The 107,280-nt window shown below is 33.4% G+C and overlaps 4 protein-coding genes across 7 annotated transcripts; 1 reads left to right on the top strand and 3 right to left on the bottom strand.

Annotated features, from left to right (window-relative positions):
* Nucleotides 1-47,710: 47,710 nt before the first annotated feature.
* On the bottom strand, nt 47,711-50,271 carry LOC138325080 (uncharacterized). The gene is made up of 3 exons (XM_069270464.1): nt 50,064-50,271; nt 48,830-49,029; nt 47,711-48,425 (listed from the first exon to the last, which is right to left on the bottom strand). The coding sequence occupies exons 2-3, from the start codon at nt 49,006-49,008 to the stop codon at nt 48,227-48,229; spliced, it is 378 nt and encodes a 125-aa protein (XP_069126565.1). The 5' UTR covers nt 49,009-49,029; nt 50,064-50,271; the 3' UTR covers nt 47,711-48,226.
* Nucleotides 50,272-54,925: 4,654 nt separating this feature from the next.
* On the bottom strand, nt 54,926-57,949 carry LOC138325079 (uncharacterized). 2 transcript variants are annotated; one of them, XM_069270462.1, is made up of 3 exons: nt 57,648-57,949; nt 56,403-56,598; nt 54,926-55,146 (listed from the first exon to the last, which is right to left on the bottom strand). In XM_069270462.1, exons 2-3 carry the CDS (start codon nt 56,582-56,584, stop codon nt 54,951-54,953), a joined length of 378 nt encoding a protein of 125 aa, XP_069126563.1. In that variant the 5' UTR covers nt 56,585-56,598; nt 57,648-57,949; the 3' UTR covers nt 54,926-54,950. The 2 variants fall into 2 exon arrangements, with proteins under 2 accessions (XP_069126563.1, XP_069126564.1); XM_069270463.1 differs by lacking the exon at nt 57,648-57,949 and adding an exon at nt 56,872-57,161.
* Nucleotides 57,950-62,384: 4,435 nt separating this feature from the next.
* LOC138325078 (voltage-gated purine nucleotide uniporter SLC17A9-like) lies at nt 62,385-82,407 on the bottom strand. 2 transcript variants are annotated; one of them, XM_069270461.1, is made up of 12 exons: nt 82,050-82,407; nt 79,773-79,899; nt 79,279-79,498; nt 76,863-76,962; nt 75,994-76,067; nt 75,178-75,346; nt 72,249-72,345; nt 69,235-69,322; nt 68,874-68,908; nt 68,581-68,752; nt 67,774-67,803; nt 62,385-67,068 (listed from the first exon to the last, which is right to left on the bottom strand). In XM_069270461.1, the coding sequence occupies exons 1-12, from the start codon at nt 82,142-82,144 to the stop codon at nt 66,929-66,931; spliced, it is 1,347 nt and encodes a 448-aa protein (XP_069126562.1). In that variant the 5' UTR covers nt 82,145-82,407; the 3' UTR covers nt 62,385-66,928. The 2 variants fall into 2 exon arrangements, with proteins under 2 accessions (XP_069126562.1, XP_069126561.1); XM_069270460.1 differs by lacking the exon at nt 72,249-72,345 and adding an exon at nt 72,101-72,197 and having other exon boundaries at nt 82,050-82,401.
* Nucleotides 82,408-92,409: 10,002 nt separating this feature from the next.
* On the top strand, nt 92,410-102,529 carry LOC138325077 (uncharacterized). 2 transcript variants are annotated; one of them, XM_069270457.1, is made up of 2 exons: nt 92,410-92,564; nt 101,327-102,529. In XM_069270457.1, the coding sequence occupies exon 2, from the start codon at nt 101,336-101,338 to the stop codon at nt 102,218-102,220; it is 885 nt and encodes a 294-aa protein (XP_069126558.1). In that variant the 5' UTR covers nt 92,410-92,564; nt 101,327-101,335; the 3' UTR covers nt 102,221-102,529. The 2 variants fall into 2 exon arrangements, with proteins under 2 accessions (XP_069126558.1, XP_069126559.1); XM_069270458.1 differs by lacking the exon at nt 92,410-92,564 and adding an exon at nt 98,051-98,073.
* The last annotated feature ends 4,751 nt before the right edge of the window (nt 102,530-107,280 follow it).

Raw genomic sequence — 107,280 nt, 5'->3', positions numbered from 1 at the left:
TCCAATATGGCGTCTCGTCTCTGAGAACATCATCATGAAAAACGAACCACCGACGATGGTCTTCTGTAAAGCAAGGAGTTATAGAAAGACAGCACAATCAGAATTCGATGCCAAGCAGGTGTCAAGCAAAGCGGACATTGACTTCCTGTCGACAATCCTCCCCATCTCTATTGGAGCTGAAGTCAAAAAATCTGCCCAAACAGGGATACATTTTATGTATTTCAGGCACAAATAATATATAAAAAAACGGGGTCTATCTAGGTGAAGTTGATACAATAATAAATGGCATGACACATCGACACAATAATCAATTAAAAAAAAAGTTAAAAAGATATTCCTCAAATTGGTGACCTTATTCAGCTGATATTGTTTGGTTTTTTTGATAATATGTTCCCAACTGATATACAATGTTATAAGACTCTTTCATATGTGGATATGAAGGATAGGGATATTCTACCCGAGGGTCACAAAATGTAGTAAAACCCGAGGCTTGCCGAGGGTTTTGCAACATTTTGTGATCCCGAGGGTAGAATATGCCTATCCTTCATATCCACTTATGAAAGAGTATTTTTCTTTCATACCTCGACGTTTTATTGCAATTTTACAACTATAATATCCCGCCATTTTGAAATTAATTCGAAGAAATCCACGACTGAAAGTCAATTTCCTATACATGAAAAATTACGTGATATTTTCAACACAAATTCCGTTGTTTGCATCTTTTATAGTAAAACCAGGCAAGTTTGTGAAAAAAATGTGAACATTTTACTGAGGAAATAGAAATTTTGTTGACGCTGTGACGTCACGAAGCTTTATTGCATGGGTAGTCATGCAATACAGCCTCAGGCGGCATGAGTGTATTGCCCTGGACCAGCCAGTATTACACCTGTAGGTATGAAAGAAATATCATATAACATGACTCTGTCCAATGTTATAATGCCAGATTGTCCAGTATAATAGTGTTCATGTATAATCATTGAACACGAAGATTACCTTTTTGTTTTGTAAACTTTGTTTTGTCTTGTTAAATAATAGACTGAATTGATTTAATGGAATTACTTAATATCTAATTAGAATATCTGTTATATCGTCATGCGCTTAATGTTCCAGTTTTGAAAATAATATTCTGTAGATTGTCATTTCAATAAAGAAAAATGTTGGAGTCTTTGTACTTTTCATATTGATATGGTTAAAATGTATTTTTATACCACGGAATTTGTGTTTGTACTATTCACTGTATTTTACTATCATAATACGCGTAAAACTATTTCTGTACTAACCTTACGAGATATTATTGACGGTTTGTATTTCCAGTCATTCTTGAAAGGACGAATAGATATCAATGAAGAATTACTTCCAATTTGCTCATATATGTATTGTTGTCGTGTCACTCAAATGCAAACAGATAAAAAATGATGTAATAATTATGACAGATACCAATTCCAAAGAAATTATCTGCGTTTGCAAAATGCCTTTAGTAACACAGAAATGTTCCGCAATACCGAGCGTTTTTTATTTTGTTTTAAAACGACTGACATTATACTCGAGTTAAAACGATGCCAACGCCAATCCGTATAAGAGCCAAGCCATGGACGACAGAGTCGTAAGATAGGGAAGATAATGAAAAACGTCGAATTTATCACTAGACATGCCAGCGGCGAGTGCATCCGAGACAATATTTTTGCTTATTAAAAACGGCAAATATATCAAACTTCTCTGAAGAAATCCCAAGCGGCTAGCCGCACCGACCCTAGTCTTTATATGGTGTAAAACAAGCGGACTGGAACAGCTCTATGTAGGGACGAGTTCTCAGAGGTCAGCCATATTGTCTAGGTTAACCTATCAGGATACATTGTACCTTGCTATGTATAACTGTAACTATATATAATATTGTCAAAACAATTCAAAATGGACCATATTTCATTAAAAACGATATGATCATTTTCCTCCCCCCATTTTGTAAGGTGACTTTTTGATGAAATTTACAAATCTGACGAAATCCTTTATAAGTTTGTATTTCAGTTAAAAGTTAATACATTATCTTTGACATCTTTGACCTCACAAACAAATCAACATTTTTGTATGATTGTATTTAGTTTTGTCGTTTTAGACATTGTACAAGTATTGCATATATATGTTAATATGCTGTGGAGTTTAACAATTAATAAAGTGCAAGATAGAGATTGTTATTTTTTAATTAATGTTCGTATATTATTACTTAGTACATATTTACCTCACCGCTGCTGGTTAGCCGGAATGGGAAGTTCCTTCACTGATAATTAATATAACATTATATCTCGTTAATTAGAATTGATAATCCCACACATTCACACTTGTTAAACTCGAACTGTTTCTTAACGTTTTTGCAAATAAATGTGATAAAACAGAGAAAAAATCAAGATGCCGTTTTCTGTTACCAGGCTCTGCTTTGCCTCTTAATAAAAATCCGAATCGGTATTCCTACGTGACTAGAAGTTAACCACTATGTTTGTTTTAATCAACTCAGTCCTGGGGCGAGAAACAAAAGTGAATTGGAAAAACAACCATTAGATACGTTAAAACCGTACTTAAACACGAATGTCATTTTTTGGTTTTCAATTTAGCAATAAAATCTTAGTTATATTTCAAATTAGATGAAAATTATGTAATTTCTAAAGCGAAAGAAAATACTAAAGTTACAAAACGAGACTTAATGCGTGGATACAATCGGAACCTGACGTATATCTTCAGGCAAACCGAAATTGCAGGTCAATTGTCGTTCCATATTTGCTCTATTGGTTTTTTTTATCATTGTCCGTTATCAAATTGTTTTCAGCCATAATCATGCAATCAAATGAATTGCTTAAATCAGATTGTAAAATTAGAAAGTAATTCGATAAAAATATTTCTCTTGAAAATTTTAACGTGTGATTATTGAATTAATTCAATGTAGATGTTGTTCCTCAAACTACATCCTGTCACAGCTACACAAACGTGAGCATGGTCTTCTATCAATGTGTTACCTGGTTTCTCCTCAAATAAAATTTGGACTGATGTTTTGAAAGATAATTAAAAACATATCAATACATGGGAGTTTCAAAATACCAAAACGACGTGGGTAAAGTACGATGTACCGTCGATTAGTAACACCTTCCGGTAATTGGGACGTCACAAAAATTACGTCAAAATATGACGTCACAATTACCGGAAGGTAAGAATTATCAACGGTAAATTGTAGGCCTACTTTCCCGACGTCGTTTTGCCGTTTTGGTCATCTCGAAACCGGTGTATTAATTAAGCGCTTTGTTTATTAATATTTCATCAGGTTGAATTACATATGAAAAATAAAAAAAATTATATATATCTGTAATATATTTCATAAAACGTCAATAGATACCAAAGTGATGTTTCTCCACCTTCGGCCTTGGTTTATTGGTATCGATATCCCGCTAAGGTTGATCGACAGACACGTGTGATAAGCTTACCTCAGCTAAATGAGATTAACACCGTGTACACAAACGTTACAGGACTCCCCTTACACCCTTAGTGTCAGAATATTGAAAAAATAAACGTAATATATATCCTTGTCAGTATTGGGGTAAGTCGATACCTTCAGATCTGTTGATATCTGTGACAGGCGCAAAACGGATAAATTAAAGACTATTTAAATTATGTGAGTGATGACTGGGATACGTAAGATTGGAACACCCAAACATTGCTAGATGATTTATTATCGGTATGAAGACATTGAAACACAACCCCATCAGCAAACAAACCTCGGAATGCATACTGGCCAGTGTGTGTCAAACGCTCGAGAGACCCCCTGTTGTAACATTGTCAAACGTCTCGAAGGTCCCGATCACTGGTTTTATGGACAGTAGAAAAAGTTCGTCATTCTTCTGTCAGATGTAAATACATTGCTACTGTATCTTACGGAGTTATCCCTTTTTTGAAAATTAATACCGAATTGGCTTTATTATCACAGGTATGTTGAAGAAGTTCTATGAGTCACTGTGGCTTTATTCACAGTTCCATGGTCTGAATGATTGGTCGGTGACACAGACAAATATTCAAACCCCATGTGTATAGTGGATTGTCGATCAGAGACTATATCATGATATATGAAAATGTTTCTCGAACGGCAGCTTGGTAGATAGATTCGAAAGATTTCATTCCCCTTTTATCTCAGACAATATTGTATATCGATATCCTTGGTAGCCACGTATATCATTAATTCAGACTTTATGCTCACTTGAAATACTGTAAACGTTAATGTTTTAGCATATTTGAGTGATTTTCACATTTTGCTCTAAAAATTATTGCACTCAGTGCGTTTTCTTACAACATCAGTTTATCAATAACTATTAATTTACTTATTTCAGTGGTAGTTTTACATTAGCACTGTCTTTTTATCGCTAATTCATGATTTTTATAAAAACAAATCTAAAAAGTTTTGCAAATACAAGTTTAAAGTTTTGTATTGATCCATCGAATAACGTTAATGATTAGCCACGATAAAGAATAATAACATATAGTTTTTCGCATTTGGAATAACATTTGACTGCGCTAAAATACGTACGTTTACAGTACATGTAGAACGAATGCACGAATTCATAAACACTGCGCTTTCATGTTCAAAATTATCTTTGTGCTTAATTTTTATTTCACCAAAATAAGAACACTTCCAATAACTTTTATTCAACAAGACAAAAGTTCGCTTATGCTGAGTTTGATAGACCCCAGGATTCCCACTTCTTACCACCAAACACCATTGCATTGCAACATAAAACATACAGGGCACTGGGAACAGTTTCCCGGGACAAAAATTCCAACAATGCAATGTAAACTGATTTTCAACTGCATTACAACATTGGTTTGGAATTTCTCATTTGTATTTTAAAACGCACAATTGTTTATTTTAAACCTGTTCAAGACGCTTTGATCGACTTGTTGTCAATCCGTCCAGTGATCTTATATATTGGTGTATGGGTAAAGGGGAATAGAGTTTCCAATTTAAATAATACTTTAGAATGCTTTTATTTGTTACTTTCATGCGATGTAATTGGAACTGTTAAACGAAAAGAAAGTGGAATTGTGTGACCAGGCACCTCTAAAACTGTTTAGGGTAAGTGGGGTAGATATACCAGAAAAACCGAAAGCTTCCCATCTCATTTCATTTCAGTAACCCTTGATGGAGGGAGCGGTAAATACATCATTTGACAGTGCAAAAATTGATCTTAATGAACAAGAGTTTCTAAAATAAAGAAAATAACTTGTTTGTGAGACATCAGGAGGACCTGTGTACAACAGCAGTAGGAAAACAATGTTTCTTTATCTAAATTGGTTATTTTGAGGCAGAATAGCAATAAAATGTAAAAAAAAAAGGAGAATTTCTCGGCATTTTTGAAAAATGATTTTAGACTATATGAAGCAGTTGCAAGCAATATCATAATGACAAGAATTTACAAGGTGTACTCTTGCTTTGGACTATGGTTGTTATCCATAAATCTTGATTTAAATGCAATATTTATATATATATATATACCGAGGTAAAATATTTTCTAGAAAGGAAATATATGGCAATCCAAAAGTATACGACAGGGCATTAAGACACGTGACGGAATTCCACAACATTTGCAGCTCTGAACTGACCACATTTAAGGCAAAAATAATGCAACTATCTGATTGTCGAAAGCTGTGTAGGAGTTGGTATTTCTTAGACAATATCTTAATTTCAGTTATAAGTCAAAGTTTGAGGACATTTACCACCTACCCGGATAGGATGTATTAAAGATGTACCGGTATAGCCTCTCTGTAAGAGGTTAATCACATTCATAGTCATGGGAATACTTCCATTCATCAGCAGGCTGCCATCCAGCCCTCAAAATTACACAGTATTAGATGGAGCATGGGAGCTCATGTATAGAGCAGCTTATACAAGAGGACTCGAACGGGGTGTATCGGCCATGATTGGGCTACGTCCGTCATTAGACGGAAGGGACAGTATTGTGATATCAGACACCACATCCTGGCGAGAATTCAGCCTGGGGCCAAGGATTTCTACAACGGGGTAGTTATGGGCATGGGTAGTCAAAATCTGTGGTGTATCCTCCCTTCACTTTGATCAGGCGGGGATTATTTTCTCTAAAAGTCTCCTTCTGTTTAGCCGGAGTCTGACGGTATCGGGTGTACAGTCTTTCGATTTCCCGCTGTCATCAAAGCAATTAGGTTTCCACAGGAGATCTCTATTAATTTTTTACAGAAAAAAACTCAACCTGTTATTTTATACCTGGGTAGTTGTCGGAAGGCGACGACGTGTAATGAGAGATTTATATGGCTACTAAGAGGTAAAGGCCTCAGCACGAGTTAAAACGATAAATCACTTTCCGTACCGCCAACTAAGCGAGGACCTAAACCACACAGACTGCAATAATACTAATGAAGGATACTACCAATAACTGTCAGAGAATGGTTGTAATCACTAATGTAACACTAAATACTAATACTCTCAATATTGTAAGAAATGAAATTTATCGTTTAGGAAATGAATCTTATTTTTCAAAAATCTTTTCCTCGAGTCTTGGATAATTTAATGTGAAGACATCTAGAAATGAAAAAAATCTAGGCACTTTTTATGTTGATGTGGTATTGATGATATGCTCTATCACGTTAAAGGCTATTGTTAAATAATTCTGTAAGCTAGATCCAGTAGGCAATACAGTCATGAAAATAATTCTATATAAATGTTTAAATTTAAATTTCTGAACATGACTGGTAATGATTTAACTATATTTGTCAATAATTTACTGGTTTCCAATTCTTAAACAAATATCTTAAAAAAACTATGATAGGCGTTCAATGGCGCAAAATACAAATAAAAATTTTCGCATGTTCTCATCAAACAATATATAATTTTCCACAGCTTATACTATGTTTTTATCTTTGCGATTGTTAAATTTTGTCATATTTGTCTAGAAGATTATTTTTGGACACTGGACATTGATGAAATGAATAAAGGTGAGTGTGTAAAAAGATTTCGACCTTGGGTTGATGTAAAAAGAATGCTAAATTAATTAATCCGGTTGTCGGGGAAGTACCTGGAATAAGCAAACACCAAATTATTCAAATTAAAATATATATTTTTTTAATATTAGAATATCAAATATGCAACCTGCATCAACCCTAGACTTGCCAAATTAACAAATTAGGTCGTCAGAAAAAAATAATAAAATTTGCCAACACCAGCAAATCCTATTTTACAGTTTGGCTATAAACCTGCAATATGCAACTTCTTTACAGAAATCATTAGTTGTACCGAAATCTATTTCGTATTTATCTATGATAAACTATAAAACAAGGGTTTCCAATTGGTATACCAATATGTAATTTATTTATTGCATGACTTCAATAAATGTTCCACTAAGTAACAATAATAACTATTTAGGAAGAAAACACGGGTAGCACGGATTACATTTGTTATCAATACTGGCTGTCATCCTTTTTATGACTGCTATTGGTAGCGATGTCAGCGATTCGATAGAGCTGCTTAGTGTAAACAGATCTACTGTTACCTGTGGTTAATTAACGCTGTCCAGAGGCCAGGTATAAATCGATACTTTGACCACAATCATGTTTAAATTGGAACAATAAAGAGGAGACTACAATGTGAAATATTTGATAAACATGTGCTTAATTAACACAACGTAATACATAACATTGTCAAACTGTTTAATTAAGTATCTATTAACATTCATCACCGATCCTAAACCAAATGTTTCATGGCAATTCCGACCCTTTCAACTTCAGGTTTTACACGTAATTCATAGGGTTAACTCTTATTGTAAATACATTACAGCTAACTTGATGTATTAACAAAACATCCATTGGAAACTCATCTGCATTTTCCTAGAGGCACTTGTTCTGCTTTATGTGTTACTATAACACGGCTTCTATTTGTGTTTTGTTCTTTTGTTGTGTGTTTGTCCTCAGAATCATGCTAATATAATCATTGAGGATTGATTACAGTACCGTAATTACAAAGATAATAATATCAGTGTGCTCGGAGGTAGGTATTCTTCTGACGCTGTAAAATGTTTAAAGAACGTATCGAATAATGTCTCTGACATCTTGTGTCCTTACGCCGCTTCCGGCTAAGTAGCTGGCGTAGTAACACAACAAAGATAAATAGTGCCTTGTTCCAAATGTTTACGATAAACAAACAATTATGTTTTGAACACGAACAATGACTACACAATGATCGAGACAGCCTTACGTTTTCCAAACACCTGAAGGCGAGAAGAGTAGAAATTGAGCCTGTCATACAGAATGCACTTATCTGGACATTTCTGGAACATAGCATCCACTTTGAGTATGGAGTAGGGTCTAAATATATCTTAATATGTATACCTTTAATATTTATAGTTATTATGTTCTTAACAAAACTAGAATAATGAGAATTTTCAAACACCTAACATCAAGAAATCCAGTGTTATAAAGTATTAAAAAATATCTAAAATTAAACTATTTAGATTGAAAAGTGATTCTGCCGTATTCAGACATTTAGGAAACTAACAAGAACATATTGTACTCAGATGATCAATTTATCAATAAAAGGTTAGCTAGACTGCAAGATACCTATTGTTTTTTTGCTTATATTTGAACTGAGTACATATATTTGCCTTGCAAAATATAAAGTTTGAGTTGAAAATATAAGTAATATTTTCATCCAAAAGAAAAACAAATATTTTCGTGAACACACATGATATTTTGTGAAAATTCCGTGATTTCTCAAGTCAAATTTTATCTATGAATATTTCATAAATCAATTTGGATGAGGAACAGTACAGTATAATCGTGTCTGCAGTCAAACTGTTGAGTAGATAATAGAAAGCAAATATCTCGGTGAAATGTAATGATTTAGGTCCTTTAAGTAACAGTTTTCTTTTCATATATAAGGTACAGACTTTGAAAGTGTTCATACTCCTCAGTTAAAGATATAGTCTGTCATCAGTATATTAAAATATCCATTGCAAATTTACATGCACGTAAAATATTTTAGTGTATGGAATTTTTTATTGTATTGAGATAAATGGTTAATTTACAGTTATATTCGGACGGTTTCACGTTTATTGACACTGGTAATGCAATCGTTTATCATATATGCAATTAAAACTGAATTATGTATCAAAACACATTTCCTGTGTAAAAGAAACGAAAATCAAAGTATAAAAATCATAAACAAAAAAATATGAGTATGACATAGAAAAGCCGATGTAGATGACAGCATTCGTAAGCATCGTTTGTAAAATTGGATAGATTTGAGTAGGTAATAGGAAAGGAAACAAGACCCATGTTATAGCATTAGATTTGTTGATTTCACAGCGGGGTGACACTCGACTAGACCTGCCAAATTATGAGCACTTTAGGCTATTAGCGGTCTCCTGATAATATCAATGACGGATAAAAATGTCCGTTATCGTCTTCGCATATTATAGCGCTCATAAATGGTAGATTTTGACGGCATAACTGCCATGGCGAGTTCTGTGGAGAAAAACAAACAAACAATTTACTGGAAATACATAGAAAATCTGTTAAAGGCTAAGTACATCTAACGTAACAATAACTTATTTCAAAAGTAAAAAATCGCAATATCTATGTATGTACATTCTACTAAAGCATGTTTTCAGTATCCAAATAATCTATCAGATATTATTACATATGCAATTTTCTATACAAAATAAGGACAAACCTAAAACACGATAAGAAATGTTACTCTGATACCTGTCAAATTGGAGCACACCAGAATATGAATTAATTTATTGGGACAAAAGAGAGCATTGCATTTCAGCAATATACAATAATATCTTGCCTGTCATTATTCTAAAAAGATCATTAAATGGTGCTTATGTAAACAAATGGTCTTATTTCACAATTTAACAATCTCTGATAGTTTACAGGCTATAAAAAGAGAAAACCAAAACGACATCTCCTCCCTGATGTATGGAGCTAAACCTCTGCCGATAAGATATTAATACAATTGATCTCTAAACGATTTCATTATCCGCCGGTCGCCAGGTCATTGTCAGCTTGTGTAATGATGCTGCGTGATTATTTATTCATTAAAAGACACATAACGCAAAGAGGAACATCTAGATTGGATGTGAGGCCAGGATGACTGATGTCTATCTTAACAAGACATGGTCCCAACTACACGTTCGTCTGCGCGTGTGGCGTGGTAATTAGGTGCAATCATCACTTTTGAATTGTTTCGTTAAATATAACAACATAAACAAACGAAATTGACATAAGATTTGATTTTACGCATAATTTTCTTTAATATCATGTAAAAACTATGAAACTGTTGTCAAATCTGGATAGCAAAGGGAGATTACCTGTTTAGCATGACGCCCTTGACATAATTGAGACCGAAAGTAATCATACAACGTATGCATTATTGTATTAAAAACAATTACTCTCGCGGAATTATTTTTACCTGACATGGCGGTGCCTTTGATGTCTGTCTGAGACAATTACAGGTATGATGAGATCCAACCATCACTGTCAGCGAGATGCTGATAACACCATAAACGCCATTTTCATTTGCTGTCATTTACCAGCTATCCTGTGACCATTCTCCCGAGAATATGGCATTTATATTCCTTCATTTGAATGTTTCACTTTGAAATGTAATGAAAGTACTTTCAAAAAGCCTCAGCTCCGCTGGTTAAAGTGACTAGATACCCTCCAAAGTTAGGCTAACCTTGGCGATACGATGCCATCTTTAAACCTTAATCGTTTTGTGTTTTGTAATTAAACCTGTATCGATGGAAAATGATTCATACATTTCCGTAACCTGAATGTATCGACATTATCCATCATGATATGCTAAAAAGATAAGGGGCGATAAATCCACATTTATATTTGTGAAGGTAACCAGGCTATGCGCTAGGTTTCTGTGGCTGGATGTCGTGCTGTAGATATTATCTACCTAGCGTCGTGAGTAACTTTCTACTATGCGCCAAAATGGTCGTTCAGGACTAGCCTCAGGACCCTTTGTCTTATCAAACCCGTCGTCTTGTGACCAGCTTTTCCAGATTAATTTTTCAAATTACCTCCGATTTTGGCGTCAATCAAAAGAGCAAACGTCGGTAATGGTACTGTAGTGGCTGGTTTGGTGTCGGTAGTCTTCACTGCTGGCGACTCACGCGTTTATTCCCCGGGTAGATATCACGAGTACATGGCAGGTAATAACGGTACAGATGAATTGGTTTTTAATCTTTGTTCGATTGTGAAATGGGTAGCTAATGGGTAACCTTCGTGTATATAGATGAATTAATGAATACATGAATGTAATAAAACTATATGTTCAATATCAGAAATGAAATTCACATTACAGACTTCGATTTTATGATGAGTCGCCGGTCAGTGAACTCAATGTGAATACAAAGTGTATTTCTTAGACTTGATAGTTATGATAAGTCTAGAAGCACCGAACTCGATAATACTAGTATATAATTCAGTCGTATTTGTAAGGAGCATTTTTATTTGCTTACATTATGCTCTCATATAACATTCAAAATGGCGTCGCCGTTTGTAATGTCGTTTCTAATTGACTGAAACGGCGGCGTAATGGCGTCATAAACAACAAAGTCCATCGAGAAATATGGAAATCCCTGCGATTATATTATAAGAATTGAATGCATTTTGTTATGTTATGGTGCCATAACACAAACAAAGTACTCCCATCACAAATACCCTGAGCTCCATAACATAAATATCTGAGTACCGAACTTGATATTATCACAGTTTTCGTAATCTTTATGATATTGTCGACATATACTCTTCAGCATTATACTTCATAACAATAATAGTTAAACACCAGCATTCTAATATAGATCTAGTCCTTGGTAGTTGACGGCTATACATATTCCATTGCTATATGTCTATTGTATTCTGGATCATGTCCTAACGCAGACAATTATTTTCAGAGTCTCCATACAAATTTTTAATTTGCTGATTTGCTATCTTGTTTAATCGCCATTCATGTTTTTGTTTGGTTTTTTTTCAATAAAGCATAACATATAAAGATAAAAATCATTTCGAAGAAAAAATGAAATGTTAAACTTAAAAAGGATCGAAAATTTTAAGAAAATCCAATTTAGCTATATCAAGTTGGAAGTTATCTAAAAATGAGATTTTTTTCTGTGAAAAACAAAAAACTGTGGAAAAGCGACGTTATAATGACGTACCACTAGGGAGAGTTTAAAAAAATCCTAAAGGAGTTTTGTATTTTTAAGTAGTCTAAAAATTTAAGCATGAATTGTTTTTAAAAATTCATCGGGATATGAAAAACGATGTTTACTTACTTTTATAAGAATCGTTGATATAAACAGTTGCAAACATTATTTATTTTTAAGTGACATTAATTTTTCAAAAACTTCTTTTTCATATTTTTTTTTTGTTATCATTTTTAATCGGTTACATATATAAGATTGAAAGCTTTATTATTGAATTAATTAAAACCTGTTTTTCACTTTTAAATAAATAGGGGCATTGATTATGTATCTGATGCAAAAACTAACAACGACATTAAATTGAAAAAAAAATCATATATGTTGTAGGGAACGAGGAAATGATCAAACATATTTACGATCATTTCGTAATTTTCAACAAAACACTGACAATTTGGAGATAATGTTGGATTGTTTTATCCGGATTCCTGTACACGACCGGTAATTAGTGGTGTCTTTCCTGTCACCTACATCGTCGCGTGCAGCTGCTCAGTCATAACAAGATGTCGTCGCTCCCACCGAGCTGATGGTTTAGAGTGATTGATCAGATGTAATATTAGGCTCCATGTCATCGTTCTAATACATTGCTATCCTGATCGGTGGTGTATAGACACACAAAAATACCGACATTACATTAATTTTTCATAGTTTGTTGAAATTATTTCCGATAATTACTCATCAAATCATCTAAAACATCACTGCTGCCATCCTCCATCAAAACAGTGCCCTTTCATATCAACTGTCGTGGAGAACGTCTCAGAGTCTTCTGAACATACCAGCAAGTTTCTTTTCAAATATTTCACAAGGTTGTATTATTTCTTATAATCAATTTTGTAAAGTTCAGTATGTCAAAACATTATGTAATTAAATCAATTCCCAATCGTCAACACAATAAGAAAATTTTAAAACAAACATTGCCCTATCATTTGAAATACAAATCGCATATGTTTATTAACATACATTGTATTTGTAACATGCACGAAATGGTGTTTCTGATAAAGGCGCAAACTCGCTATGAAAAAGCAAACAAAGAAAAAAAACTAGTTTTGTACAAAGATTCCACTTAACATTCTGAAAGTCATCCTTGATATTCCAGTGGTTGCTATCACTGCCATTATATGTCGTGGACATGACGACATTGATATTAACTCCTCGAACAACGAAGATGACTTTCAGTCGAACCAGGTGTTTCTTAATGGAAAGGATTCTCTTCTATTTCAATTATATTCACTGTAATAAAGAGGAATGTATTGGCTGACTGCAATATTACAAAAAAGGCCATAGAAGTTTTTAGTTTTTAGAACAAAAGCCTGCTTATACATGTAATAATAAAACTCGAATGAAAATAACACAATTAGTAAACATATTGTGAAAATTAAAATAGACGAGGTGAAATCAAGTTATTATTTAAACGATTGTGTTATTTTGGATTTCTGCTCTGAACAATCAATGAACTACTCTACTAATAAACTTGTAACGAATTTAAAAAATAAAATAACAGGAAAAAGGATGTCATCAAAGTTTTTTATTATTATTATTTTGAATGAAATAAAGTTGTATAAAGCACATTTTGTGATGTTTTCCATTTGAATTTTAATGAGTAAGAGCAGAATGTAACGACTACAAAATTTACTGAAATGGCTCTGACGTCATGGCTGACAGTGATCACGTCCAATTTTACCGATTGGTTTTAATGCACATAAATATATATACATATACTTTTTAGCACATCTAAATCCAGTCCTTTCATATTACCAATTTTACCTAAACTGGGACAAAAGCCAACGCTCAGTACAACCTTTTAACAGATCACATTCTAGTTTTTTCAACACGCCATTGTTTCTGATGTGAGATTATCTGTTTGTAGAGTTTCTTTAATTACATGTCAGTACCATGGTATGGAGAAGATCCAGGGCGAGCTGCAGTCGTGTCTACCAACGTGATCCTCGTTGAACTGCCTGTCACCAACAGGACTATTTTAACCGACATCACTATATGGTATATAGATCTAGGAACACCATCCTAACCCCCGGGGGCTAGATACCATGGCGATATGCCAGTAAACCTAAACATGGCGAGGGAACACAGCATTACAAAACAGACGCCTTAGCGTCGTAATTCTTTCCAATTTATATAATTATACATTTATCTTTAACAGTCCTATTCTTAGTGTACATTGATACAAATAAGACCTAACATCACGTTATGACAACAAGATCGAAATCGATATGACGAAGCAGAGTTTATTCTACACAGAAAATCACTTTATTTACTAAACTTAAACGATATAATTCTTTGTCCTGTTGCAATTTCATAGATAGGTTAAACAAAGCTTTATAAAATGTAAAGTTCCAAGAAAATTTACAAAAATAATACCACTTCTAACATTTTTTATCATATAATCCACCTGGTATCCAGTAATTTCGTCGGTTATTATTTTCGCATAAGTACTATTGTAATATGACCTCGCCAAAGCTCGCAAACAATAAAATAAAATAAAACCCTTTTTAGACTCATTTTATAAATCAAAGATGAAATAATCTCATCAAAGTTCCCTATAATCTAATAAATATCGAGTTATTTGGGACAATATGGTGGAGCATGTCTATAGTATACCAAAACTGATCCAAAAGGGAACATATCTTAATCACTATAAACTAAACATTTTTGGGTTACACGTTTTAAATGAAGATTACTTAGTATAAAATGATATCAAGTTGACATATATAACATAATTCTTAACTCCTAGATCCAGACATTCTCTTAGATAAAAGCTTGTTATGTATATGCCCGAATATGTCTTCTTTTAGTATATTTATCTGTCAACTTTCTAATGCATGACTTCATTCTCTGTTATTTCGTCTTATAAAAGGAGACAACATAGCGTTTACAGATGATAATATTTCGTTTATTGATCAAAGCGTTTGATAATAACTTTTTTAGAATATGAATTCACGCGTGATACCGATAAATAAACTGTTAGAAAAAAAACATTCATCGTCATCTTTAAAATATTTCTCTTATCTTACAGCATCTGATCTATTTTTGATATTTTAGAAATTCAATATCAGAAAGCATATCGCCTGGAAGGTTTTTGCGCCAGAAATTATAGGAATATTCCCAGTATATAGGTCTAACATTGCCTGGAAGGTTTTCCACCAGAAATTACAACAACATCCCAGTAAAAAGATTTCACATCACAGCACATGTAACCACACTGGTAAACCGTATCACACATTAATTAAACACACGGTTTAGTTTTCAAAGAAAGATTGTGATAATATCGCCATCATTAGCGGCGTGCACCAGCCCCATATTACCAAGACTTCGTCCAATAATCCTACTTTGATGGCAGTGGTGTGAGTTGTTTTGTGTCTATTGGATCCATCGGTCTGTATAATAATGAAAATACTCGTAGTGAATCAATGATGGTGCTGTGGTATATTATCTAATGTCTGACATTCCTCATCGTGTAAATGTCAAAAAGGATTTTAGAACTGTATTTTCACGTCACTGTCATTGGGATTAAGTCTAGCTATAAAACAGTTTAAAGATTCCATTGTCATATCTTTATTAAGAGAATTGAGTTATTACAGTTGCAATTATAAAATGTTAGAAATGTATATGATCAGTAACAAAATGACATTAAATGTAAATTATCTATGATAAAATTATCGTAATACACGTATATTGAAAACCAATTATTAGGCCTACATGTAAACTATGAAAACAAACCTTAAAGAATAATGATTACTATATTAATACAAATAAGAAATAATAGCACATGGCACGCATCAAATTTGAACACGCACATAATTTATAATATTACATTTTAGAACAAATTTATAAACTGATATTGACTTATTCACTTTTCAAGCAAACAACGCTGAAAATTTATAAAACGCTTACGCTTGAGCGTAAAGTATGTATACAACCAACTATCTATAGAAACTCCAAGAAAATTTATTGTGACGCGCCATTTAAGAAGTGTGTATATCGATTTGGGATATGGTATTGGGAGCAGGTTGTGCTATTTGTGCAATACTATATTCATATAATATGTTTACTTTGGTGAAACATTTTTAAAACATTCTTTCAACCAGCTTTTGTTTCAGTCTGGACAATTATTTATTCCATTTTGTCTGTTTAAATGATATGATTGTAGCCCTAGAGGAACCATGAAACACATTACAAAAACTTGTAATCATACAGTAAAGAAAAAAAATATTTAAAAAAACTCATTTTAACTAAAATTACGCTTCTGGCATAGTCAGATATACACCTGGATAACAAACTCAATTTAAAATGTCAAAATGTAAAAAAAAAATCAACGGACTAAGAATTTTTACATTGTTTTAAACAAATTTTGTAGACTAGAAAAGTAGAGACTTTTTACCATAAGAAATTATCTTTATACATGTATGTGTTTTAGCAATAACGGTAATGTAACAAGAATGAATCGGACTCAGATCTAAAAATATATTTCTTTATGACGGTATAACCTAATTAAGATATGAAAAAAGAACCAAAAAATAAATAAAACATCACTACATATATTCAATGTATCAGCTACCTTGCCGTCAATTACCGACAAATCCGTTCCGATAAGTACCATAGACAATGTCATATAAGGAAGCTCAATGAAATTCATTTCATGATTAATTCATGTTCAGTGTCACTTTAAGTTCTACACATTGGTAGCGATATAATATAATAAAATGCTTATATTATATTATATTATATTCAGAATTTCTTCTTAGTTTGGTGTGTAGGTAAGGTTTGACCCACAAACCATATTTGGTCCATCCATCACAACTGGAACTTCTTATTACAGATACTTCTTCTATGAGGTCTCCGGGAGTAATGACTGGTGGTGATCGCAGTGAAGGAAACACTTGTCATATACTCTCCACCTGATATATATATCTACATACCCCACAAACGTTTCAGAGAGGTAAATCGATATTGATATTTATTATGTGTTTTTTTCCCGTTTCTAATTGAAACGAACCTTTTCGAGCTTTACATCATCAACACGTACTAAATGCATGGTAATATAAGGGTATCATTATTGCTGGAAGTACGTGCGCTCAGTAAGATCTGCCGCATGTTGTACGATAGACAACTTAAGTATTTTAGAGTATATAATATCAAAGACAAATTTGAATGCTCTGGTTTATTTTTTAAAAACGATATATTATTTCTTAACATATCCTTTCGAAAATTTAATGAGAACTCCTTCGTTAAAATCTGAACTTAGTAAAGAACACGGGACATCCACAGCCATCTGTGCACCACATTCATTGGCGTACTTGTGTATGTATACGCTTACATGATATATACTTGAAATTACACCTATGCAAACATGCTCATCAATGGCTTTAAAGAGCTGTATGAAAAGTAACTACGATTCGTTAACATTCAATGACAGTTTTATGATTTTTTTTAATCCCGTGCAACGCATTCTTAAAATGACTTATTAATTATCATTAATTATTTTGTTTAATATCAAAATTAACGAAGATGGCCAAATTATTATTAGAAACCTTAAAGTGCAAAACCCAATATTAGAAAACATATTAATTGTGAACGGATTTCGAGCCAAGTCGATTTGGTAAATTTCCATTTCCTTTGTAAATTTATCATAACAAACACGTGACGAAATTGGAAACAGATTCACTTCTGTCATAATCTATTTCAATACAAATGGCTGTCAAATTTCACTAATCAATTTAACAGCTGACTTTTGATCTCAAACTACCCTATCACGCCCTGTCGTTGCTCTCGTTTGTAATTTCGCCGTTTCACACAGTTCAATTTGAATTGTGTTTATTATATCAATTTGATTTTCTTGCTCTTGGGTGTACTACGCTCGACAGACGAGCACTGGGTACCTTGTAATAATCACGGTGAAAGAGATATTTCGTTTTCACCCCTGGGGCCGCGGACTCTGGTCGAGCGGTGGTGAAGTCCACGCGCCAACTCTCCTTGCGCGACGCTGGGAAACTTCAGACACAAATAGGTCCATCACCCCCTTATTACACCCCAATTACAACACATGTAATTTACGTGGATGCTCCTTTCTGAGTTTATAAGCTCCGGGCGGACTAACGATAGCGTCCTGATAGTTGAAATCTTGGCCACGGAGCTCAATGTCCAGTACCATACAACTATATTCTGTATTCATGTCTGTTATACATGCCGTGTTTTCCTTTTTAAAACCAGTATCAAAGTAAAAGATAAAAAAGTAAATATGGAATATGCCATCGTATTTGTACAAATTTAGATTAAGACAATCAACACAGCAAAAACTCCAAAAACATCGACATCAGTCAATAGCTCTAAAAAACAAAAGAACAGAACAGTTGATGTGGCAGACGCTAACGAAAGGCAGAAATGTAACTAAGTGTAAACAAGTGATCATAAGCAAAACATAACCATACTTCCAAACCATCCAAAATATCCAATCTCAATATTCATTTACGTCCTTTTATATTCTCATAAGTATAAAAAGGTCTAATATTACAGAGAAGTCAGCGCCATAAGCAACCTCACTGTCATACACCATTCAAATCATATCCAAGGCACAACTTTACTGGTTGGATGTCAGCAGGAATACACATTGTATGTTAATGTTGTTTCTTTGTAAATTGGATAGTAGTTGAAACTCGTAAGAATTCAAACCCACGGTATGCCGAAAGTTGGTATTAATTCGATGATATTGATGACAATTACAATGGATGAAAAAGATTAGAATAAAAATTGTTCATTAGTAAGAATAGTTAAAGTTTAAATTTGTAGCGATTGCTTTTTCCCTTTTTTTCTTATTCACAATAATCATAGAAGTACAGCGACAAATCACTGTCAAAATAGAGGTTCCCCAACAAATCATTGCTGTCTTTCATGTTTATCAAACTCGAGATAGTTTATATTGATAGATATGAGTTTCACAGTATTGTCAAACTCTGATGAGGAAAAAGCAGGTGATCACCCTTGAACACACATATAAAATGTCAAAACAAGGTTCATATATAAAACAACAAATTAGAGTCATTTTAACACTATTTTAAAGCATAAAAACCAAAAATACATTCATTTACGTTTTTTCTTGTTATTATTTAAAAAAATAATGTTTTTGCAATATTCTTAATAATTTTTTTATAATTTAAAAATTATTCACAATTTGAGAATTAACTTACGAGAGATATATGATAAACATTAACTCTTTCTTCATAACTGTTTCCCGTCCAATTCAGTACAGTAAGCTACCATATATATGTATATGTCTGCGGCTTAGATAGAGAGCCGATATTCTATTGTTTATGCTTTGAACCAACATCTACTCGTTATAACTGTAATTTGAAAAAGTGTGCTATAAAAAGAAGTCCATATTCAACCAATCGGAATCCCAAGAGGTTGAGGATGACCAATGAAAGACGCGGTAGGTGTTTACACATCGGGGTAAGTTAATATAAACGATACTCAAATGCTTTGGAGTTTATCATATCATTTGTGCCACAGTGAAACATACATAGTAATGGGATGAATGTACAGCAGATACCAATTGTCAAAACAAATATGAACAGTATCAAAGGAAAAGAAAAATTACTATGATCGATATACTCCATATCATAAAACTTCAGCAGCAAGCATTTTCTTTGTCATGCTTCTTTTTATAATTTCACAATAAATATAATGATAAACGGACAGCTGGGAACATTTTCGATAAATTGTAATAATCACATTATCAACTTTCTTAATTTTCCTGAAGAAGCATTCAACATTTCATACATAACCTTTAAGTATATGATACATCTGCTCATGTAATCAAACTATGATGGACAAGTCCGTATCTACGAGAAGACTAGTATGAATACATCCAACGAGGTGACGTTAACTTGTGGGTTTAGGTTTTTTTTTAATTTACAGATGCTCCAAAGTCTTTACCATTCTACTTATGTACACTCACTGTTTATACACACAGTTGATACTAACACTAACTGCTTAGCTTGTATTTTGTTTGTAGGTCAAATCGCACTGTGCTTAAGCCGCTGTGAAAATGTCTCGGGAGAATGATCAAAGATTTGTACTTCAAAACTAGTATTGAAAGTCTGATATGAAGACTTTAATTCCAAATGGCGTGAAAAGTTATAGGTAAGTTTTAATGAGCATAAACCCAGACGTTTGGCCTGCTATAATGACTTATGTGGGTCTTGCCTTATTCACACGATCCGCCAAACAATCCTGATTATACCCAGAAAAGCCTAAATCCTGCTCAAGGCGGGATTAGTCTGTGGTCCTCAACTTTTTTGATCGTTAGGGACCAGGTTAATGATACCAAGGGATTTAACTTTAGAAAATCATTCAAGTTTCACTAATGTAGAGGTACTGGGTTAAGGTCTCCATGGGTACGGCCCCTCTGTCCCCAGGAGGACACCGGCTGGAACTTCTCTAAAGTCACGTTATCAAATATTACTCCACGTGCTTGCATTCTTATATAAACGTCGAGACGGTAGTCCATAACACCACTATCCAAAGGCATAGTGTGTATTACGTATTCAAAAGCTGTGTATTACGCAGCACAGACAGTAAGCCACAGACGGCCATATATGTCCCGAGGTGGAAAACAACTTAGAATGTCATTTCTTGACTTTTTAACATTTAAATACGATATAGAAGAAGCTAAATACTTGTACCACCGTGTCAAGAGCATTTAAGTATCATTCAGTCTATTAATTATTTGAATATCGCTCCTGGACGTTTGGGTCTATATGTACATTTACTTTGTCGAACCTGATTGAGGCCGTGTCCTGTGGTTTGTTTACCCGGTAGTGTAACGTGTACCGGCAGATCAAAATACTCAGATAGAGGTTTACAATTTACACACTTCCGCATTCGGTTTTTACTTCAGAATCATTTAAAATATTTTTATGACAAATTATTGTTTTACTGGGATATTTCATGAAAATTGCTTTTGCATAAATAACTGAAAAACTGTTTGTTGGCTAAGATTTAAAAATCACAATTAGGAGAGAATATATGAAATAAATAATTTTATACTTTTTGCTTTGGAAATATCCTAATATCTAATGTTATACAGTTTTCAAGTAGCGCATTTGGACACCTCTTTTATACTCTGTATTGATAATTAGTACCCTCATTTAATTGTTGTTGTTGTTTTTTAATTGAAATAAAAGATTTATTTTTGTGCTCGAATATATGCAGTTTTCCTTCATATAATCAATCTTAATATCACCAGTTTTTATAGTTCATTGTACCAATCACCACAGTTTTTGTCTGTGTGGTGCCTCTTAATTCCATTGAATCCACAGAATACCCAGAAACCATAAAAGTGGTTGAAAAAATGTCTCCCGCCAAAACAACAGCCTGTCAGCCTCCGAAACCATGAGGTCGTGTGCATCAGCGGTGTACTGTGGTGAACCCAGTCGTATCACTTTACAAGCCCCAGTTGGTAATTGGAGCCACTCTAGTTTACACCATTGCAATCTTTCCAGGTTCGTTTTTTAAGTATCTCTAAAGAAAGAATCGACAAAAAAGCTCCTCCTGTGTGGCTTTTGTTGTTTTCAAAAATGTTCATGCCTTTGAGGTATGTGATAATTATGAAGCTTCCATATCTTCTATAATTGTTCATATTTCGGAAGGACGATTCTCGCTTACTAATCCAACCATTAATTAAAGCTGCTAGAAAACCACTCTAATTGGACGGATTGGCCTTGTATAACGCGAAAGGTCATCCGTATCGTTCCTCGGAAGTTCCTCTGTCCAACCTATTCGGCTTCTGTAGGCCGGTTTGTCGACCACGGACCCTTGGGGGGAAAGACGGCGGTATGTACTCGTCTTAATTAATCCAAATCAGCACAACCCCTCCAAAAGAATATCTCACACACCGCGATATACGGTCTCTCCTAACTGTTGATGAGAGACGTGTAACCAATACCCGTAGGGTGGGTAGCAGCGTACGTTTGGAAACTAACAAACAACACAATCCCAGGAATCTAATATGGACAGCAGACCGTAGACAAAATAACACAGTTTTTTTCAACGATATTTACCTTTTTATTAATATTATCTATATATGTATTTCGTGAAGAAAACAAGGTTTAGAAAATTTCACATCAGGTTTCTGTGTAGTTATTTGGAAAAAACTAAGCGCTTATTTAGATTTTTAATAAATTTCTGCACATTCAAGCCTTTAAAAGTTCTTGTAAAGTTCAGTGACAATAAACATGAAATATTTCTTATGTTTTATACAAATACATGTATCATATTTGTATAAGTACAATACAAAATGTATATTATTTTGAATCTGTTTAATTTTCATATACCTCACTGAATAATTGCACTCATTCCTAAGAATATAACCTTTTTGAATTCTAGGAAAAACTTCAATCAATATTTCATTTAATATCAAACATTGATTTTTTTTTAATTTTTATTTTAATTTTTTTTTCCATTTATTTTGCTTCTTCAAGTCGATAAGCATCTTCCATCTACACTCGAGCATAAAATACTAGCCATGCGTCAGGTTCAAGAATTTTGTTGTTGATATCAAATGAAACACAAATCTACGTCAACAATAGATGTGTTGGCTGTTGTGACGAAAACAAAATATTTCCTAGTTCGACAAACACGTACAGTTTCCTTCTAATCCAGACTATGTTTCAACATACTAACCTAATAATAAATGCATTAAAGGGATGTGTCTTCTGAAGATATATTTGTGTCAGAGAGTGCTCCTAAAACATGCATAGTTCTTAGTATCCGTAAATACTTATCAGTTTCAAAAACTACTTTCTAGATATTACTCTGTCGTGAGCAAAAACATGTATTTTATGTTGTTCCGTTAGCTACGTAATCTCTTTCCATATAAAACCAAAAAATTGATTAAGTGCAAATTATTTTCTAATAGAAAGGGCATGTAAATTCCCTGAGCAGCCGTTTATTGAGAATTGGACTATTCTACGTCGCCCTACAGTTATATACACCGTGACATGGACCCAAAAATTTGTTTCGAAAGAGCTTCCAGAAGCTATTTATCTCTACTGGGACCACACATGTCCGTCTACACTTCATATTTGTTAGTAAAATTCAATAAAATGTTGCGGTATTGTACCACCCTTGAGGATAGATGAGGTTTCCGAGAGAGTCTAGAGGACGGCCGACGGGAAGATCCCAGTGGATAGGATGGATAAGAGACGAGGTGCCCGAAGGTATACCCTTGATTAAATTCGACCCCTGATGTAATAGGGCAGAAGCCAACAACACAATTGTACTATATATAACTGTATATTATGCTTCCTAATGTTATGAAACATTTTCATCTTATATACTGATGGCAATATCAAAGGAATACATGCGCATGTTTCGATACTGAATGCTCATTTTATAAGAATTTTATTTCACGTGACCTTATGAGGGTATCAATCATAAAAATAATATGTGATCAAAAATTAATTTACTATTTTGTTTTCGTATTTATTATTTGCTACGAAGACCCACTTCAGTTCAATGAATACGAGGTTTCTTTTTAAGGAGAGTGCTTATATAGGCATAGCCTGTTTCCAATCCCTATCTGATATGTAAATTAATAAAAATTATCAAAATGAAATGAATGTTTCATCTGCCAACATATTCTATTGTTCCGTCCTTCCAATCACTGTAACAAATGACAAAATAAGAACATAACTTTCATTCTTTTATGTATCATAAATTGAATATATCAAACCATTAAATTCATAACGATTCAGAACAGAATTGCACAGGTAAAATAATATGGTTATCAAAATCAATTGTATGGCATATAAATCAACATTAAACATAATAATTGTGTATGGAGTGTTGATTGGAGGCCATTATATCTATAATTATATTCACGCTTTATTTTTAACATATTTTTAAACTCTGAAGCAGTATTTGTTAGAGAAAAAGTACAATGCGTCTCTGTGGTATAATTATCCTACAAATTAACCCCTCCCAGCGACTAGATCCAATCTACTTGGAAACAAGGACTGGTCACATGCTCGGTCATTTTGATACGGAGCAGACGACAAGTCGGTACCATAATTGATCCGTACCGATTGGTCGGTACCCTATGTCACATTGGGAGTTCGCGGACGATAACAATGTCCTGTTTAATCACGACCGAAAATTAATGTACTTTTATATCTCAGATTTACTGTCCCAAGATAGTCACATTGTCGTCAGATACTCAAGAAACCTCCCGTAATTTTATGACGTATTTACATTTTTGATTTTGTTAGTTTGTTCTGATATTTTTTTTTAAATGTTCTTACACAATTGGAACATATTAAATATGGTTGGAAACATCGAGGTTCTGAAATGCGTGTTAAATTATATGATATCTCATGATACAAACTTTTTGTTTTCAATTTTGAATGTCTTAGCGAGCAAAAAATGATAACTTTGAGAAAAGATTAAATATGACTGGTATGAAATGATTTTAAGGTACATTTTTATTGCATAACAATAACTTATATTTTAAATAATTTGAAAACAAAACGTCGAAACATGTTCCAAAAATCCAGCAGTTTTTTCTAGGAAAATTTACAAACATTTTGAATCTGTAAATTACTGAATGCACTGATAGGGAACGCTGCGCTTACACAGAGGAAACTTTAATAACTTTAAAAGGGAAAACATAAAAGTAAAGTGCAATTAATCTTCTTTCAAAATATTATATGAAAAAGACCAGATATGATAATATTATTTAATAATTAATTTTATATAATTCATCCCGTATCTCAATAATAAAAAGTTTATGAACATTATTTTCCAAAAGCAGCTACTAAACCAGTATTCCATACAGAAAAGCAATGTCAGTTAGCATTGAATGCGACATTAACACAATTACTTTAACAGTCAAAGACGGGATATTTTGTCTTCCATACATATAAAATTAAAGTATGGATTACAATTAATATTTTCCTGTGCTAAAATCATATAGTTGACACCATTAAGGGTAAAGGACGACTAGTAAGGTGAGGTAGCATGTTTTATTCTCGACTTATTTTACCATCAACTGACCCCAATATCGTCTGGTGTGGTCTCGTTGTCATGACAAAAAGAGGCTTAGAAAACAGACACAAAATAGAAATGTTATATACCCATAACCACAACAATGAATTGTATGTTTATCAATACTCTTTTGTTAGATGTCAGTTTTCTTTTTTATTTTCATATTTTTTTTCAAAGTTTTCAAAATGCTATATATTTATTTTACATTATATTTTAATCAATGATAGTGTATCTCTATATTGTATAGCTAACAACAGGAGGGTATTTGACCTAACATGGACTATGCAGTGACTACGTTACCCTCAAAGGAATTCAAAGCGACACTCAGGGTTTAAAGCACTGTTATAAATAGGGCTTTTCGCTGTTGTCTTCCTCTCAAACACGTCAGTATGGAAAACGTCAAAACACCTAAGGTTATGATTATAATAATTCTGCAACTGAAACTTAAAAACAGACCCACAAAAATATTAAGTTTATAGATGAAAAGGTTCTTATGCAACGTGACATCGAACGAATCCGGATGCGCAAACGGAAACGAAAAACGATAAACAAAAGGAAACGCAAACGAAACTAAACGAAAGGAACGCAAACGTTTGAGGGAATGTTACACGCATTAAGTACTGTACATGCATCAAAATATTCAACTTTTGTAATATACGTGTTATATTAAAGCTCGTTAATTACAAATTGAATGTCAACATTTTATAAAATGATATTTTTCTGTTATTGTATCTATCATTATATTATGTCATCCCAAAACCTGGCGAATATTTCGAAATGATAAAAAGATATATTATTATCTCTAAGTAGGCCTTCTGTTTGTTGTATTATGAGGTATTTGTGTATAACAAGGGCTCGATGTACATTTCTGTATCGGAACCACCGTGATCAATAACCAATTGAACAAGGGAGAACTTAAAAGAACAGGGTATGTTATAAAGGAGAGGCAAGAACAAAAAAAATGTATGACAATACATAAACAATACTGACAGTTTTGTAAATAGACAATGTAATACGAATATAATGTCCTTTTTTTCAGTAAAACTTAAAGTAATATATAAAGATTTAAAACAAAATACAAATAAATTTGTTTCATATAAATCTCTGATTACTGAACTAAATGTATCTTAAAAATAATTATTTCCTTCAGTTAACATAATGATAAAACATTTTAAATATCAATTTAATGTGAAATTATTGAAGAAATATTGAGTACGCCCTAAATCATAGAATTATTTGAATGACAATATGCGGATATACCTATTGTTTGCCGTCTTCCAATATCATAGGTGATATAAACTCTTATAACTATAGTACCTATCTACCTACATCACACCATATATAATTACCCTATACCTACACCAGGAACCCACATCAAATCAACAATCGGTCGAATCCCGGATCAAACGGTACGGAACCTTTTTGAACATGCATACATTTCATATTTTATATACTATCCTGATAGAGGTAACGATTGTACCTGTTTGTGTGACAAAAGACAGCGATAAAACCCCTTCCGGCACCGACCGTACGATTAGATCTACACCAGTTATGTTTGGGGTTTTCATTGGTCAGATGTACGCCCGAAGGGCCAATGTTTATTATTGTTTTTAAAAATATTCAAGATAAGAAATTGCGTAAATGTTTTTTGTGAAAACAAAAAGGATACATTTCGTCCGTAAATGGTTTGAATGATTTACGACATAGCTATACTCTCATGGCCAATATAATCTGTTTTGTTCGCTAAGTGTTTGGGGTCGAACTTCAAAGAAAAATTAAATAGCTAATTGTGGAGAGACATAATGTATATTGTTCATGAAAAAAAGTTTAGCATTTCAAAGGAGAAGTAAATCAATAAACCGAATGATACGAAACGGTATGAATAGATTACGGTAAAGAGATATTGTCAGAACAACTTAAGAAATATCAACTTGATGTAGAAGGAATCTGGGCCTTTAAAACTTTTAAAACTATTCTTTTACGAGTATGTATACGAATAATGATTAGCGTGAATAACGGTTGCCTGTACAGATAAGTGTGATATACAATGTATATATTAATCTCTAATCGTCAAAATTAGGTAAACTGCATGATGAAAATATACGCAATATAGAAATCTATCAAAAAATGTATTTTGTGCACAAACAAATTACGTACCTTTACCTTCATCGACATTTGTGATATTTAAACTACAAAACCCACGTAGGGATTGAACCTTACCCAGACAGAAACTGACGCTTCATGACATTTCACACTAGTGTGAATATAATGTCAAAAATGGTTTTATTGTATATGACAGATACAAGCGTATAGCAATACCTTTAATATCTTTTTATCATATCAAATATTTTGTCGTGAGAATTTTTGTTTTCCTAAAGTTGCAGTTTAGTACGTATACTATGCTATAGGAATCCGTTCAAAAACAAAATTGTGGCAGTATATTGGATTGGCGGTGCAATCTGTACTACTGTATATAATTAATTACGAAATAGTTCAGGATAAAGACAATGATTATGGAACAAAAAGAAGATCATTCTTATCATGAAATGATGAAAATGGTTCCTATTGTGATGGGACATTTCCATGATAATATTATTTCATTACTATATCTGATGGTTACACTTAAAACAATTATTTATTATGACATCGGTTGTATCCAAATGATTTTTCGGTCGTGATGAAGCCTACCATGAAGTCTGCTGTAGTGCAATAATATCTATGTTTGATGTCAGATTTGAAATAGTACTTTTGTACAGGAGTTCAGTCTTTCCAGATTGTATTGAGAGGTAAGTTGCGTTCTGATAGTGAAAGCAATTGCATTACACTTTCTGTAGAAACCTGTTCAAAGCTCAAGTTAACATGTGGCTTCTCAGCATCAAATCTCACAATTTGAGAAACATCCGTTGCGAAAGGTTTATAGGCGAGCACAAGGTACATTCACTGGGTGAAATGAGACGTGAAAACTATGGCCGCCGGCAGCCTCGTTATGGCTGTGTACCAAGCAACACACCTCAGTAGCGCCCCCAGGCGGTGAAGAACTGACTTCTGAATTGCTAAAACAATGATTATCTGTAATGTTTAATCAACATACAGATAAGTCATGAGCATACTGGGCCTTGGGCGGGTGAGATAAGGTTTTAGTGGCAGACATTTGTATCGTCAGTCCCTGTCTTATCAGACTGTAACTCGCCCAGGTATACGTACACAACATGGCTCAGTGGCGACATGTGGAAAGTTTGTCAACCACAGGTAGACACAAAAACAAAAGTTACGGCAGTGATGATAACAGCTTTCTAAGCACACAACTTTTACGGAGAAAATGTTTTTATATGAAATATTGAAAACCAGATTTCATTTTTCATTTCCATGGACCCTTTAATACATGTAGATGAAATATTAGGGATGATTTACACCTAATAACGAAATACAAAAGCAATTAAATTGCAGTACTTCTTCGCCCAGATTAAATCTATCTATATACAATGTAATAACAATAATGTTTATGAAAAACGATGTTTTTGTCTTATTTGACCTGAATCCAGCTAGATAGCTGTATCTCGGTTTATTGTGAACGATAGAATCAATTACATTATCAACATGTCCGGTTAACCACAAAAATATGTGTTTCTTTTTATTTTCACGTATGTTTTTTGTTACGAATAAAAGTCAAGTTAACTTTCCCTCTACGCGCAGTCTGTTTTTTCTTAATAATACTTTTCGTTTATAAATCGATCTTCCATTTTTAGATGTCGACTCTGCTAGCACAATAGTACATAAACTAATAAAAACGGCTGCCCTATTTCGATTCATATTTTGCTCGCTACTAATTTTGGTGAAGAAATTCCGTTTGATGTAAAATTGAAATGTTTTGCTGAAATTGCTGTTTATATTGCAAATTGGTTTTTTTTCCCATATGTTTCCCTATTGCGAAACCGGTTGTGCAAATCATGCCTCAATTTCATATTTGATATTAATGTCATGATTGATAAGTTGATAGTTTGTAATAAGCTCGCGCTTATAATTTTACACACTTTACGTATTAATGTGTTTAATTCGCAAAAAAAAATGTTTTTGTTGATATTATTTAAACATAAGAAGGGTAAGTTTGAAAACAGATTTTCATGTTTCAAGATGGTAAAGAAATATAGTAGTTTTGTATTTAGATCATTGAATAAAAGTTCAAAGAAAACCATGTTAAAATGTTAAAAGTTCCAATACATACTTAGAAAAATATTTCCAGTCATTGATTTTATGTGTAATAATGTTACAAATTAATATATTCTGTAAAACATCTTATGGTAATGTATAAAATTATTAAGTATATATTTGATACCTACAGCTAGGAATTGCATGGAATAAGTTATTTTTGAACCATTTAAAATGTTAACTGACAAACCGACAAATGTTTACATTACTATGACATGGTAAAGTGCGTCGTGTATTTTTATTATTTTAGCATTATTAGCATTTTATCTATACATTTCATAGCAAGATGTTATGACAAATTATTTTTCAATATATTTCCAGTGCAATCGTTGCCTTACACATTAGTGGAGCACCACATGTTTCTGAGTAAGTTTGCTTCCTAATGAATCATTGTCAACACCACGTGAGAGACTGGTATCATCTGGAGCAAACATTTTATAGAAACAGATTTAGGTCTCACTTAACATATGACAATCAATTTCATTTATTTATTGTATGTAACTCAGCCTAATCTAATTTTTTATGTTGAGTCTCAGAATATGTATCGTTTAAATTTAATACCTGATTTTCCTTTAAAATGAATTTTTACGAATTATGCATGTGACAAACTGATATAAGATGTAGTCGTGTGGAGATCTATAAATGCGGATATTCATAGATATAATTCATATCATAGATAATACTTCCTTATAGACTATTTTACACATAATTTTAAATTAGTAATTAATCTCTACATTTATCGACCTCAAAGTTGTAGGATATAACAAACCAAAGCTCAAATCTAGCTGAACTACTGTGATGATTGGGATTATTTCTCTAAGGTCTCGAGTTCCCTTTATATTTTTTTACCAAGATACATTCACCACTCTGTATCATGTCAGATTCCGCAACTGCTTATGATATGTGTATTCTCGATTTTCATTATTCATGATAAAATAGTCAACATGAAGCATTTATAATATGGATTTGAAGTTTGAAGTTTGCAAGGTGGAAAGACACGGATTGTCTCCCTTATCGTCTTTTTAACAGCTTATCAAAGACAAAAATACTGATTTACAACTTTGTCCAGCACGGCGGCAGTTTGGCCGAGAAAAATGAGTATACTTCCTCCTTCCGGAAGTGAGTTAATTCAGTACATAATTTAGGATTGACTCGTCCCGAGGTTAAGCCCGAGGAACCATGGGGAAAACATGGCAGCAACGCATAAACACGAATTAATGGGCATTTCAAAACAGTCATTCCACAATTAAAAAATGTCGCGATGATGTTATTATTTCTGTAAATGTCTCGCCATTATTTTGTCGTTCAGTTTAATATGCATGTTTCTGTATGCTTTATGGTCTATCATAGCGAACATGAAAGAGAAATATGCTGATACTGTTTATAATTAGGAGACTGATGGATTAGGTGATTGTAAGCGTCCTAGAATCAAACTTTAATAAAAGTGAAACACTTCTTTTTTCATTTTCTAATTATCTTATCATTATCTAAGATTAATGTCTGCAATATTTATTTAAAAATGGAATAATTGTGTACTGAAAAATATAAATGAAATTTCCTTTTATACGCATAAGCAATAGTAAAAGATATATTTTGAAGAACGCTAAATGTATTTACTATACGGATTGTAGTCTGTAACAGAATATAACTGATTGTGAAAGTTCGACCACCTGTTGATTACATTACAATAACGTTCATTGTTAAGATATTTTGTTTATTTCTGAATGATATAGCTAACATAAATCCTTTCTGTTTTGTTAATCTAAAAACTTTTCATTCGTCAAAATGATTCAAAATTGTTGAATACTTTTTATCAATGCAAATGTCATTTTGATGTCTAGTTTCGGTTTTTGTTACCTCTTTTGTGTCATGCTATCAATGTTAATTTAAAGAAATACTGATTGGAATCGATAGCAACATTAATGATCCCTTGAATGCAAAACTTGCATGATGTTCACGTGACATTATTGACTAGTACAAAATTACATAATGTATCTTGGCCAGGGGAACAGAACCTCGAGTTCTCCACACATTGGCCAACGCTCAACCCCAAAGAAACATCAATGGAGACGGTATGGGATAGGAAATGTAAAATATAATTTCCTTAAAACGTTTCCAGAAATGCAACTCTGCCATAAAGTAAATAGTTACAATGACACATGTCTTAAATAAGAATAAATAATTTACCTTCATTTACTTACATTTTATCTCAGTTTCTGTATTTATCTAACATATACGTATACATGAGGTAACTAAAAGTTTAGAAAATAAGTGTTTTAATTGTTACAACAGTTTTTTTCTGAGAATATTCCAATTATTGTGAGTGTTATAGTAACTCCTTCAAGTCATAAAGAAAATATAGAAAACTTGTTTATTATCTAAACAAAAATATTTCAGAGTTTTTTATTATTGTTTTTATCGTACTCAAGCATTTATCTCTTATATTTGGCATAGATGATTATGGTTAAAGCTCAGTAAAGTTTATTGTCGTATAAGCCTTTTTATATTTATACCAAAATTGATCGGCATTTTTTCTGGTTATGAATATAAATCAATTAAGTATTTCAGCAATTTTGTTTAATCTTTACTCTTTTTTCACTATAGTTAAATTCATAATTGATACTTTTAAGGGATTTAAAATATAATACGTGTGAAGAATATTTTTGTGTATTTGCATGTTATACATGCAAGTTTGGGAACATCTTTTGAAAACTAAATAAATAAAAAGAATATTGTTTAATTTGAGTGTAAACTTTAAACTCAACATCAATACTAATATGCATATGAGGTGTTATGTCCGCGAGCTGGCAAACATTCAATCTAAGATGATATGTACCGGAGCATTAACTTTATCAGAAATGGCAGATACATGTATGACAGACATTCCTATGAAATGACACTAGACGTCATTATTATAACATCTAAGATAGCTTCCTAACCACCTAATACCGATCGGTCTATTGATAACATTTGGTAGATCACCATATATAAGGCATAGTAGCCCACGGATAACGATATTAGCTCTGATTTTTTTAGTATTATTTGAGCTGTCAAAATTCCTTACATGTTGTGGTTGTAAAAACACCTCATGACAATAGAAAGTCTGACTCGTGTCTTGGAAAGTCAGGTCTTAAGCTGCCCTCTAGGCCCTGGTTCGATTCGCAATAACAACCGTCTGCCATGTTTATACGGCTATAATTTGTTGATAGCTTGACTTATTTCTTGACACTTAAAATAATTCCAATCATTTTTGTTAAATTTTAATCCGCCTTTTATTGTCTAAGCTTGAAATTTCCGGCCGATTTAATCTACAGTTACAAAATTCAAACAATGTCAATCGACCGATAAAGTACAAGAACACGGCGAGTTATAAGCTTTTAAAGAATCCGATCCCGGTGACCAATCGACCACTTGACCTTGCAATTCGACAGATTTGAATAGTTGGTCACTTTTGGTCAAGTGCTCTCCACAACATATGGCCGAAGTCTTTGAGCATATGGTCAAAACTGGAGTGTAACGATCCTGCGCCAGAAACAATTTATAAACAGTATTGTTATTGGCATGTACAAAAGAGGCGGGAAGTTGTCATAGTTAATGGTAACAATAATGTTTAACACATTGTTTTGACAAAACAAATTGTTTGTTTATATTTATAGTGTCGTCTGCTCTCTATACTCACTATTTTCTCTGCGAATTAATAGGTGAAATAGCTTTCATTGTCAGCAAACAAAATAAAGAGCCAAGGCAGTTGTTTAACTGCAGTTCCAGTTTTTCACAACAAAACAATTATTTACACGAGGAGTCAATTATTTAAATGATGTCAGAGATTCAATAGGGATGGTGACAGCTAGGGGGAGGGTTGTGACTAAACTAGCTAAAATTACTCCTACGATTGAAGGTGCAAAATTACTCAATTTCATCGAAAAAATTTTATGACAAAGTAATTAGGTTGCTATTAAATTATTATAATAAAATATGTTTTTTAAATTTTCAATATCCTTCCTGTTTCAGAAACTTACTTAAAGACAGATATTTTGACAAGGGAATGTGAAGTACGCGGCTCATCCTCCAGTATATTTGTAATGATGAACCGTGTAAGCGTTGTGCATCCTACTTATTCAGATTGTTTTTATGTTTTAATATATTTTGCAATTTTATATTTGCAAAAGCAGCGGAAAAAAAGATATTCTATTATTGAAAGTAACGTTTGGGTTTTATTATTTTTGTTTTCATTTGAAATAATCAATGTCAATATTTTAACTCTGATTCTGTTTAGGTTTTTATTGACTATGGTTGTGTTTACTAGAAATTTAATCCATTTATTAACATAAAGGTGTTCTATTATTATTTTATACAGAATTTCTGAAGATCGTTGCCTCACATAAATATTTTGCACATAGAAAGAGCATCATTTGCTGCTGCCTTTTTCATAGTTGTCTTTCAGTCATTGGATATTTCTTGTCAGTATTAGCTACACTACTAAAATGGTAATTTCGGTTTACAATGGAGATACATTGTATACATCAAATCTTATTCATTAATCTATGAACAGGTATTAGCATTGATGTTCTTGACATGCCAATCCATGCAAAGCTTCAAATTTGTGTACCAGAATGGTTTAAACAAGGAAATTAATATTTATAACTTGCCAAAAATGCGCAAATTTCTCTTCTTCCAAAATTTCGGCAGTTTGCTCTTCAAGTCACCGTCTCTGCTTCTTCATGTTCAAATATTTTACATTGGTTGTTTACTTTTCATTGTTCGATATGTTTTCGATACAGTCTAAATTCATGAAAGCTTTAAGGTCTTATCATTCTAATTAAGAAGGATACAATTTTCCACCACGTTCATTACATCGACTTAGAAAAACAGCATATGTTCTGTGATTCAGACTTGTAATGATTTTCTCATTTTAGCATGCTTGAATCAGTCCTCTAGTAAGTATAGACTTGTCAACTTCATCACGATGAACAGTATTTACATATGTAGCTTTATTACATTTTTCCAAGTGAAAGGTTTTACGGTGAACGTTAAAGCGATATAACTTAATCCAGTGAAAATATCAATTTTGTTATTTTCACTCGCTTTTTACCAATCTTTTCCTGCAGATAGGGCGTTAGAATTGTACCTGCTGCCCCTACTGCATGATCGTTAAAGGCGACTAAATTTAGGATCTTATCTTTTCTTGTCTTCCTAACAGACTTTATCTTTCCTAACGCCTCCCTTGGCACCGCCTCACTTTTGGCCTTCAGTTGAGCGTTTGCCCCTGTGAGGAAGGCTCTGGGTTCTGTCCCCTAGCCGAGACACACCAAAGTCTATAAAAGTGGTAGTTTCTGCTCCTGCTAAGCGCTCAGCATACAGGGAATGGGACGACTGGTTCGCCCGTTGTCAGTATAATGTGACCGGGTGGGGTGTATTGCTTGGTGTCTTCGGCGGCATGCTTCAGTGATATAGCACTATAAAAAGGGCAAAGTTCCACTATACAAGAAGGCACTACACGAATACACCACAGTCTCCCAAAAACTAACACCTCGCACAACATACATGTAAAACACAGCATACATGGGAGTCCGTCCTTACATGACCATAGCTGTCAATAGGACGTTAATTAATCAATCAATCATCATCGAATTTGACTACTCGGAAAGCAGCATTGACAGTGGAGATATTATATTATTTTGATTTTTACATCATTAGTTTTAGCACAAAAATAACGTCATAGTTTGTGTAGAAAATGACGTTATGCTCACAAAAATACGACGTAATAATTGCAAGGGCAAAAAACAAAAACAAAATAAAAAGGAGCAATAACCTTGAATGGAACTAATAATTGTCTTTTTTAATGAAAGCGAAATCAAAATGTAATAAATAGAATATTACCCTTTTCTTTAATTTCAACACGTGAGGTGGAAACTTTGACATTTTCCAATCGTGTTTCGCACTCGTGAAAAATATGAAAGTCTCCACCTGACTCAATGAAATATAAGTGCTACTCATCAAAAACCAAGGAATATCCTCTATTTATTTGAAGTATTCATTGTCTGCCATCATTTCTTGGAAACTCTTTTTATTTTGTTAGTTTTAATACGTCTTTATTCCCAAATGCGCAAATGTTAGTATATCGTATATCGCTTCATTTGCGCTACCTTCAAAACAACATTTACTACGTTCATTGTTAAGACTAAATAAAGAGATCTCTTTAATTAAACTAATCATATTTAACATATTGTTGCTGAATCAGATAAGTCACTTAAGACTTAATAACAGTATTTAAATAGTATATACATTGTGTACAAACAAAATTTGATATCAACATGGCGAGTAGATCTTACCAGTCATGATGAAAGAAAGAAATGATCATCTGCTGATTGCATTAAAGTTTTGAATACTTATTTATGATATATTTTATGTGCGCATGGGAAATTAATCAAATCGCTTAAGGTTAATTTTACTGCGTAGGAACCCCAATGTGGGAGTATCACGTGCATGTAAATTAGGCCTACCCTGCAGTTATAGTATACCCGGTGAATGGGGATGAACCCAGTAATGACCACGTACAAATTCATTAAAACAGCCCCTTAATGACTAGGATTGTGTAGGACTATAAGTGACGATCGCTGCTTTTTTTCTAATGAGATATTTAACATACTGTTTGCGCATAAGAATCAATGTATAATTTCTAATAATTCCCAAATGTTTCAGATGAGTTTTGGATCAAAGTTTCTCGTCAGCAATCGTTCAGATTTATCGTTATTTTAGCGCTTGCCTCTAGGGGGCGCTATGTAAAATCGCGCGCGTGACCGTGTTTGACGTCGTTCGCAATCATGCCAGCGGGCGTCGATGGCTGTAAACATACATACTTCAAAGTGTGCTGACGGTCCGAATTGCCTGGGCATGAATCATTTAGAATTGTATAAATCAGAAAAATAACGTGGTTCAACACAGGAAAAAAACACATGCTTAACGACTTCTGATTGCTTCAAAAGCTCTAGATTATTGTTTGAAAACCTCTCCGCGAACGGTCGGAAAGACCAGCAGCGGATATGAATTTTTGGCCGGTAAAGGCGGTGACAATTTGTGTCTCCGATAACCCAATAACCATATCGTTCACAGAAAGAAATTGATGGCTTATGAAAAAGGAATACTAAAAGGAATTAAAAGTTGCTATAAAGTGTTTTGCAAAGGCAGAAAATTGGACGTTTTGTTAAAAGCGCCCTCTGGCGTCATCGGCGGATGTCGACGCTTGAAGTAGCGGTGAAGTGGTATCTCGGCGTGTCATGCGGTTACAGCAGTTCGGAACATGTGGAAGGGAGCAGTCATTGGCCGCGATATCATGTCTGGGGAGGCGTCAGTTCGCCACTTATAAGACAATACGTCAAATGTGCGTGAAATCGCTGCTCATTCACCGTCACTTGTACAGAACGGGACAGATCCGACACAACAAACGCCATCGAAAATAATGACGCCCTTATATATGTGTGTAAACCGGACGTATGTATCTAATGTCACTCGTGTTGTCGACTGTGATATTCGGACATCTATCTATTATCTTATTGACCGGAGTAAGAATGTTTTCAAATTTAAATACTTTATGGTATAAAGTGGGCAATTTTTAATGCCACCATTTCCTCTTAGATTTGTGACCGACCTTGATTTATTACCTATATCCAAGCTAGACATACGATACACTGGAAAGAGGCGTCCAAAAATGCTTTGAAGATCAAGAATCTTTTTTTTTTAATGAAATGTCCCAATTACGGTCGAAATCTATTATTAAATATCTGGTATAGTCACTTTGGATATTTCTTTAAAATTAGCCGCTAGCTAATTCTTTCTTAGCTCACCATGTCAGTATTAGACGCTTAAAAAACAATTTTACGATTTTATTTTCCTTATTGTTGCTATTTGGTTCATATGACGTAACGTTCCTAACTAAAAAATTATCAGCTGTATTTCTTTTAAATAACAGCGCCTGTAAATGGAATAAATTTCTAACCGCACGTTGATGCTTTGAGCGGCAGATTACAGTTGTACAATTATGTACGGTGTACACCTCTTACGAGACAATGAACTTCGTCCATGCTATCCTTAATATTGTAATGGCATATGATAGTCTAGTCTGTGAAGTCGACCCTTGGACAGAAGTTTTTATCACACGCACGCGCCGCGATCCGATTTCACAGTATGCTACGCTGCCGCGCAGACTGCGACTAGATCATCACAATATTAATATCAGGCCATCTTTTTTCGAAATAATTGAATTTCAACTCGAGGACAGTTCTCGTTACAAAGTAGAGCAAGTGCTTGAGGCGAAGGTTTGAGAAATGTCTATGAAACACTCGGTCTGACGGGCAAATATATTGAAAATTAATACAATAAACTTAAAACTTGTTAGAATATAACGATATACGTTAAATTCTTTTTGTCTATGCAATAAAGGTGGAATTGAATTTTCGTTGCCAATATATTTCACAGATAAGCCATGTTCGGTGTGAATGCTAATTTCCACTTTAATACACCTCGTGAGCACTGACATATCGAATAGAAATAGAGAATATAGCGTGGAACAATGGTGGAATGGTAGAGCTACTGTTACAGAGGTATTGTAATGTATATATATAACGGTAGAATATGGCATGATTGTATAATTACTTTGGAGAACAACATTATTTTATGGTTTTTTAAAATCAGTGCAGCGTATACCGAAAATAAGTAACATCGGAATGGTGTGATATCATTCGTGCTTTCCTCGATCTATTTCTAGGCGACCTCTTTTGGATGAAATGCACAAAAACATCATTCTAAATTAAAATGCCTCCCTCCAGCTATATGGCTTATTTTGAAACATTTACCGATATTAGAAGTTTTCGTTTTACCTAGTGAGAGATAGAGGCCCACCGTCTGTAGACTGGAGACATTAAAATCTTAACCAGAACGCCTACAGAGACACGTAGTTACATGGCGACATTAGTGGGGCATTGCTGGCTCTGTAGACTTTTTATAATTGCTATAGAGTACGCCGAGCTTTCTTCCACGCATTTAGTTTAGTGACATTATTTTTAATTTCGATTTTCCAAGCGTCCTATAAACTTTGAATTTCCTCTAATTAAGACGAAACACTACAACAATATAACAATATATTTACACTTGCTATGCTTGGTCACAATACGCTAATACTAGCCGATTTTGTTTACCATAACTGCATGGTAACATTGAACTTTGAACTTGCGTATGAAAATGTTCTGTGCAACGTAAAAGGACTACTTTTTTTAAAAGAAACACATGGCTTTGTTTACATTTTGACGCAACATTACGTGTATATTGTTGTTTTTCATATAATTTTGGAAAAATGTAAACAATATATACATGTTTTATATTTATGTATGATTCAAACAATTTTTAAATTAACAATTGTATAAAGAAACGGGAAAATATCCCGACCGGGGCGACGTGCTTTCATTTTTATTAAAAATGATGGGTGTCAAATGTAAACATTACCGCTATGTTCGTCCTACGATCGAGCCTTTGGGGTGGACGAGCGTGAGACCCTCTGATAGAGGTCAGTTATAAACATATCCTCTTGTCTTTGTTCTTTGAGAATTTAATCATGTGTATTACATGCACCGCTAATAATCCACGTGTTGACAATTACGCATCACCACAAATACATTGTATCCATCGAACACAAGTGAATTTGGTTCATCTATCGATGGCGATATAGATCTAAGCGTAGATTATATAATCACATGGCTCCCAAGGATGTAATATCGTCAAGTCAGACGACATCTCTAACACATTGAGCATTGTACTTGCTATTGAAAATCGGTGTTTTGACAACTTCGGCAAACTCCAGTGTGTAAGCGTGCGTCAGCTTCGCCTCGCTGCACAATATAGGCTAACGGTCACCGAGTTCACACATGTGGCCATGTACAAATTCTTTATGTTATTACGCTATATATTAACTTTTAGCAAAATTGAATATATATTTAAAGTTCTGATCTGATTAAATAAAATTATCTCTGAAATTTACTTTGTTTGTCATGTTTATTTTACACTAAAATATTGAACTTTTTTGTCGTCGCGGATGAATAATTCTACCTAACGTTAAGCTCCATCATTCGCTGTTCAATTGAGTAAGCTCCTCCCACTTTTGACCGACTTTTATTGAATAATTACGTCACTTTAAAATGACGATTTTATTGCATAAAATATAACTAAAATATCGTGTGAGTGTAAATATAGGGATTGGATTTCGTTTTTATGTTAACCATGCTTGTATGGAGCAATTCCTCTAAGAATATATTCAATATGGGGCGCAAACGCGCCCCATAGAATACATTCTTAGAGGAATTGCTCCATACAAGCATGGTTAACATAAAAACGGAATCCAATCCCTATATAAAATATCATTACAGTGCTATCTCACTGAAGCGTCGACGAGACTAACCGAACATCCCACACTGGCGATTAACGAATTTTTAACTTTAACTTTTATTTTCTTCGCAGGAGTTTGACTACGAAGACAGATGCGATGTGTAGGATACATCAGGGGTGGAAAACATATTTCCCAAGTTAAGTTGTTGGAAATGTTCTTTCATCACAGGTTGATATTGTTCTTGATATATATGGCTTCTTCTCTGGTGAATGGTAGTATCCAAATGACGATGGATTTGTTGATTGTGATAGCCATAGTATATTCGTCAATGGAGAGTTCAACATTGAGTCAAACTCAAGCTAGCGTATTCCTTTCAAATAAACCAAGACGTGTTACATTAATTCTGGTTTTCTGGTCCAAACGATGACTCTGGTTGTTCTGTTTTGTCGATATTTCATATAGAACCTTCGCCTGGTGACGAAATATTGACGAAACATGCAATTTACTCTAATCTTCTAAAAGTCCATTCACTGCGTTTTAGGTCATTTTCTCATTAATCCATTAAACAAGTATGGTCTTTAATCATTCTTGTTCGGGCAATTAACCATAAAAAGCATAGTGATGTATTTATCGTTTTAAAAAATTTGATGGTAACAAGGTGACATTTTTGGCCCACTCATTTTAAACCGTGATAGGAGTTGGTTGTCCAAGAAAATTGTCTAAGGCCGCGTAGAGCGAAGCTCTACTAACCATAACACGTGTGTGAGCATATATATTCCAATACATTCCAGTACCCCTTGGACTTTGAAATTGTGTCCCGCGGCAAAAGTCTCGCGCCTCCATGTAAAAGTACTGTAAGTAGTTTTAATTTACACATCTGCAAGAACAACGCAATAAATGTACTGGTCCAATATATACTGTGTATGTTCTCAAGCGCACGGTCCCGTCGGCAGTGACGTCACAAAACCTGACGCCAAAGAGGACGGCACAGATAGTCGCGCGTATTTTTGAAAGCATGGGCGCATGTTGCCAAGTTTTCTCTGCATCTGATTAAAACAATATTGAAGTTTATTCTACTATTATATTTGGAACATTTTGAATTCTTTCTAACTGTGGTTAGTATGTGCGTGTCAGTGAAATATTTTATTGTTAATCTCGTAGAAAAATATAGACAATATAAAGTTATGATGTTATAATTCAATTTTGCTTGTTACGAGCATTTTCATTGGCTTAAAAATTTACTTTATAACCCCAAAAAGGAAAATAATTCGTCGCCGTTTGTGACGTTGCTTCTGATTGACTGAGATGACGGCGTAATGATTTCATAGACAAAAGAGTCCCAAAATGAATTTTGAGTATTGAAGAGATTATCTTTTGTATATTGAATTATAAGGATTAATTTGAATAGATTTTTTATGTTATGGAGATATAACACAAAAAATCTGAGTGTACTCTCATAATAAACCAAAGCGGTTTATTATGAGAGTACACTCAGATTTTTGTGTTATATCTCCATAACATAAAAAATCTATTCAAGTTAATCCATAAATAATTTTTTACATGTAGCTGCGCTCTTCTGAGGCTTTGCCTTAAATTCATATTAAATTATGCATTTTTGAACACATCAACTAAAAAAATAGTTTAAAGTGAACAGTCGGGCAAGGATGGCTAAAGTTGGTGAAATGGTGTGAATGTATCCAGTATAATTTCTTATGAAATAGAAAAATAAAATCTCTCGTCAAAATCTGTCTGCGTACGAAAAAATTAATTTAAAGTATGGGAATTCTAAAACGTCCTCCCGGCTCACTAACGTCTGTGGTTACATTTCCACGCAGCCTCGATTTCAATGCTTTCAACTTTTCTTTACTTTAATGGTCAGAACTGCGAAACTAAGCAGAACTTGACCGTCCTATTAATATGTGAGAACTTTTGGAAGGCCAATGAACGCATTTAGACTGGTTTTCTTTGCCCGACTATTCACTTTAATGTAATGTGGAATGAAAATATATCTATAATAAAATATACTTTCACCCATTTATTTGCCATTGCCACTCTGTTTCACTTACTTGAAGGATTTTTTGACTTACTTTTATTTTTTTTTATTTTTTATTTTTTATTTTTTTTTGCCAAAACGGTTTTGACATTATTAGAATTAAGAGTCTAAGTAATATTGTAACGTACTCAAAATAAAAGAAATAGTATTCAAATAAAATCTACAATCATTATAACTTACTTCACAAACTTAAAATTGTGAGTTAAATTAGGTGGAATTCGATCACATCAACTCCCACTCGTTTGCACCATATATTGCTTGTATGTATGTTATATGGTATCGCAGAATAGCGGAGGATGACGGAAACGCCACCAAGTGGGACCGGAAGTTGATTAAATGTGGCCAGACAGGAGTTATAGCCATCACTGCATCTGGTTTCAATTACTAAAACACAATTGTTTTGTCTTCGGATTAACGAAATCCAATAAAAGATAATCTGTCTCACCGTTGTATACACGAACACTCCAAAGTTTAGGATAGCATTTCCGGTTCACATTGCTGCTCATTTGTATAAACTTCCGAAACCGTGCTCAATTTCACCGTTTTCGGAACAAGGCCTACTGCTTCCCCAAGCATCCAGTGGTGCTAAAAGAACGGTAAATAACCCAGCCCTTAATATGTAGTGTATATACTTGTGACTTTATTTAAGGCGGCGACTTCTCAATGTAAACGGCACGTGCAGACAAAAACATCAAACGCGCAAACTCAAGTGCAGATATATCCAATGACAGGTTAGCGGAAACAGATAGCTTAGTTTATAAATATTACAAATTTGTTGATTCAATACGGAACGAAATTAATTATTGTCAAAATATACATGTGGGGCTCACTATAGGGACTCTTTTAATCGCTAATCGTTTGGCATTTGTAAAGGATAAACGTGTGAATTAGCTGGAAAAAACACGGGCTATATCTAAATAAAGAAACAAAAAGACTCGCCTAAGCAGGTTCCTATATCAGTTTACAAATATTGTATAAATATGTTTAATTTTACTGAAACTGTTGAAATGCGCTCTCCTTGTGAATCCGTGTAACCAATATATATTGTAGAAATGTTTCTGAACTCGATATACAAACGCATGCTCGAACATGTATATCTAGAACTACTTTAAACAAATTAATTTATCTATTAGAGCCAGTGCAGTAGAATGTGCTATATTGGTATATGTAGGTGTATCACAGTGTTTAGAGCTACGTGCGAGTGTTTCACGACCGCAGTCGTACGTGTATATACATTGTAGATAAAATAAACAGTTCGCCACTAAACTAATGGCTATTGCAACAGGCCGCAGGTCATTTCAATCAGACATAATTGAAATAATTTACTACCATAAAATAAAGATGGCTTGTCTATATGTCGGTTTCCTGATATTAATGATAATCATCATCTATCGTTAATGAAACAATGACTGTATATATATATATATATAGATGAGGTTATAGACCGACCAGGACTTCACTGTTAATGTCCGAGTATATCACAGCCTACTGACGTACACTACAGCTGCCACATACACTAAATTACACAATGGTAAACACCCATGAGATTTATAGTTCATGAACTGGAAATTATAAATACAATTTATCAAAATATATTTATTAAATATATATCAGTTTCTGTGTAACGTATAGTTCATTTATTAATAATAAATTATGCTTGTAATGTTTATTTCCAATGAATTAAAAAAAATATGTTATCATATCATAACGTTTGAAATGAAGTTGATGTTTGTAACATCGCTGAGGATTAGCTGATAAAACGATGTAATAATTTCTGAAAAGTCCATGTTCAGGAAAACCAGTGTTTATCATAGTGGTGTTACAAGATGACGAAACCTTGAACATCATGACGACTTTACAAGATGGTATAATAAGCGAAATCTTGATTATCATGACGACTTTACAAGATTTTATAATAAGCGAAATTTTGAACATCATGATGACTTTACAAGATTTTATAATAAGCGAAATATTGAACATCATGATGACTTTGCAAGATGTTATAATAAGCGAAATCTTGATTATCATGATGACTTTACAAGATATTACATTAAGCGAAATTTTGAACATCGTGATGACTTTACAAGATGTTATAATAAGCGATACCGTGAACATCGTACAAGATGTTATAATAAGCGAAATCTCGAACATCATGATGACTTTACAAGATGTTATAATAAGCGAAATCTTGATTATCATGATGACTTTACAATTTATTACAATAAGCGAAATTTTGAACATCATGATGACTTTACAAGATGTTATAATAAGCGAAATTTTGAACATCATGATGACTTTACAAGATGTTATAATAAGCGAAACCTTGAACATCGTAAAGACCTTACAAGATGTTATAATAAGCGAAATCTCGAACATCATGATGACTTTACAAGATGTTACATGTATAAAAAGTGAAACTTTGAACATCATGATGACTTTACAAGATGTTATATAAGCGAAACCTTTTGCATCATAATAACCTTACAAGATGTTATAAAGGCGAACGTGGGACGTTATGTTAGCGAGTCTTTACCAGATACAGCATGAGATGATTAGCAAAACCTTGAAAACTATAATGACTCATCAAAATAAGAAAACATCGTGAAGGTTTCATTAGATATTTTTATATATTAAGCGAAACATTTTATATAAGCATTTTTTTTTATTTTTAAATTGGCTTTATGTATTGAATAAGCGAAACTTGAAACATTACACCGTTGGGAATGCTTTCAGAATATAGACAATGATATGTACACATGTCCCCATGTTATGTTTCCGTAATGGTCACTGGGTGTGAGATTTCCGAAGTTTCAATTTTTGTTTGTTTATTTTTTTTTATTTATTTTTTTTTTTTTTTTGTTCTTATAAATTTCCCATTTTGTAGTCGTAGTGGTTAATCAATTTAAATCATGAAATGATGTCAATGATACACCTCTCTTGTTGAGAAGTATTTTTGAACTTGCGAGTTTCCTCCAAGGGGAAGCTCATTTCTCCTCATGTCTACAGACACCTTGCTGTTCATGGCGAAGACAGGAATACTATCACGTGCCAGGTCAGTTTGTGTTACAGAATGACACTACTATCTGTTTACTAAAACTGGACTCCATGGGCCAAAACAGTCGGAGAAACAGTCCCGTAAATAAATATGACACCAGCTATATATAGCAGCACGTGGGCTGGGTGGTCAGTTCGGCGGGGTGTCCCTACTGACCAGACTCGTAAGCAACATAGAAAAGGGAGTTTCGGAGAAAAATGATCATAGATTTGTTTACCGACAAAAACAGAAGACAGATAATAAACAGCTTAAGAATAATCAGAGAATAATAATATTTACATAAGGAAATGAATTATCTAATCCAATCATGATAGATAATCTACCTATCTATATTTATATATAGTTTACACCAGTGTCACAAGAGAATGTGACATCTCCACAAAACCCAAACAGCAGAGGTGGTTTTATATGTCGAAACAACGATATCCCTTATAATAGCAGGGGTTGGCTCGGGCAGGTACCGCGGGCAAATTTCGGCCCTGCTTAATCCAATCTTCCACCCGAACACGCTCACATAAACACTTCGGACAAAGGGGACTAAAATATCGTAATGGTTTATAAACTAAACCCGCTACTGTAGATTCTGGTGCTAATGAACTCACTCAGGCCTTCACATTTCAATTTTCTGGTCTTTGCCGTGACCGGAAAACCATTGTTTGCCTATGTATACCTCATGATTGAAATGGTCTCCGATCTTTGTCCAGTCTCAATCCCCTGATTGAAGATCGCCACATCGTGGACAGTGTTTCTTTAATAATGACATTTCTACTTGTATTTAGTTTAAATAGAAAGCATAAACGACACGAATTGCTCTCGATTATCCAATAACGATATACCCAGACATTGTAGTCCCTGATGTATACGATCCCAGCGTCAAGTGGCGGCATTTCAGGAATGTATTTGGACTTGATACTCATGGACGCACTACCCGGAAATGGCCGGCAAATTGAAGGGAATTAAAGACAGACTGAACTAAGCTAAAACCAAAGCCGACACAATAAGGGTTGTTTTCAACATATTACAACAAAGGTGCAAATGATATGCCTTGCTCGGTCAAGTTTCTCGTAATGAACTGTTATTTGATTTTAGGGGCATTTTAGACAATCAAAGAATCTCCAAACCAGCATCCGTACAGACTTCAGAGAGTCATTTGAAATTGAATTGAACTTTGCTAAAATAAGATATATGTGTATATATATATTAACTATTTTATATTTTTTTTTGTTTTTCATGGGTGTCATAATGCCAATTTATAGAAAATATTTCTTTTCAATTAAAAATTTTAGACAAAAGAAATGACATGAGATATCTTCAATTAACAGACGCTCGTCTTTCTAAGAATAAAACGATCAATACTAATATTAAAGGAAACTTCCGTTTTAACTCTCCGCTTCACCATCATTTCCAGTTTACGTGAAAAGACCTACGAGATCTGATCTAAGGGAAATAACTTTCTTACATTTTAATGTTGTGTTAAAAATGAAATACCCGCATTAGCATAGAGGAGTTAGATCTTAAATATTCGACAGCACACACATAAATTGATTATAAACTCATTTATTTATTAATTAGCAAACTGTAAACACAATTGTAGGCCTCATTACAATCAATAATACTGAACCCGTTGTGAAGGAGCCGACATTTTGAACCCCTGGGCAGAGTCACGTGACATTTTCGTCACGTAATAAACTCTGGAAACAAGAAAACCCTAATTACTTCAGCATTTTACGTCACGTCTTAGCTATTTCTTTCAGATGAAATACGGGTCGTGCATGTTAAATTAAAGTTTGACCTTTAAAACACGACGTTTGACATGAGAAGTTGACATCCCTAGTCATCAAAGAACGCTACACTTTTGGCCGCCAGCTTTTACCTGCATTTTTTCCTGTCACCTTGTAGCATGTAACATAAGACACTTATTCTAAAATGTTTTTAAACAATTCAAAGAAAAGTTTTTACACATTGACGTGGATAGGTCTGCCATGCATTTATTGCATTTAATATCAATTTAAGCTGTGTGGCTTTACCATCTTAAAGGTAGCAAACATCCATGTAATGATATATTTGCTAAAGCTCTACCCCATCAGGTACAAGATAGAATCGTAAATAATCCGCGCACTGTAAAAATTAGTTTTCCTTTTGGCGAACCATTTCATAACGATCCTTTATCCCCGACGCGCTAAGGCGATTTTATATACCATTTCATAATACATTGTAATTAATCATTCTTTAGAGCGAAGACTCAGCCACCTCACCAATGCTTTGCGACAGTCGGGTTCGACGTCAAACTGATTTTGTTCAAAGACAACTGTTAAAAGGGAAGTAACTCTTACGGTAATTAATAATACACATATATATTCAACAAGAACGCAAAAAGGTATGGATTATTCCGGGACCTTTTAAGTCAAACTTATCTGTGGCCTTTTGAATGATTAAGCATCCAAACGCAAGAGGACACAGCCATACCGGGTGACTACGATTTATAATGCGCCCATGGAAAAACTTTTGTATTATTCATATTGACATTCTCAGAAATCCCCATGCTCGATTCACCATCGCTATCTATATATTACGACTGCGATAGTATCCTCTCCGATATCGCGGATGGGAAATCACTGAATTTCAACACTGTATATATCTTACAATCTTAACAAACAAATAACACTATTTGTTAATCTTTTTTTTTATTTATTTATTTTCAAAGAATAAAGATTACAAAATAAGACTCCTAAAAATCAATAACGATTAATATAGTTAAAGGTTAAATACATCAAGAATACACGGTACAATGTATAATAATAAGTAGAAGAATATATAATCTCCGTCAGAAGAACAATCACATTACGTTACTGAACAACTAGCTCTTGTTTTATTACGATAAAAAAAACATCTTTAATAATGAAAAAAAAATTAGAATTGAATCAAAGAAATTCAGGGGAAAAGTACTAATTTGTTCATCATTGCGTCAATTAAAAATTCGTAAAGTTCAAGCTTACAAGAGATCATGGTGTACGCCATTTACAACAAGTTCAAATACGTGCGTATATGGATTTCATAATGGCACAAGAAACGTAAAGGTTTAATATCATAACAGAGGCTACAACAACGGTACAATACACATCATGCAAAATTAACGAGTAACTTATCAGTTCGAGTGATATGTAATTCTAACAGTCAATTTAGCAGACGTTATATAACATTATTGTCTATTTTTAGCCCAGATAACGAAAGTAGAATAGCGCGAATACTACGACAAAGCAGACGAGGAATTTATGGATGGTGTGGAAGAAAAACCAGGAGAAACTGCGATGGTTGTGGACACAGTGTGGGGCTTCTAAGGCAGCGTACATCAGGGCGAAGAAAAGACTGAGCACAACCGCATCCTCCCAGCGTCCGATAGGGAAATATTGACTGTAAAGATATAAGTATACATCAGATATTCTACAGAAATCAACCCGTAAACTACAGCAAACTTCGAAACCATTAATATGGAGTTTAACTAGCCTGCAGCAAACTACACAAAGGCTTGCAAACCACACTTACGTCATATTTTAAGGTGATAACAACAAAGAAAACAAAATGTCGCATAAAAATGTAGTGTAAATGGGTAATTGGTACGTTTGATAAGTGCCAATTCGCATATGTTTTAAATAGGTTTGCTCATCCTTAATCGCAATTTTAAATTAATCAATCATGGAATGTTTATATCCTTCAAATTAAAAGAACTTTCACTTGCACCAAGCCTTCCTCTTGATCTTTCACATAATTTACTTTCGGAAAATTAATCATTTTCCCTTATTTTCAGAATGACTTACTCGGTGACGAATTTTAAGAGGACGACTAAAAGTGCGTCACAGACGAGAGCGGTGAGTAGGTATCTCTCCCCAGTTCGGTGTCCCCATGGCGAATGGTTGTTGTACCAAAGTATGCTCACAACTTCCGCCAGTATCCCCGCTATCACCATAGCAACGCTAAACTGGATGTGCAGATCCATGTTGAATACGTTCTTGTTGTTCTGAATAAAATAATAAATGAAAGAACTCTTTAAAATGATAGCTACATTAACGTGATTACAGACAGTGTATAACTAAATAACTGTGTTAGCCATGGCGGAAACATGAATTCATTTGGGTTTTGAAAAATAATTTTGTTTATATTGAAAAAAAAACCCCAAAAAACTAAAAAAAAATCCAACACACACATATATATATATAAGATATAAAGCGATAATGATGTCTGGATTTTAATTCACATACAAAATGTAGTTTAATTTACTTCAACATGAAAATACGGAAATTGTAAACGGTTCACAAATTAAATATTATGACAATTTTAACGTTTTATAAGGAAAATGTCTTTAAAGCCGCCCAATGAATACGTGCAAACTTCGAAAATATGTTTGTTTCCCCCACAAAAATTAAATAAGTATTCTTGAATATAACCAAGAAATGAGCAGCATCGATCTAAGGGGAACAACTCGGGTTTGCTTAAAAACCCAACAAAGGTTAAAGGCCCGGTTCACGATTGCGAGGTCATACTATAAATAGTAACATAACATCAACACTAACTAAAATTGATTTAGCTAAAAAGTAATCAATATAATGTACGTGTGTAATCATATCTAAAGCTAACAACGTAAATATCACACTTGTAAGTCGCTAGATCAGAATGGTACTAAATATTAGAAACATCTGATAATGCATATGATGTACATAATGCAATGAGATAATGCAGGAAATGACATACCTATGTACACATGTAGAAATGGGTAGCTAATTCGGCTTCGAAAGAAAACATGTTTTGAGAAATCTAAATTTGCAAATCATATAGTATAAAATGATGATTTTAAAGTGTTCACTTCTCGGTGAGCTTGGCGAATTTTAAATCGAAGTCCATGTAAACGATGAACAAACTTGGTGGTCAGTCATGCCTGGCACAGCCATGCATCTGATCTGACCAAACAGTGGCTGTGGTATCGACTTCAAATAATTATAAAAGTTAAATGTGTTGTAAAACAAAGGTAGTAAATTTTATATAAAACAAGCTTACCTTTGACCCGTGAGAAGAAAATGTGTATTAAGATTCTGCTTGTCGAGCTAGCTTTAATTTCTTGTGAACTAGGTCACGAGCGTCCCGCCAATAAGTGTTAACCAATCAGAATCCGTCTAGTTGTGGTTTGTAAACAATGGCGAAAGTATTCACAGTACACACCACGGTACATTGAGACCGTGTGTCATGTGTGTAGAAGAGAAAACCGAGCGTGGTACATTAGTATGTCAGGACATGATAAATCACCAACATATAGTGTATGTAGAGACATTTAGATAGTACACTATTTAAGTTTAACAAAATGTGAACGAGAACAGGAAATACTTGAAAGTTGATGTGCATTTAACATGCTAGATATCTACTTAACTTGATCTTGTTCGCATCGCTTATCTCACTTATAAATCCTTGTTAGTATGTATTATAACTGATTATGTTTCTTAATGACCTCATGTAATTTATTGAGCTACTAAGACAATTTTGCAAAATATACGAAAAAGAGTATGTTTCAGGAAAAAAGTGCATATCACATTTTGTTTTGCGTTTTATGTTGTACAGATATCTTTTCTTTTTATTTCCTCTATATCATGAAGTCTGTCTGACAAATTCATAACACGTGAATATTAATAAGATCCAGTGCACATACACCCACGTACCATACTTTTGGATACAGGTAAGATGCGCGTCAAAATGGAATTTAACATTGAATATATTTACATTTTGGATAAAAATTTAAGTCCATTTATAAAAGACGACCACTCTGAACCACGAAGTAAACTATATTGACAGGGATTACTACACGTAAATGCTACATTTTTATAGATAAACAAAGCACCATGTATGGATGATTAAGTCTTTTAAAATGTATCAAACGCCTGTGACCTCAAATTATCAGTCTGTCTGGTGACCTTTGATCATATAGTAGTCTTATTTATAATCTCCAACCCATATCAATATATACCAGGGACAAAGTGTCAATATAACTCCGATATGTATTTTCACTTTACACCCAAACATATTAGCTCGACATGTAAACGAACCTGTAAATAAAAACCAAATAAAGAATCGAATTTAACAAAGTTGTCATATTTGTTATGCACACTTTCATAGAATCTAATAAATACAAGCATTTCAATATAAAAAAATACTGTTATTTAGGAAACATATCGATTGTGTGTGTTCAGCAACCTTGATTTGTATCTTATTCTTCCAAAACTGTTTACAAAGAAAAACGTTGCATATGAAGTGAAAAATATGACACAATGTATGTGTTCGATTTCTATCCTGTTCTATTGTATAGATAACATGACGTTTCGGGTATAAAATATGTGCCTAGTGAATTCTGTCCTTGATGCTAAGTTTACTAAAATGTAAAATTCTTAACATAAGGAGTTCGTAGTACCATTTGATGATAACTCAACATTTTAGATAATGAGTCAAAAGATTGGAACAACAGCTCCTAGATTCCCTTAAAACACGAAGGCATTCATTTATACGGTGGCTGGGAGCGGACATGAAATAAATAAAATTATTGCGTTCGAACGAAATATTATTGCGTGGGAACGAAATACTATTGCGTTCGAACGAAATATTATTGCGTTCGAACGAAATACTATTGCGTGGGAACGAAATACTATTGCGTTCGTACGAAATATTATTGCGTGGGAACGAAATATTATTGCGTGGGAACGAAATACTATTGCGTGGGAACGAAATACTATTGCGTTCGTACGAAATATTATTGCGTGCGAACGAAATATTATTGCGTGGGAACGAAATACTATTGCGTTCGAACGAAATATTATTGCGTGGGAACGAAATACTATTGCGTGCGAACGAAATATTGTTGCGTTCGAACGAAATATTATTGCGTTCGAACGAAATAGTTATTGCGTGCGCACGAAATAATTATTGCGTGCGAACGAAATAATTATTGCGTTCAAACGAAATAACTATTGAACTCACATTTATGATAGATAAGTGCTAAAAAAGTATCTTTTACACGCACTGGCTTGCAAAAATAATTGAAAAAAATGTAAACACCCAAAAAACTAGAGACTTTTTATTCAAACTTTGTATGTCAAGTTCGAATGTAACATACTCAAAAACAACTTTTAATTTATTAATTTCATGGAAATGTTTACAGCTTTAAATTATTACATTGGTATACATTGAATGGTTCATTTTTAGGCATGCTGATGATAACGCCTAATTGCATGTCGATACCCCCGCATTCTGTACATTGATAAACGTCTTTGTTCTGTACGATGTTGTCGATGGATAATTTGCCTGATATTGATCGATATAAGGTTGTAATCATCAATATTCATACATTCACTGAAGATAATTACATAAGTAATAAGTATATAGAAATTATCTCAGCTACACCCACTCATACAGTAAATTATATTTGTAATACATTGTATGTATACAAATGAGGTGATGTATGCGTCCATTCTGGATGTGTAATTGCATTAAGTGATAATCACACAAAATTTAATTTAGATTATATTCATCATCTCTCCCCTCCCCTTTAAATCAAACTTTCACATGTGGATATGTCTGTATAATTATACATGGACAAATTTCCGTATGATCTTAGATGATAGATGTAAATGTTTTTTCTTCTGTAGGTATAATGATATTATTGATGATGCAGATGATACATTGTATGTACAATATCAAATATAATGTTTCTACTTTCCACCAGCTGATGAATTATTTTAAATAGCTGACATGGCTCGATCCTTACCCTCGAACAACACGTATCCAATATCGGTATGAATATTTTACTAATAACTTGTACAAATATAAAGTACTGAACGATCGGAGTTCCACCACCAATTAGCACTACACGTTGTCATGTTTACATGTACACTACTTATTGTAATTGTAGACTGATAGGTTATAACATTGTTATAATGGTAATGTTGTGACCTATGTTGATGATGTCATAATACGTTCTCGTATAGTATGTTTGAATGATATTATTTTAAACATTTTTATGAATTGTCGGCATGCAGTTATGACATCATCATATCATTATTGTAATAACATTGTTATGCTGGCATTGAAGTTATAAAATTATCATATTAGTATTATTATTACATTGCAACGCTGGTAATGTAGTTATAACATTATCTTTTGTAATTGTTATATCATTGTTATGCTGGCATTGTAGTTATAACATTATCATATTACTGTTATAGCATTATTATACATGATCTAGCATTGTAGTTATAATATTATCATATTATTATTGATATAGAATCGTTACGTTAGAAATGTAGTCAAGCATTAACATATTATTGTTATCAATTTGTTATGTTTGTAATGCTGTTATATCTTGTAATGATAATGTTATTGCATTGCAACAATGGTTAATGTATTTCATTGGTATGAGAGATGTTCAATCGAATCTTATATAAATGACGTATTATTTTTTCGCGTTAATGCTATAGCAACGTTAACGTTAATAAATGATATATGATTAACTTATCGATATACACGTGAAAGCATTTTCATAATCTAGGTAAGTTTTATTGTAAAGGACACAGATATTGGAATTTGTGTAAAGTCATATGTGTCGTAACTGGACGAAAATTTCAACATGATATGTTTTCGTCAGTAATCAATTGAAAATCAATCTGTTTGATGATATAAGCTGTGGAAACATTTATGATGCCTTATAAACGTCAATTGCAACACAGAATTTTTGTAATGTAAAATTCTTGTTTTTATCTCTTATGTATGATTAGATGGAGACGTACCTGCATAAATCACTTTACGATTACTGATAACACTGTAAAAATGTGAAATGAAATTATAGACTTGGCTTCACTGTCTGGCCGTTTGTACTCATTTCATTGCATTAAAGGTAAAATCAAAATAATTTTTGCAGTACTGTCAAAAATCATTTTCAACTCTTATTTGTACTTGTAATATGAAAAGCTATGCATTGTATCGAAATTCTCAAAATGGCGTGAGAGAGTGGGAGAGTATCATATATGAGTGTATAGTAGACAAGTAGTGAGCACGTGTGACTGCAAAACACATAGAGAAAGACAATTAAATATGCTTCATATGTGAATATGAAGGTATGGCTATTCTTTTGGCGGGATTACAAAATGTTAAACTCTCGACAAGCCTTTTTGAGTATGAATAGTATTACTACATTTTGTGACCTTTTGGTATAATATCCCCATCCTTTATATCCATAAGTATCTTATAATACGATAGAATGACACCTGGATTACAGCGAGCCAACACATTATTTGTGTAACACATAACACACCGTAATTCCACAGTGATTTTAACTGTATGTAGCGATTATGTCACTCATTGAATTACTGAGTGACACGTGAACAGAGGAGACATGTATTTCAGCTCTCGAGGAAATCTTTACCTATTATGTTAAAAAACAATCAACTTTTCGGATGGAAATATAATAAAACACTACCCCACATGGCATATATGCTGTGATATATTTAGCTTTTCATTACACGTCATACAGCTATGTATTCTGTTTTACCCTGTCATCAAAATTTAATGTTGTATTACAACCATATATAGTAATCCAATGCGACACGGACAATGGTGCAACGGGCTTATAGACAAGAAGTGACCAAGTTCGACTTCATAACGCAGAGACAAAGACAATCAAATATGATGGCATGATCACATGGTAATATGAAGACAACATTGACGTTAGAAATCGATGACAGATATATTGATAGCAAACCAATCTCTTCCAATAGACTAAAACAATTTATTAATATCATCTAAGGTAAACTTGTTCACAATTCAATAAAATTGAAAATAGTTTGTGTTGTACATTTGATATGGGTATCTATGCTATGAAGAACTATGTCAATTACTTCATCATATTATTCAGTACTTTTTAAAGCTATGAAGTACAAATAGTATGATAAAGGACAACACGAATTTATGAGCGACATGGTACATGAAGTAGGAGGCACTGTAGGTGTCGTAGACATAATGAGGACCCTGGAGACCAGCATAAAACAGCGCCACCCACAAACTCAGTACAGCCATATCTTCCCAGCCTCGACAGGTCCAATGGGCCCTTTGAAAGAAAAGTGAGAACATATAGGAACTCATAAATCATACTACATATAGTATATATAGAAACTTAAAGTAACACGGGGATCTACTTTCAGTCAGTACTCTTTCTTGTAGCGTATTATATGATATTGTATGTATAAAGGGCGTCACCGTCATTTGATTTTGAAGTGTGCATTGAAAATCAACGAAGCGTAAGATACACAGAAGGAAGGTTAAATTGAATTGACTGTGTAAACTAGCTTGCATGTCTGACTGGAAAATAAAGTCCTGTATAGAATAATGTTTCATCTTTCAACTGTGCAGATTCAATGCAAGCAACGCATGTGACGTTTTAAAGAATGAGGAATTCAGATATGAACTAATAAGAATTATCTTAATCAATAAGAATTATAAACTTCTGCTACTTGATCACTTAACTTAGAAATTACTAGCGATTATATATATTGATCATACGTTGGTCACAAGGACACCTAATAGGAGGTTATAAATCCATTGTTTCATATTATCAAACATACTAGAATTTACAACGTTTTATATACATGTACCTTAAGACGTTAGACTTCAACAAGTTTATATGTCTGCCATATGTCACATATTCAATTGATGACGTGCATCATTGTCACTTGTACAATAAGTTCAGTCTTTTGTTTAAGTATAAAACAACTTTATGTATAAGTTTGATGATTTTGAACCAATTATTGCTTTATATATTTGAGAGTACAGACTACACTAAGTTAAGATGGGACAAACCACTTGAATTTACTCCATGATATATTTTAAGGTACAGACTAAACTAAGATAAAATGGGACAAATCACTCATTTTTATTTTTGAAGGTATAGATTACACTACGTACAGATTACACTAAGTTTATTTGAGGGTACAGATTACACTAAGTTTATTTGAGGGTACAGATTACACTAAGTTTATTTGAGGGTACAGATTACACTAAGTTTATTTGAGGGTACAGATTACACTAAGTTTATTTGAGGGTACAGATTACACTAAGTTTATTTGAGGGTACATATTATTAAACTAAGTTTATATGAGTATTATAAGTACATATTATTAAACTAAGTTTATATGAGGGTACATATTACATTAAGTTTATTTGAGGGGTACAGATTACACAAGTTTATTTAAGGGCACAGATTACACTAAGTTAAGATGGAACAAATCACTCCTTTATTGAGATTATATACTTCACTAAATCATTCCTTTATGTATTTGAGGGTACAGACTACACAAAGCCACTTACTCCTTGATATATTTGAGGACGTAGACTACGATACAGTCACACAGGATGGCTGGGATGAGGTATCTGTGTCCGATGTGGTGAAACCAAGGTGAGTAATGAGTATACCACATTACACTGAAAATCTCAGCGATCACTAACGCTATCACCATAGCAACGTTAAACTTTACTCTCACTTCCGCCATCTTTGAGCTGTTCTCTAAAATGAGAAGGGGCAAACATAAACCACATAAACATTTATACAAGCATTTATGATAATGTGTCTATAAGTTACATAAATAACATTACAAATGAGACGAGTGACATGGCTTATTGAAACATTATCAGTACGCTGCTTATTATATTGAGCTGACAGATAATATGAACCTGCGTACGAATTGTACTAATGTGTTGATCTAATAATTCTGATGTACATACAAAGCTACTTGTGTAAATTAGGAAAAGCTGTAAATATATTCAATGAGTAGTATACCTGGTATATTGCAAAACAAACCCGCTGTACACAAGCGCTGTCCGATGTCGTTGTCGTAGATACTGTGTTCCTTTACTCTATAGTTTGCAGCATTTACAAATATTTCTATTCATACTAGTAATGAGATATGGCAGATTGCCCCCTTCTGTTTAAGACGCTTTAAATCAATACTGGCTAACATAAATACACCAGAACCCTCTTTATCCTATATACAATAAACTTTTGTTCCTCTGCGTTCGCACCCAATTGCTGACTAGTACTATTTAACCATCATACGTGTGTTTCTACAAACGGTAATGATGATATAATAAATATTTAACTTATATCATAATAAGCTACTAGCGTTTTTGCTGTGTTCTGTTATCAACTTCCCATCTCAGCAATTGGTTGAAAACAGTTTCAGTTGAATGGTTTAAAGAATGGATTTTTTAGCAGCGACATTAAGGAAGCATAGCTTTACAAAGCATTGCTTTTCGTTCTCGGTACATATGCTATTTAGCACGAAAACATTATACATTAAGGCAGGCATGGCTAGTACAACTTATCCTATATATCATATAGCTGTTAACCTACTGGGGAAATGTCCATTACGACCGAGTTAGATCAATCATCCCCCTCCGGCCAGTGTGTGGGGATAAGTACGCACACAAGTATTTGGTGATGATAGAATGGTTAGAAGAGATAAAACTAAAAAGCAAGAATAAATGAAGATATGTCATATATATTGCGTATAATCATACATAAGCAAAATTGATATTTGTCTTTGCAATACTTACCTTCGTTGTGTGTAGTTTGAATTCAGGTCTCGGTCTTTGTTTGTCAACAAACCCTAACGCCGTGAAAACGAGCACCAGATAGCTAGCTGACCTCCTCAGCCAATCAGGGCACTGTTGGAGCACGTCTCTGGGCGGTGTACCGAAGGGCGAGGCACGCTCAACTATTAATAATGTAAAATTGCCTCGGTTAGAAAAATCATTGAGCTAACGAGGCCAGGTGACGGTCGATATTAAATCCTTACAGTAAACACCCCAGTCATAAATTGTGAGGAGATGACTCGATACGGGTCGTGGATAGGATGACACTACATTTTAAAAAGACATCTTAACACCCACACAATAACTAAATAATTATACAATGTAACCTTACACCCCGATACAATGTACAGATTCGAGGGAAATGGAATTAATTTCACAATACACCTTTAATTATGAATACTGTAGATTATCATCCTCGTACCTCTGTATAATAGTTATAAGGAACCCATTGTTTATTCGAGTAGATTATACCATTGTGGACGAATCAATATGACTTCCTACACAATGTTTGACTAACCAAAGTCCAGTCCAGTTATTAGCCTTCATCGGTGTATTGTTGAAAAAACTCGCGTACAAATGCTTTGTTGAAATCTTTACTAGTAGGCAAACTATTCGACAGCGTGATTTAAATAATTATTCTCAAGTTCAACAGGTAACCTTTAGCCAAACGTATAGTGAAGGAACGCGAATTAAAGTTTAAGAAACCATTGTCAGCAGTATAGTGAAGTAGCGTCTGGTTACCATGAAAGCTAGAATCAAGCTTTTGGATTCTTCCCGTTGAACTTCAAAATTTTACATCATTATTTACAATTTTGAAAAATGACATTCATAATGTAAATTTCCTTGAATACATATTGTTTAGCCAAAGAACTTGCATTTTTGCATGGCCAAAAAAACTTCTATTTATTGCAGAATGATAAAAAATTATTTCAGATTTCTCTATTTGTTAATATTAATTAAGCAAATTGTTTTACTATTAAAAGGGTAAATTATCAACATCACATGGAAGAAAAGTTTTAAGAATTAATATAATGCTTAACACTTTTCTTCCATATTATGTTAATAATTTCCCCCTTTAATCGATAAATAGAAATCTTAAATCGCACTAGAACATTTAAACAGAACCGTTGACATGCACTTTAGATAACCAAAATCGGCACTATTTTGTATTTAAGCACATCTTCACCATAGGTCCGAAATAGCAAAAACATATACTAATAGATATAAATTTCCCGGAACAAAAAGAAGGAATAAGAAAACTAATCTGGAGGATGACCTCAGTGGCGAGTGTTTTTGGTGTTTCTTTCAGCTAGTTTTACTATATTGATAGGTTTTGTCCTTGTTTGCTTTTAAAGCTGGGATGAATTCATAACAATGGAACATATTTTAAACTACAGTCCGACTTGAATAATACTCAATCCTACATGTTTATTGCACTTTATTTTAAATTGTTGTGTTTTGCATCTATGCAGCGCAAGAAAGCAAGACCGTGGAAGTCGGGCCGATATGTTTCGCCTGAATACGAGTGCTACTGGTTATGTTCGGACTTTAACGTTGAAACGCTGGTACCTACGTTTTCTTGATGAGCATTATAGATGCAGCATCAGTAATCCAGGTACAACGTAGACGACCGCCAATAGGAGTGCAGTAAGTATTAACCTCCAGCCGAGTAGTAGGTTTAATTTAAACATATTTTAGTTGCACGTTATATACAAATGGGATTTTACACAAGTTGTAAACTTATAATCCGTCTTCTCCCGTAAAAAAATAAAGATGATATATACATGTATATGACCGCAGTATGTAGTATTATGTTTCAACCATAAGATCATGCTTTGACAAAGATTTATCTTCAGGTGAACTACATGACGATGCGCTAAAAACCTAGACACGGAATTAAGGGTTTACAAAGTTTTAACGGTAAAAAAAATTAAAACATCAAAATCAAGCATGATGTAGGTAAGGAACATTGAACGAGGTTACGGTCTATCGTCTATCAGAAGTGTTTTACATGATAGTGTTACTATAAGGACCCCTACTCACAATCAAGACTGTGTTGCTTCCTTCACGAAGTACCAGGTGGATTTCAATAAGTAAGAATAAACTCTACATTTAAACCAACTACCGACACAAGAGGAGGTCGGAAAAGCAAGTTAAAGGAAAGGATAACTTATGTGATGGCGCAATGTAAGTAAACATGCTTTCTACGTGTCGTGTCCCTGTCCAGAACAAATATCCCAAATGCGAAATACAAGTTAATCAACAAAATTTTGTTAATGATGTACTTATATTGAAATTTGTTTCCTTTTGTGGCGATAATTTACAGTAAATTATGTTTTATACATTTATGAATATACATGTAGAATATTTAATCCCATATCAATTGCAAAATGTTCGTAAAGTTCGATACAGATACAGTTCAAGCATTTCCAATAAGAACAATTTTTTCTCTCATAAAAACAAGACCTTTTTCAGCACTTTACTATCATTTTCGCAAATTCAATTAAAGCCTAGCTTGAAATTCAAGCACTTTCAAGGTCTGTTCGAACCATGTAGATAACAAACTTGCAGAAGATAATCTTAATGTGTTAAATAATTAAATTAACTTGAAAGTGCTAAACACTTCCACCACAGTTATAAGGCAAATCCTCAACTGGTTCTAGAACATAGCAGGATGAATAAATAAGGAAAATAATCTAGCTCTTCCAAACTGAAATTGGAAAGTCAATTCTGCATTAAAATGAAGACAGAAAAGAAAAGTATGTAAAAGTGTTTAATAATACAATCAGATGTCTCTACCTTACCAGGATACAGTGGCCGCTGATAAAGTACGTTTGTCACGATCACGGTTTATCAGAAAACACATTGGGTTTACATAGCCAACAGTTTATACACTAAAACACTAAAAATGTGAACAAAATCAGGCAAAAACACTTGATCAGTGCATGAAAATAATTTACCACGTTTCAAACTTTCATAATAAATATAGTTATGTTACAAAATCAATGAAAAACAAATAATATGCAACAATGCACGACATAATGAAATGAGAAAGTTCATTGACATCATAAATGTCTTTACTACAAACTGGTCCGTATTTCATAACTAGAATACAGCACTGAAGGAAGATACTATCCAAGTTGTGATTCTTATTTACTTGTTTGATACACCGGGAAATACAGCGCACAGTCGTGAGTGTTTCTTCTAGAGTAATGTCAAAATAGCACTTATAATGTAGTATAAGAGACATGAGTGTCATAAAGTCATTCTTATCCTTCAAAAAGTAATACTTATATTAATACAATAATATGCCATTATCTGTCTATGTTATATATTATATATCTATATTGATTCTAATTCTAAGCTTACAATAACAATGAACCATAACAACCAATTTATAATTTGTTTGATTCAAGCTTAAAGTGAATAGTCGGTCAAAGAAAACCAGTCTAAATGCGTTCATTGGCCTTCCAAAAATTCCCACATATTAATACGACGGTGAAGTTCTGCTTAGTTTCCCAGTTCTGACCATAAAGTAAAGAAAAGTTGAAAGCATTGAAAGCGAGGCTGCGTGGAAATGTAACCACGAACATAGTGAGCCGGGAGGACGTTTTAGAATTCCCATACTTTACATTAATTTCTTCGTATGCAGACAGATTTTGACGAGAGATTTTTTTTCCATTTCATAAGAAATTATACTGGATACATTCACACCATTTTTACCGACTTTAGCCATCCTTGCCCGACTGTTCCCTTTAAAGTAACATATTTTGTAACAGATATTTTATTTGCAGAAAGTATCTTTAGAAATATTGTGACGAGATAATATGATAATAATAAATTAATATGAATTAAATTAATGTAGTGAAACAAAAAATAAAACTTTGAATATATTTTTGACGTAATAATCTTAAACGTACACTTCTACATGGATAATAACGATTTTTCAAATGGATACTTTATAGAATGTCTTTTCACTTGATGTTTAAAAGTTTTATCAGTATGTCAAAAAACTGTTTCTATGTAAATACAAAGATAAATGATCTTGAATGTGATTTCATGAGTTAAACTTGTATATACAAACTGTATTTGGACAATACAAATATCAAAATAAGACCTCTTATTTATCAACACTCAAAACCAAACCAAACCAAAACTCTAGATTACTAAGCATATGTATATACATGTATTTCAAATACTGACTTATCGAAATCGTGTGTATCAGCACAGGTTAAAATTATTATCATTTACCAGGTAATGAGCAGGAAAAATAAAACCCCAATATATATAAATAAACAATGAAAAGTAATTATACTTTAATACTTAATTATCATTCACTAGCATTCTGGTCTACTCGAGTTGCTTGTCTTCTTTCGGAGTGAATCAAAGGTAAGTAGCTGTTGTAGATCATAATGTAATGTGATATACATGTTACTTGGTTGTGCGAATTATGAAAAGTCCTCGTGGAAAATTCGAGTCTTGGACTCGTGTAACTGAGTTACAATATACTGATTACACGTGTGATTACGTGTGATTACGTTCTATATACTACTGGATAACAAAAAAGAGTCAATATACACAGGCTTCTAATAATAGGAAAACCTGCCTTAGCGACCTCCTCTTTATAAAGACAATCTGCTTAATATCAATCTCGACAAAATTTGACTGGAGTGTAAAGACTACTTTTTCTTAGTCCAATATGAGGTTGTATATACAGGTTTGATGATGATTGTATTTATGTTAGGTTTTAAGGCATGATTTAAATACAAGTAATAGGTATTGTAAAATATATCAAAGTTTTCTTTGAGAACGATGAATATATATATATAACAAATTTATTTTTAATGATAAGTAAAACAAATACTTCAGTACTCGATAACAATATCTGAAGATGCCCCACCGCAGATAGAGCATAAATGACACTCATCATTTGAACAGTAATTGGTGTTTAATTGTGTTTAAATATGTCTAATTAACAAAACAAAATAGAATATAAAATAATTCATTTTGCTTTTGGTGCATGCGCAATCAGTACTTCATTCCATACAGGACGTAGTGCCATGGAATTTTTTCGGGATTTTATTAATCAATTATTTTTAATATTTTTATTTTGACGTAAAAATAAGAAACTCAAACTTTTCAATGGTGGTAATGGTGTAAAGTTAGTAACTTTTGTAACTGAAGAAAAATACTCAATCATCTGCTGCTGTTTTGATAGAGAAAAAATACCATTTGTCAGCGGTGGAGCATCTTTAATATTAAATGATATGCAACTTTTTATCACAAGTCGCAAATATAAAATACACATTTAGACAAGCATTACTTAAAGTTTAAGAGCGTAATATATTATCCAGATCATTATAGTGAGCAAAAATTTTTAATTACATGTACAACCTACGAAATGGAAAAAAAATGTCAAATTGGTCCAATTTCCCATATCAAAAAATATTTGATTGTTTTTATTTCTTTTAAAGGGACAATTCAGTCTAATAATGCATACAAATTTGTATATGTTTCGGAAATAAACCAGTTCTAATAGAAATTATATCAGTTGGTTTTACTGTGATATGCCAGAAAACCCCATTGTAGTGAAATGTGTGTGAATTGTTCAAACTCGCTGTAGTTCGCCATTACACATAGTGTTCGGATGTCTTGTATACCGAACCCTGGCCCTTGCCAGTGTAGTAAAGATTTTTTTTTGTCTAGAACTACTCAAACCGCTCTTATAGTAGTGTGTTTACCTTAAAAGATGCATGTTCTTGTCAAAAAAAATAATTTCATCAACTCATCAGTCTTTATGTATTGGCTCGGGTATGGCAACAGTGTATACGTTGTACATGTACCTGCTTAATAGTATTGATCAGCGATTTGGAATTTCAACGGTGTCAATCAAAATACTCAACAATGTCGTGGAATTTGTCAGTATTTCTTGTTATACAAGAAATGTAGATTAATACATTTATGTCATATTTTGCTTCGTGGTTACGTAACTGAATTAACCTCACTGAATTGTCCCTTTAAATTACAATCTAAACACAGAAGACACTACAGAAAACAGATTGAAACTAAATCAACTCAATTCAATAACATTTTTCTATTTACAAACATAAATAAAACAGTATGCTATACGCCAGACATGCTAAAATTTATCACAAGTTTTTTCACACTTTCCTTCAATACAAAGTACATTTTGTATGTGTTTGATTTAGTAGCACTGTTTGTTATCTGACAGTGATTTAAAAATAAATCATATCTAAGAGTTAAATCACTGGAATTTGGAAAGTGTTATATAATGACATGCATATTGTCACTTTATAAATATAGAGGACCTAAATCTAATACTGAGGAGAAGTTGTGACAGACAGGTACTGAAATAAGTCAATCAATCAATCAAATTAATTTGAATAACTAACAGGTTCCGCACCGGCGAGACCCATTGGTGATTGCATTACGATACACTACACTTATGTAGTGCAATGAACCGTGGCTCACCAACTATGCAGGTCCTGATAAATAAAGCAAATCAAACATAAGTATGAACTATGAATTGGCACAGTTTCAAACAATATAAATGCTATAATCACTTCTTCTACTTAAGAATTCCCTATCTATATACTGGCATGTTATATGGGGTGAATTATCAACCCGGAGCAGTCAATAGACACCCACAATCACAAAGTATTTTGAAATTATAATCAGAAGATATTATTTCAACGTAGAGTTTACATGTTAACACCTGGACCCGGTTTTTCGAAAGGTGATTAGCTTTATCATTTGATTTGTGGAATTTTCATTTCTACTGTATAAAATACATTGTAATGTCCAGCTTAAGCTACAAGAAATTATTGCAGTTTGTTTTGATTTTTTTTCTTTAAACTGTGATTAGTCTAATCGTCCTTTAAGCAAATGGGCTCTGAAAAACAACTGCTGTTATTTGGGTTAAGAATTTTAACTTATTGAAAACGTACGAAAAAAAAAATATTTTGCGATATGACACACTACCTGAGGAAAATTTAGTGATTATACGGGAGACAGGGACACATAATCTTTCATTATCGATTCTCAAAAAAAAAAAAAAAGTAAGAAAAAATTACATTAATTTCCACTGATATTACTGAACAGTTTCATCATCTTTTACAACAAGAATAAAACGCGGAACAGGGACGCGATACTATGGACATACCTTTTTACAGTTGTAAATCAAGTAAATGCTAGAATTGTTCGCAATTTTGAATTTATAAAATTAATAAAACAAGCCAATTACACGACTTTTCCTTTCATTCATCACTTAAAAGATCATGAAAAACTTATTATAATTCTATGGGAACATGAATGATTTAAAAATTTCAGCCTTGTGGCCTTGTTGGTAATGGAAAGAATTCGATGACATTGAAACCTATAATACAGCTTTGTATGTTAATAGACATTTATAATCTTGTAAGAATACAAGAGTGTTAAGTTTTTTCAAAAACCGTTATAGGCCCAAAAGCTATAACATCTGAGTGCACGTAATTGTATACATAAAGAATACATGAAATAAAAAAAATGATTTATACCTTAATTAAAAACATATTACAATTTAATATACTAGCTGGTCCCCATGTTAATACAGGGTAATGAAACTGGTTATGGAGTCTTGGCTCAGGAAAATAATAGTCCAGAGCTGAACATACAATAATTTGGGTGTACACTTATTCCTGATTCATGGACGATTACCAAGTGCCTTCTTCTCCAAACAAATTACGTCTTCATAATGGCCAACAGTAAAGCTTAGTTCCTACATAACATGTAAGGGGCAAATTCAGCATAACTCTGAACACTCTATAACTCAAGCCTATACAAGTAAAGTGTCGGTAATATACACATTGAATATTGTCATACAATTAACTTCATCTTGCATGAATTTCTAAGGATGCCACACCATCAGATACTTGTATCATAACACTCAGTCACACCATCAGATACATGTATCATAACACTTGGTCGTACCATCAGATACATGTATCATAACAGTCACACCATCAGATACGTGTATCATAACACTTGGTCGTACCATCAGATACGTGTATCATAACACTTGGTCGTACCATCAGATACGTGTATCATAACAGTCACACCATCAGATACTTGTATCATAACAGTCACACCATCAGATACATGTATCATAACAGTCACACCATCAGATACATGTATCATAACAGTCACACCATCAGATACATGTATCATAACAGTCACACCATCAGATACATGTATCATAACAGTCACACCATCAGATACATGTATCATAACAGTCACACCATCAGATACGTGCATCATAACAGTCACACCATCAGATACGTGCATCATAACAGTCACACCATCAGATACATGTATCATAACACTTGGTCGTACCATCAGATACATGTATCATAACAGTCTCACCATCAGATACGTGCATCATAACACTTGGTCGTACCATCAGATACGTGTATCATAACAGTCACACCATCAGATACGTGCATCATAACAGTCGCACCATCAGATACGTGTATCATAACACTTGGTCGTACCATCAGATACGTGTATCATAACAGTCACACCATCAGATACATGTATCATAACACTTGGTCGCACCATCAGATACATGTATCATAACAGTCACACCATCAGATACATGTATCATAACAGTCACACCATCAGATACATGTATCATAACAGTCACACCATCAGATACGTGTATCATAACAGTCACACCATCAGATACGTGTATCATAACACTTGGTCGTACCAGTCACCATCAGTTACGTGTATCATAACACTTGGTCGTACCATCAGATACGTGTATCATAACAGTCACACCATCAGATACGTGTATCATAACAGTCACACCATCAGATATGTGTATCATAACAGTCACACCATCAGATACGTGTATCATAACAGTCACACCATCAGATACGTGTATCATAACAGTCACACCATCAGATACGTGCATCATAACAGTCACACCATCAGATACGTGCATCATAACAGTCACAATATCAGATATTTGTATCAGAACATTCGGTCGCACCATCTGATACATATAGCATACACAGATACAGATGTTTCAAAAGACACACACACATATCACATACATTTATTCCCCAAAGTTGAATTATTGACCCCCCTGTCACACTATAACATTTAACCTTTAGCTGTTACATCACACACAATACTTGCACCACTACTACCTCTGTCAGCAGCCTGTCTTAGACCATTCTTCACACTAACTGCTTTCCTGTACCGAAGATGATGTACACCATCCATCCAAACAAGCAGACTCCCGCAGTCTGGTTAAACACTGCAGCCCAACTCTTGGTCGCCTCCAGAATGTGGCCAGCCATGTATACCCCGACAAATCCTGTATAACAAGGGGTAACCAACAATCTGTACAACAGTCAGACACATGTACTCATTAAAAATTATAATATGGCACAATAATCAAACTCCTGCCAACAACAGGCTGGTATTCCGACTTTGCATATTACAGAGTTAGCTCCCATGCGGGTAGGTATCAATTGTTAAGTCATTATTTTGTGAGTTCAATTCATATGTTTTCACCAGAAAGTATAATGTTATTCTTGCAACCATGTGACGTCACAATCAGTACCTTCCCGCAAGTGCAGATAATTCTGTAATATGCAAATACAGAAGAATAGTTATATATTATCAATAACTGATATATTTCTTCAGACAGCAGTATGATCATTACATTTGGTGAGTTGATACCTTCCTGAGTTCTAACAATTTGAAAACAATTGAGATTGTCAAAATATTCATCAGTGAAAATGGTGCAAAATTTGATCTTATCTAAACTAATCTACAATGATTAAATGTTGCTAATTTACCTGAATTTGGAAATGATCATCATTCAAATGTTTTTTTGGGTATTTTTATCACTTCCGTAGCCTGTGACCTCAATTACATTACAATGAGGTACTTACTCAAATTGACCTACATATTATAAGAATATTATAAAACGGATCAGTTTCATTATTTTGAAGGCCATGACTCAATTAATTATTCTTAATGCAAATTTTGAATCTAATCAAGAAACATTTCCTACCTGGTACGGCTCCAGCCATGTTCATGATACCTGAAAAAATAAACCAGATAAAATAGGATTATAAGTATCTTCTTAATTATTTGGACCTTATCTTCCTGCTTTTTATTTTACACTGTATGATACATGACAATCTATGGGATGATCATAAGTTCAGTAACCTGTATTAAGTTATTAACAAATTATAAGAGTTGCCTCCCCTTCCTAAATGAAAACCGTTCCTTGCATGCAAAATTTGAGTCTGTTTATATAGCTTACACATACATCCTAAATAGAAAGTAAGGAAAATGGTTTTAAATGCACAATGTCATCAGTATTGCCATTAAAAGGAAAAAGGTTTTACAAGCACGGTATATTGATTACCCTTATATACTTCACGCCCTTAAAGGCCCACTACCTTTCAGAAACAAAAAATATTGTTTCTTAAAAACAATAATAACATAAGAAATTATATATAGGTGGCCTAATATGAGGTTACAACAACAAACAATTGCAAGATTTCCTACCTAATATATGTTAATAATGAAGATTCATATAGCTGTATTGCAATCTGGCGCAGTGAAAGTCAATTAACGCGCAATGATTAGGACGACGGCCGGAAACATATACACAACCTGCCTTAATTAAAATTTTCAATTATTTTATTTAAACTAAATTGTTCAGGAGGTGATGATAAGTGTATTATTAACGGAAAACTGATAACTTTTGCAACAAAATTACCGATCACGTTTGCATTCCCATTTAAAAATCAAAAGCTGTTTTTGAAAGGTATTGGGCCTTTAAACAATACAGTCTGGTTGTTTTACTTACCAAACACAGCCCCTGCATGTTTTGGTGCAATATCCTGAGGGTTGACCAGGATACCGCTGTTATGGAAACCACAGCATGCTACGGCTATAGCCATGATAAACAGTGCTGAATAGTAACTGGTGGTGTATGAGATCATAACTAAGGCTGCCGAGGTACCACACAGGGCTATACTCTGTAACAGATATTGAAAATCGGAACACGTGTACTTCTAACGTATGGTAGAAAATGCCATCATACCAATGAAAGACGAGATAACTCTTACTATATTTACTTTAATATCAAAACTATCTTACCTCCATAAACTTCCTCACAAACGTTACGCTGAAACCTGGAACAAAATTAAAAGACCAAGCTGTTATTTATCCATTGATTTATTTTTTTATCTATGGTACATTTTATTCTAGGTAAATCTTTATACAATAAATGTATAAAAAATATGATGAAATTATGAAAGTACAAAATGTATATCTTTTTTTCCTGGCAGACCAATTTTATCAAATATGATAATCAGATAAATGAATTGTTTTATCATCCTTTAGAATATATAAGGTATGTATAAAGTTTACCTTTTGCTAACTATCTTTAATTTACAGGGGGGGGGGGGGGGGGGGGGGGCTAATTATCTTTAATTTACAATTATTTTTAAAAGCTTACCTTTAGCTAACATATGATCTGCGATCCATCCTCCTAGCACTGAACTAAACATGGTCACAACCCACGGTACTACGTTAAACACCCAGCCCTAAAATGAAGATTATATTGGATACAAATTACACCACCTCAAACTCAATGTATTAGTCTGGAAGGTGGACCAATACCTGTAGCTATTCATGTCCAAATAGATTATCATTAAGTATTTCTAAGTCTATTTGCCACTGTGATCATGTTGGATATTGGGATGACAATCACCTAGCCAGTGAACTGTCCCTTTTTGAGGACCTGGATGTGGCACAGTTATGTTTAGCTAGGAGATTGTAGTCCAGATATAGGACACCAGTCATAAAACTGTCTTCCTTCATCACTTGTTTCTGACGTAATATCACCAATAGAATGAAAGACATGTTAGCAATCAATACTAATCAGCTAACAGATATACAATTAACCATCAGACTGTAGACATGCAGGTGTACATTATTTAGCAGATACCATGTTTTAGAACCTTTCATGCAAAACATTCATGACTGTACTGACCAACAAGTACTATAGATGCAATAAATTCATCACTGCTTTAAAATTACTGGCTAGCTAGTATTCTAGAATGAAAAGTCTCCAGTATAACCTGTCAAAACCGCCCTTTAATTGTCCAATCCAGATAGCTATCTATTCCAGCATAATTTTATAGCATTTCCTTCATAAAATCACCAAGGATTTATACCTGTGTAATCCGGAACTTGTCTAAACTGATCAAATATGCTGGTCTCAATGACACCTGGTTTAAATAAGTTATTCTGTGGCACACAGAAGAAAAGTGGTAGGATAGTGATAATCAAACAAAATACTACCATTTTCAATATGTATCCATCATGCTTTATAGATATACATTATAGCAGGAATTATTATAATAAAATAATCCAAAGACAAACATACACAGATAGTGGATATCACAACAGGGGGAAACATGCTATAGTCATAGTGTTTCAGAGTGATTTCAAAATCTTTAGGACATTTTGGGGTTTTTACAAAATTTTATTTGAACATTCAAAAACTTAAGGACATTTTGGAAGAGTACTTGCAAAATGGCCTAAATTTAGCCCCAATCTGAAACACTGTGGCAGAAGTGCTTTTGTTACATATAGAAAAGTTCGAATAAGGTAATCGAAAAGATACATTTGTAATATTTGTAACAAAATACAAGAGGCCCAGACGGCCTGTATCGCTTACCTGGTTAATGTAATGCCAAGTAATGTTCTGATTACAGGTTCATTGTTTCTTTTCTGAAGAAATTTAAGATTTACCTCTAATTTCCCTATTGGGACCCATTCTTTCTGCTCCAGGGGGTCGGAGCCAACATTTATACAAACAATGTTTCCTTTCCCCAAAGGATGTTTCTGGCCAAATTTGGTTACATTCCATGTGTCAGAGCCAAAATTTATATAAACAATGTTCATCATAATCCCCCCAACGATGTTTTCGATGTTTTCCGCCAAATTTGGTTACATTCCATGCAGAACTCTATGACTAGTAGTGATTTAAAGGAAATGTTGACGGACGGACGGAGGACGGATGCCGCGCCATGACATAAGCTCACCCGCACTTTGGGCTAGGTGAGCTTATAAAACATGTGTAATACATACACAGAGAGTGCATTTCACAGCAGGGGGAAACATGTGATAGTCATAGTGTTTCAGATTGATTTCAAAGTCTTAAGACATTTTGGGGTTTTTACAAAAAATTTTTTGGACATTCTCTATCAGAATGATTAAGGATTTTCAAAAACTTTAGAACATTTTGAAAGAGTACTGGCAAAATGACCTTAATTTAGCCCCAATCTGAAACACTGTGTAAGATGTGTTTTTGTTGCATATAGAAAAGTTAGAATAAGGTAAATGAAAAGATACATTTGTAATATTTGTAACAAAATATAAAACATGTGTAAGTAATATTGAAAAGAACCAGCTAAATGTTTCACAAGCTTCAAACTAAAGAAGTGCACAACAACAACAAAATCTAATAGAAAATAGACTCAATGTCCAACAGAACAGAATGTAGTATGGTGTAATAACTGTCAATATATAGCATAAGCATTTGATAATTATATAGCTACTAGAACTGATAGGGAAATACTAAAAGTAATGTAGATAATGCTAAATACTTGTGAATATAATGATGTATACCCTTGAATATTGATTATAAATGATGAATTCATTTTAGTTAACATTTCAAACTGGTGCTTGATTAGATAAGGTAGAAAAATGTATACCCTTGAATATTGATTATAAATGATGAATTCACTTTAGTTAATATTTCAAACTGGTGCTTGATTAGGTAGAAAAATGCAAAGTGTTAAGAATTAAACAATGTCGAGTTATGCATGCTCAGTGTGTGCTGGCCAAGCCATTATTTAGGATTGATCAAGCCTAACCTGGTGAAGACTGATCAAGTTGATTATCAAACAATACAGGAGAGTTTTGGAAAACTCTAGCGTAAACTGACATCTAAAATTATCATTTTTTACATGTTACAAAAGGTACAGTGTCCATATGATACCATCATGTCAAATTCAAATAACCAAAGTCAGAATTGCACCATATCAATAGATATAAAGTTAAGGTTTAGAACAAACAGAAAGGGAAATAAATAGGTCCAGTTTCATCAATATTCCTAACTTCTCAAATGCTTAAGCCTTTCATGCAGTTTAAGCTCAGCAATTCCCTTATGTTACAGAACATTAATTAAACTGGGGCCCATTCAGTAAAACCAGAATTGTTAGACAGACCAAAAATTCACACAGGTTAGCAAATCTAGCTCTACGAAGAACCACGGAGGCAGTCAAACAAGTTCCCACTTGATATTTTTTTACCTTAGCATCAGGGAAATTTTCATGAAAATATGTAGGTAACCATGACAACAGGATAAAAAATGCATTATTTTCACAGAAATGTCCAACGAGAAGAGACCTGCAAATAGAAAAGAATCACAATGTTTGGAAATATGTGTAACTTGTTTACCTTGGCATCGGGAAAGTTCTCATGGAAAAATGTGGGTAACCATGACAACAGGATATAGAATGCATTATTTTCACAAAAATGGCCAACAAGCAGAGACCTGGAAGAAAGAGATTAGAAATGAGAGCTAAAAGCAATCACTAAACATCTACCAGGTACGTGTGATACACACTAACTGTACCCCTTACCCAATTGAGATCTGTTAGTTGCAGCTTCCAGCAATGTGTATGGTCGTATTTATAGTTGGACCATCACATCATTATTATAGCTTCATTTTGGTTTCTCTCCTTTTTTGAATTCAGTATTGCGATTCATCAAAAACTTGGAAGTTGTTCTGAGAATCTATAACAGTGTAAATTCTTACAAAAATGTCTGCCAGGAAAATGACAATTTACACTCTGGATTTTTTTACGGAACAATATCAAGTCCTAAAAACTTTAAAATGACATTTCTATTCCATTGCCAGACACACATGTGTTTAGTTATTATAAATGTTTATTTATTATCTGTTAATTTATTATTGTTTAGATATTATATGTTGATTTATTATTTGTTTATTTACTAATAATTGTTTATTTATTATTTTTAATTTATTAATAAAGCCATCTACAAGCTGAAGTCTATATCAGTTGGTACAATCCTGGTCTTCACTCCAACATACATATATAACATATCATCTATATAGGCTATCCTCTCTCTAAACTAAACACAAAAACCTTTTCTATGGGTACATACATTTTTTTTTAAATTTTGTCTAGATGTTTTCTTGTGCCAATAACTAAAGTCATCTATCCTTTAGCCAAAATTCCTGTATATAAAGACTACTAAAGAAAATGTTCATACCAATTTATTACTTTTCAATTACATTTAAAGTAAAAAGATTCCTTCCCAAATTAAAAGATTAAAACAATAAGTGAAAAAAAAGACAATATTCATTTCAATGTAAATGTACAGACTTTCAAATCTTTGGACAGAGAAAAACATCTTTCTATTACAATTACTACTTTAAATTTTTTTAATAATATACATGTACCAAAATACATCTCTTAGTTTAAATCTTGTTAATTTGAATATAATTAAAATTCATTTATAAAATTTATGATTAGATTCAGTTTTATAAACCTTTCTTATAATTGGAGAAAAACCAGAAGTGCATGACCATATTCTCAGATAAGTACTTTATAACTACATGCATTATTCTTGTTTGTGCATCAGATACCTTTGTTTGTGGAAAAGTATCTATCACATAAGTACTTTATAACTACATGATATCAGTATTGTTTGTGCATTTGAAATGGCATTTGAACCACAAAAAGTCGTAATTATCATGGCCCTGCAATGGAATTGATTTGGTAAAACATCCCCGAAATTAATTTTCTACAACATATACAACATACCTTATATGAATTTGATCATTCTGTGAGGTTCCTTTTTTATGAAAACCTTTAATAGCATACTAGATATTTACTTAAAGAGTTTGGTGTGAATTCAATATTTTAGAATTTCTATTAATTTAATACCGACTCATGTTTGAACATCTTATGTAGAATTTTAGTGTATGATTTCACGTCCTTAATAATTATAACCATTTCCATAAAATACCACCCACATCAATACGATTTCTTTTGAAAAAAAAAAGGAAAAACATGTACATTAATTGCATGTACACATATTTACAAATACATGGTCAATAACAGTTTAAAACATATTAAAATTTTAGGAAGAACTGTTGATTGAAACATTCAAAATGTTATTTACTGAAAATTAAAATCATGTATGAAAGCAAGGAGATATTTAACATTATATCAAATTTATAATCAAACTACATGTATCGTTTAATACCTTTTTCCCCATTTTGTATGCATTTCAAACAGGGCATCACATATTTCCAGAAATAGAGCTAACATTGATTAAATCAGATACTGTTTTGTTTATCTCCAAAAAACAGTTACATTATATATGAAATGATACTGAAAAATGGCTTCTAAATTTAAGTAAGAAAACTTTGTATTGCATTTACATATATACAACTGTTTCTTGCATCAACTGCATGTAAGGACTGCAGTGGCTGAGTAGCAAGATGTCAGGATAATCATTACCACAAGCTTAAGCCCCCATCTCGTGTTGCAAGTTTGAATTCCATTTTTTTTCTCTCAAAACATATCTTTTATTTGTAGACAAAGGAGAAGGTACATTAAGACTAGAATATGGCTGCAAAATTAATTCTCCCGTTAAGAACAACACATTTTGCCATATAACAGTTGAATACATTTGCTAACACATTACATCCCGAAAATATCCCGCATGTGCCAATTATGTTCACTATGACGTCATCAACATGCAGTTTCCCGCCATTTTTCACAAAAATCCTTAAAAATCATACTCCTTAAAAATCATACTTTTTGAGTGGTTTTCTCTAAAAATGAATGTGGCTGCCTTCGTGGAGTAGAAAGAGATTTTCACACATTGTGTATCGTGTATTTACGCATATCCATGCAAAATATAAAGTTGCTCCAAGGTGGCGGCCAAATCCATTTCAAGCCTTTTCTAACCTAAAGATGATGAATTTCTAGCAAAATTTGGCGAGAAGAGGAAAATCATCAATTTGATGACGTCATAGGTTGAGCACATCGTGTACATGGTTATAAAAAAGTTATGTTTTGATGAATGGCAAGTATGAGAGTATTTATTGATGTGAAATTGAGGTGGATCAGAGTTAATATTTTTGGGTCTGAAAAATTAAGGCCAAATACTGGTCCTATCATATCTACTCCTTTGAGTCTTATAAAGTGCAGTTGCAGGGTACAGACCACCCTGCAGGTTAATGGTTTATCTTAGAGTACTCCGTCTTTCTTCCACTTTCCAAACCTGGCACATCCTTAAATGACCATAGCTCTTGATAGGATGTTAAACCTATTAAACAATTACTTACCAGAAAGCAGGCTTGACAAATAGTGTGAGCCAGGGAACAGATTTCTCTGCCTTGTGTGTAGACTTCGGCCCACTGCCATCTGCGACAGAGACTAAGGGGACATATTTTTTTCTATGTTTTTCTATGAGTAAATAGCGTAGAAGTAACATCCATGTCACACTACTAAGGCCTGAAATACAAAACAACACCATCTATAGATTACATGGTAAAGGTAGGAAAATCTCTGTTGATTTTATTCCGTTTTGCATATTAAAGAGATATCTCCCTTTCGAAATGGTATCGATTGTGAAGTGGGCGAAAAATATGTTGTTTTCTTTGAAAAATATGATGTTTTACTCACAAAAACATGACATTACAATTGACACCTACCCCAAAGGGCAAATAACTCTGTAATATGCAAATATGTTGCTATTGCAGAATACCGTTGCCTTAATTTTAAATATGGACAGGATAGGATTAGACGCACCAAGATGGGACTAGATGGAACAGACATGGCGAACATCTTAAGTTGAGGACATATAGAAACCTTACATTTTTGAAAATACAAAAACCAAACATTGTTCATCAATACAAATACTCATCCAAGGTTTTTATTAAACATTATACATTTTTGTTAAACATTATACATTTTTGTTAAACATTTAATATTATAATGTTTTAATTTTTTCTAGCAAAAACCATCACCAAAAACATGTTATGAGTCTTTACATTTAACATTGATAATTTATTTAACCTCAGTATTATATTTCAAAGGAATATGATTGTACAAAATAGTTGTATCGATGTTTCAATTAATAACTGACTGTATGCACTCACCTGCGAAGTAAAACACACTTTGCCAGCCGTATTTATCTAATAGTACGGAACCTATACTGCCGCATAATAATGTGCTGAAAAAATAGTCAGAAAACTGGATGACAATACATACAACATACTGCATATACGTGTATTTTATAATCAAGATTATCATTGCAATTATGGTCCTTTTTAAAACATTAATAGTGAAACTTTGTTCACGTAATATGTTTTTATTTAATAAATCTTTTAAATATTTTAGAAATTATCAATAGTCAATATTTCATGTTTTATGATTTCACAATTATTTTCAATAGCACATAAATATTATTAGATTTCTTTTTAAATTTATACATGATATAAATCCACATGTACTTTGGTGGGTAATATACCAAAGTACATGTGCCAATAATTCCATTACATGGTTAGAAAAGGTAAAGGTCAGGGAATGAGGGAAGAAGAAAACCAAGCAAGGGAAACCAAGCATTGTCTAAGTGATAAAATTATAAGCAAGCTCACAAAACATTGATATACTAAACAACCATGCAACATAGTCATTATTAAGTCTTATTTATAAAACTTTGTGTCATTATCCAACTTTGTGTAAATAGCAGTGGAGCAAGCAATAAAAACCAATTAAATGGAAGAATTTAACCCAATTAAAAGCCATATACATTGGAAAACTTTGTATTATATATTTTTTATTTACTGCAATGGATTTTTTTGGAAAATTAATTAGTTGTCCACAATGATGCTCTTTATTTGGATTTTTTTTTGTGTGGTTCTGTTAGTTTTGGAGATGCTTTTTATAATCTTTACCAGACTTTTGCTGTAGGTTAATTCGAACTTGATGATTTAACTAGCAACGTAAAGTATAGAGAGCAAGTTACCCGAGATGGGATCCCGAACAGATGAAGCTGTAAGTTAAGGAGCGCTCTTGTTCTGATACTTTCCTCGACACCACGGAGCTCATACTAGGATAGTGGAAACCTGTCAGGGGAGAAAACTCTGTCAGTTCACCTTTGATTCTAACTATTGGAGATAAACCGGAACAAGTGATCTTGACTAAGAGGAAACTACGAATGAAAGACCAATGCATTTTGATCCATTTCTGTCCTCATGAAATTATTAAAAATGTTCAATTGTTTTTGACATTAACAAATAAAATGATTATGATGCATGCATATATACTGCAACAAAGGAAGCATTTTGTTTTCATTAAATCAAATATATTCTCCAAAGCAGTAGGGAAAAATGATTACAATGCAATGATGATATGTATGTAATTACAAAGTTTACAGGATATGTGGATCCCAATCATACATAACAGTGAAGACTTCCTATTTTGCAGTATATAATAATTTCTCCCCTGCTAGATTCATTCTAACAGAGTATGGTATACCCAGCCAATGTCTCTACTGAGAGGTGCTGTAAATAAAGAATATGTTCTTAACATAAAGCATCTTCACTTGGAAGAAAACTTGATTTAAAACACCAGAAACTTGAAAATTTTAATGTTTGTAGTATTTCAGCATTTATTTAATATAACAAAATGTTTTAAAATGTTTTTCTACATCTTTGTCCAATAGCTGTGTAGTGGGCTCCTGCTTGTGATGAATGACAATATCAGGTATCCCGGGTAGGATATGATTTTCTGGAATAGCCCTAATACATCATCAAAATCTAATACAGAGAGAGTACACTTCTAATAAAACTTTAAAAAATTATCTACTTACCACCGTGAACATACTTAATATAGTGGTACTTTTAATTTAATTTAATGCTTTTCGCATCATCTTTGAAGCACTAATTCGAATTCATGTACATGCCATAAAAAGGTTTTTTATGGCATGGAACCTCAGAAATGCACCAATTTATCTCTGTGCTTATAATTCTATACGTGCTAAAATTTGACTTCACTAAATTAAGTATGTTTACAGTATTTCAGTGCAGTAATTAATGGTGATCTACAATAGTTTCACAGTCTGCTATAGAAAAAACAATTTGTTTATTAAAATATTTATCAAGTTTAGGTGTCTTTCATAAAAATTTTAAGCATTTAATGTGGATGTTGTTAAAAAGTTTGACTGTGAAACTATGTGTGTCTAAAAGCTTTATATATAGATACAATAAAATACTATAGTAAACACCCCAGATCACTTTCTGGCCAGCTCAGCAAGCAAGTCGATTGACCAATATATTTGAAACACAATATTTGAATTCAAAGATGACCAAAAAGTGAAATCTTTATATATATGTTTTATGTCTTTTTAGAATACACTAAAAAAAATTATATATCTTTAGAAATTCCCTCTGTAGGAAAGTGAAAGCTGGAACACAGACTCACCCTAGGTATTGGCCCGTGGCAATGAAAGCTGAGTAGAATGATTTCATCTCAACGGGTATGAACTGACCAACAAGGCTGGTCATGCTAGGCATGTAAACACCTAATGGTGGAGCATTTTTAAATTTATAGAAGGGATGATGTGGTAGCATTATCTTTATTTTATGTCACAGTTACAGTAGAACCAAATAAAATAGAAACACTTTAAATATTTCACTAGTATAACAGTGATGTCCAAAGATAATATTACATGGGCCTAGGAGTTATCTTTATGTGATACATGTAACAGACTAAATACAGAGAAGTAATCTAAGAGGATTATAGCACACATGGCACTGTAGCCTTGCTATCCCCCGATCCCACTCTTGGCAGCCCCTCCCCCACTCATCCCACACATACAAGACATTAAGATAATCGAAAATAATACATGCAATGATTCAAAATTCTTAAAACGTTTTTCCTACCTAAAACTAATTTTATATATTGTATTTGATCTAATCTTTTCCAAATTGTTGTATGTGTCCCTTTATTTTTTCAATTATTTAAAAGCTCTAATTTCAAATAACCTGCATTATTTGCTGAGCAGCAACTCAATCTATAGATTAAAGTTTCATCTCAACATTTGATAGTTACATAAGATACTTTAAAACACCTGTTACCATCAGCTGTTAAATTTTGCAACAGAACTAAAAATAAAATTTTCAATAGGTATAATATACAATGTATTCTGTATTTGCACGTCACAGGAGAGTTATCTGCCCTTGGGTGCAGCCCATTAGGTATTGACTGTTACTTCATGTTTTTTTGTTGTTTTTTTTTTCCTCATAGAAAATGAACTAAATATTTACTCAAAAAGTAATGACATCACAATCATTCAAGGGATATAACTCTCAAATATGTATTATAAGATGAATGGATGAACTAAGTAATTTGAATTGATCGAATCAATATACACTACTAACCTTGAAATATGCCAAGGAACACCCTGGAGACAATCAGTATGTGTAGTGTGAGGTATTTGTCTGTGGACAGGTAGGCAAGCTGAGGTGTCCAGAAAGTGATCATTGACCAGAAACAGGCAGCGATGGGGAGGACAACATCTCCACCCACCTTATCTGCCAGGTACCCTCCAAGGAACTGGGTCATCGTGTACCCCCAGAAAAAACAGGACAGCACTGAGCCCTGTCAAAAAAAATATATAAGCACAATTACAAGAGCAATGTCTAAAGGGATAATTTTCTTACAGTGGATTTGGTATGTATTAAATATATGACCAAGCTTCCCCATTATGAATTCCTCTATGCCACATCCTAGCCTGCAGGTTATGTACTTTCCATCTTTAAAAAAAATTATAAATCAAAATTGCAATTTTGTACGTTTTGTACAACTACAAACTTGAGTATTGGTATTAAGAAATTTCCATCTAAAAATTAACAGTTAACATTAATAGACATACGCTCTGAGTTTTGTCCCAGCCGAATTCCTTGGCCATGGCAGCAACAACCAAGGGAGTGACTGTTCGACAGGCATACAGGACCCCGCAGCCAGCAAACAGGCCGGTGGCCCATTGCTTTCTCTCTGTCCTGTAAAACACAACAAACTCAAATAATACAATATAGATTTACATTAACTCAAATAATGTTATTGCAGCTAGAAATAATGCCTACAGTTAACAAAACCCAGGGCTCGAATTTCAGACTGTTTTCTTGCTTTTTGCAAGTAGATATACCAGAAAAGCAAGCGAAAAAAATATGCACTTGCTTATGTTAGCAAGTAGTTTTTTTCATGGACAACTGTAAAAATGACATATCGATTGTGAAATATTGTTCTAATGGAAAATATGAAGACACAGTTCTTACAATATTGTTGTTGATATATATAATGTACCATGCATACACCTCATATCTTCATGCAAAAATAAATGATTTTATATTTAACAAAACTGTGATTTGAATTCCGATATTTAATTGCAAGTTAAATTTTTTTAGCAAGTACAAATTAAGAGCACTTGCAATTTTTAGCAAGTGACAAAAAAATGTAAAATTCGAGCCCTGAAAACCTGAAGATATTTTACAAATATATGTCTTATTATCACACCTCTGACTGAAATGTCACCAAATGATTGGTGGGGAACCGTCAAGTGGTGACCCCCTAACACTTTATAGGGGGTCAATAAATTTTATTGTGATGCAATATGGCGGCTGTCGCCCTCCCTTCAAAATTTTAACACATTCTCTTGAACGATATATAGCATTTCATTACCGTAAAAATATATTTCACTTATTAATATTTTATGTAAAATAAATTTAAAATAGTTTTAATACTTCAAATTATATAAAATGAATTTTTAAAATACCAGTTGCTTCCCCTAAGCCAGTTTGAAAGTTGATGATGCGGAGAAAGTCAAACGTAAGAATTCAAGCGTTTTCTTGACTTTCTTGAGGTTAAATGTTTAAACTCATGAAATTACCCCAATGGGAATTTCAAGAAGTTGGCAAGTATGCAAATAGCCTATAGACCATATATATATTAATCTAAAATGTAATTTTTTCGTTATATGCTGGCTACTTGTGTTTCAGAAATTTGAATTTTAATGATAATCTTACTGTCCTGCATTGTTAATAAAATCTACGTCAAAGCTGTAACATTGATGGTTCAAAATTAAAGCAAGGATTTATAAGTGAGAAAGATTAGTCACACTGGGTTTCGGAATATATACATCGCAATTACTTTTGTGTTTGTGCATTGACTGTGATGTTTGGCGACACTAGGTTTTTCTTTTTACATAAATTCAATCTCATTTGTTATTAAATGCTTATACCATTGTTGTCGTAAGAATAGCTCTACAGAGCCAAGGATTTATAAGTGAGAAGGATTCGTGACTGTTTCTTTTTTACACTACTGAACACCACGTCTAGACGCCTATGATCAAAGGCTGCCCCGGCGGATATCAACTGGAAAATCAGGTCGTCTTACTTTCTGAAGTGACTTATCCTTCTCATATACGTCCTTGACAGTGCTAATGCGCATTTCATTTCAACACTGAAAAAAACTTCTATATCTTGTATCCATCTTATCTGCCAGCGCAACCTTTCTTTTTCTTCTTCTTGCATGACTCCGTCAAAAAATGATCGTCATTTCATGAGATGTTATATTTTTTTTTTTTTTTAAATATGAAAATTTAAGTCATTTCTTCTAAATCTTCTGTCCTTAAACAAGGATTAGAAATTTAATAAGCTTTACATTGGTGTTTCTTTTAACTCGATATAAGTATCTGTTGAGAAAAATGGTTTTTATTCCCAGTTCCAAGGTATCTCGCCTGGTGTTTAAAGAGACAGTGACAAATCATTCTCACTGATAAATCCTTGATCAAAGTAAATGATAATAGTTTCATCAGATTGAATGAAGAAAAAAAAAACAGGATTCGACAACTCTTCAATCAGGTCGGATTGTTTTTTAAAGACTCTAGATCTGTCGGATAAAGCATATGCAGTAAAATCTACATGATTTTAGGAAAAATCGTTTATCATATATGTCACAGACGTCCGTTAAATATCGACGTGAAATAAGCAAAACAATCTCACTATCGTAGTTAGGATACAATCTCTATGCCAAACTGCAATCATGATCAATGAAGCAGGACACAATTTTGAATGTGTGTATCTACCAACATAAAGAAAAAAAAGAATGTCTGACAGGTGTCAAACGTTCAATCAGATAAATATATATGTACCTGTTCCAAAACTTCCTATCAATTCCTTTTGCATCGTCCGTATCACCGATAGGAATTTTTATCTGCTTGTAGACGTCATCATCACGCTTCGCCATACTTCGCTTCGTCTGGGTCTCTAAGAACCTTCATTCATGGTTGCTACAACGCTTTATTTTGTCTTTTTGTTAAAGATGCATACACGGTAATGTATATTATATTTTAAGAAAATGTGTTTATCTATTATCCAAACATCTTACTTATAATTAAAAATACGATTTCTAAAATTTGTCTTGGGACATTGATAAAAATAAATACGCTACATGCATACATGTACATTTATAACTTCAGATTTTTATAAAACAGAGTTACTTCCCCTCGTTTCACTGAAAAAGCGGGGTACGATAGGCCTATAGGATAGGCCCCACTTTTAATTATTACGATAATGTAAATGATATGATTTAAATTGCATAAGAGGAACAAAGTGTGTTCTATTAAGGAACGGAATTTACAATTGATTGTACAAGTTCTGTGTAGACACCAAATCAAAGGATGCAGACAAATTAAATCTATTTAAAAAGAGCCTCAAAAAGTCTACCGGACATGAAAGAACATACAGATGTATACATGTACTTAGTACATACACCGTAGATCTAAAAAAACAACAACCCCAAACTGCCTACTTTAACGTATAGACTTGACTTGATTACTTGACTTGACTTGACTTGACTTTACTTGACTTGAGATTGGATGCAGACAGGTCGGTCGACTTCTTCCAATACAACAAGCATTTTCTCCAGCAACACAAAACCTGCATTTCCCCCAACAATACAAAAACAACCGAAGAGGAAATAGCTTCAGGATATGAGCTGTCAAGTGGTGGTGGAAAATCCTAACAGGGGACATTAAATCTTCTTCAAATATAAATCATGTACTTTTAGAAATAGCTGGACAAATTCACGATGTTTTATATCGTTATAGGGCAACCGTATTGGAAAATGAACTGCAATCTAATATAGTAACTGAAATTATCTGGAGTGCGGTGTAGCATAATGTTTTAATGTACTGAAAATCTACTACACTACATCTCAAACAAATATACGTACCCGGCCTACCTTTCGGCTTCTAAAGACGACACCTTTATCTGCCTAAAAGTCTTTTGAGTTACAATATTGCAGCTCTATTAAAATGTAAACCATTGAAATAAAAAAAAACCTTTGGTCTCACAAGGACATTAAAAACGTTGTAAGTGATAGAAATATCCCCGCTCTGTCTCCATTCATAAAAAATAGTGCAATATATAATTCATGTACTTTCTGGGTATTTAAAAATAAATTTAGATTTCACCTCAGATAATTCTATTTAATCAACGTTGCGGTAATGACATATTGCTATATGAAGTCATTTAACGCTCAAAAAGAAATCGAGAGAATCGTCATTACTTGTATAAAAGAGATATCATTTAACGAATGACATAAAAAAATTGGCGAAATATATAAACCTATCTTTATATCAATGAACGACACACCAAAACTGAAACACAACGTTAGAATGACTACCCTCGACCTAAACTAGAAATACACCAATGTTGATTCAAGATAAAATTAAATTGTCTGTATAAAGTGATGTTATTTGTGTGTTTTTGTGGTTATCCTGAATTCTTAATTGAAACCAAAAGAAAAATAATTTTCATAATGTTTGAATCCATTGCCAATATAGTTCAATAACATGATAATTTTCAACTGTGTAGAAGTTCTTTCAATATTCAAATATCATTACACATAGCAATATGGGGACTGCAATTTACGAAATAGCTTTAAGCATGTCAAACGTCTTATATTTCAATACAGTATAGCATTCTGTTATCAATTCTTAATGTTACCAACGTTATATTTACATGGTCAAATAATTTGTTTAAATCGTATAATACATTAGTAGTTTATTCTTCAACTTATATAATTATTATCTTAAACATTGCGACCAAAATCTTACCGTGTTTTGTACAATGTAATAAATTCACTTTTTTTCCATAGAAGAGAGCAAAATTCTACCCCTAATTAATCATATTAGAAATGCGAATAAATTGCCTGAAAATGAAATTGAGTAATTCGAATGGACAATGTTATATATTTCTGAGAATATATAGCATATTGTAAGCACTAAAATCTAATATTCACTGGATGAAAAAGCCAAGACTGGATAGCAACTCTGCTGCAAGTCAGGTCGGGTGACTAGACATAAATTATTAAAATTTCTTTGCATAATTTCAAAGAAGAGCAAAGTTTATTTTCCTTGTTGTTCGAAAATAATAAAAAGTGCGAGCGTTGCTTAAAAATGAAAGTGAGATTGCATATTTTCTTGTAAGTAAGAATTTGATTTCATTGCGTAATAAGTTTTCAAGATGGAAGATTTATGATGAATCCGTGATTCATATGTATGCATATTTTTTCCATTTTTATTACCGGTTTGAATACGGAGACATTAAAACACATGAATTGAATTTCAATTTAAAAAATGGGTATTTTCTTTTCTACATTGATATAAAAACTTTTCCAACTTCTTGGAAGTTTCGAAATACTAGTAGGTTATTAAGACCTACTCGTACATTTGTATATAATACAGATCACATTTATATCATTGCATATCTGTCCATTGTGCACGACATCGATAGGAAAACAGTCTTAGAAAGCAAAATAATTACTAAGTGAAACAAGCTGATAATGATTACGAATTTTATTTGTGCGTTTTGAAATTGTCTTTCAAAAATATATTCCATGATCTGGGTATAGTGTTGATAAGGTTCTGGTATCAATGACGTCGGTAGTCAAATATCACCAGTATAATTAAGCATTAAACTGTCTTCCTTTGACATCTATAGTCTACATAGATGCCGGAGCTTTGCAGACAATCTTCATAATGCGCGCTAGCGCATTATGAAATGATTGTCTGCAAAACTGCATTATGAAATGATTGTCTGCAAAACTCTGGCATCTATATAGCCATAGATGCCATAGGAAGATAGTTCAATGTTCATATTTACATTATCAACTCATTTTAGGGTTTCTGAACTAGTAGAAGTGAAAAGTAAATGTAAATATGATACTTTTGTGTTAACGCATAAAACATTTCAGTCAAGTTTGAATGTAATTACACCAAAGGTTATATAATGGACGTTTGTAGTATTCAGTTCAATTTTTTTCTCATCATTGATTATGATACAATGCACTTAGTGTTGTTAATCATAATTGAACTGACGAAAAGTTGTTATCGTTTCTACATAAATAGGCCTAATGCATTCTCATTTCATATCTTTACTGTTTATACATTCTATATAATACCAGGAATTATTTTTTTGTGATATGAAATAATGTTTGTATGATATATGTACGCTGACATTGTATATTGATGATGCCGAAGCGATGAATAAACATATAGTAAGGGTGCTTATTCTTATTGTTTTAGCTTAAACTGTTGTTAGAGGTTTTTTTATAAACATTATGTTATTAGAACTTGGAGATTTCTTGTAAATATATGTATTAATTCTTTTACAAATGATTTACGATGGATATGGAAGTTCGTGCATTGTTTCTAGGGCTGCTTAAGTGGAATTTCAATACGTCCTGAAAATTTGACTAAATACAATTATTTATGCAATATTATGTATGGAATATTACCTGGAAGAACATGATATGTATAACTAGATATCTGATTGTTTGATAATTTCATTTCGTGTTTGTGTCCGGGGATATATAGAGGGTGCTGTCTGTAGTGATCCTCAAACGAAATACATAATAACTGGAAATAGCAGGATCACAATTGAAGTGAAACGAAGCGAAATATCACAATAAGGTTCGCCTTTGATGGTCACAGTGAATAACGATACTAATCTTTGGCATATTTGAAATTCCCAGCAGGATATAAAAGGCACAACGATTCAGTTTACGGATCTCCAGCTGGATAAAGAATAGGATGTGTTTTGTTCAACCGCAGCATGCTTCTAGGACGAAGGGAAAGCGGCCAATGTTTTCTGCCGTGTCAGATCTACAAAAGTCACGACACGTGTCCAGTACCGGAGGCAGCCGATACTGGAAAACATTAAAAATCTATTCGTTAATTCCATACCAAGAAATTGTTATTTTATGAATAGTTTGACATCAGCGTAAATATCCGCGCACGCGACGCTATTCTGGGGTCACATTTTACAAGAGAAACAGGCAGGAATCGCACTTGACATCAAATTAAATCGAATTTTGTGGATTGGATTATAATTTGATTTAAATCTGACGCGTGCGAATGTTTTGTCGATGTGTTTCCTGATCAGGCAATGAAAATGTTTTTTATTAAAAAAACTTCCGGGCTGGATTGTTCGGAACGTGTCGTCTTTTCTATGAATAACATAGTTGAATTTGGAGCAAAAATCCTACGTTAATGAAAAAGAAATAAAACAGAACAGGAGAAAATAATTTCTTATTATCATAATTTCTATATTACGATTTGCGCTGTATTTTGATATATTATCTACACAGCGCAAATTTGTAGGTATGTTTAAAGCTATAGTTGGTGATGTGATGACGAATGTAGTGAATACCGGACTTAACACCTTAATATCGTTCACGGTACCGGTGACGACGACTTTCCGTGTGAAGACTCCGTGATGTCTCAGTGTCTCGTTGTGTAGTCTTCACGGAAATTGTTAGTCAAGGGCCCGGGTTATAATCTTAATGAATAATATATGTCGATCAATGAGACTACCAGCGTGAACTACTGTCCACTAGAGACATCAACAGATATACCCAAATCACACAGTTCCTGTTGACCTGATTAGCAGTGATGTTCACTAGAGAACGAATGTAACTGTGATCTATTGTTGCTTAAATAGGCTCGCCTTTTATCACAGAAGAAATGAATAATACAGCATTTTCAAGAATAGCACTCAAGTACATTAAAATAAAGTGATAAACAAAGTCATATAAGTAGAGTACGGAAATATAACTGTTTGGTAAGTAAATTGCCTTCAGAAAGTCAACTGTATACCCCTCTCACCGAAATCTTCCATTCTTTCTAATAATCGTGTTTGTTGTCTTAGTTTATGATTTTGTTTTATTTTTCGTTTGTCTAAACACACCAATCGTTTTTGTAAAATTCGCGATAATAAATATTTCTGAACTCTATCTTCGATAGGATTACATTAATGTAGAATATAAAAATATATGTATACTGCCTTAAAATGGCAAATTCGGACGGTAATCACGCATACTCGAAGTAGTAAAGCATGGTAAACCGTACTCTTCCTACGCGAATAATACTAATGTAGACAAAATATTCGTTTCAAATAAAGCAGTACTTTCAAATTACAGTGATTCAAATTATTTCTCACCATCTAAAGCTCAGGAGACAACAGGACGGTGCCGCGATCACTTGTAGAAGAAGAAAGGTAAATGATAATATTAGTTAATTATATAACGACGTATATGCCGAGTTAACTGTGAGTTAATTTCACGGGAAATTTACTTTCAACAGGCAGTGGCAAATAGAACACAGGAATAACTTTGTCAATAGCACGATGTCTCTCGTTTTTTTCACCTGTCGAGAGATGTCAACATATATAGCGTCATCTTTTTATTTTATTATTATTATCATTATTATTTTATAGACTGGATGCAAATGATTTTGTGAACTTTTAGATAAGACTCAACATATTGAATAGTCTTATAAGAATAAATTTTACTTTACTTCAAACAAATGACAATTTCCATGTCAGCATATTCACACACAGTACTTAATGATTTTGTGAATTACCACATTTGGATATTTGCAAGTACCACACTAATGAAATCGGTTTGTAGTGAATTGAACGGACTTATTACGACAATAAACAAACAAAAACACATTGACAAAATGTTATCCTCCTCTGTACATAACGAACTTTGCTGTATACAGGAATAATGGAGTTATAATAATCATTGAGTATCAATATAGATAGCGAACTAATGAACAAAACAATGTATAAGGAATAGTGACAGAAGGAAACAGTGAGCTAATGAACACAACAATGTATAAGGAATAGTGACCGAAGGAAACAGTGAACTAATGAACACAACAATATATAAGGAATAATGACCGAATGAAACAGTGAGGTAATGGACACAACAATGTATAAGGAATAGTGACCGAAGGAAACAGTGAGGTAATGGACACAACAATGTATAAGGAATAATGACCGAAGGAAACAGTGAACTAATGAACACAACAATATATAAGGAATAATGACCGAAGGAAACAGTGAACTAATGAACACAACAATGTATAAGGAATAGTGACCGAAGGAAACAGTGAGCTAATGAACACAACAATGTATAAGGAATAATGACCGAAAGAAACAGTGAACTAATGAACACAACAATATATAAGGAATAATGACCGAAGGAAACAGTGAGGTAATGAACACAACAATGTATAAGGAATAATGACCGAAGGAAACAGTGAGGTAATGAACACAACAATGTATAAGGAATAATGACCAAAGGAAACAGTGAGCTAATGAACACAACAATGTATAAGGAATAATGACCGAAGGAAACAGTGAGGTAATGGACACAACAATGTATAAGGAATAGTGACCGAAGGAAACAGTGAGCTAATGAACACAACAATGTATAAGGAATAATGACCGAAGGAAACAGTGAACTAATGACCACAACAATGTATAAGGAATAATGACCGAAGGAAACAGTGAGGTAATGAACACAACAATGTATAAGGAATAATGACCGAAGGAAACAGTGAGGTAATGGACACAACAATGTATAAGGAATAATGACCGAAGGAAACAGTGAACTAATGAAAACAACAATGTATAAGGAATAGTGACCGAAGGAAACAGTGAACTAATGAACACAACAATGTATAAGGAATAATGACCGAAGGAAACAGTGAACTAATGACCACAACAATGTATAAGGAATAATGACCGAAGGAAACAGTGAGGTAATGAACACAACAATGTATAAGGAATAGTGACCGAAGGAAACAGTGAGCTAATGAGCACAACAATGTATAAGGAATAGTGACCGAAGGAAACAGTGAGCTAATGAACACAACAATGTATAAGGAATAGTGACCGAAGGAAACAGTGAGCTAATGAACACAACAATGTATAAGGAATAGTGACCGAAGGAAACAGTGAACTAATGAACACAACAATGTATAAGGAATAGTGACCGAAGGAAACAGTGAGCTAATGAACACAACAATGTATAAGGAATAGTGACCGAAGGAAACAGTGAGCTAATGAACACAACAATGTATAAGGAATAGTGACCGAAGGAAACAGTGAGCTAATGAACACAACAATGTATAAGGAATAGTGACCGAAGGAAACAGTGAGCTAATGAACACAACAATGTATAAGGAATAATGACCGAAGGAAACAGTGAGCTAATGAACACAACAATGTATAAGGAATAGTGACCGAAGGAAACAGTGAGCTAATGAACACAACAATGTATAAGGAATAGTGACCGAAGGAAACAGTGAGCTAATGAACACAACAATGTATAAGGAATAGTGACCGAAGGAAACAGTGAGCTAATGAACACAACAATGTATAAGGAATAGTGACCGAAGGAAACAGTGAGCTAATGAACACAACAATGTATAAGGAATAATGACCGAAGGAAACAGTGAGCTAATGAACACAACAATGTATAAGGAATAGTGACCGAAGGAAACAGTGAGCTAATGAACACAACAATGTATAAGGAATAGTGACCGAAGGAAACAGTGAGCTAATGAACACAACAATGTATAAGGAATAGTGACCGAAGGAAACAGTGAGCTAATGAACACAACAATGTATAAGGAATAGTGACCGAAGGAAACAGTGAGCTAATGAACACAACAATGTATAAGGAATAATGACCGAAGGAAACAGTGAGCTAATGAACACAACAATGTATAAGGAATAGTGACCGAAGGAAACAGTGAGCTAATGAACACAACAATGTATAAGGAATAATGACCGAAGGAAACAGTGAGCTAATGAACACAACAATGTATAAGGAATAGTGACCGAAGGAAACAGTGAGCTAATGAACACAACAATGTATAAGGAATAGTGACCGAAGGAAACAGTGAGCTAATGAACACAACAATGTATAAGGAATAGTGACCGAAGGAAACAGTGAGCTAATGAACACAACAATGTATAAGGAATAGTGACCGAAGGAAACAGTGAGCTAATGAACACAACAATGTATAAGGAATAGTGACCGAAGGAAACAGTGAGCTAATGAACACAACAATGTATAAGGAATAGTGACCGAAGGAAACAGTGAGCTAATGAACACAACAATGTATAAGGAATAGTGACCGAAGGAAACAGTGAGCTAATGAACACAACAATGTATAAGGAATAGTGACCGAAGGAAACAGTGAAATAAGGAATAGAAACAGTGAGCTAATGAACACAACAATGTATAAGGAATAGTGACCGAAGGAAACAGTGAGCTAATGAACACAACAATGTATAAGGAATAGTGACCGAAGGAAACAGTGAGCTAATGAACACAACAATGTATAAGGAATAATGACCGAAGGAAACAGTGAACTAATGAACACAACAATGTATAAGGAATAGTGACCGAAGGAAACAGTGAGCTAATGAACACAACAATGTATAAGGAATAGTGACCGAAGGAAACAGTGAGCTAATGAACACAACAATGTATAAGGAATAGTGACCGAAGGAAACAGTGAGCTAATGAACACAACAATGTATAAGGAATAGTGACCGAAGGAAACAGTGAGCTAATGAACACAACAATGTATAAGGAATAGTGACCGAAGGAAACAGTGAGCTAATGAACACAACAATGTATAAGGAATAGTGACCCGAAGGAAACAGTGAGCTAATGAACACAACAATGTATAAGGAATAGTGACCGAAGGAAACAGTGAACTAATGAACACAACAATGTATAAGGAATAGTGACCGAAGGAAACAGTGAGCTAATGAACACAACAATGTATAAGGAATAGTGACCGAAGGAAACAGTGAGCTAATGAACACAACAATGTATAAGGAATAGTGACCGAAGGAAACAGTGAGCTAATGAACACAACAATGTATAAGGAATAGTGACCGAAGGAAACAGTGAGCTAATGAACACAACAATGTATAAGGAATAGTGACCGAAGGAAACAGTGAGGTAATGAACACAACAATGTATAAGGAATAGTGACCGAAGGAAACAGTGAGCTAATGAACACAACAATGTATAAGGAATAGTGACCGAAGGAAACAGTGAGCTAATGAACACAACAATGTATAAGGAATAGTGACCGAAGGAAACAGTGAGCTAATGAACACAACAATGTATAAGGAATAGTGACCGAAGGAAACAGTGAGCTAATGAACACAACAATGTATAAGGAATAGTGACCGAAGGAAACAGTGAGCTAATGAACACAACAATGTATAAGGAATAGTGACCGAAGGAAACAGTGAGCTAATGAACACAACAATGTATAAGGAATAATGACCGAAGGAAACAGTGAACTAATGACCACAACAATGTATAAGGAATAATGACCAAAGGAAACAGTGAACTTATGAACACATATAGACGTTATGAACTATCCGAGCTATCATGTTTTGTTTCATAGGCCAAATATTGCTGGGTATTGATACATTTTAATGCTTTCTTAGTTTTAAAAATATTTAAAAATATCTTAATATATATGTATTTTATGTAACACTGCGTGACTCTTTAATAAACATATCTGAATCATATATAGTGAACCAACGAACCTACAAACATAATAAATTTATAAACTTAGTGCATTGCGTCTGTACAATATTACACCATCGATGTAAACACCTAAATAGTAATAGAAAAAGAGGCGAAGTCTAATGTCAGGTATATACATTTAGTTGTTTATGCGCATTTTATTATTCTTAAAAACCTGAAACAGCAAACCACACTTACACACTAAAGAAATCAGCCAATGTATGTGTTATTTTATAACTTTTATCTAAAAGCTTTATCATAAAAAATCCGTATTATTGATTTCTTTTAAAAGAGAAAAGTAAATATAAAGAAGTCAGTATTAAATTCTACTAATTTCTAATCCGATTTTAGATGCAAATCTACCAGTAGGAGATAAGTGGTTTGGCTGTCCGCCCTATTCTTTGTTTTACTGTGAATTTTTCTACACTTAGATCCTACTTAAGTGCCACTTTGAGCTGAAGGGAAGAACTACCACTATACAATAGACGGATACGCGACATGTTGAAGTTGACCATTTCCGGAAAGTTCTCGTCGATAAGAGATTAAAATATCAAACATATAATTTCGCGTCATCATATCTGCGGCTACTGAAAAGGAAAACTAAATCCGCGAATCGGCGCGAGAGAGCTGAGTCACGTGGGCGGTCGCTCATTTGTTTCCGTATCTACTGCGGATGATTTGTCAGAACACACTCTAGAAAGCGAAAGTGTTTAAAGGGATCTTACGACGTATGCAGTGAAACCAACAGGTAAATATTACGTTACGTTTTTATTTCATTTGATTTCAATTCATAACTGCATCTTTATATAAAATGCCATTTTATTTTGATATTTGCATGCAAAATAGTGAAATATTTAAACCTTCAAATTTTGACAATTGTATCTCTTTAGCAGATATGATATACAGCAGAATCGAAATTTAAATAATTTCATTTCTGATTTTTTTTATTATTTTTTTTTTCATATTACAGTATGAAAAACAAACCAATAAACAATATATCTTTGTTGTAATTACCAATAAAAGTTAGTTAAAATTGCAAAAATGAGTCCATGATCGGCATGTTCTCATGTTGTGCAACTTTGATGCACGAGGAATTTCTTGTATGTTTATTTACGTGATGGAAGAGATATACGCGCCGAGGGACACAGAGGGACGATTGTGGCCGGGGGAGGGGGAGTAGATAGGGAGGGGGAGGCGGTGTAGTGTATCTGGCTGTCATGACAGGCTCAGGGCCTGAGTAAGGTGATGATGTAAAGTATACCACCGTGTACATCAATACATCAATCAAGCCTCAAGCCGACGGCAGACGTTAAACACCGTTTGACAAGTCGCGTATCTTATTTCTAAAATCTGCAAATAAACAGCAAATAATAAAACACATTTTCTTTATATATTTTGTTTTCAATAGAAATTCCAGGATCGTATTTAGTGAGTTTTTTGCATTTACTGAGAGTTGCAGGTGGCAAGGGGTGGGGCGGTATGTTTGCGAATTTAATCTCGGAACAAATATTGTCAATTATTGCCTCTTAAAATACAGCTTTTATCTACTTGTTGTCAAGTGGCAAGAGAAAACGTCTACTGCCCGCTATGCTAATTTGCTTGTTAGATACGATCTAACCTCGGCATAAGATTCGGTTACTGTTTTTATCTGGACTTGATTTCCCCTGAACAGACCTAAATTAGATAACAATCACATTTAGAACTTAGAATTCTGATTAGATTTAAAACAATTGCATGGCGATGAAAACACATACCTTTTAAGATAATTAAGAGTTTATGTTGCTCTGATGCTAAAAACTGTTGTTTATGTCCAGACCCATTGTATACTTAACGTTTATATTAACATCAATCAAATTCATGTACACTGTTTTTTATTTTTTATTTTTACAACACAAAATCTTACTAAGCAGTGATAATCATTGATGGAACACTTATTATTTATGATTATTGAATTTTGATGTGTTGGTTACTGTTCAACTTAGATAAAATTCAAATTACCCTACGACAAAAGACAGATTAATTGAATGAACCAAGTATAAAACAAACCCTAAATACAATGTACGATGTAAACAATATTTGTGAATGAGCTGTTATCGCTTTATGTTTAACTCTTTTCTATGTTCATTTATAAATTCCTTAATTATATTACAGACTAAAGAATAAATAATTTTGAAAACAAAAATGAAAAGCAAGTAATATGCATTTGTATTGTACACATTAAATACAATATTTGAAAGGTAATATATTGGTACTTCAATTTGCAGGTAGATACGATCAAATCATTACATATACATATTACATTATAAATATCTGGAGAATGGCGAGTAAGTAGCTATCATGCATGTCAAAACTCCCGTGTACATTTGATAGCTAGTACAGTATCTAACGCTTATTTTACTTTATAGCATTGCTAAAATGAATACCAAATTTATTTATGTCGCTAACTAATTGCATATACCTTAAAATCCCGATTTTAAGCCGCGGCTTATATTCTTTTTTTTGGTAGAAAATCCTGTGGTATACATGCAAGTAAAGATAACTTTAAAATATTTCATTGTGGCAGAAGTCAATGCTTACTAAGACTGTAGAAAAATATTGTGTTTTCAATTATAAAAGTACAATAAAGATTCATTTTATCAGGAATAAAATTAACGTAAAAGACATTTCCATCACAAGAAAAATGTTGTTGTGAACAGATGTTTTATGGTAATGTCCAAGGTTAAACTCAAATTTTGCGTAACATCAACAAGAAAAATTCTTATAGAAAAATGTCAAAAATAATTTAGTTGAAACCACAAATATAATATCTCCATCATCGGCCTAACGCCAGGCTGTTTTGACACATAATTATAGAGCCGGTTTGTCGCCACCAGGGAGTTTTTCTTGTGATGCAGAATCTGACAAATCATCACAAGGCTTTATCTTTAAAATGCCATACTTGTTTATAAACTACAGTTTTTTAAATGATATTCGGTCTTCATTTGTATACCACTATATCGATACAGCTGTCAATCATCGGAGAAAGTTGTGTAACATACTAACGCTAAAAAAACCTGCGAACATGTATCCCATCGCGGTAAAACAGTAGGTCTATTTTTCGTGAGAGTAACTCGAGAGGATATGAAAAGAACTGATTGATGAGATAATGTATGGTATGATGGCATTCACCAGTATCCATGTTACAAACCTAGACTGTTTCGTGAAATTAAAACATTAATATCTTACTTGTGGCTCCAATTTAGAACAATAAAATTTAACCTCTCTCCAGCATTGTGATGATTCATACAAAAATATCAGTGCATCAACGGCAGACACCCTTAACTTTGTGGACATCTTGCAAAAACAAACTTATTGTTACGATCTTACATTTTCTGGCTTTATTTAAAACTGCGTGTCACTTTTCGATGGATGTGAGAGATGTGTGTTAACATATGTAAGTACACTGTACTTTAGATTCAACTTAACACATTTTGTTTTCATTTTATTTCATCTTGAAATGCTCTTTTAACATATACTTATGAAATCTAGCAAGCCCTTAACTCTACCGCTGACAAATAGTATTTTTTCACTGTTAAAAACAGGAGCAGACGATTTACTATTTTCCTTCAGTTACAAAAGTTACTAACTTCAGACCATTACCACCATTGAAAAGTTTGAGCTTCTAATTTTACTTCAAGTTAAAAATATAAAAAATAATTAGTTGCATCCCGAAAAAATTCCTTGCCACTATATCCTATATGGAATGAAGTACTGATTGCGCATGCACCAAAGGCGAAGTAAATTATTTTATATTATTTTTTGTGTTAATTGTACATATTTATACACGATTAAACACCAATTATTGTTCAAATGATGAATATCATTTATGCTCTGTCGGCGGTGGAGCATCTTTTAACATACTGCCTGATTAAAACAAAGAAAAATACATAATGTAAGTAGTCTTAGCCAAAAATCTTCAACTGCATATAGTGTATGTGCCAATCACATCTATTATCTTCAATTATCAATATCCAATCATCTCAATTGACCATCTTAACTCTCAGACGTTTTTTTTGTTGTTTTTTTTTATGATAGAAAATTTCCTTTAGCATACAGGGTTTTTAAAATGATTTTAAAGTTGTTTATTTTTTAACTTTAAAAATATGCGACGTGGATCGCTGTTATAATTAGAATGTAATATCTATGATATCATTTTTGTTTTGCTATCTTCACAGTATGATGTACGGTGTAAAATACACCCTTATCTCTAGTGTATGTATGCTAGAATAATAATGAAAAACACTTTAATGCCTTTAGAATACCCATATTTCGAAATAAATAAAGTCTACTTTATTGTTTCTTTGGTCATCGATCTTAGGTTATCATAATGGTACCGATAATGTAGTTGCTATTTATTAGTATTCTTACTTCTTAAATAATCAATCAACATACATCAATGGACTTCGTATGTCAAAAACAGTCATATAAACTTTTAAAAACGTTCACACATTCTTCTTGCTCAAGATGTATTTTCAAACTCAAACTAATTATTGAATTGATACTAATTTATTGGTTATTTCTGTATCACAGGGTTTATACCTACTTTATGAAAGTGGAAACAAAGGCTCATAAATGGTACTGGTTTCTCCATTCGCGTATCATTTTAACCTCATTTAAGACTGAATATCAATACACATTTATATTTCACACTGCGAAAATGAGGGGAAAAAGAAGAAATCGAACACATGATAAGCATGAAAAATCCTTAACAACATTTTTATTGAGTTACTTAACAGAGTACAATTGTTTTTCTTTCATGTGTTTCTGAGGTAAACGTTTTCAGTGTTTTATACAAAAAGGATGTGGACTTATAAGATATTATGTCAATATAACAATGTATTGATTTGACCAATATTGCATTATTAATAAAAACACTTTTTTAAATACAAATAAAAAAACCAACATAATTTTGATACGATTAGCTGCGATTTCGTAGAACGTATGATCGCGAATGTTTTATCTACGAAATATTAAGTAATATAAATTTAATGTTCTCTAAATGATACATCGCGAAATTTTTATTCACTAAAAAAATCCCATCAAATTCAAAATAACCCGCGAAATAACCTGCTACTAGACTGCGGTAATAATAGCGAAAATAGAAAAATGCTGGAATAGCCCGCTTAATGCATTAAATTGATAGATAAGCGCAGTTTGTATTCGACATTCCTTAACAGTAATATTTAGTATCCGAAATATAAATATAATGCTCGACTGGGAATGTTCAATAAGTATATGATATATAATAGACAGTGTGTAAAATATTTTACGGTTTATACATTAATACACAGTAAATACATTAACATTTATAGATGTAATGTAAAATATTATGTTTACATTTTGTATGTAAATACATTCACATTGGTAGATGGTATATGTGATGTAAAATTCAAAATTTACAATGTTTTACAGTTTATATGTAAATAGACATGAACATCTGTATTGACATATGGAATGTAACATGCTATATTTTACAGTTTATGTAAATACACACGAACATATGTATAAATATATGGAAGGTTACATGCTATGTTTTACAGTTTATGATAATACACACGAACATATGTAAATATATGAAATGTAACATGCTATGTTTTACAGTTTATGTTAATACACACGAACATATGTATAAATATATGAAATGTGACATGCTATGTTTTACAGTTTATGTTAATACACACGAACATTTGTAAATATATGAAATGTAAGATGCTATGTTTTACAGTTTATGTTAATACACATGAACATTTGTATAAATATATGAAATGTGACATCTATGTTTTACAGTTTATGTTAATACACACGAACATTTGTATAAATATATTAGAATGTAAAAATGTGACACTATGTTTTACAGTTTATGTTAATACACACGAACATTTGTATAAATATATGAAATGTGACATGCTATGTTTTACAGTTTATGTTAATACACACGAACATTTGTATAAATATATGAAATGTAACATGCTATGTTTTACAGTTTATGTTAATACACACGAACATTTGTATTGATATATAGAATGTAACATGCTATGTTTTACAGTTTATATATAAATACATTTTAATTGGTAGGTGATATAGCTTCGAAGGCCACAAGGAGGCGATTCTCCCACGACAAACCAAGTTTCTCTAAACAGACGTCTATATAGTTAACCGTCATGGAACAGGTGGTGGGCTGGTAACCCCCTCTCCTCTTCCCCTCCCTTGTCCCACGGGTAACGACCTACTTGTTTGTAAACATTTCCACATATTTCCCAATAATCTTGCCTTTATAACAACTGAATATGGATATTTTTCGGGAGTATTTTAGTGAACGGGCGGTAGATGTACGTATAATAAATTTCTTTACTTTGAAATATTTTCTATTTTACTTGTGAGAATATAAACTCTTACAAATTAAAAAGAATGTGAGATTATGTAGCTTACATACTGTTTAAATTCAAATAAGTTGTAAAATGAAACACCAACAAAATCCTTTTTTTAAGATTTTGGTAGGTAAATTTGAAATGATCTTACACGTGAATTAAAAAGTTAAATGCGTTAGATGATTTATCATTTTACCTATTAGTAGTTAGTATTTAACTAAGGGATGAAAGTATGAAAGATGAAAGTATCGAGCAAGCTAAACTCAAAGCCAGCAACAGTTTTACGAACATTCCTTCGGACTGAAGCTCATTATCTGATTGGAAGAAGTTAATTCCTTAAAAGTTTTATATAACCAAGCTATACGTGCAACTAGAAACTGGACAGAAAGATGAGTAGTAAAACATGTCCAAATATTTTACGGACATTTGTATCTATTGAACTAGAAATCCATTCCATTTTTAAGATGTCCATAAACGAATCGTGGGTATGAAATAGAAAACAGACAAGAAAGTATCCATGCAGAAATAATTTCATAGTGTACACCCGCATACATTCTTTTAAAAAATGACAAAAATATTAAAGACATTATATAATACACACGTATGCTTATAGAAATGTCCTTTATGGACAGATATCGTTTGCAATAATTTACGGTGTATTAGTTGCACCGGGGAATAGGCTACAGAAAGCAAAATCATGCAGTTTTTATGATTTAGTAAAATGAATTCCAGTTCATTTAAAACATTTTGGCCTCAGAAGAAGGCAGAACAGCTATTTACTTGTTGTTTTCTGTAATGTGAAATTGCTTACAACGATCAGTCCGCATATCAATCATACTATTCAGTTAACTTTTCACAGATAGCCCGCATTGGAAATGTTATGGTGTAAAATAAATCGTGTAGTCCGCGCACAATACGTAGGATATTGCTGTGTATATATAATCTTTTGTCAAATCACTATCAAGAAAATGTGCATACCATGACTTGTACAAATCTTGGTCTTAAGTATCCTAAATTATACAAGTTTGTATAAGTACGTATCTGATTAAATGTTTCAACATTATATCATAGAAAAGGATATGTGTACTGTAATTACTGACGTCACTGAACAATGAAGTACGTCAAACTATAAACCTATGAAGTGTGTTTCTCCTTATAAAGACAATCTTCAAGGGCATTGTGCTATACACAATATCAACATAATAAGGGATGGTAATTGTATTATCAGCTCTTAGGGTTTTTTTGTGGTTTTGTAATCTGGCTTTAAATACAATTTTGCTAAGAAATTATTGTAAATGTGTTTTCTTCCACTCTATATAAAGTCAAGTATAAATTGTGACACCTTTTGGCAAATATCTCACTTTTTTCATTCATTTTTTTTTAATTTTCATGATTTGATTTTCAGTCAATTTTTTTAACAGAATTCTGCTCAAGCTTACGATATTTTGTTGAGATTATACATTTTTTTTGGTTTAACTTTTTCATTTAATGTATTTTGACACATCTCAATACAATAATGAATTGACACACCTGCACCATTTTTTTATCAAGGTTGTATTGACTTGGTAGCCTGGTACATTAATTAAGATATCATCCGTTATCCGTGTACGCTTTATGATTCCATTGAGTAAAATTCGAACCATATCAGTGGTCATTTTTGGTGGGTAAAATAATTCAAAGTAATGCAGAACAGATTTTTGAAAGTTTCAAAGATATATGAAAATAGACAGCTTTCATTTCAACAAATTTTATTGCAAATATTATGCAAATGGATTTGGCAACAGGCAAAGCCTATATTAGCCATCTCCAAACAAACATTTAACATTTCTTTATAATTAATTTTTATTTATTTTCATACTTAATCCAACTCTTTGATTGGCAGATACTTTTTCTTCATGTAATATGAAGAAAAAAATCGAGAATGGCGCGAAAACCCTATGTTATCATGACGTCACAATAGAGACGCCAATGTTGTGATTGATTTAGAAAAAAAATCTTTGAAATGTCAATGGAATCATACGTTTGCACAGCGGATATTTTGTAAATATGAACACCAAGTCCGTCTGATATCCAGTGATTTCGCACTTGTGTATCTGACCTGAAGCGATTTTCATTGACTGAAAATCCATTGTGACATCACAACAAAACAACAAAATGACGTCAGGAAAAACAACGTGACGTAAGAATTTCAAGGACGGCGAGACAAAATGTCAGCCTTCGCTGGATTTTTGCAACATACTTTGACGTGAGATTCTTCGAAATGTCGTTGTATTTATGTGATAAAAAAGGATCTCATAGTTTTGAAAAATCTTCGTAAACTCGTTTCATAAATTTTCATAAAGCATTGAACTTCTTTCAGGTGATATTTATAGCCAATATGAATGCCAATTGGACAGAGGCAAATTTCATGAAGCGCACACTAGCGCTTCAAGTTGAATTTGCCTCTGTTCAGCTGAAAGCCTATTGAAATACGTTCAATGCGTATATTTACTTTTGGTTACAATTTTATCTATGATAATTAATTTGTATATGTATTCATACTAAATCCAATTTTATTATTGGCAGATACATTTCCTTCATATACTATGAAGTAAAAATCCGAGAATGGCGCGAAAACCCGACGTTATCATGACGTCACAACAGAGACGTCGATGTTGCGTATTAATTTAGAAAAAATAATCCATTGGAAAGTCAATGGAAACATACGTTTAAACGTGTTTTATGTTATCAAGTAGTCTGAAAAATTTATTATAAGCATTGATGTAACTATTTATCTTCATCGGGGTATGAAATAAATTTTAATCGTAAACTTTTGTGAGAATCCGCTATGCGGATTCACACAATTTGAAACAGAATTGCTTTCATACCCCGATGAAGTTAAAAAATAGTGACATCAATGCTTAAATGAATTAATCATTCGTTATCGTCATGGGCGGGACAGTCATGTGAACAGCCGTTTTCCGTGATCGCTGGCACGACAATTGTGACGTCATAATGATAATGACGTCATAATAAGCGCTTGAAGTTCAAAGACTTTATGAATGCAAACTGCGCTTGGTGAGATTACAAGTTGTAGTTTCATGTTATTAATTTATATTTGCAGTGGGAAGAAATGCCGATTTCAAGGCGACGTGACCGAAAAGACAATGCTTTCAGTGTTTCAAGAGGGGATCGCAACATCTCAACTTCTAGTATGACGTCACAATACAGCCTAGGGTCAATTGGTCATATGAGACTGGGGTCACTAGAAAGACCAGAGTGTATAGGTCAGGAAAGACACGATAGTATCGATGATCTCAGTGGATGTGTAAATCGCCGGATGAAGCTGGCATATAGTACAAGTAGTGCGAGTAGTGACACACTGTATGAAGATGTCAACAACGACACCTACCGGTTCGTGTCGGATGACAGGGACGACAACTGTATGCGAGATCAAGACGAAAGTGACGATAATGTATTTTGTGAAACAGACAACAAGGGTAAAGACACCGGCTTTATCTGTCTCCAGAGTGTCCCCTACCCTCTCGTGTCCCCTAGGGGGCTGAGTGTCAGTGCGTCGGATGTTGGAACTCAGGAATGTGCCCTGGATCTTCGACGGAAACATTCAAGCCGATGTAGCGACACAGACAGTGATGGTCTGCCGATCCGGAAAATACATCGGCGAGTATTCACAAATAGCCGCGAACGTTGGAGACAGCAGAACGTTAACGGAGCTTTCGCTGAACTTCGTAAACTCGTCCCAACTCACCCACCCGATAAAAAACTTAGCAAACATGAAATTCTTAGATTGACAATCCGTTATATAAATCTTCTTAATAATGTAGTTAATTATCAAAATGGCGAGGTGATTGGACAGGTAAAGACGGAGGTAGAGTGTGATACTAGTGGGGGCGAGGTCAAGGAAGAGGAAGATGGACACCAAGCTATCGATTGGGACGATGACAAAAGTCCTTTTGGATCCTATTACCATGGAGATGATAGTGACGACTCCTCATGAGGTCGAATCATTCATTAACAATGTACCTTTCTGTTTATTTGTTTTATATTACAAATGTCGTTTCAACTGGAATGTTTCCCATTGCTCGGCCAGAAGCATCATACGCAAGGAAAACTAACCTTTTGTCGAAACATAAATTTAATATGTGTGGAAGATATAACGTTTATTTATGATATTAGATTTACTACGCTTTTGACAAGAAAGTGTCGTAGAGCTATATGACAAACCTTGTAATTATAACAAGTATGTATAACGTCATAGTGTTTTAGATACACCAATGAATTAAATAAATGATTGATTACTGTTAAAGTGAAGGTAAGTTTGTCTTCAATACTACAGACACATTTTACTTGACGCATTATTTGAGGAAAAAAACCATGAAGCCATATTACTACAGTGCCACATTAAACCGTACATGCATTACTTAAAGTTACTTCAAATTTTTTGAAGAACTTTCAGTAAACAAGTTTAAGATAAAAGAGTCCACAATAACAGGTAACCAGATTCGGCAATGGAATATTTTTACTGGTATACAATAAAGCATGTTGAAGGGTCCACACGCTGGTTACCCTTTTACCAGCTGTCCATATGAAATAATTCAATATATTTTTTTTTATCCAGCGTCAATCAGAAACGCTCTTAACTTTATTTTTTCGAATACATGCTCTTTAGGCGTGTGATGATACTGTCTTCGCAATATCGGCTTTAAGGCCAAGGAAAAGTATTTTTGTGCACAGGGTATTCTAAAACATATCAATTTTATATTACAGTCATAAATACGCTAAGTTATTAAAAAAAGCAAATACCGTTTACAAAATTACATTAAAGACAATTGTGTTCTTTTTTCTTTGTGTCAAATAAAACGAAAGGCATATATAACTTCAGTTTACATAGTTTTCCTTTGGGACAATGTACAATGCATACTCTGTGGAACAACAATAATCTCAAGTGAAAGTAGACGAACCATGTCATATGGTGAACCACTGTCACCACAACCAAGGACATGTCAACCATGTCAACGTAGTGTCTCTGTGGTCCCTAAAATGTCTCACTCAATGTCAATAATGGTTTATGTATAAAGGTTCATTAACAAAAACATCTAAAACATATAAACGCCATTTTGTATATATCGTGGATGTTGTAACATTGTTTAGGGTTATATATCAGATTGACGTTTGACTAATGCCACTCTATATTAGATACAATAAAAATATCTAAATAACAGTCTAAATGAAGTCTTCTATAATCAACATCAAACATTATCTATTATCTTACAATTCGGTGTAAATTCGTTACACGGAAGAGGAATGACGTAAATGAGACAGAAATAAATATCTATGTAATAGGAGAATGGAAGATGCATCACCCGGTTTGTACTCACAACCATGTGGTGTATAGGCTCTGGTTCACGTACGTGACTATTTCACTACATGCGAATCCTGGTTTTCACATAACATTACTAGCAATATATATCTTCTTAGGAAATAATAAGACAATTATGACGATCGTCTTATTTTTTTTTAAAGTACGATACATTGACATACAGACAACTTCGATTTCTTACCAATTATATAAACAATAAAGTAAAGAGCGACTGCATTTGAAGCACAGCGCTTCCTTTTGTACTCTCATATTGAAGTTTTGCATTGTAAGTAGATTCGCCTAAAATAAAAGACTCAGCATTTTGTCCGCATTGCACAAATCATTGTTGTGACAGAATTCCCGGATATCTCTTAAATAATATTCATATCAAGGAAGAAAAACAATTGAATAAAAGGAAATCACGTAACTGGGTCAAATATTCACGTCCGGCGCATGCACAGAGAAAAATCACTTCAAAAAGATTTTTCCTCGAAAAATACTGCTGACCTTTTCCTAAAATAAACCCAAGAGTTAAATCAAGACGCGCGTTTCTTGGATTTAGGGATATCCGGCTTTTCACGCTAGCCTTTTATTTCCTTCCGTAACACTTATCGGCCCGGTTCCCTCCCTTGATGTCCTAATGTGTCGATTTTATATTTAAGCTTGGGTGTTTCCTTCTGCGCTTATATTTGGTTCACGTAATGATTGGTCGTGTAGCATTGTGCTAGTTTCTGTCCATGTGTTGTTGTCGTGTAGCATTGTGCTAGTTTCTGTCCATGTGTTGTTGTCGTTCTCCTTGTGTTAGTTTCGGTTAATGTATTCCCGTGCTATTGTACTACAGTTGCAGCTAAAGCGTTAACTCTGCTAGTTTCGGCTAATCATCTCCCGTGTTAGAGTGTTTAGGGGCCGCGGTGGCCGAGAGGTTAATTATCTCGACACATTACCACAAGCCATCTACCTCTGGGTTGCGAGTTTGATTCCCAGTTGCCAGCTCACCGCTAGCTTTTTCTCTTGGTATTTACTCCACCAACAAACCTGGTACATCCTTACATGACCCTGGTTGTTTAAAGGACTTTAAACTAATAAAACCCAAATCCCGCAATAGTGCTGTGCTAGTAGCAGTTTAAGCGTTGACTCCGCTAGTTTCGGTTATACACTGTGATAGTACACTGTAAATAAGAAGTGATCAACATGACACTACCTGATGTAACTTTCTTGGTACTCTTCTCTCGATGGTCTTCCGTGAAAGAAATACAATAACATCATGCTAATGTGTAGTTTAGCCAACATTCTATCTAGTTCTGTTACGATTTTACGCCAAACACCACTACATCAACTTATTTCAATATCGCAATATTTCCGTTTTACTTAAGCGCAACATGAATTTACTTTGGAAAAAAGCCGTGATACATATATGCTTTAAAAACGCGAAACAAGACTTAAACCTAAATTTGTCTGAAATAATATTTAAGCATTTTTTTTTATTTAATTAGTACAGTATCTTTGAATCGAAAATAAAGCAAAGAAAAATGAAGTGAAAAAGTAAAAATTGCAGAGTGAAAAATGAAGTGAAAAAGAAGTGAAAAAGTAAAAATTGCAGAGTGGTTGTGATTTCTTTGTCTGAGTTTATAAGTAGGCCTACTTTTGGACATCAACAAAGAAATCGACACCATATATACAAATAATAGTCCTTTATTGTATATACTTAACTCTGGACATCTGAAGTGTAGGCTTCACCATCGAGATAACAGTATACTTAGGACACAAGTGGTCGGCGGAGGTGATGACGTACTTAAATGGCCGTCAATCACGTAATAACATTCGGCACACAACAGCCAAACATTTACGATATATCACCATGGCTGCTAAGGTGACGGAATTTAATTGGAAAACGTGCCTACTTTTGATCGCGCGTGCACCGTGCGCGATATTAAGTGGATTATTATAGAAATAATACCCCGCCGTAGAACCATATAGAAGATGGCTGATGCCGTCGCATAATTGGAAGGAAATCTAGGTTCCTTGACAAATTGGTTTGTTTTCAGTTCCGCTTATCTCTGCCAACACTCGTTGTAGATAGCAGGGGATTATTGTGGGACTTCAAACAGATCTTTGTCCCGGTCGGACAAAAACAAGAGAGCAGGATAAAAATGGGCAGCCATTGTATTGAATGACAGGACTGTGCACACGATAAGACACGCGGAAAGTGTCACGTGCTAATGTCGTGTAGTGGAAAGATTAGAGAGAAAACCAATAAAATATCTATCAATGTATCGTCCCATTTGGCTGATCCTGTAGTAACTGTACACTGCCGCACGCCTGACTAAATCAGAAGGAGCGGTCCTGATGACAGTTGCTTCTTTTAATTGGTTAATAAACTATGTCTTCTCGCGACAAGTTAGTGTACAAAAGGTACGTGTTCAAGATAATTATAAGAATATTTCCTCGGGTGAAAATATAGCTGATTTTTGCTCTGATAAGTGCCTGATGCTACCTAGAAGTATGTAGAATACCATTTTTGTTGTGTCCTCCTCCATTACGAGAAGAAGGTACTCTTTCCACCTCTCGAGATAATTATCATTCATCTTTACAATGTACTATTAATTGATTTACAAACAACAATACATCTTGAAATAAAATACATTTTGAAAATTATGCACATGTGACTAAAAATAGTAACTTGCTTTAATTTAAACTAACTGTTCCCATCATTTGATATAATCAGAAACCAAGATAGCAGTTTCGGAACAAGATATGAAGGATACATAATGACAACACTGGGGATTTCAAGGTTTACTGTCCAGGGATTCCAGTGATGTCGTCTGAACTAATCTACTAATAACAGACACGCCTTCAATTCAATTCAGTGACAAGTATTTTCATTTGGATCACTTTCTTATATCGACTATTAGCGAATAAATATTGCTAGCAATAACCGACCCATGCACGGATACTACTTTAAAACGAATATACGTACCTGGCCTACTATACCTTTCGGCCGGGTACGAATTGGTCCCTATGTGTCGTAGTGGAGCATTGCGTCCGAAAATCACTCGGGCATAGTTTTCTATACCTTTTTGTAGGTTTCCAATTATTTTATTTTATTTTATGTATACATGCATTTACATATTATTTTTGTCCAAAACAAACATAACTACCATTCTAAATATCTACCGTACCGCTCACAAGACGTGAAATTCACAATTTGTGTATAAATTCCCTTCAAAAAGACCTTCATATGTATTATGTAAAAAAAATAATGCCTCGATGTGAATTTGATATTTTGTGTGGTTCAGTTTTATTGCCTAGTAGGTAAGCGATATCAAACAAGTACGTTAAAAATGCAAACAAACGTTTTATAATGGTTTACATAATCATTACCTTGCTCCATAAGTAGTAATAGGCACCAATTGTAGCTCTAAAGACGACACCATTTTCTGTCAAAAAGTCTTTTGCGCTATAATATTGCAGATAACTACATATCAGAAACATATATACATATGTGTATATATGTTTCTGTACATATGTAGCAGTAAGGACAGTATCATTGTAGGAAGTGTTCGGTTTGGAGATTCAATATTCTCTTTATTTTCATCCAATTCAAAGATTACATAAAAAGAATAACATCACATGAAAACATTAAACGGATGAAAATTAAATAACATATTCATTACAGTAATAAAGATCCTTGTCTTAAA

The sequence above is a fragment of the Argopecten irradians genome, chromosome 6 (genome assembly GCF_041381155.1).
Source record: "Argopecten irradians isolate NY chromosome 6, Ai_NY, whole genome shotgun sequence".
NCBI lineage: Eukaryota > Metazoa > Mollusca > Bivalvia > Pectinida > Pectinidae > Argopecten > Argopecten irradians.
Note: the sequence above shows the minus strand (reverse complement) of the source record. Positions and strands in the feature narration are given on the sequence as shown.

What these genes read in the sequence shown, in the direction of transcription:
- LOC138325080 (XM_069270464.1), bottom strand. Translation starts at nt 49,008, where the DNA reads ATGGATCTGCACATCCAGTTTAGCGTTGCTATGGTGATAGCGGGGATA. An exon ending in CTCTTAAAATTCGTCACCGA is followed by an intron (nt 48,426 to 48,829) that starts GTAAGTCATTCT and finishes ATATCTTTACAG; the next exon opens with TCAATATTTCCCTATCGGAC.
- LOC138325078 (XM_069270461.1), bottom strand. Translation starts at nt 82,144, where the DNA reads ATGGCGAAGCGTGATGATGACGTCTACAAGCAGATAAAAATTCCTATC. An exon ending in GTTCCTTGGCATATTTCAAG is followed by an intron (nt 76,963 to 79,278) that starts GTTAGTAGTGTA and finishes CTCCCCTGACAG; the next exon opens with GTTTCCACTATCCTAGTATG. An exon ending in TGTTCGGGATCCCATCTCGG is followed by an intron (nt 76,068 to 76,862) that starts GTAACTTGCTCT and finishes CTATTTTTTCAG; the next exon opens with CACATTATTATGCGGCAGTA.
- LOC138325077 (XM_069270457.1), top strand. Translation starts at nt 101,336, where the DNA reads ATGCCGATTTCAAGGCGACGTGACCGAAAAGACAATGCTTTCAGTGTT.
- LOC138325079 (XM_069270462.1), bottom strand. Translation starts at nt 56,584, where the DNA reads ATGGCGGAAGTGAGAGTAAAGTTTAACGTTGCTATGGTGATAGCGTTA. An exon ending in GTCCTCAAATATATCAAGGA is followed by an intron (nt 55,147 to 56,402) that starts GTAAGTGGCTTT and finishes TTTCTTTCAAAG; the next exon opens with GGCCCATTGGACCTGTCGAG.